Here is a 144179-nt window from a genome sequence, read left to right on the forward strand (position 1 = left end):
GGTGGAGGCAAACAGCGCCCTCTGGTGGATGTAGTATGAATTAGCTCAGTCGGTCCCTGCATGTTGAGGTAAAACCACATGCCTCCAAGTTACATTACTGAAGGCACCCCAACTGAGCTATAAATAAATAAATAAAACCTCTGTTTCCAGCACAGTATTACTGTTTCCCGCCACTCCCACAAGTTATGTTAGCCCAACTGACATTTCACTGCCATTTTCAGGGATGGCGTCATAGGAGGAGTGGGAGGAAGTTGGAGGGGGAGGAGAAAGTTAGATTAGTAGAGATAGCCCAATTGACCTTTGCCCAATATAATTTCCCGCCATTTCCAGTAGGTAGAGGGTTGTGATTCATATCATGGAATAGATGGGGTGAAGAAGGGGGGGGGGGGGGGGTAGGGAGAGGGGGCATAGTTTGGTTAGTGAAGACAGCCCAATTAACCTTTTCCCACCAAAATTTCCAGTCATTTCTAGGGGATGTAGGGGGCTGGGTGACATCATAGGAGTGCGGGGGTGACAGCCACCATTTTGAATAAATTATTTAGGCTTGTAGCAGCTTTGTTCCACTGCTTTCATCGTCCCTCAAAATGTAAGGGAGTCACACACACACTGTCAAATAGGCCCTTGGAAACTGTTCGTCATCCGACTATGTGGCAGGAATCACTGAAACAATGAGCTGGTAAAAAGTACCTCGTCTTAAACTATCGCATCATGTGAATTTGGCTGCAGTGAGTAAAGAGCCGTCAAGCAAATAGGACATCACAAGTGGGACACACACTGATATTTATAGCTGCAGACTACTTAACTCAGTGACACGACAGTAACAAGAGGCATGAACAGCACTAGTTCTCATAATACAGCTTGCAGTAACCTCAAGTCCAATCCGTAATTCCAGTAAACGGCCTAAGTCCAGGCTCTCGTCACAATTAGAATCACAGAAACGAGTACCACATTAACTCGAGGAAGCTCGCTTGAAAGCTAAAACAAAAATGAAGACAGGCTGCCGGCGCTGTATGCAAATAGCGATGTGGAGCCTCCTGTGCTTGTTTCTTAGATCCATTGCCCTCACTCTGGTTTTCTGTACAGGCACTTGTTAGTGCCAATTGTTGAATCTCAGCGTGGGCCACTTGATGTAGTGTGTGCCACAGCGAATGCCACCACAACCACGCAGCATCATTCAAACAAATACACTCTTGTTATGCACAGATTACAGAGATATCCCTTAGTTTTATGTTTAAAGAGTTAAAACTGAGGGTTTTTTAAAGAAATACACTCTTTCTATGTGGCAAGTCTATTAATGTGCGAATACAGTCAAAACTAGACGTAGTAATTAGCTGACATTCTCAGAAAGGAACAGCGATCTGTACACTTGAATGTTGTAGATTATATTGAAATCTTTATTTGGTAGGAAACAGTGATTAATAGTTTCAACTGCTTAAACGGTCATCTTCAGACCAGGATACATACATGAGGTGTCTAAATGGAGAAAGCAAGTAAAACACATTGTCATAATTATAGTGTTAAGGTCACTAAGCAAATGTCAACTTACAGTCGTATTCACAATATACACTGAAGCGCCAAAGAAACTGGTATAGGCATGCGTATTCAAATAGAGAGATATGGAAACAGGCAGAATACGGCGCTGCGGTCGGCAACGCCTACAAAAGTCAGCAAGTGTCTGACGCAGTTGTTAGATCGGTTACTGCTGCTACAATGGCAGTTATGAAGATTTAAGTGAGTTTGAACGTGGTGTTATAGTCGGTGCACGAGCGATGGGACACAGCATCTCAGAGATAGGGTGTTTTCCCGTATGGCCATTTCACGAGTGTATCGTGAATAGCAGGAATCCGTCACTGCAGCCGGGAAAAGATCCTACAAGAACGGGACCAACAACGACTGAAGAGAATCGTTCAATGTGTCAGAAGTGTAACCCTTCTGCAAATTGCGGCAGATTTCAATGCTGTGCCACCAGCAGTGTAGGCCTGTGCTGTGATAGGGCCAACAAGGGGTCCAAGCCCTTTCCATGAAAAACACGACCACACCATAACACCAACGCCTCCGGATTTTACTGTTGGCACTGCACACGATGGCAGATGACATTCACCATGCATTTGACATACCCCCGCCCTGCCATCGGATTGCCACGCTGTGCACCGTAATTCGTCACTCCACACAACGTTTTACCATTGTTCAGTCGCTCCTTACACCAAGCGAGGCGTCGTTTGGCATTTACCGGCATAATGTATGGCTTATATGCAGCCGCTCGACCATGAATTTCCAAGTTTTCTCACCTGTTCAAAGTACTTGCAGTGGATCCTGATGCAGCTTGGAATTTCTGTGTGACGGTCTGGATAGACGTCTGCCTATTACACATTACGACTCTCTTCAACTGTCGGCGGTCTCTGTCAGTCAACAGACGAAGTCGGCCTGTACGCTGTTGTGCTGTACGCGTCCCTTCACGTTTCCATTTCACTGTCACATCGGAAACAGTGGACCTAGGGATGTTTAGGAGTGTGGAAATCTCGCGTACAGACGTGTGACACAACTGACACCCAATCACCCGACCACGTTCAGTCCGTGAGTTCCGCGGAGCTCCCCATTCTGCTCTCTCACGATGTCTAATGACTACTGAGGTCGCTGATATGGAGTACCTCGCAGTAGGTGGCAGCACAATGCTCCTAATATGAAAAACGTATGTTTTTGGGGGTGGCCGGATATTTTTGATCATATAGTGTATATAAGACAAGAAGTGTCTGGCGCAGTTGTTGGACCGGTTACTACTGCTACAATGGCTGAGTATCAAGATTTAAGTGAGTCTGAAAGTGGTGATATAGTCGGTGCACGAGCGATGGGACACAGCAGCTCCGAGGTAGCCATGAAGTGGGGATTTTCCCGCACGACCATTTCACGAGTGTATCGTGAATATCAGGAAACCGGAAAAACATCAAATCTCCGACATCCCAGCTGGCGAAAAACGAATCTGTAAGAACAGGACCGACGACGAATGAAGAGAATCATTCAACGTGACAGAAGTGCAGCCCCTTCCCCAAATTGCTGCAGATCTCAACGCTGGGCCATCAACAAGTGTCAGCGTGCGAACCATTCAACGAAACGTCATCGACCTGGGCTTTCGGAGCCGAAGGCCCACTCGTGTACCCTTGATGACTGCACGACACAAAGCTTTACGCTTCGGCTGGGCTTCTCAACACCGACATTGGACGTGGTGATTGGAAACAAGTTGCTGGTCGGACGAGTCTTAATTGTATCGTGGATGGACTTATGCGGGTATGGAGACAACCTCATGAACCCATGGACACTGCCTGTCAGCTATGGACTGTTCAAGCTGTTGGAGGCTCTGTAATGGTGTGGAGCGTGTGCAGTTGGAGTGATATGGGACCCCTGATACGTCTAGATATGGCTTACAGATGACACGTACGTAGGCATTCTGTCTGATTATCTGTATCCATTCATATCCATTGTGCATTTAGACGGACGTGGGCAATTCCAGCAGGACAATGCGACACCACACACGTCCCGAATTGCTACAGAGTGAGTCCAGTTACACTCTTCTGGGAACACTTACGCTGGACACCAAACTCCCCAGACAAGAACATTATCGAGCATATCTGGGATGCCTTGCAACGAGCTGTTCAGAAGTGATCTCCACCCCGTCGTACTCTTACGGATTTATTAACAGCCCTGTAGGGTTCATGTTGTCAATTCCCTCCAGCACTACTTCAGACATTATCGAGTCCACGCCACGTCGTACTGCGGCTCTTCTGCATGCTCGCGGGGGCCCTACATCTACCTCTAGATCTAGGTGATTACGCTGCTATTCACAATAAAGTGCCTGGCAGAGGGTTCAATGAACCACCTTCAAGCTGTCTCTCTACCGATCCACTCTGGAACGGCACACAGGAAAAACGAGCACTTCAATTTTTCTGTGCGAGCCCTGATTTCTCTTATTTTATCGTGATGATCATTTCTCCCTATGTAGGTGGGTGCCAACAGAATGTTTTCGTAATCGAAGGAGAAAACTGGTGATTGAAATTTCATGAGAAGATCCCGTCGCAACGAAAAACGCCTTTGTTTTAATGATTGCCAGTCCAATTCGCATATCATGTCTGTGGCACTGTCTCCCCTATTTCGCGATAATACAAAACGAGCTGTACTTTTCCGATGTCATCCGTCAGTCCCATCTGATGCGGAACCCACACCGGTCAGCAGTACTCCAGAATAGGGCGGACAAGCGTGATGTAAGCAGTCTCTTTAGTAGACGTGTTGCACCTTCTAAGTGTTTTGCCAATGAATCTCAATCTTTGGTTGGCTCCACCCACGTTATCTATGTGATCGTTCCAATTCAGGGTATTTGTAATTGTAATCCCTAACTATTTAGTTGAATTTAGAGCATTCAGATCTGTGTGACTTATCGCCTTACACAATATTAGGCAGGTGTACCATTTTCTTTCTAGGCAGATGCACTGACCACTGCACCGGCTGCACACAACTGCACAGACTACGCTAGCATGCCTCCCGTCTGACCCATGGTCTCAACTTATTCACACACCATTAACGTAGTGCCCGTCGCCCATTATCTCAAATTACTCATGGCATTTAGTTGATTTCAAAAAATGTGTGTGAATTCCTAAGGGACCAGACTGCTGAGGTCATCGGTCCCTAGACTTACACACTACTTAAACTAACTTATGCTAATAACAACACACAGTCCCATGGCCGAGGACGGACTCGAACTTCCGGCGGGAGGGGCCGCACAATACGTGACATTGCTCCTAGTTGATTTCCATAAAAGTCTGAGCTTTGTGTGCACCTACACTGAAGAGACCATTGGCCGTCCTTGCCTTATTCACATACCGGGTGAGTCACGTAAGATGTATCACCCCATTTATTTCGTAAACGGTTACATACACTCCTGGAAATGGAAAAAAGAACACATTGACACCGGTGTGTCAGACCCACCATGCTTGCTCCGGACACTGCGAGAGGGCTGTACAAGCAATGATCACACGCACGGCACAGCGGACACACCAGGAACCGCGGTGTTGGCCGTCGAATGGCGCTAGCTGCGCAGCATTTGTGCACCGCCGCCGTCAGTGTCAGCCAGTTTGCCGTGGCATACGGAGCTCCATCGCAGTCTTTAACACTGGTAGCATGCCGCGACAGCGTGGACGTGAACCGTATGTGCAGTTGACGGACTTTGAGCGAGGGCGTATAATGGGCATGCGGGAGGCCGGGTGGACGTACCGCCGAATTGCTCAACACGTGGGGCGTGAGGTCTCCACAGTACATCGATGTTGTCGCCAGTGGTCGGCGGAAGATGCACGTGCCCGTCGACCTGGGACCGGACCGCAGCGACGCACGGATGCACGCCAAGACCGTAGGATCCTACGCAGTGCCGTAGGGGACCGCACCGCCACTTCCCAGCAAATTAGGGACACTGTTGCTCCTGGGGTATAGGCGAGGACCATTCGCAACCGTCTCCATGAAGCTGGGCTACGGTCCCGCACATCGTTAGGCCGTCTTCCGCTCACGCCCCAACATCGTGCAGCCCGCCTCCAGTGGTGTCGCGACAGGCGTGAATGGAGGGACGAATGGAGACGTGTCGTCTTCAGCGATGAGAGTCGCTTCTGCCTTGGTGCCAATGATGGTCGTATGCGTGTTTGGCGCCGTGCAGGTGAGCGCCACAATCAGGACTGCATACGACCGAGGCACACAGGGCCAACACCCGGCATCATGGTGTGGGGAGCGATCTCCTACACTGGCCGTACACCACTGGTGATCGTCGAGGGGACACTGAATAGTGCACGGTACATCCAAACCGTCATCGAACCCATCGTTCTACCATTACTAGACCGGCAAGGGAACTTGCTGTTCCAACAGGACAATGCACGTCCGCATGTATCCCGTGCCACCCAACGTGCTCTAGAAGGTGTAAGTCAACTACCCTGGCCAGCAAGATCTCCGGATCTGTCCCCCATTGAGCATGTTTGGGACTGGATGAAGCGTCGTCTCACGCGGTCTGCACGTCCAGCACGAACGCTGGTCCAACTGAGGCGCCAGGTGGAAATGGCATGGCAAGCCGTTCCACAGGACTACATCCAGCATCTCTACGATCGTCTCCATGGGAGAATAGCAGCCTGCATTGCTGCGAAAGGTGGATATACACTGTACTAGTACCGACATTGTGCATGCTCTGTTGCCTGTGTCTATATGCCTGTGGTTCTGTCAGTGTGATCGTGTGATGTATCTGACCCCAGGAATGTGTCAATAAAGTTTCCCCTTCCTGGGACAATGAATTCACGGTGTTCTTATTTCAATTTCCAGGAGTGTATATCGAAACGCGGCTTCTGGCAAATGTTACAGCGTCGAGGGGCACGAAGTTTTTTTTTTCGTTTTTTCGTTACTGTTTTTACCGCTGGTATGAACGGAGATATTGAAGCTAGTATTTTTTTTTTTTTACTGCTATCCGAGATAAGTAATGGACTACTTACAACATTCTGTGTCATCCCATACGATTGGTTGAAGACTAGCAGCAGCCGACTAGGGAATTACTGTCTGATGTGTGGGCTGCCGTTACCACCACAACAAAAATGGCTGCGTCTGTAGTGATCCCATGCCCAGGAAACATTGACTGTTGATGAATGGTATCGCATGGTGGGCAGCAATGAATTGCTGTTCTGCACTTTCCTGTTAGACCATTGTCAGCCAGTCTGGCGGCGACGTGGTGATAGGTCCCTTTCTTCTCATCTTTTGCAGAACCACAGGGTGTTATTCCTGGCGTCATGGCGTGGGGAGTCATTGAGCACAACTTCAAGTTACAGCTGGTAGAGACAAGACACTCCAAAAGTCGTCTCGGACGTCCTGCACCCTCATGCGTTACGTCTCACGTCGCTGTATCGTGTTGCCAATTTTCAAAAAGATAATGGTCGTCCACATACGGTTTGTGTCTCTACGAATGGTCAGCATAATGTTGGGATACCCCCTTTTGAACTGGATCCTCAGATCTGTTCGTGATAGAAAATGTGTGGGAACAGCTCGGACATCAACCCCACTCCAGTCCCAGTATCCATGATATCACGAACAAATTACAATAGCTGTGGCCCACCTTGCCTCAGAAGAGGGTACCACGGCTTTGGGACACCTTTCCCAACAGAATCAGTGTATGCGTCCAGGCCAGAGGCAGAGGGGTGCGCTGCGTGGGATTAGCCGAGCGGTCTGAGGCGCTGCAGTCATGGACTGTGCGGCTGGTCCCGGCGGAGGTTCGAGTCCTCCCTCGGGCATGGGTGTGTGTGTTTGTCCTTAGGATCATTTAGGTTAAGTAGTGTGTAAGCTTGGGGACTGAGGACCTTAGCAGCTAAGTCCCATAAGATTTCACACATATTTGAACATTTGCAGAGGGGTGCAACGTCATACTGATAAACTGAACTCGCATTTTTAATCACTGATATAAAATTACATAGCCGGCCGCGGTGGTCTCGCGGTGGAAGGCGCTCGGTCCGGAACCGCGCGACTGCTACGGTCGCAGGTTCGAATCCTGCCTCGGGCATGGATGTGTGTGATGTCCTTGGGTTACTTAGGTTTAAGTAGTTCTAAGTTCTATGGGACTGATGACCACAGATGTTAAGTCCCAGCCGGCCGGGGTGGCCGAGCGGTTCTAGGCGCTACAGTCTGGAACCGCGTGACCACTACGGTCGCAGGTTCGAATCCTGTCTCGGGCATGGATGTGTGTGATGTCCTTAGGTTAGTTAGGTTTACGTAGTTCTAAGTTCTAGGGGACTGATGACCTTAGAAGTTAAGTCCCATAGTGCTCAGAGCCATTTTTTTTTGTTAAGTCCCATAGTTCTCAGAGCCATTTGAACCATTTTTTTAAAATCAGGTAACTTCTCAACGCATGAAGATTGATTTTGTTTTCTCCTCCTCTTCTTAGCGCTTCACTTTTTTGTCAGACAGTTAACACAGTCGCTGATCCTTACATCCACAAAGATGGTAGACCTACATAGTACAATCAATAACGTTTCGAAACGACTCCATCAGAGTCTACCACTAGAACTCTGGCTTGCGTTAGTTACCTCCGGTATACAGCTATCTTAGCAAATGCAAAATTTCGTCAAACTTCGGTAGAAAGACAGTTATCCGAGTTATTGGAGAACGCGATGCGTGTAATATCTAATCACCACTTTTCGAGACAGTCTTATCGTAGCGTTCAGTCATCGACAATACCGAATGGTCGGTGACACACGCTCCAGTACCTCGGCTACGTCGTGCGTTGCGATAACTGCAAGTCATGCGATGACGCAGCGCTGCGTATCTCAAGGTCGCACAGAGTTATAAAAAGTTGGCGCAGCCGCAGCAGCCGGCAGTGGCCGGGCCTCAAGCAGTGCGAGAAGTGGGTGCGCACGTCACACGGCAGGGACTGACCACGTGCTCGCACCTCGTACGTAGCCGACGTCCACGGAAAAGCTTCCTTACTTACTGAGGTCAGTGAACACTCTGTAATACGTGATGCTTTACAGGGACAAGTAACGAGGGGAGACGAACGCTTAACTTGGTAGAAGCCCTTGAAGATAATAAACATTTATCACACACTGTCACCACATAAACTCGTTTCGGTCAAACTCTGCTTAGCATCGCCTCTCTTCTTTAGGTTTCAATTTATTACTTCAACTCGTCAAAACAGTATCCCCGCACTATGTTCCCCCCCCCCCCCCCCAATACATTCACAGCCGTTTTGTATCTTTTGCGTATTTGTACTGAATATATATCCTGCTACATAATAAATATCCTACTACATAAAAAAAACTCGTGAACTTCTCGACCGATTTACTTCGTATCTTCACACAACGCACTAATAAACACTCTGACGGACACAGACTATAATTTTTAATATATATAATATACAAATACATATATAATTCATCAGGTGGAAATGTTGTTACCAAAACTCTAGAAAAGCTCTTGACCGATTAACATCAAATTTTTACACGATACTCTAATAAACGTGCAGATGGACATAGGCTACATACTTTTTTAAATACACATAATTTACAAATATATGTACAATATATAAAGAGGGAAAGACTGTTTCCAAAAGTCTCGAAAAGTTCTTGACTGATTTACTTCAAATTTTTACACAATACTCTAACGAACATTCTCACAGTTAAAGGCTAAATATCTTTTAATATATATAATATATAATTGGGTACATAAAATGTATAAAAGGGAAACGTTGTTGGCAAAAGTTTCGATAAGTTCTCGACTCATTTAATTGAAATTTTTACACGATACTCTAGTAAACATTTGGACAGGTGTAGGCTGCACATTTCTCTTAAATAATAATGTACAGGTTTTGTGTTGAAACAGACTGCGACAAAGAAAATGCTGTGCTGTGCCGTTTTGTTCTCTTTCTTGTGCTGTGCTGTGCCGTTTTGTTCTCTTTCTTGCAGTCAGTTTTAACTATGATAGTAAGAAAAATTGTTTCCCCATATATATTGTTCCTCCTTATATAGAATTTTAAACAAAAATTGGATACACAAGAATGTGGTGTTTTGTTTTCTTCCTTGGAATCGGTTTTAACTGAAAAGAAGTAACTTATATTTATGGCTTGTCGGCTTATGATTAGAATACTGCTTCCCAATTTGAATTATGTAAAATACTGTCATTCTAGGGCCGGGCGTGGTGGCCGAGCGGTTCTAGGCGCTGCAGTCTGGAACTGCGCGACCGCTAAGTCGCAGGTTCGAATCCTGCCCCAGGCATGGATGTGTGTGGTGTCCTTAGGTTAGTTAGGTTTAAGTAGTTCTAAGTTCTAGGGGACTGATAGCATCAGAAGTTAAGTCCAATAGTGCTCAGAGCCATTTTTTGTCATTCTAGGTACTATCCTCACAGATCCACCGGCTGGAGACGTCTCTCTCATACCCCGTATATCAGTGATCGAAACCGGTTTACCCATTCATTTCAAGTGGCTTCAACGACCAATCAAGGTTTCGTTTGACTTAACAATAAACAAAGCTGAGGATCAGATAGAAGAGGTAAGAAGAGATGCACAGAAAGGAGTGGGGGGGGTGGAGGAAATGGACAGAGAGAGGGGAAGGTGAAGGTGGACAGAGAGGGGCAAGGAGGAGCTGAAAAGAGAGGTGGGACAAGGTCATGGACAAAGACAGGGGTGAGGAGGAGGTGGCTGAAAAGAGGGCGAGGAGGTGATGGGCGGAGAGGCGGAAGAGAAAGAGATGAGGATGTATATCCAATTCCCATACATATTTAGCAATTGCAAAGCATTGCAATGTTCACTAATGTACGCATATATGCACTACGTGATCGAAAGTGTCCGGACCCGTGGCTCAAAATGATTTACAAGTTCGCGGCGCCCTCCATCGGTAATGCTGGAACTGAATATGGTGTTGGCCCACCCTTAGCCTTGATGACAGCTTCCACTCTCGCAGTCATGCGTTCAATCAGGTGCTGGAAGGTTTCTTGGGGAATGACAGTCTATTCTTCACGGAGTGCTGCGCTGAGGAGAGGTATCGATGTCGACCGGTGTGGCCTGGCATGAAGTCGGCGTTCCAAAACATCCCAGAGGTGTTCTACAAGATTCAGGTCAGCACTCTGGGCAGGCCAGTCCATTACAGGGATGTTATTGTCGTGTAACCACTGCGCTACAGGTCGTGCATTATGAACAGCTGCTGGATCGTGTTGAAAGATGCAGTCGCCATTCCCGAATTGCTCTTCAACAAGAAGGTGCTTAAAACATCAATGTAGGCCTGTGTTTTGATAGTGCTACGCATCTTAACAAGGGGTGCAAGCCCCCTCCATGAAAAACGCGATGATACCACAACACGATCGCCTCCTAATTTTACTGTTGGCGCTACACACGCTGGCAGATGACATTTACCGGGCATTCGCCATATCCACGCCCTACCATCGGATCGCCACATTGTGTACCGTGATTCGTCACTCTACACAACGTTTTTCCACTGTTCAATCGTCCAATGTTTACGCTCCTTATACCAAGTGAGGCGTCGTTTGGCATTTACCGTCGTGATGTGTGGCTTATGAGCAGCCGCTCAACTATGAAATCCAAGTTTTCTCACCTCCCGCCTAACGGTCATAGTACTTGCAGTGGATCCTGATGGAGTTTGAAATTCCTCTGTGATGGTCTGGATAGACGTCCCTACTATACATTACGACCCTCTTCAACTGTCGGCAGTCAGTCAACAGACGAGGTCGGCCTGTACGCTTTTGTGCTGTACGTGTCCCTTCACATTTCCACTTTACTGCCATTCGATACAGTGGACCTAGGGATGTTTAGGAGTGTGGAAATCGTATGTACAGACGTGTGACACAAGTGACACCCAATCACCTGACCACGTTCGAAGTCCGTGAGTCCCACAGAGGGCCCCATTCTGCTCTCTCACAATGTCTAATAACTACTGAGGTCGCTGATATGAGGTACCTGGTAGTAGGTGGCAGCACAATGCCCCTAGTATGAAAAACGTATGTTATTGGGGGTATGCGGACACTTTTGATCACTAGTGTACGATGCTCCAAGTACACTCAGAACAATGGATAAAAATATCATCAAAACTACAGCCACACTCTGCAAGCCACCTTACGTTGTCTGGGGAAGGGTAATTCGTAGTATATTGTCATCCTCCCTCTCCTGCACCTTACCTTAGTCATTCACGAACGATGCACGAGAAGAATTGTCGCTAAACCCAAATTTCTATGGTTTCAGAGTCTCAGTCATTTTGCGAGATATATGCGTAAGGAAGTAATATGTCGATAAACTCTTCTTGGTTACATACGGCTTTGGGATCGTAAACCTCTCTGTGATTGGCAACGTCTCTCTTGTAGCACCTACCATTTCAGTTTGATGCACATCCCGCGATTCTCTTCAGTTTACTGAACAAACTTCTCTGAAATGAGACTCCCGTCTTCGGATGTTCGCTTTCTTCCCCATTGGTCCTCCCTAGCAAATACTAAAGGGCGGCTCAGACGAGTGTTTTGTGAGCTACCTGTTTTGCTTGTGAATTACTTTTGCATATGATTCTTCCAGCGAAGTCTAGTCTGAAACTTCCTGGCAGATTAAAACTGTATGCCGCACCGAGGCTCGAAATCGGAAGCTTTGCCTTTCGCAGGCAAGTGTTCTGCCATGTGAGCTACCCAGGCACGACTCACGACCCCGTCTCACAGCTTTAATGCCGCCAGTACTTCGTCTCCTACCTTCCAAACTTCACAGCGCATACTCCGCTGCAGAGTGAAAATTTTATTCTGTAAATATCTCCCAGGTTGTGGCTAAGCCATGTCACCGCAATAACCTTTCTTCCAGGAGTGCTAGTTGTGCAAGGTTTGCAGGAGAGTTACTGTGAAGTTTGGAAGGTAGGAGACGAGACACTGGCGGAATTAAAGGTGTGAGGAGGGGTCGTGAGGCGTGCTTGGGCAGCTCACATGGCAGAGCACTTGCCCACGAAAGGCAAATGTCCCCAGTTCGAGTCTCGGGACGTTACACAGATTTAATGTGTCAGGAAGGTTCATGTCAGCGCATACTCCGCTACGAAGTGAAAATTTCATTCTGGAAGTGTAGTCTGTCATCTACCTTTCCTGCAACTATTTTTTGTAGAATCGTTTCTCGTCACTAGATGCACGAAACTAAGAAACAGGTTTCTGGCACATGACGTGCTAAAAGGTGATGAGTACTTTTGCTCTCCCATTGTTACTTGTCACTTCTGTACGTACCGAAATACTACTTTTCTATCACATTCGGTAGCCCTTGAACCAAGCAGAATAATACTGTAACAATTTTTAAGCGTTTTGTGTATATAAATGGCTGGGGATTGTGTAAAAATGAAAGGCCGAAGTCAACCGAAATATTGTAAAGTGACATCTAGTTGAAATAGTAATCCCACGTCAGTGTTTAACGCAGTCTTTACTGTGTTTCTGCTTACAAAGCGTCCATGAAAAATGAAAATATTCATATTATAAGACTCCCCCTGTTTTATGGTGAGACAGTCTTTCACACCAAGGTTTTTTCGTAGCTAAGAGCTCTCTGTTGCATAAATAAAGTGCTTAGCATTATCTGCCTGCCCCTGTGTGCCTAATCGTCTGAAGTTCGATGAACGTTAATTGAGTATTAGCCCCGTTTTATATACTAAGGAGAATCTGCACAACGGGAATTTCATACGTGAACTCCTGAGCGACCGATCAGGGTTTGCACTTAACTAAACATTCCAAATAATTTTCTCTTACAAGTGGTCATGAGGCTAAGCATTTCAGGAGGACCAGGGTCTGCACACGGTGGCGCAATTTAACGAAGTAAGTAGGTGCATAATGAACATTTATTTAACAGATGGAGCATACTCCTAAAACTGCATTTACATGGATCAAACATTAAAAATACTACTGCTATGGTTCCACACAAGCACGCGGTAATAACGTACCGATCAATATTAGTCAGTAAGGACTGGGTGGATTAAGGACCATGACATGGGCGCACAGTTCCTCACACACAACGAATCAAACTCACCGAGTAACCGAAGGCAAAGGTCGGCACTTTCCATTATAACTCAATCGTCAAAGCTGGCTAGTGACTCATAGCGAAAATAATGAGGAAAGTAGCTCGCCACACAATACATTAAGTGAATAATGGCCATCTGAATCTACATAAAATGTTACAAAATCTTCAGTCGCGAGAATCCCATACTGCTCCTAGTGATTCAGATTGATCTTTACAAAGAATGCTAGCTCAAAACCGAACTAAACTCCTGTGACTCAAAACTGACCTAAACTCCCATACAAAAATCACTATTCATGTGTGCACAGAAGCAGCACGTTATACTTACTTGACCATGAAACAGCGACTGATTGCTGCCACTCGACTCATCCCTGCCTCAGTTCAAAATCCAAACTGCCTCGCCTGTGCTTACAGAGAGCGAACAGACATGGTGGAGGCGCACTGATCAGCCAGCAATGTTCCAGGAGTTTCCTCCTGTCAGAAAATAGGAGAGGGAGCGCCTCGTTCTTCGACCCAAAATTTTCCACTCGGTTCAGCAGCTGAAATTTCGAAGACGGCGTCTCTAGGCTCAGAAGGCCAACCGCGTAACTGTTCGGTTAGGTACGCGCGACCGATTGTTGTGACACAGTGTCGCGACAGACTGTCGCCTCTGGAGCTGGCTTCGAAGAATACATTCAACTGACTTTCCAGTCTGCTACCACAAAATTAAACCAACAATTTCCACATGAACTTACCCAGTTGCATGCGTTTGTAATTATACCCACATTCATTCAAAATGAGCGATCATCTATGTTCAGGAAGGTAGTTATGGGTAAATGTTGTGCTAACTATAAGTTGCAATAAAATTAATTTGAAACACTCTCAGTTTAGGTTCGCAGTGTGATCTACTTCTACATGGAAAATATGAGCAAACGCGGCAAAGCAAAGGTACTCTGCCTAATTTGATAAAGCAGAACTGCAAAATTATATACGAGGCTATTTGATTGACGCCTTTCGATATTAATCGTAAAATATTTCCCAATAATTTTTATGAAATGTTTAATTACAAATGTTAGGAGAAATAATGTCACTACAATCACCGTTCAAGAGCTATCGAATGTCATTTAGAAAGTACAGGTCGTACGTAATGTCCGGGAACACTTTCAATTATTTATTGCACAAGAACCAAACATTGTACAGATACCATACATATGTCATTTTGAAGAGATACCCTGAAAGTTTTTTTTTTTTTTTTCGTGTATACCGCCACAGCGTAGTTTCGTAATTTGCCGATAGTTAGCGCTAGTCGCCAACATGGCGAGTTCAGGTGCGGAGCGAGCTGTTTTATGAAATGGCCACCCCGATCACCAGATCTCACTCCCTGTGGGGACACATTAAAGATCTGGTGTATGTACCGCCTCTACCACGTGATGTAGCAGAGCTCGGGGAGAGAATACGGGAAGCGGTTGCCACAGTCGACGATGCCATGCTGGGTCGGGTATGGCAAGAATTCGATTACCGTATTGACGTCTGTCAGGTCACTCATGGTTCGCATATCGAATGTTTGTAAAAAAAATTTTCAGAGTTTCTCTTCAAAATGCAATATATATAACATCTGTACAATGTTTAGTTCTTCTGCAATAAATAATTGAGTGTTCCCAGACTTTATGTACACCCTGTATTTATGTTATGTTCACGGATGGCTCAATGGCATCACTCGGTTAGTCACCGTTGGCCAATAAAGTCCACAAAAGGAAAATAATTCACTTGCAAAGCTGTGTAAATGTCATTTGATAGGCCTGAAACTGCTCTTCCCAGCAGAAGTTCACGTGCATGTTTACCGCTTTCATTTCCTAAACTGTTAACTACGAATGTTAACAAGCTTTCCTTCAACGCTTGTCAGATATCGTTAAAAACAAAGTAGGTATCTCAGTAACTCAAAAAAAATAATATGTCTGTTACTAATATAGAAAAATACTGTCAAATTCTGCTGAAAATACTGTACGGATCTCATTAATAAAAAATATTTTCCTTCCCCACTACCACTCATCCAACACATGCAGTTGTTTAATTTCTAATCCTAATGTGGTTCCGCGTGTGCTGTACTTAAATCTGTTTTCCGACACTCTTTACGATTGCAGTCTTAAAGATAACACTTACTTTGAGGTTCTCTGGTCACCATTAGTTTATGGTATATTTTTTCAAAGTTAACCTTCGGCGTGCTATTATCTTCATGACAGTACTCGGCTGCTGCCTCCTTTTGGATAGGGTCTTTCATTAAGAGTGATACTTTTTAAAGCTGTCTATTGTGTGTGTGTGTGTGTGTGTGTGTGTGTGTGTGTGTGTGTGTGTGCGTGCGTGCGTGTATGGCAGTTTCACTCAACACGACCAGAAGCGATTAAAAAGACAACGTAATGCGCAAAGTGGGGGCAATATCTCAGCAGCAGCGGCCAGTATTGAGAAAGAGAAGAATGTGTCAGTTTCAGGACGAAATCAACAATTGTGCCTGTCTGAGATATCAACGTGGCAAATGTTGGGAATGAATTTGGGCCTGTATCCGTACAAAGTTTGGTAACTCAAGAGTTCAAACCACTAATGTTGGGCAGTGTGATTAACAAAGAAAGGTCGTGGTGAACATTTGAACGATATTTTGTTTAAAGCATAACTGCAATGCCTAAGCTTCAAAATAAAGCGCATTTTACTTTGATACGTTGAGCGGTCTTTTTTTCACAAATAACTCTGTCCAGAAGAAAAGTAAAAAATGTATCAAGAAAATAATTTTTACTAACGGAGGGGGCTGGGATCATTAACGAGCATGACTGCTTTTCTTCTAACGTCTTCGTTACGAACAGCAGTATGTCTTTTTTAAAGAGTACATTATAATTTTTAATCAAGACCTGTTCGAAGACGCATCACCATGTATCACCCACGTAAACGTAACGTTACTGAAAGTGTAACGCAAAACCGATCTTTACTCTCCTGTACAAGCTCTAATTCTGCCAGTACCTCGTCTCCTACCTTCCAAACTTCACAGAAGCTGTCCTGCGAACCTTGTAGATCTAAACCTGGCAGAACTAAAGCTGTAGGGACGGGGCGTGAGTCGTGCTTGGTAGCTCAGATGGTAGAGCACTTGCCCGGGAAAGGCAAAGGTCCCGAGTTCAAGTCTCGTTCCGGCACACAGTTTTAATCTGCCAGGAAGTTTCATATCAGCGCACACTCCAGCCGGCCGAAGTGGCCGTGCGGTTAAAGGCGCTGCAGTCTGGAACCGCAAGACCGCTACGGTCGCAGGTTCGAATCCTACCTCGGGCATGGATGTTTGTGATGTCCTTAGGTTAGTTAGGTTTAACTAGTTCTAAGTTCTAGGGGACTAATGACCTCAGCAGTTGAGTCCCATAGTGCTCAGAGCCATCAGCGCAAACTCCACTGCAGAGTGAAAATCTCATTCTGGAAACATCCCCCAGGCTGTGGCTAAGCCATGTCTTCGCAATATCCTTTCATCCAGGAGTGCTAGTTCTGCGAGGTTCGTAGGAGAGCTTCTGTGAAGTTTGGAAGGTAGGAGACGAGGTACTAGCAGAACTAAAGCTGTGAGGACAGGGCGTGAGTCGTGTTTGAAATGGAGGTTGTCTGAAACAACAGCTGTCTTTCAAGCTTTGGAGTAAGACTTGTCGAGAATTACTAGGAGAAACAGGTGAGTGAACAAATATGTTGGGGGACAGGGGATAGGAACTATGAGCGCCATTGAAGTGAAATGGGGTGAGATGGACATGCAGCCAGACGCATGGATGGTAAGTGACCCATGGAAGTACCTTGCTGGCGTCCAAGAGATAAAGAAAAGACGATGATGACGACATACGAAAACTGTGTAGATGAAATAGGAAAATATGCACTAACTACCTAGTTGCCTGTGGCTGCAGAGCAAGTCTGGAAGGGGCCTATTGTACGTAAAATGGGTGATGGTGGCGCCCTGTCTCCCATCAAGGGCTTTCATGCCTCTTGAATTCCTAGTATGTCTAACCAATTGATTTTCTGCGTCCTTGCGGAACACAAATTTCAAATGCTACCTGTTCCTACATTGACCTTTCCACAGTCAACATTTTTCCAGCCTTCAATTATGTCCCCAGTCCCAATGAAACATGCACATTTGAAATAACGTAAGTGACAATAGCCTGCAACACATCTGTTTGAATGTGAATGGCATGCGAACGTGTATTTTTTCTTGTCGCTTATGCGCTTTGCCCTGTACTGAACTGTTCAGACTGCGAGAATGCAGACTGTCAATAACTTTAAGTCAAACCAAAACTGCATGAATTTACGTAGCACAAAAACTGAATCTGACGCAACATTATTGATTTGAAACAAAACTTGATGAATTTGAAAATAGTGGTCCCTGTGTTTAATGAATGCTATCCCTCAAAAAATAAAATTTCTTACCTCTAATTGCGCAATGGTAATGCTCTTCATACTGCTCTCTGTTAGTACTTTAAATTGTATAGTTAGCATATAGCTACTGTTCAAGGCTGTTGCTTATCATACATTTTAATTAAATCGAATATGACTGAGGCAATAACTTCTTGAGCAAAATAGTTAATCAAAAACGACATGGATGTGGAAACTGGTATTAACTTGTGGTAAGGAACAACATGGCACTAACTTTAAAACTTGTATTTGCGCTCTTCGAAAATTAATAATGCTCACAATTAACAAACAATAAACTGATTAAACATTAACAATTAGCTTTACAAAATCATTGGGCGCAAGTGTTATACATTGTCTCAATCATCACTTATGAATACGCTCTTTGCATTTGCAAATAAAAAATCATTATGGCCCGTAACGAGTAGTATATATCTAGCACACATCAGAAACGACACGTATTTACACTTGACAGTCTTCCATATATCTCTCTATCTAAAGTTATTCTAACACATTACCTATAACTCCTTGAACCAGCGCTCTTTGTTGAGATGCGACGCTACTGCACAATCGATACTACATCTGACCATCTCTGGTTCAATATAAAATTTTCTTACAAAATTTTACCCTGTTCGTCAAATATTCGTATTTCTTTTGTAATAGTTACTCTAACCAATTACAGTCTGCTTTTTGCTTCAACCGTATCCAAGTAATATTGCTACATAGTATGTAAATTTGTTTGACTGTTTCTGCTGTACTTGTACTATTGTTAAGATGCCCGCCCACTAAGCCGCGCGGTCTAACGGGCTGCTTCCCGAGTGGGAAGGCGTGCCGGTCCCCAGCACAAATCCGCCCTGCGGATTAGTGACGAGGTCCGGTGTGCTGGCCAGCCTGTGGATGGTTTATACGCGGTTTTCAGTCTACCTCGGCGAATGCGGGCTGGTTCCTCTTATTCCGCCTCAGTTAAACTGTGGCGGCCATTGCTGCGCAAACACCATTTCTGCATACGTGTACACCAAAATTATCCTACCACGCGAACATTTGGGGTTATACTCGTCTGGTACGAGACGTTCCCGGGGAAGTCCACTGGTGGGAGGGGGGGGGGGGAGGGGGCGGAGGGTGGGGGGGGGGCTGAACCGCGCAATTAACCTGGGTTCGGTGTGGGGCGGCAGTGGGGTGGGTGGACTGCTGTGTCCTGTTGTGGGGTTGTGAACCACTGAGGGCTACGCCGGAAAGAAGCCTCTCCGTCGTTTCTAGGTCCCCGGTTTAATACATACATCCATTGTTAAGATTATATGTTGGAATTTGTTGGATCATTTATAACAGCCCTGTAAGCTGTCATGACGACGTGAACGTATGTAACGGGTGCAGTAGAGATATCTGTTGTTGGCAGGTGACCACCATGATTTCCGGCCTGTCGCTGGTGATGCTGTCGGTGCTGGTGGGAGCCTCGGAGGCAGCCAAGATCCTGTCCATCGTGCCGTTCCCTGCCGTCAGCCACCAGGGACCCCTCAGGACGATGAGTCTCGAGCTGGCCAGGAGGGGCCACCAGGTCACCTTCATCACCACCAACCCGTCCAAGGTACTCATTTCCCATCTCTTCAAAGTCGCGAGGGGCAAACTTAAATGACGGTCGCAACACCAGTAATCACTTTAAAATAACAGAAAAATGTAACAACTGTAAATGCGAAAACACATGGTCTGAAGGAACAGATGATAAGAGCCCCCTTGCAGTATTAAGCAACTACGGTGTGACAATTATTGAACTACATGAAATAAAATTGTCATAACTTCTGCCTTGGGTCGTGAGGGACATAGTATGGACATGCATTGTTTGATTTAGCGACGAAGCCTACTTTTATTTGAATGAGTTCGTCAATAAGCAAGATTGGCGCATTTGGGGGACTGAGAACCCACACTTCGCTATTAAGAATTCTCAATGGGTGACTATATGGTGTGCAATGTGCAGTCACGGAATAATCAGTACGATATTCCTTTATGGCTACCGAATGGTACGTGAAGTTTTTGGAAGCTGATGTCATCCCCAAGTTACCCTGGTTTCGACAAGATGTGGTTCATGCAAGTCGGAACTCGATCGCATTGAAGCAGGAGAGTTTTTGATGTCCTGGCGGAGCACTCTAGGGACCTAATTCTGGTTCTGGGGTACCCAGAGGCCACTGGAATGGACCACGATTTGCCGCCATATTCTCCGTAGCTGAACACATGTGACTCTTTTTTTGTGGGGCTATATTATAGACAAGGTGTACAAAAACCATTGCTGAGCTGAAAACAGCCACTCAGGAGGTCATCGACGGCATCGATATTCCGACACTTCAGTGGGTCATGCATAATTTCATTATTCGTCTGCGGCACATCATCGTCAATGATGGTAGGCGTCCCGAACACGTCACAACCTAGATCTGAATATCTGTAGTGAACTTTACTTGTTGAATAAAATGTGTGGACGCGGTAGTTTGTAACTAATTTAGGTTCTTTTTTCATATAGTTCAATAATTGTCACCCTGTATTTGTTGTGGCCGTTCTTTCGACCTTGAACTGGACTTGGACGCTGTGACAAGTTTCGTCAAGCTGGATCAACTCAACTGCAGTGGCCGAGCAGCTTGCTACAGTCGTGTTCTGCAACTCCGCCTCAAGGCGAAAATGGTGGAGCTCCTGTGGCCATTCACGGAAGGCGACATCCAGAATTATTTTTAGAATTTAGATGGAATGAATGCTGACATTTCTGGACTCAAACAGGTCTTAATTTGATCGCACTTGTCAATAAGTGCATATATTTGATTATTATACAATTATGAAGCATCAGAGTCGTTTATTTTGCGCCACCCTTCTTTCTTGTAGAACGCAAGAACTGAACTGATTGACTTTAATGAAGCTTGTGATAGGTGAGCACACGTACTGAAAAAGGATTATTATGCACAAACCCACAGTGGCAAATAGTTCCTCAGTAATGTAATGTGTCTTTTATTTCAGTCCTCACAAACTATGTTTTTCTGAGTAACCAATTTGATACAGGGTTATCAAAAAGTCAGTGAAAACCAATGTATTTGACACAATATTGCAGAACTTTGCATTTTAAAAGATAACTGAACGAGCGAAGTTTAGACGATTCTCAGACAAATGGATCACACGACTTTCGGTCTTTCATCCCTTAACTATACCAACGTCTTAAGGAATGGCATCTAGCCACGAAGTAAAACCAAACTGACAAATCATGGGACAATGAAGAAGAGAAACTGTCACAACTTTCTGCTGACACTCAGAAACTTATCAGATTTTAGTTACAAGTCCTAAATGTATTTTTCCTTTAGGACTCCGAAGAAGTAGAATCAGTAATCAAGTTCAGCGTTAGTCGATGTAACACATTCGCTTCCCTCTCTCCTAAGGTCTACTTGAAGCGACATCGCACTTCTGGCAGGTGTGCTGGTAAAGATGGTGCAAAGATCGGAACCCTACACAGGAAATCCACATTATGTTAAGATGGGTGAGACTGAAGGCTGACATTCACTGATCGATATGCCCACCACGATCAATCCATCGGTTTTCGCCGATGAGTTTCAGAACTCACGATCTAGATGAGGGGTTGAGTAGCTGCAGAATGAGAGAAAGTAGCAGCATGTCCAGATTCACACCGCCTGTAATGGTCTGTTCCATGAAGGAGAAGGAACCACAAATTTTTAAACTGTAACGCGTCACCTCACGGATGAAGTTAATGTGGTTGTTGAACGTGTCGAACGATTACGTGTGGAACTTTGTATGCATCAGGTCGTGTCTCTTCAGCATACAGTTAACAATTGTCGCGTCAACAATGTTTTTTTCACTAAGACCAACCTGTTCCATACGGTGTCGCATGCTTGTGGATATCCCAGAGAGAGTCCCTTAGTATTTGTATTCGGATGTCAGAAGTTGTAGTAATTGCAGGAAGTAACATTTCTGCTTCAATATTTCCCGTACAGTCTTCCAAATGCTCAGTTACAGGATGTCATTGTCTTTTAATAAGTGTGCGTTACCACTGGTTCACAGACTTGGCGCTCGGTGCATCTTTGTGGAAAAAAAATGGTTCAAATGGCTCTGAGCACTATGGGACTCAACTGCTGAGGTTATTAGTCCCCTAGAACTTAGAACTAGTTAAACCTAACTAACCTAAGGACATCACAAACATCCATGCCCGAGGCAGGATTCGAACCTGCGACCGTAGCGGTCTTGCGGTTCCAGACTGCAGCGCCTTTAACCGCACGGCCTTTGTGGAAAACCTTAATTAAATGTTGTGCTGCTGTAACAGACCGATGTGAATGAAAACGATTTCAGCGTCTGTCGCCATCTTTACTACTGCTGTACACAGGACTCTCGGCGATGTGGCTGGCGGGAATAACAGAACTGGTACAGGTCGAACGACATCGGCCAGTACTCACTGTTTTCCGGTTGCTTCTAGCTTGAGATCACAGGCACCGCTCGCTTATTGTGTCTGCTTCGACACAAAAGCAGATGCGACATCTGTAGCTGCCGATACCTAAAGAGCTACGTGGCACTAATATTTAAAAAAATATTACTCACAAGGGAACCTCCCCATCGCACCCCCCTGAGATTTAGTTATAAGTTGGCACAGTGGATAGGCCTTGAAAAACTGAACACAGATCAATCGAGAAAACAGGAAGAAGTTGTGTGGAACTATGACAAAAATAAGCAAAATATACAAACTGAGTAGTCCATGTGCAACATATGCAACATCAAGGATACTATGAACTCAGGAGCGCCGTGGTTCCGTGGTTAGCGTGAGCAGTTGCGGAGCGAGAGATCCTTGGTTCAAGTCTTCCCTCGAGTGAAAAGTTTAATTTTTTATTTTCAGACAATTATTATCTGTCCGTCCGTCCGATGCGAGGTAACTGCGCCGTAGTATGGGGACGTTGTATGGCTCTGAGCACTATGGGACTTAACAGCTGTGGTCATCAGTCCCCTAGAACTTAGAACTACTTAAACCGAACTAACCTAAGGACATCACACACATCCATGCCCGAGACAGGATTCGAACCTGCGACCGTAGCAGTCGCGCGGGACGTTGTATGAAAACGTAAAAAAAACATATGTTTTGACAGGGAAAACTGTGCGACTGTCAAACTGTTGCATTCAATTATTGCTGTTTATGTGACAAACTCTTATGTTTTCATCACTTTTTTGGGAGTGATTATCACATTAACAAGAAAACCTAAATCGGGCAGGGTAGAAGAATCTTTTTTACCCATTCGCCAAGTGTACAAGTTAGGTGGGTCGACAACATATTCCTGTCATGTGACGCACATGCCGTCACTAATGTCGTATAGAATATATCAGACGTGTTTTCCTGTGGAGGAATCGGGTGAGCTATGACCTTGCGATCAAATGTTTTCGGTCCTTTCGTCTACTAATCGCACGGTTTTGCGGTGCGGTTGCAAAACACAGACACTAAACTTATTACAGTGAACAGAGACGTAAATGAACGAACGTACAAATCATAACGTTGCGGAAATAAAGAAAGTAAAATTTTCATCCGAGGGAAGACTTGAACCTAGAATCTCTCGTTGCACAGCTGCTCACGCTAACCAAGGGACCACAGCGCTCCTGAGCTCAGATTGTATTTGACGTTGCCTATCTTGCACATGGACTACTCAATTTGTATATTTTGCTTATTTTTTTCATAGTTCCATACAACTTCTTCCTGTTTTCTCGATTGATTTGTGTTCAGTTTTTCAAGGCCTATCCACTGTGCCAACTTATAACTAAATCTGAGGGGGGTGCGATGGGGAGGTTCCCTTGTCAGTAGTATGTTACATCCACTAAACACGGTGATAAAGTTAACAGAGACCACAGAGCATTCAATATATGCCGCCATCACTTAATTTGTAGCGATTCAGTTACCACCGTTAGGCACCAGGCTGAATGTTTTCTTACAGAGAGAGGGAGCGCGCGCGAGTAGAAACAAAGGGTTATACTGTACAACAAACCAAATTTGAAGTTTTTGTTACTAAGAAGTTCCGCACCATTGTGTATCACAAAATATGATTGCAAAGCATTTGTGAATTTGCTTCGCTCACTTTTTAATAACCTAATAACGTATACTGAAGACCATCAAATGAATTCGCAGTTGTGAATAAGGACAACCATCAGCTGCAGAATGGAATAATGACAGTGAAAGTTTGTGCCGGACCGGGACTAGAACCCGTATTTTCCGTTTATTGCAAGCGATCACCTTACCATAGGGCTATCCGAACACAACTACCAGCCAGACCCATACGTCGTCAACCATATGTCCATTGTACAGCTGATGGCTGTCCATATTCGTAGTTTCGAATTCATATGATGTATTTCGTAACGGCTGTGGTCGCTGCAGTGCCTGTTCCTTTGGACGTGCATGACTGTCCAAAGGAACTTTGCATCGTAATCAGAATAACATAGGCACTGCAAATCATATTTATCTGCCGATATCGTTCAAGCAACTTTCAAGTACAAGTGTGACCTGTACGATATAATACATAATGGATGTACGCGTATAGGTCGTAGACGGATGCTGAACGACATATTCAAGTTTGGGTCTGGCCGTGATTCGTCCACGGATAGCCAAATGGTAAGGCGACCACTCGCGATAATGTGGAAATCCGGGTTCGGGGGCCAGTCTCTCATAAATTTTCATTGTCATCATTCCATTCTACAGCTGCTGGTTGTCCTTATTTGCAATTGCGAATACATTTATGTATTTCATAACCCCTCTTGTCACCGAAGCGCCTGTTCCTTTGGACAGCCAAACATATCCAAAGGAGTTTTGCATCGTAATCAGAATAACATAGGCACTGCAATATCGTATTTATCTGTCGATACCAGGCAAGCGACTTTCTAGTACGACGTTTGACCTGCACAGGAATGTACGTAAAAGATGTACGACCACAGGTCGTAGACGCATGGTTGATGACATATGAAAGTTTGGGTGTGGTTGTGAGGCGTGCACGGATAGCCAAATGGTGTAGCACGGTAGCTCAGCGTGCTCGGTCAGAGGAGTAGCTGCCCTCTGCAATAAAAAACCTGAGTGAACCGATCAACAAAGACCTTAATCCTGGCTCGAGTCCGGGTCCGGCTCAAGTTTTCATTATCATCATTCCACTCTACAGCTGATGGTTGTCCCTATTCGCAATTGCGAAATCATTTGATGTCTTTTATAACGGCTGAGGTCGCCGCAGTGCCTTTGCATCGTAATCAGAATAAGACAGGCCCTGCAGTGTCGTAATATCGTATATTCAAGGCCGGTTTAAAGCCCAGGAGACTCAAGCCGCCACTTGGTGCGCCAAGCTGAGATGGCACCAGAGACGCCACAACTGTAAGATTTCTATACAGTAGTAGCTGACGTACAGTAGCTAGTAGCGATAACTGACGTCGGTGAAAGGTGCCAAATGACGAGTCGCTTGTGTGAAAAAATTTCTTCCTAAGTGTCCATGCGCATATTGACCCTAAACACTGAACTTTTTCCCTTAATGGCAAGTAGGTACCTGCTAAAGATTATCGCTGTCCATCTTGTCTACGTGCAATGAAAGTTCATTAAGGGGGTAACATTTCTCATGGGTAACTTCGTCATCTGTGAAAAGCTTTCTTACAACTCGACAATGGCGCTAGGCAGACTCCACGAAAAAGTTTCATTATTACATACACATTAAATCAGTATACAGAATAGAGAGCTCTACATTAACCGCAATTATTGAACTTCTATAAAGGTAAGAAATTCAATAGCTTTTCTCTGAAGATATTATCAAGTACCCGTCATACATTATGATTATTTCTGCTTCCAGAAAAGCATTGCCAACTTCACAGAAATTGACATATCTGCCTCGTACAAGTATCTGAGAACAACCTCTGACTGGATGGCGATGGCCCATTGGACGGCGACCGACATGATATTTTCATGGAAGCGGCTAGGCGGTGGTATTTGTGAGGGCGACCTCAGCGCTCCGGAGATGCAGGAATTCATAAAGTACGTACCTGCTCTGTCTGTCTTCCTCTTTCTCAGTCTTCTGTTCTTCCTCTCTCCTCGGCGCCTCCTCCTTCTTCCGCTTGTTCATTTAATAAATTCCGAGGCCAACAGTAGTAAACATACGTTCTGCCTGTTTAAGTTTCAGTTTTTAATAGTGTGTTGCAATTTCATAAAACATGCAAATTGAGTTTTTAACATGAAAAAGGAAAAAAAAGTTACAAATTACTAAAAATTAAATTGCTCACTGAAGGTGATAAAAACTATTTGTTGTTTCATGAAACACAAAACTGACGAATGTTATGATGAGACCTAACCACGTTAGTTCACTATTAAGTTGTAGGATGTTGTGAGGTCACCACTGCTGCATCTCGACCGATACGAGTACAAATACAACCTTGCGAGGTGCGACGACTCACAGCTGTTGCGCATCTCTCTGTGCTGTCCGCTTCCGTAGCGTAGGGGTAATGCTACTGCCTATCACGCAGGGGGCCCGGGTTCGATTCCCGGCAGGGGACTGGGTGTTGTGAGTCTTCACCCTCATCATTTCCATCATCATTGACTCGCACGTCACCGAAGTGGCGTCACCTAAAAAGAACTTGCAATACGGCGGCCAAACTCCCCTCTACGGGGCCTCCCGGCCAACAATGCCATACGATAATTTCATTTTCATCTCTCTGTGCTCAACAATGAGGGTTAAGGTTGCTTCCTTTTGAGAGCGTGCGCCAGAGCGGCAGTCGTTGATGTGTCTTCAGATGTGTCCGGTCGCGAACTCTCAGTCGGAGAAAGCAAAGTAGTGTTGTGAAATTTGCGGTCCCGTGTAGGCAGATTGTTGTTGTTGTTGTTGTGGTCTTCAGTCCAGAGACAGGTTTGATGCAGATCTCCATGCTACTCTATCCTGTGAGAGATTCTTCATCTCCCAGTACCTACTGCAACCTACGTCCTTCTGAATCTGCTTAGTGTATTCATCTCTTGGTCTCCCTCTACGATTTTTACCCTCCATGCTGCCCCCCAATACTAAATTGGTGATCCCTTGATGCCTCAGAATATGTCCTACCAACCGATCCCTTCTTCTGTGCCACAAACCTCTTCTCTCCAATTCTACTCAGTGCCTCCTCATTAGTTATGTGACCTACCCATCTAATCTTCAGCATTCTTCTGTAGCACCACATTTCGAAAGCTTCTATTCTCTTCTTTTATAAATTATTTATCGTCCACGTTTCACTACCATACATGGCTACACTCCATACAAATCCTGACACTTAAATCTATACTCGATGTTAACAAATTTCTCTTCTTCAGAAACGCTTTCCTTGCCATTGCCAGTCTACATTTGCTCTCCAAATAGCAAAACTCATTCACTACTTTAAGTGTCTCATTTCCTAATCTAATTCCCGCAGCACCACCCGATTTAAATCGACTACATTCCATTATTCTCGTTTTGCCTTTGTTGGTATTCAGGTAGATTATTGAACATTAATTGGCACGCAGGGAATGTCGTCCAAGGGGGAAGAATCCATGAAAGCTGAAGCTTTATTCGAATCTCATGGCATAATTTTGTTACTTTGATCCAGTAATATCTTTGTTAGCTGCCTCACGAATATAGTATGCGCGGTAATCTGTCACATTACGAGAATCAAAGCTCACCAACCCAGCAGCAGCATGTGCCACTACTACCAACTCTTACAACGGCAACAATAAAGCAACCGTTATAATGGCTGAAGTTTTCATTATTTACAATAGTAAAATTAAAATTACACCAACAAAAACACATGGTCGATCAAGAATAGAAGTATTGGCAACTCCCAGCCGATCACTAAATAGTACTGCACAGCGACAATGAGAGGGGCGATTAGCAACGAAGTGAGGTAGTGCGACAGGATCGCGCAGTCTCAGGCACCTTGCCACAGTTCGCGAGGCTCTCCCTGTCGGATGTTCGAATACTCCCTCGGGCATGGATGTGTGTGTTGTCCTTAGCGTAAGTTAGTTTAAGTTAGATTAAGTAGTGCGTAAGCCTAGGGACCGAGACCTCAGCAGTTTGGTCCCACAGGAATTTACCACAAATTCGCGGCAGGATCCTTACAATGAGCGCTGAGAAAGGGTAAATTGGGAGTAGGAGGGTTAAGTGCTGTTGTGAGGGCTGCGTCTGTAACGTAGTTGCTGGGCTGATATATGGGGAATGCGTGATGTGGGACAATGAATGGTACGAGGCATTGGATCTGGTTTATGCGTGACTATGGTGGAGGCTGGACCATGGTTACGGAAGGGACAGATAAGGATGCAATGGAAGTGGAGCAGGGAATCCAAATATAAGAAATGATGGATTGTGAGGTAGCCCTAACTGGAAATAAAATTATTAGGTCGGATTTCGTCGTATGGGACAGGGAGATTGTGGAATCTACGTAGGGAGAGGATTTAAAGAATATATAGTTGTAGGGTCGGCTGGATGTGAATTTTCTGGTTCAGTGGCATGCCGTGATTGGTAACTAGGAGCGAAATGATGGGGTATTTGAGTAACACTTCTGCAGAGCTACGTTTTGTATTCCAATCTATTTCTTTATCTTTGCACCTAGATGCACCAACGTACCATTCCTGGAAGTATACTGTACACAAGACGGAGCATATGTGCATAAAATACGTTTTCGTCGGAGGTTTTTGAACGCTCTAACTTCTGTACTTTAAATTTTTACAAAATGGTCCAAACTTCGCACGAAAGTAGATCAATGGATAAAGTCAAAACTAAAATATTAATACCCAATAAACTCTATCCGTTGTCGGCATACCTTGGTTTAAAGTCGGGCTAAATGTAGCATATAAAATTCGTTCTCACGTGAACTGAGTGCGCGGAAACGGTTCATTTTGACACATTCCCGTTTTTTTACGATTTACCCTACTTCCCCAGCGCAGTGAGGTCCCTTGCCTGCAAGCTGTTGGCACACCTGCATCTTGTAATTTGTAGGCTAAGGTCCCTGACACTGTGCCCAAAATGCAGAAGATTCGCCAGCCATAGTAACCAATATATAATATCACATGGCTGAGGAGCACACATGTAATAGTTAGAAAAGGTTTTCTGGGGATAGATTTATTCCTGTGTGGTAGAGGGGTTTGATTTCTTCCCTGAGGAGACTATTTCTCCCACAAACCGACCTCTGTTAGGCCGGTATTACACTATCAAATTTCTTTGTCAAAGATTTGATCAAAGATGTGATCCAATATTCCGTCCAATATATTTGACAAAGATCTTTGACGTAGCGCTACAAGGGGTATTACACTGTCATCAAATTTTTCGTCAAAGTTCAAGATGGCTGACAACAACTTGTTATTAACCGCAACAGTTCCACGTACTCCAATTGCATTGTGTGCACATGCGGAAAAGAAGTGGGTGGAAAAAATGGAACCACACATACGAGGTTGACAGTCTTAAAAGTCCTGGGATTACAACTTGATAATAAATTCAGTTGGGAGGAGCACACCACAGAACTGCCGAAAGGCCTTAACAAATCTGTATTTGCAATTCGAGTGTTAGGAGACATAGGCAACATAAAAATGAAAAAGCTTGCATACTTTCATTCCATAATGTCACATGGGATAATATTTTGGGGTAAATCTTGAAGTCAAACAAAAGTTTTCAAGGTCGAAAAGCGTGTAATACGTATTATTTGTGGAGTAAATTCACGGACCTCCTGCAGAAACCTCTTCAAAGAACTGGGTATACTAACTACTGCCTCTCAGTATATTTACTTCTTAATGAAATTTGTCGTAAATAATATATCTCTTTTTCCAACAAACAACTCAGTTCATGCATACAATACCAGGAACAAAAATGATCTGCACTAGGACTTAAAAGCACTTACTTTAGTTCAAAAAGGGGTCCACTACTCAGGAACACTCATCTTCAATAATTTGCCAGGAAACATAAAGAAGTTAGTTAGAAATAAAGATCAGTTTAAAAGGAGCCTGAAAGACTTGCTACTGGCCAACTCCTCCTACTCCATTGGCGAAATTTTTAATAGAAACAAATGATGTATTTATTCATACTATTAGTATTGTTATTTCAGCTTTAAAAAAATCGACATGTTCCACATCCACGAGGATCTCCTCAGCACGGATCTATGGAACAAAAAACTAATGTAATCTGGGTGAAGCTGTGGGTTTTACGACGATACGATAAAAGCATTCAACAAAACTTGTTACATGAGCTTACAGTGGAAGACGTCAACTCGTACATCAATTACTTAAGAATGGATGAGCATACATTTCTGTATGTGCTCAATGAAGTGTATCCTCATATCACAAAGCACAATATTCACTTAAGAACTGCTACATCTTCAGAAGACAGGCTCACTATAACACTCCGATTCCTTGCTGCAGGAGAGGGTTATGTTAGGTTAGGTTAGGTTAGGTTAGGTTAGGTCAGGTTAGGTCTCCAATCTTCTTAATCTATTTTTGTATTCAGGGTGCCTCACGTTGTAAAGCGCCTCATCAGCTTCATACATCTCTATTAATTTTGTAGTTGTCGGCACACACCAATTGTATTTACCGGCAATGGTTATAAAAACACTACAGACGACAGAACGCTGCAGCGATGCTAGCGCTCCATGTGGTAACATGTCACATTGCAGTGCACAGAAGACAAGCGGTTTCTTTGATCAAATATACAGCGAGGCCCTAGATTTGATCAAATATTGGACGACATTTGACAAAGTCCCTATTACACTATCAAAAATCTTTGACAAAGATATTGGACAAAGATATTGGACAAAGAAATTTGATAGTGTAATACCGGCCTTACATGCTTGACCGAGCGAGGTGGCGCGTCCGGTCATCCTGATTTAGGTTTTCGTGATTTCCTTAAATCTCCCCAGGCCAATGACAGGAAAGTTCCTTTGAAAGCGCACGGTAAATTTCATTTCCCGTCCTTGTGCTCCGTCTCTAATGGCCTCGATATCGACGGGACGTTAGCCCATAATCTTTCTTCCTTCTGATGCATGTACAGCGAGGGGTGTAACAACAAATAGACACAAATGTATTTCCTTCTAGTGAGTAGGATGCATCTACAAATGGAAATATCCGAGAGCAGGTAGTATCCCAGAATGGCGATGCATGCGTCCTAAACTCTAATAACATGCTGTGTCATCAGCGGAGTGTGCACTGATATGAAACTCCCTGGCAAATGAAAACTGTGTCCCAGACCGAGGCTCGAACTCAAGGTCTTTGCCTTTCGCAGACAAGTGCTCTAGCAACTGAGCTCCTGTTTGGAAGGTAGGAGACGTGGTACTGGAGGAAGCAAAACTTAGAGAATGGGTCGTGCTTGGATAGCTCAGTTGGTAGAGCACTTGTCTGGGAAAGGCAGAGGTCTGGACTTCGAGTCTCGGTCTGGCCTACAGTTTTAATCTGCCAGGAAGTTCCGTGTTGTGTCATATTGCACAACATGAGAAATATCACGCTGGATAACATGATGGCATGTGTCATGTTATAGGACATAACATCATATATTACGTTTCTTTACATTCCCTTCTTTTACATCACTATCTCTTTTGTGCTATGATAGGAGCATTTTTCATTCTGGTACAAATTTATATGTAAATGTACTTACATTTTTATAAAAGAATAATATGCATTCTAACAGTTACTCTCTGTCCGAAGCCCTGTTAACAAGCAGAGGTCCCTAGTGTTGGGATCGACTTTTTGGAACCAAATGTATAATTATGGAGGTTAAGATCCCATGTAACTTGTTAGAACATAGTGTAAATGGCTCTTAGTATTAAATATCATCTGCCCACTATTCATTTTCTTTTTATCTGCTTTTAGCCAAAACTTGCGTATGTAGTCTTTCAATTGATATTGTTAATGATACATAACACATTTATAAATATATACACATCTCTTTTGTTTTATGATTACTGAATTATTATTATTAACATTATTATTATGCTGAGACGCAGAACTGTAATCAATCAAAACATGTAACAACTTTAAAAAATGTTAAATACACGACCTGTTATGTAAACAGACTGAGTATGTCTGAAGGAAGCTATAGATAAATATACAGGGTGGTCCATTGATAGTGACCGGGCCAAATATCTCACGAAATAAGCATCAAACGAAAAAATTACAAAGAACGAAACTCGTCTAGCTTGAAGGGGGAAACCAGATGGCGCTATGGTTGGCCTGCTAGATGGTGCTGCCATAGGTCAAACGGATATCAACGGCCTTTTTTTTTAATAGGGACCCCATTTTTATTACATATTCGTGTAGTACGTAAAGAAATATGAATGTTTTAGTTGGACTACTTTTTTCGCTTCATGATAGATGGCGCTGTAATAGTCACAAACGTATAAGTACGTGGTATCACGTAACATTCCGCCAGTGCGGACGGTATTTGCTTCGTGATACATTACCCGTGTTAAAATGGGCCGTTTACCAACTGCGGAAAAGGTCGATATCGTGTTGATGTATGGCTATTGCGATCAAAATGCCCAACGAGCATGTGCTATGTATGCTGCTCGGTATCCTGGACGACAACATCTAAGTGTCCGTACCGTTCGCCAGATAGTTATGTTATTTCAGGAAACAGGAAGTGTTCAGCCACATGTGAAACGTCAACCACGACCTGCAACAAATGATGATGCCCAAGTAGGTGTTTTAGCTGCTGTCGCGGCTAATCCGCACATCAGTAGCAGACAAATTGCGCGAGAATCGGGAATCTCAAAAACGTCGGTGTTGAGAATGCCACATCAACATCGATTGCACCCGTACCATATTTCTATGCACCAGGAAATGCATGGCGACAACCTTACACGTCGTGTACAGTTCTACCACTGGGCACAAGAGAAATTACGGAACGATGACAGATTTTTGCACGTGTTCTATTTAGCGACGATGCGTCATTCGCCAACAGCAGTAACGTAAACCGGCATAATATGCACTATTAGGCAACGGAAAATCCACGATGGCTGCGACAAGAGGAACATCAGCGACCTTGGCGGGTTAATGTATGGTGCGGCATTATGGGAGGAAGGATAATTGGCCCCCATTTTATCGATGGCAATCTAAATGGTGCAATGTATGCTGATTTCCTACGTAATGTTCTACCCATGTTACTACAAGATGTTTCACTGCATGACAGAATGCCGATGTTCTTCCAACATGATGGATGTCCGGCATATAACTCGCGTGGTGTTGAAGCGGTATTGAATAGCATATTTCATGACAGGTGCATTGGTCGTCGAAGCACCATATCATGGCCTACACGTTCACAGGATCTGGGGAATGTTGAAGGATATTTGCTATCGTGATCCATCGACAACGCCTGACAACGTGCGTCAATGCATGTGCGAACATTACGGAAGGCGAACTACTCGCTGTTGAGAGGAATGTCGTTACACATATTGCCAAATGCATTGAGGTTGACGGACATCATTTTGAGCTTTTATTGCATTAATGTGGTATTTACAGGTAATCACGCTGTAACAGCATGCGTTCTGAGAAATGATAAGTTCACAAAGGTACATGTATCACATTGGAACAACCGAAATAAAATGTTCAAACGTACCTACGTTCTGTATTTTACTGTAAAAACCTACCTGGTACCAATTGCTCGTCTAAAATTGTGAGCCATATGTTTGTAACTCTTACAGCGGCATCTATCACAAAACGAAAAAAGTGGTCCAACTAAAACATTCATATCTCTTTACGTATTACACGAATATGTAATAAAAAATTGGGGTTCCTATTTTAAAAAACGCAGTTGATATCCGTTTGGGCTGTGGCAGCGCCATCTAGCGGGCCAACCATAGCGCCATCTGGTTTCCTCCTTCAAGCTAGACAAGTTTCATCTTTGTAGTTTTTTCGTTTGACGCTTATTTCGTGAGATATTTGGCCCGGTCACGATCAATGGACCACCCTGTATACGTATTATAAAATGGGTGTATGTGTATATGTGTGTGAATATATGTTCCGCATCTTATCCTAAACCTCCACTCCGATTTCAACCAAACATTGTACACACACTCTTTGTTGTCAGACAGCAGTCACTGTTTGCGTAAGAACCACCTCCCCATTTTAATTCCGACGATATGACGTCATAAACAATGAGATGCGTGAAAAACTGTCGCATTGTGCAAGACTTTTAAATTTATTACTTCTTTGCTACTAACTCTATTCGCAACATATTTCGCATATAGTATCCAGATATGCTGCTGAATGTACCTATCATTACGCGGCACGTAGTTAGAGAGATATGGCATCGTAAACACTGACTTGCGTAAAAAAATTCCGCATCATGCACAAAGGTTTAATACACTTATTCTTTACTATTAAGACGCTCCCAAGTCGACTCCACTGAAGGAAACCCCTCACACCTGGAAGCGCTTTTAACAACTTTCATCTGTAGAGTGCAAACGGCTGCAGGCGAAAACAACGGCCTTCTACAGAGCTGTGAAGAGGCGTTGCCACAGAGACGTTTAAAAAATCTCGTTTAAGGAGCGCGAAAGACCTGTACTTAAAAATTTGTACATTATGCACATTTATTTGTGCGACGAATACATATCCAGGCAAGGCAGGGTTCGTGACCTCGTTGAAAATAAAATAGTAAAATAGACAATGAACTTGTGAAAGAAGTTGATGCGTTTTTGTATTTAGGACAGTTGAAGACAATGGAATGGTAGAGGGGACAGAAACAAACAAAATGGTAAAACATAGCTTGGAGTGATTTTAGTAAACTGATTACAGCTTAAAAATTCTACTTCTTCATCTACATTCACATGATTATTCTGCAGTTCATACTTACTTGACTGGCAGAGGGTTCATCGCACCACCATCAGACTATTTCTCTACCGTACCTCTCTCGAAAAGCGCGCAGGAAAAACGAACACTTAAATCTTTTCGACCGAGCTCTGATTTCATTTTATTAGAATCATCAAGTCACACACTTTTCATTGGATGTATAAACGCATAAATAAAACTGTGACTAACCCATTCGATTTATGTCTATGAGCGCTTTGACACGCTGCGTCGATCTCCTATCTGCATTAATTACTACAAATGTTATATTGTTCAAATGGTTCAAATGGCGCTGAGCACTATGGGACTCAACTGCTGTGGTCATCAGTCCCCTAGAACTTAGAACTACTTAAACCTAACTAACCTAATGACAGCACACACATCCATGCCCGAGGCAGGATTCGAACCTGCGACCCTAGCAGTCGCACGGTTCCTGACTGCGCGCCTAGAACCGCGAGACCACCGCGGCCGGCTGTTATATTGTTAGCGCAGAAGCCATTACAGATTACTTCTCCACTCATTAAGTAATTAAATACTTCACTTCCACAGTCATCTATACGTACGTACATCATACCAATCGTCTCCTTGCGATTTCTAATTTGGTGTGTCATACTGTGATGTACGTTTAATGGTTTACGGTCTAAGTGCGCATATGTGTATTGCGATGACTGTCTTTGTGCAATCTAGTATCAACTCTCGTGACGTCGCTTCCAAACGATGGAAACCTGACACGAGCACGTGGGTGGTCCGCTGCTACCGATTCATCGTGACACCAAGGCGCTCAAAGCAAAACAAGCCATCTCGGAGCTCTTTTTAGTCTGTCGTGTCACAAGGACAGAAACAAAGAGGAAGCTATTCTTTCGTTCCTTAAACTAAGTGTTCTGGCCTTGTACACTTACCAAATGACTTTTAGTTTTTAGTTATGTACACTCAATCATATCACCTGTCCCTACATGCTAATTATACTACTGCAGCACGTAAATCAAAGGTTAAAAAGTTTAACTAAATATCTGTGTGGCCGTGCGGTTCTAGGCGATTCAATCTGGAACCGCGTGACCGCTACGGTCGCAGGTTCGAATCCTGCCTCGGGCATGTATGTGTGTGATGTCCTTAGGTTAGTTAGGTTTAAGTAGTTCTAAGTTCTAGGGGACTGATGACCACAGATGTTAAGTCCCATAGTGCTCAGAGCCATTTGAACCATTAATCTGCCTCTGACGCAATATCAAAGCAGCAGCAGTAGCCAGACGTGTCCTTTCGAAAGTGTTGACCAGAGAAAGAGAAGGTGAAGCATAATACCAGCTAACTGTAACAGCTGAACGAAATGTCGCAGCAAAAGTGTGGGCATTAAACAATGAATGAAATAAAAGCCCTCTATCATGCTTATTTGAAATGCAACATCCCAGTCGAATTAGTGGGAGGTGAATGGACATCACAAAAACCGTCGATGCGTTACAGGGCAGTTAGAAAACAGGCATTAGAAATGGTTGGTCTATATCAGGGTAACATTTTGTTCTGTCTAATCTGTAGGTATTTATGAAATCACTTTCTGTCCAATCTGCAGATACTCATGAAATCACTGTCATTATTTTTCTTCTTTTATCTTGATGGAAGTTTTGCTGTATGTCGTAAGCCGCATGTTGCACCATTTATGTTAATCAAATTATTTATCAACAACCTGAGGTAGCGATAGCACACTAATACACAGATTTGTTACAGGTCTGCTCCAAAATTCGACCTGGTCATTTTGGAACGATTGCTGACACCGTGCTTCTACGGTCTGATTCACAAAGTGGGCTCTCCACCTCTCGTCGGATACGTTACTGTAAGCGCAGCTATCCCCAGCCTCTGGATTGATGGAAACCCAAGTAATCCTGCTTACCTTCCAGACTTTCTGGTCGGCTATTCACACCGCATGTCATTCTGGGAAAGACTTTACATGACATATGTATGGCTCTGCACAAATTATTACTACTCCTATGTAATGATGCCGAACCAAGAGGAAATCCAGAGAAAATATTTCGGATCTGACATTCCATCAGTTCATGAAACTGAAAAAAATTTCAGTTTGATGCTTATAAACAATCATTTCAGTATAAACTACCCTCGACCGAACCTGCCAAACATGATAGAACTGACTGGACTGCATGTGGAACCCAACCCACCGCCTCTGCCTAAGGTAACTACGCTTGCTTCTGTCGTTACAGTAGTATACACCACCTTGATATCACCTGAATTGACAAAATAACAAAATTATCACAAGTGTAGAGCGCATTATACACATAAATATATCATTTTAGAAGACTATCACACTAACAATATTACATAGGTTCCTAAAAACATAGCAGTAGTATACACCACCTTGATATCACCTGAATTGTCAAAATAACAAAATTATCACAAGTGTAAAGCGCATTATACACATAAATATATAATTTTAGAAGACTATCACACTAACAATATTACATAGGTTCCTAAAAACATAGCACAATCGACGAACTGCCATAGCTCATCAAAAGTAATTAGAAATTCAGAAGAGCAAAGTGGGGCGTACGACTTTCTCCAGTAAATGTAGTTGTGGAAACAAGATACATAACACAAAGAGTTTAGTAACGAAGCTAAAAAGCAAGAAGGAAGGTAGGAAGATTAGCGTCTAATGTGCAGTCGACGTTGGGGTCATTACGATGGAACGCAAGCTCGAATTGAGGCAAAGGGCGAACTGACGAAGGATGTCGGCAGTGCACTTTTTATAGTAAGCACCCTGGCATTCGCCTCAAACGATCTATAGAAACCATAGGATCTGGATCCTAATTCGAACCTCCATCCACCATAATGCGAGTCCAGTGCCTTAAACATGGCACCACCTCGTTCAGTAACTGGAAAAATCACTTCCGCAAATAGAAAAGTTTGCATAAGGGATATGCGTACCACTGTCACATGTAGTCAATAACAATTGTCATTCTTTCTATGGCGAGGTTCATGAGCTCTAATGCTAGTTAATCCCAAACCGCTACGAGGACTGTACGCAGATCTTGAAGAGCCCTCAGTGACATGTGAACGACTAAAATTCGACTCCCATACATTCTCTGCAAGATTCATATTAGGTGACCTGATTCTCGAGCCTTGCGAGAATTTCACACGACGGAGAAGCAACATCCAAATAGGCACTACCGTTGCTATATAGAGAGTTCTGGATCCTTGCCACTCTGAGAAAACGCGGACGTCATTGTATTACTTCCTATCATTTCCTCTGAACTCCGTCCACCATCAGGCTCTGTAAGTTCGTCTACTGTGGTGCCTCCCCAAACGCTTGGCCTCAGCGCCATCCAATCGATTCATTCCCAGGCTCTACTTGTTATTAATCGTCAAATATATCGATAATCACTCTGAAAACTGAAGTCTGAATCAATTGCAAAAAGCATACTTCTTCGCTTAATCATACTTTATGGTGAATAGGATCGTTTCTATACTTTGGCATCGGGACACACACCACTGGATGTCTGGCACATGGATCAACTGCTCTGAACTTCTGGTGGATAATAAGTTTCTTTAATTTACGTCTATGGTCACAATCTTTTTTTGTTTAACAGATTACCGGTTTCGGCCTTCAATGACCATCATCAGATCCGTTTCATAAAAACAAAGTCCTAATGTACTGCAGCCATAGTGGCATCGTCAAATGTTAAATGCGGAATCAGCACCAGCATCGTCAAATACATATAAATCACATCACATGCGCGAGTCATGTTGTCAGTAAAACTACTTTACTGACAACATGACTCGTGCATGTGATGTGATTTATATGTATTTGACGATGCTGGTGCTGATTCCGCATTTGACGATTCCACTATGGCCGCAGTACATTAGGACTTTGTTTTTATGAAACAGATCTGATGATGGTCATTAAAGACCGAAACCGGTAATCTGTTAAACAAAAAAAGATTGTGACCATAGACGTAAATTAAAGAAACTTATTACATATACGGGTCACTGTGTGTTTTTCGCGACGATGTCGCAGCTTGTGATTCTGGTGGATAGTTTCTAAGAAAACTGAAACTTCTGAAGCAGCTGTATGCCATACATTCGTCTTTGGATTCCGTTGTGTACGTCAGGCCAGATGTAGATGACTGTTGTGCAGTGTTACTCTCCATCGAACGCTGTTAAATGTGTGGTCTGTGCCTAATCAGATACAAGGACCATAAAACGCCAGAAGGGACCAAAAGACCACTTTGTGTCCTTTGCAGCAAACAGTGACATGAGACTAAGCTCTGGTGGGGCACAGCGAGAGAACGCAGTGGTTAAGACGCTGGAATTGCATTCAGGTGGAACATGGTTCGACGCCACATTCGGCCATCTAGATTTAGAAATGATGTGATGTGATATGATATCAATCGCTTAAGGTGAATTTTTGGAAGGTCACCCTCAAAACAAAACTGCCAACGTCCTTTCTGACCCATTTCAAACCCGATTTTGTTCTGTGTCTGGAATGACCTGATGGTTTACGGTATGTTGGGTCCTAATCTTCGTTATGCGCATAACCAAAGCAGATATTATTTTGGTTAACATTTTTGGAATACAGTGATCAATAGATTATTATATTTTAACTAAAGTTCAGTCTTGATCACAACACTTATGTCTCAATAACAAATGGTTCAAATGGCTCTGAGCACTATGGGACTCAACTGCTGAGGTCATTAGTCCCCTAGAACTTAGAACTAGTTAAACCTAACTAACCTAAGGACATCACAAACATCCATGCCCGAGGTAGGATTCGAACCTGCGACCGTAGCGGTCTTGCGGTTCCAGACTGCAGCGCCTTTAACCGCACGGCCACTTCGGCCGGCCTCAGTAACATAGGTGACCGGTTTCGGTTATATTTACACTGCTGGCCACCGTAAATGCCACACCAAGAAAGACAAGAGGTAGCACAACAAAATTTATTTTGTAGATAACATGTTGACCAAGTATCAAATGATTACGTTTACAGACGTCTGTGACATGTGGTTCCTGCCAGAATCAGTAGCCAGAGTAGCCGCCATTGTTGGAGATCACCGCTGCCACACGTCTCGGCATTGAGTCAAAGAGATGTTGGATGTGTTCCTGGGGTACAGCAGCCCAAGCAGCTTCCACACGTTGCCAAAGATCATCTGGTGTGGCAGCTGGGGATGTAATCTGGGTCACTCGTTGAGCAACCATGGACCACATGTTTTCTATCGGCGAAAGATCCGGAGAGCGAGCCGGCCAGGGAAGCAATTCAATCTGGTTATTGACGAAGAACCTTTGGACAATGCGTGCCACGTGCTGTCGCGCATTATCCTGTTGAAATATGGTTGTGGCCGAGCCCTGAAGGTAAGGAAGGACAACTGGCTCCAGCACCTCGGATATGTAGCGCCGGCTATTTAAAGTACCGGCAATGCGTACTAGAGGCGTGCGAGAGTAATATCCAATACCGCCCCATACCATAATACCCGGTGCAAGACCAGTGTGGCAGTGCATAATGCAGCTGTCCAGCATCCTCTCTCCACGGTGTCCCCACACTCGAATCCGACCATCGTGGTGCTGCAGACAGAAGCGTGCCTCGCCAGTAAAGACAACGTCATTCCATTCTGCCGTCCACATCCGTCTGTCATCACACCATTGGCGACGGAGACGTCTGTGGTTCTGCGTCAATGGTAGACGAAGCAATGGACGTCTTGCGGACAGACCACTCTGCTGTAAACGGCGTCGAATGGTACGCGCAGACACTGGATGATGCGTTACAGACGCAATGTGCTGTGCTATGGTTCGGGATGTCACTGAGCGATCCGTCACTGCCATGCGCACAATTTGCCTATCAGTAGGTGCAGTGGTGCACCGAGGTGAATGCGATCGACCACGTCGGTCCGTCGTACCCTCCCGCATCCAGCGGTCACATATCCGCATTACAGTTGTTTGGTTTCGTCCAACACGACTAGCGATTTCTCTGTATGATAATCCACAATCTCGGTAAGCCACTATCCTTCCTCTGTCGAACTCGGATACTTGATCAAAAGATGTTCGCTGTTGTCTACGAGACATAACTGATCGTCTTGTGAAACAACCACAAGGTAAACACACGTGCCGAACGTACACTCGTCGAAATCGCCAAGCCTTAAATGGCGCTATGAGGTGGCGCCACAGGCGCGCGTGATGTGCGTCTGCGCTGAAATTCTAATCAGTTGCATATCTCATCGCTGCAAACTCATGGTGTAAATTTCACTTGATTCGGATGCTTCCTTCAGGGTGTTGCATTTACGGTGGCCAGCAGTGTATATAACCATCTTCAGACCCATGGCTTCCTTGGAGGATGGTGGGCGGAGCTCTCCTCAACTTCGTAGCAGCTATGTTATTGAGACATAAGTGTTGTGATCAAGACTGAACTTTAGTTAAAACATAAAGCAGATACTACTTTTTTAATATACAGATGTCACATGCCCATTTCGTGGATAAATCTGGACTGTTCATTACAGTGAATATTTCTCTTTCACTTCTTACTCTTTACGACTGGTCACTAATGGAACTATGTATTTTCATGGCTGTATTTGCATGTAGGAAAGGGTGTTGAGAACGTATCTTTCATGAGAATTTATGGCGCGTCTGCTTTGCAACTGCCTCGATAATACATAAAAATCGGCTATTTTAGGTGTTTACAATTCACTTTTTAATTTCACGAACAGGACATACAAGACTGGCTGGATGGAGCAGAAAACGGCGCCGTTTACTTCAGTCTGGGTTCTACTCTGCAAGCGAGTATGATGCCTGAAGATAAAAGGCTGGAGTTTCTCGAGGGTTTCAAAAAAATCCCACAGAGGGTGCTGTGGAAGTGGGAGAAGGACATGGACGACCTGCCACCCAACGTCAAAGTCTCAAAGTGGCTGCCGCAGCAGTCTGTACTAGGTATGACACAGCTAGTGCATCACGTCACAAATACCGTGGCTTATTCGTATGTCTGTTTCCAACATTTGTCTGCCTCATTTACTGAAAATTAATTGGATTTGCAAGAATCATATGGAAACCTCGCCGGCCGGATTGGCCGAGTGGTTCTAGGCGCTACAGTCTGGAACCGCGCGACCGCTGCGGTCGCAGGTTCGAATCCTGCCTCGGTCATGGATGTGTGTGATGTCCTTAGGTTAGTTAGGTTTAAATAGTTCTAAGTTCTAGGGGACTGATGACCTCAGCAGTTAAGTCCCATAGTGCTCAGAGCCATTTGAACCATTTATGGAAACCTCCTGCAGACCTAGACAGCAGAAACTACCTTGACTATTTTTTGCACTGCATTACTACCGCCAGCTAGTGCGGCTCTTTGTTTTTCGAAATAACAGTCTCGCACGCTTATCACGAAAAAAGTTTTCATCGGCTGTATTTGTTTGTGTGGAGAAGATGATTGACTTGTATTCGAGCCATGACTTCCGCTAAATCCATAATGTCGCCATATTGTCTCATGGTGTGAGTACATACGCCATTTCACACTGAAACCCGTCTGTAGGATCAGAATGTTAAGCTGGACAGTCACTTTGACATTAATCGAGAGAAAGAGTCTACATGCTAACACTGGGTTTCATCCATTCCTTGTCCTTCGTTACATGCTCATTTATAACAGAGCGAACAGAACACTCTATAAATACAGGAAGAGTGATATAGCCATTAGTGCTCTAAAAAGAGCACAAGGGGATCCGTGGGAAAGTGCAGTTGGAAGAGATCGACAGACTGTTGTAACAGATTACGCTTATCCATTACGGATATTTTAGAACCGTGAGTGTATATTGAATGTAAATAAGTTATACAGAACTGCAACCAGTCACTTTTTTGAATAACTATGTTTTATTCCATGAACCAGTTTTCGAACCTTTTCAGGTTCATCTTCAGATGGTTTCAGGAAGTTACATCATTACTGGTAGTAGCATAATGCTGGGTGCTGGCTCTATGGCAGAAAGATGGGTCACACTTTAATATATCGCCATGACTATAGCTTATCTGTCGATATCGATGTAAATTCAGTTTTACTTACTGCGACAGTATAGGCCAAACACGATGCTTGCCATTATAAAAAAAATGCTATAAACTGCCTGTAATATACAATTAGAAATAAGATATCAGATCACCTGAAGTTTGTTCTTGTAGTAATTTATTTATTTATTTTATCTTGTGCTCTCATGTTATCGCCATTATTATTAAAATACTGGGGGACACTGCAGGAGCCTCCACGAAGATTGCGTTCACCACTCGAACAACAAGCAATCGGGCGTCCCCTGGAAACGACCTAGTCGGCCAGTCCTGCAAACACCGGAGCACCAAAACCAAAGATGACAAAACAACTCTCCGAAGAGACTCAAAAAAGGCCTTTATCAAGACCATCACTAGTGACAACTTCCTGCAATATTGAAGGCTTATCTGTAATTAAAGAAATTTTATTATCTGACATGTGCAAACGAAACAACTGTGATGTTTTAGTGATACAAGAAGCACACAGAGCACCAACTAGCTATAGACCAAAAATACAGGGCATGAAATTAGTTCTTGAGAGACCACACGAATGGTACGGAAGTGCTATATTTGTGAAACCGAACTTAGACGTATGCTCCTGTGCTCTGACCTGCGAAGAAAATATAGAAATTTTAACTATTGAGCTACATTCATGTACTGTAACATCCGTGTACAAACCACCCAGTGCGAGGTTCAAATTTACGGAGCCTGGAAATTTCCATTCAAAAAACATTAAAGTTGTACTAGGAGATTTTAACTGTCACGGTCTCGCATGGGGTTATAAAGAGACAAATGACGATGGCGAAATGCTGGAGATCTGGGCAGACCAGGCTAAACTGAAATTGATACATGACCCAAAGTTGCCTGCATCATTTAACAGCGGAAGATGGAAACGAGGATATCATCCAGATAACATCTTTGTCTCCGAAAAGGTATCCCTGCAAACTGTAAAGCAAATCGAGAACCCAATTCCAAGATCGCAACACAGAGCAATAACTTGCTGCATTACTGCAGTAATCAAATCAGATGTAATGCCCTTCAAGAGACGCTTCAATTTCAAAAAAGCTCATTGGGAACTTTTCACAGAGGACCTTGATAAGGAGATCTTGTAAATTAAACCAGAGACACAATCATATGAAACTTTTATAGACCTTGTCAAGAAAATCTCTCGACGGTGCATACCTAGAGGGTGCTGCACCCAGTATATCGCTGGACTCAATGGTAGCAGCAAGAAAGCTCTGAAAAAGTATGAAGAACTGTACAATTAGGACCCTTTCTCAGAGGAAACGATCCAGGCAGGTAAGGTACTGATGTCTGGTATCGCCGAAGCGAGAAAGGAAAAGTGGTGCAACCTCCTACAAGAGACGGACATGAAGCACAGCAGTAGGAAGGCATGGGAACTGGTCAAAAGTCTCAACAACGACCCAACAGAACCACAACCAAATTACAGTGGAGTTACACCTGATCAGATAGCCCACCAACTACTCATGACCGGAAAAACTAAAAGGAAGATCAGGAATGGCAAAATTAAAAGAAAATTGAACGAGGAGATTAGCTTCCTGGCTCTCCCGTTCTTCATTCAGGAGCTACAAGATGCCATCAACGATTTGAAAAACAATAAGGCCGCTGGCCTCGACGATCTGAGATCTGAGCAAATTAAACATTTTGGACCGGGAGTACAAGCATGGATCCTAGAGCTAATGGATAACTGTATTACAACAATGCAAATTCCTAAACTGTGGAGGAAAGCTCGGGTTATTGCGTTACTAAAACCATGGAAAGACCCAGCTGAAGCTAAAAATTTCCGGCCTGTCTCACTGCTTTGTCATTTATTTTAGTGCTGGAGCGAATGATCCTCAAACGCATAGCTGATTATGTGGACAAAGCCCTCATTAACGAACAAGCTGGATTTCGACCAGGAAAATCATGCTGTGGCGAAATCCTTAATCTCACACAGTACATCGAAGACGGCTATCAGAGAGGAGAAGTAACTGGGGTCGCATTCCTGGATCTCAGTGCCGCATATGACACAGTTAATCATAAGTTGCTTACCCAGTAAGTGTATAACGTCACTAAGGACTACACCCTTTCTATGTTCGTGCAATGCATGCTACAGAACAGACGCTACTATGTAACCTTACAATCTAAAAACGGCCGATGGAGGACACAGAAAAATGCACAGGGTAGTGTCTTGGCTCCAATATTATTTAACATCTATACCAATGATCTTCCCATCAGCCACCAGACACGAATGTTCATATATGCTGATGATGCAGCAGTGGCCACACAGGATAAAACCTTTGAACAAGTGGAGGAGAATCTCACAGGAGCCTTAACAGAACTTGTTACCTATTACGACGGCAATAATCTCAAACCAAACCCTAGTAAATCTCAAGTATCCGCCATCTGTCTTAGGAACAAGCAAGCCAAACGGAAACTCCGAGTCATGTGGCAAGGGAAAGAGCTGAAACATACAAACAGCCCAAAATACCTGGGAGTAACATTGGACAGAGCGCTTACTTTTAAGCAGCACTGTCACAACACTAAAAAAAAGGTCTGTGCCAGGAACAACATACTGCGGAAGCTAACAGGTTCATCGTGGGGAGCTCAACCACATGTTTTGCGCACCACGGGTCTGGCGCTGAGTATCTCAGCAGCGGAATATGCGGCGCCAGTTTGGAGGAACTCTGCTCACACTAAGCAAGTTGACGTCGCCGTAAACGAAACTGTACGTATTGCCACAGGATGCCTCAAACCAACTCCCACAGACATGATTTATCCCTTCATGGGCATAGCACCACCCACTATCCGCAGACAAGTAGCCGCCGAGATCGAAAGATCAAAACAAAAGAATGATCCTCGACATCCGATGCATATGCACCGAAAACAACGTGTCCGGCTGAAACCCCGCAGGAGTTTCATTGAAACTACTGAAGAGCTCGCCACCAAGCCCGTCGCAAGGCGGCTATCTCTTTGGGAAGAAATGGTGCCACGCTCCACAATAGAACTGCTTGAGGAGGGATCTGCAACTACCTTTTACAACTTGGAGGTCATTAAACGGGCTGCGCACTGGAGTAACTAGGTGCAAATCAAACCTATTTAAATGGGGTTACAGTGATAGCGATAGGTCTGAATGCGGAGCAATACAGGACTTGGACCACCTACTGATTTGCCCAGATATGTCTATAACATGCACTATAGATGATATTTTGAAAGTCAATGACAAAGCAAACTACGTTGCTAATTACTGGGAAGGGAAGATATAATTGGTGCATCCGTATACGGAAGAAGAAGAAGAATTAAAATACTTGCCCTTATATCGACTTTAATACATGTAAAGAACAACAAATTACATCTCTGTACAAAGTAGGCCTGTGCCATATCTTTCTGTCAAGATCTTTGTTACAAGCAACAGTTGTAAAGCGCATGCTGGATTCTGGAAAAGTCTCGCTGTCAAAGTGTAAATTAATATAGTTTGTCAGGAAGTGTGTGTACTGATATAACTACTGGACATCAAAATGGAGGCAGACAGATGGACACTAACCGAAAGAAGCCGCAAATACTGTCGCAGTAGCCGGCCGGTTAAAGGCGCTGCGGTCTGGAACCGTAAGACCGCTACGGTCGCAGGTTCGAATCCTGCCTCGGGCATGGATGTTTGTGATGTCCTTAGGTTAGTTAGGTTTAACTAGTTCTACGTTCTAGGGGACTAATGACCTCAGCAGTTGAGTCCCGTAGTGCTCAGAGCCACTGTCGCAGTAAGTAAAAACTGAATTTACATCCATATCGACAGATAAGCTATAGTCATGGCGATACATTAAAGTGTGACTCATCTTTCTGCCATAGAGCCAGCACCCAGCATTGTGCTACTACCAGTAATGATGTAACTTCCTGAACCCATCTGAAGATGAACCTGAAAAGGTTCGAAAACCGGTTCATGCAATAAAACATAATTATTCAAAAAATTGACTGGTTGTAGTTCTGTATAACTTATTTACAAACTGTTGTAATCCTACTTGACAGATTTTCAGTCGTTAGTCTTGTGGCTTTTTCGCGACCTATGTCCTCACTTATTTGCTGGATTATTCTAATCTCTGTCTTCCCCTACAGTTTTTACCCTCTACAGCTCCTACTAGTACCATGGAAGTTATACCCAGGTGTCTTAACAGGTGTCCTGTCATCTGTTACTTCCTCTTGTCAGTGTTTTCCATATATTCATTTCCTCGACGATTCTGCGAACCTTGTCATTCCTTACATTATCAGTCCACCTAATTTTCAACATTCTTCTGTAGAACTACATCTCAAACGCTTCGATTGTCAGTGCCCGTATCCAGCGTAATGGTGCTTCTGAGGTACCACCTCCATGCCGATCCGGCTAGCTGCGCGATCTAACTCGCTGTTTCCCGAGTAGGAAGGTGTGCCGGTCCTCGGGACGAATCTAGCACCCAAACATTTGGGTTTACACTCGTCTGGTATGAGACGTTCCCCGGGGGAGGGGGGGGGGGGCTCCAATGGGGGCCGAACCGCACAATAACCCTGTGTTCGATGCGGGGCGGCGGTGGGGCGGGTGGACTGTTATGGCCTGTTGTGAGGTTGTGTACCACTGAGTGGTTTCTAGGTCCCCAGTTTGATACATACGTACACGTATACCATCTCCATATTCCTCAAGGACAGTGGTCGGCCTAATAGACTGTGTTCACACCGAAGCGACGAATTGTTTACGGGTAGTAATCACTTGTTGTGTGCGGGTGAACGTTATACAGATTGTCATACGAAACGCAGCTGGTGAGTCACCTGCAGTCAGTTTCACGATGGCTCCAGACAAATGGCAGAACAACCACGCACAAAAACAAACAGTGAGAAACAGTGGGAGAATACTCCCAGTCGCGTATAGGAAGCAAAATTAAATAAATCAGAAGGAGTTTCGGAATGGGGCTATCTGAGAACTGCAGTGGTGCAAATAAGCCACTGATACATAAAACATAACTGTGTATAACACAATGTGGCAGTCGTTCGAGACTTAAATAGTTAAATGACCATATAGTCAGGTGTAGACCTAATCTCATTATGTTACACTTAAATAACTTACGCCTCTTAGCTAACATTCATTAACTGCGTGTGTCCTACTCTGAGATGAAAACAATAAATTTAAATTTACTGTGAAGTCAAAACCAATAAAGCTGTACTCATATACGCGTACTCGATCTGTGCCTTTACTCAAACATGCAAGAACGAGGATCAAGAAAATTAAACATACATCATTCTCTGCCATTAGATACAACTACCACAGGTATTAGTACAAATGTTGTTGAAAAATACGTTTTAATGAACCTAAAAGTGCACTCAGTTGCTCGAAATGCACTCAGATGCCCAGTCCATGCAATCCGTGTGATATTGTAAAGAAACCAGCCCCAAATACGCGTACACCGGCTGTCAGATTCGAATATAGTGTGGTCTGCGGTTCACAGCAATCACAACAAGGCTTTGCAAATATGGTCACTTCAGAAAGTTACATGATTAATTAGTAACCAGAAACCAAGAAACATGGCAAACGCGTTGAATGAATGGGAACATATATGACTGCTATCTTAAAAATAAACAGAGAAAATGTAGGGAGAGGCATGTGTAGCAAACATTACATTTAACTACATGTTGTAGAAGATCGACAACTTACAACACTACAGTTGGAACAGCATTTTTTTTTAAAGAAAAAACATTACACAACTTTTATAATTGAAAGTCTGATCGTATTTATTAGTCTGTTTCAGAGATATCTTCTTTGGTTGCACCTCACCTCATTGCAGGATCCCGAGATAATGTGGTGATGATTACGCGCGATGTTAATATTTGACGATTCTGCGTTGAAAATATGTCCACATCTTTTGTATAAATATTCCAAGCAATCTTATGACTCTCACCCCGTCACAGCTATCGTTGGGACCATCAAAGCACAGTCTTCGAAAGGTTCAAATCTGATATTGTCCGCATTCGTCGTTTTACCAGTGACCCACCGATTCGCGTCCATTACATACGCGAAAATTTTCTTAGTTCCTCCACCATTAAAAGTGCAGCGCATAGTTAATTCAATATTAATCACTATTTTTATGCATTTGATGTTGATAAGGTGCACATATTAACTTAAATGTTTTGTCTGTATCTTTACGCAAGGAAATTCAACCCACCAGCCACGCTATCACGTCAGCAGTCAGCGTCTCTTATTCGATTGTTTAGTTTCGATATTCGTAAACAGGCTCTCCTTCAGAAAAGATATATACACGAACATTGATCATTTATGTTCTTGTAATATTTGAATGTATTGACATTTATTGCTAAAAATAATTAATAAAAAGAACAAATTATTTATATAATTTCACTAGAGATCGACCTTTACGTATAGAACTGTTCTAGAAAGGAATATACGGGCAAATATAAACAAGCAGTTACGTAGGAACGAGTAGTGCAAAACCCTGGACGTGACTGACAGATGTGGAATAAAAAAATAGCTAGGTACAAAACAGTTACATTTACACCGACCTACAGATTTAACTTAGTTACTGCTATTTCATTTGCCATCTCCAATAAAATATCAAACAAAGAATATCTCAATACGATACTGGACGTGTTACACTCTGCTGTAATCTTGCGGTGTTTCGTACGTTTGTATAATCTTATTTAGATCTTCATCTTCTGCAGTGCCGTCTCTGGTACAATGAAGTCGTGTATTATGCAACAGATCTGTAAAGAAAACCTCTTTCGCATACTCAGTTTGTATCTCTAGTGGACGATACAGAATTTACGATTTATTAGATAAAATCTCGAAAATACGTTCGTTGAATAGTCGCGCACAGCTAATTATGTAACGTCTTCTCGTATATGTTTCTGCAGATGCAAAAGTCTTTGGAAACCGAAGAATCACTGTACTTCCCATTAAGCTTCAATAAAAATGGAGATGAATTTGTAATCGCATCACAAATAGCAAGCAACGCAATGCCAATATATCTCTTGCAAATTAAACACAGTGGTCCGCTCTGAACTGCGTTGGTGATCCTTATCTTCTTTCCAGAGACAGCATCTATACAGGTAGGGATGTTGCTGCTTGCCAAATGTTGCTGCAATATTTTTGTAAAATTCCTCTGTAGGTTTCCATAACCATATGTCGATCGTTTTGCGACATCGGTTACACCAAACGTGGCTCTCTATAGCACAAACAATACTGCAATCATCTCGCAGGTTTAAATCGACAATTTGGTACTCCGAGACTACGTACCAGAAAGTAAGAAGTCTTTTGGTTATTTTAAGATTTTCAATCCCAAGTAAAGGAAAAAAATGTAAAGGACTGCTACTTCTGAGACATAAAGTGACTGAAGAATGAATGAAGCCCGCTCTGCCTCCTAAAGGACCGTCATACATATTTTTTAAACATCTCAACTTTCGTAAAGGGCAACAGAATATGGTGTTATTGCTTCCAACATTGAACATCTTACTGACCCAATGACTGCATAATCACAGCATCAACGCCACCACAAAGTAATCGATCTTGCAACAAGGAAGGAATCCACCGAGATTAAACTGGTTTGGAAATTATTTACGTTCTATTCAGCTTACAGTCATTCCTAAGTGATTTACAATAGATAACTATTCCACACAGAATGCCAAAATAGATATCATTACACCTGTTCATATTTTCAACCTCAAACACGTTTCCACAACTACAAGCAACTTCATGCGATTCTTCGCATTCCCGAGTAAGTAACACTGACCCCAGCAGCTCATTGTACAATCAAGTTCGCGATTATCACTCCATATTCACAGAGGTTCGTCCTTCGATGACTCAACTGTATCCTTAAGACACCACGTCACAAGATTCTAATGGCGCTGAATCACTTCCGTCATTTTCTTACACATACGCATTTAAATGCACTTTAAAAAATTAAGTAGTGTTTGTTCTTTTGTACAGTATAAAAAATTACATGAGCTGAATAACTTTAGAAAAATTATGTTGACAATAAGACGTGTGTGTAATAAACTTGCTGTGGCTAACAACTATGAACTAGGAAGTTGACTCAGGCCTAAGAATAAGGCGGAACAATGGCGTTTAGTGCCTCTTCAACCCCCGTTTGGGTGACTGCCTTGGCGGTAATAAATTTCACTCTGCACATTATTTTGTCAAAGTTTAAGCGTGAAAAAAAAGCAGCACATGCAGTTATAAATTTTCAAAGTTACTTCTCTACGTGTTCTACATCTACATCCACACTCCGCAAACCACCTGACGGTGTGTGGCGGAGGGTACCCTGAGTACCTCTATCGGTTCTCCCTTCTATTCCAGTCTCGTATTGTTCGTGGAAAGGATTGTCGGTATGCTTCTGTGTGGGCTCTAATCTCTCTGATTTTATCCTCATGGTCTCTTCGCGAGATATACGTAGGAGGGAGCAATATACTGCTTGACTCTTCGGTGAAGGTATGTTCTCGAAACTTTAACAAAAGCCCGTACCGAGCTACTGAGCGTCTCTCCTGCAGAGTCTTCCACTGGAGTTTATCTATCATCTCCGTAACGCATACGCGATTACTAAATGATCCTGTAACGAAGCGTGCTGCTCTCCGTTCGACCTTCTCTATCTCTTCTATCAACCCTATCTGGTACGGATCCCACACTGCTGAGCAGTATTCAAGCAGTGGGCGAACAAGCGTACTGTAAACTATTTCCTTTGTTATCGGATTGCATTTCCTTAGGATTCTTCCAATGAATCTCAGTCTGGCATCTGCTTTACCGACGATCAACTTTATATGATCATTCCATTTTAAATCATTCCTAATGCGTACTCCCAGATAATTTATGGAATTAACTGCTTCCAGTTGCTGACCTGGTGTTCAGTATCATTAGAGTGGTGCATAATTAATCAGCATAACATAATATAAATTTTATGCTATGAGAGCAGTATCGTCCAAACGCACATGAAAGGAAGGAAGATCAGGGCTTAATGTTCCGTTGACGACGAAGTCATTAGAGACTCATTAGAGACAGCACCATTCTCGGTGTACCACGTCGCAATTTATGGTCAGCGCAAGACCAGTTGTTGGACCAACCTCGGGATATGTTCACTCGTCACATTAGCCAACGACAAAGTCCCTTTATACCAGCGACGTCTTCACTCCCTCGCCTGTGCCGCGGTTACATTTCGCTTTCTGTGGCGCTAGCTTATTCGTTCGAGTCAACTTGCAACATTGCCTTAGTGGAACTGTATGTTCTAAAATATTCAGAAACTTGCTCACATTCAGTTTTCGTACACCTTCTAATACACTGAAGAGCTAAAGAAACCGGCACACCTGCTTAAAACCGTGTAGGGACCCCGCGAGCACGCAGAAGTGTCACAACACGACGTAGCATGGACTCGACTAATGTCAGAAGTAATGCTGGAGGTAACGGACACCATAAATCCGGAAGGGTACGAGGGGGTCGAAATCTCTTCTGAACAGCAAGTTGCAAAGCACCCCTGATATGCTCAATAACGATCATACGATCATGTATGGTGTTCTGGTGGCCAACGGAAGTGTTTAAACTCTGTGTTTAAACTCCTGGAGCCACTCTGAAGCACTTCTGGACGTGCGAGATGTTGCATTGTCCTCCTAGAATTGCCCAAGTCCGGCGGAATGTACAATGGACATTAATGGATGCAGGTGATCCGACAGAATGCTTACATACGTGTCACCTATCAGAGTCGTATCTAGACATATTGAGGGTCCCATATCACTCCAACCGCACACCCCCCCCCCCCTCCCCCCACACCATTACTGAGCCTCCACTAGCTGTAACAGTCCCCTGCTAACATGCAGGATCCGCGGATTGATGAGGTCTCCATACCCGTACACGTCCATCCGCTCGATACAATTTGAAACGAGGCTCGTCCGACCAGGCAACATGTTTCCAGCCATCATAAGTCCAAAAATGGTTCAAATGGCTCTGAGCACTATGGGACATAACATCTGAGGTCATCAGTCCCCTAGAACTGAGAACTACTTAAACCTAACTAACCTAAGGACATCACACACATCCATGCCCGAGGCAGGATGCGAACCCGCGACCGTAGCAGTCGCGCGGGTCCAGACTGAAGCGCCTAGAACCGCTCGGCCATTGCGGCCGGCCATCATCAGTCTTATGCCGGTGTTGACGGGCCCAGGCGAGGCGTAAAGCTTTGTGTCGTGCAGTCGTCAAGTTTACACAAGTGGGCCTGCAGCTCCGAAAGCCCATATCGATGATGTTCCGTTGAATGGTTCGCACTCTGACACTTATTGATGGCCCACCGTTGGATCTGCAGCAATTTGCAGAAGGCTTACACTTCTGTCACGCTGAACGAGTCCCTTCAGTCGTCGTTGGTCCCGTTCTTGCACGATCTTTTTCTGGCCGCAGCGATGTCGCAGATTTGATGTTTTACTGCATTTCTGATATTCACGGTACAATCTTGAAATAGTCGTAGGGGAAAATTCCCACTTCATCGCTACCTCGGAGATGCTGTGTCCCATCGCTCGTGCGCCGACCATAATACCACGTTCAAACTCAATTAAATCTTAATAACCCGCCATTGTAGCAGCAGTAACAGATCTAACAACTGCACCAGACACTTGTTATATATAGACGATGGCGACCGCAGCGCCGTATTCTGCTTGTTTACATATCTCTGTACTTGAATATGCATGCCTATACCAGTTTCTTTGACGTTTCAGTACAGTAATGTAAAATGAATGGAGACTTATGAATGAGTATGATTAACGATGCAAAAGTACGAATACCGCTAAATAGCAGTTAAGAAAACTTGTGTTTTTAGTAATGAGATTAAGGCAATAATTTACAGTGGTGTTAATGTGAGCTACACACAGTGTAGTCATCACAAACAGTTCGATTTAGGGAAATCAGGCGTACTCGAGAAGCAATTTAGCACTGCGGTTAGTAATGGAGGGCAAATTCAGTAAAAACAAGGAAGCATATCTTGCATTTGTAGACTGCAGAAGGGTTTTCGTTATTTGGAATCGCTTTCAGGTATTTTATTATCAACTACTGGGACAGAAGCCTTACGCATCCTCTTTGTGCAACGCAGACTGCTGTAAAACTTCCCGGCAGATTAAAACTACATGGCGGACCGAGACTCAAACTCGGGACTTTTGCCTTTCGCGGACACGTGCTCTACCAACTGAGCAACCAAAGCACGGCTCACCATCCCCCCTCGCAGCTTTACCCCCGCCAATATCTCATGTACTCCCTTGCAAACTTCACAGACGCCCTCCTGCGAAGCATGCAAGACTAGCAATTCAGAGAGAAATAATACTGCAGAGGCGTGGCTTTGCCATAGCCTGAGGATGTTTCCAGAATTAGATTTTCACTCTGCAGCGAAGTGTGCACTGAAATCAAACTTCTTGGCAGATTAAAATTGTGTACTGGAGCGAGACTCGAACTCAGGATCTTTGACTTTCGCAGGAAAGTGCTCTACCGTTCTGGCCGACAGCATTAGTCGGAATTGAGGGAGTGGTCCAAGAGCCTCGAAGAAGGATACGTATAAAGTACGATAGGGTCACTCAGTCTCGCTGCTGATACACTACTGGCCATTAAAATTGCTAACGAAGATGACGTGCTACAGACGTGAAATTTAACCGACAGGAAGAAGATGCTGTGATATGCAAATGATTAGCGTTTCAGAGCATTCACACAAGGTTGGCGCCGGTGGTGACACTTACAACGTGCTGACATGAGGAAAGTTTCCAACCCATTTCTCATACACAAACAGAAGTTGACCGGCGTTGCCTGGTGAAACGTTGTTGTGATGCCTCGTGTAAGGAGGAGAAATGCGTACCATCACGCATCCGACTCTGATAAAGGTCGGATTGTAGCCTATCGCGATTGCGGTTTATCGTATCGCGACATTGCTGCTCGCGTCGGTCGAGATCCAATGACTGTTAGCAGAATATGGAATCGTTGGGTTCAGGACGGTAATACGGAACGCCGTGCTGGATCCCAACGGCCTCGTATCACTAGCAGTCGAGATGACAGGCATGTTATCCGCATGGCTGTAACGGATCGTGCAGCCACGTCTCGATCCCTGAGTCAACAGATGGGGTCGTTTCCAAGACAACAACCATCTGCACGAACAGTTCGACGACGTTTGCAGCAGCATGGACTATCAGCTCGGAGACCATGGCTGTGGTTACCCTTGACGCTGCATCACAGACAGGAGCGCCTGCGATGGTCTACTCAACGACGAAGCTGCGTGCACGAATGGCAAAACGTCATATTTTCGGATCAATCCAGGTTCTGTTTACAGCATCATGATGGTCGCATCTGTGTTTGGCGACATCGCGGTGAACGCACATTGGAAGCGTGTATTCGTTATCGCCATACTGGCGTATCACCCGGCGTGATGGTATGAGGTGCCATTGGTTACACGTCTCGGTCACCTCTTGTTCGCATTGACGGCACTTTGATCAGTTGACGTTAGATTTCAGATGTGTTACGACCCGTGGCTCTACCCTTCATTCGATCCCTGCGAAACACTACATTTCAGCAGGATAATGCACGACCGCATGTTGCAGGTCCTGTACGGACCTTTCTGGATACAGAAAATGTTCGATTGCTGCCCTGACCAGCACATTCTTCAGATCTCTCACCAATTGAAAACGTCTTGTCAATAGTGGCCAAGCAACTGGCTCGTCACAATACGCCAATCACTACTCTTGATGAACTGTGGTATCGTGTTGGAGCTGCATGGGCAGCTGTACCTGTACACGCCATCCAAGCTCTGTTTGACTCAATGCCTAGGCGTATCAAGGCCGTTATTACGGCCAGAGGTGGTTGTTCTGGGTACAGATTTCTCAGGATCTATGCACCCAAATTGCGTGAAAAGGTAATCACGTGTCAGTTCTAGTATAATATATTTGTCTAATGAATACCCGTTCATTATCTGTATTTCTTGTTGGTGTAGCAATTTTAATGGCCAGTAATGTCAGTAGTGTCAGTGTCGTCGTAACTGCCGTCTGCTTCACGTCTGCTGTGCAGCGAGCTACCTTAATTTAAGTATTAACTGTATTTTTCTTAGTTGTCACTTCTTCTTCCGTGTGTTTTTGCTTTTAGGAAGCTTTAATTGTCGAGTGCCAGTAATAGTGTTCCATAGATTTCGTGTTTGTTTTGAATACAGTCAGAGAGAGTCCCTTTAGTCAACCATAGTGCCAGTAGTGCTAGTGTTTGTTTTCAATACAGTCCAGAGACAGGTAGTGCTTTTTTCATTGTTTTCTACAAGAAGTGGCTAGCAATCAGTTTAGTCAACAATCAGCCGCCTTTAGTGAATTAGCAGTCTAGTTAAAAGTTGATTAACTCTCTACAGTAAATTGATTCCTTAGGATAAATAGGATGTGCGACTGCTGTGTAAGGACGCAGGAGGAGCTGGCCACCGTTCGCGAACAGCTGAGCGTGTTGATGGCCGCGGTCAGCCGTCTTCAGGCTGCTGCCTCGGAGTGTAGCAGCAGTGGGGAGTCTGGTGCGTCGCAAGGTACACCCCAGGTGTTACATGCTTCACCCACTGTCCCTGCTGTCGAGACATCTTCGCGGGTACCGGGCGCGGTTGGGCCACCCTCTCCCCAAGGGGAGCGGCGGGTTCAGCGGCGTTTGCGGCGCACGAGGCGGAGGGTCAATGTGGAGGCTGGCCGTGTGGCATCGCCCGCTTTGCCTGTGAGTGGACATGTGGCTGCTCCTTCAGCAAGGTCCGAGCAGGCACACGGGGGGGGGGGGGGGGGGGGTTATTAGTTATTGGGAGCTCCAACGTTAGGCGGGTGATGGAGCCCCTTAAGGAAATAGCGGAAAGGTCGGGGAAGAACGACAGTGTTCACTCTGTCTGCTTGCCGGGGGGTCTCATCCGAGATGTGGAGGAGGCCCTACCGGCGGCGATAGAGAGCTCTGGGTGCACCCGACTGCAAATTGTTGCTCATGTCGGCACCAATTACTCCTGCCGTCTGGGTTCAGAGGTCATCCTCAGTTCGTACAGGCGGTTGGTGGAATTGGAGAAGGCGGAAAGCCTCGCTCGCGGGGTGGAATCTGAGCTAACTATTCGTAGTATCGTTCCCAGAACCGATCGTGGTCCTCTGCTTTGGAGCCGAGTGGAAGGCTTAAACCAGAGGCTCAGACGAATCTGGGGTGCAAATTTCTCGACCTCCGCTATCGGGTGGAGAAATGTAGGGTCCCACTGAATAGGTCAGGCGTGCACTACACGCCGGAAGCGGCTACAAGGGTAGCGGGGTACGTGTGGAGTGCACATGGGGGTTTTTTAGGTTAGAGAATTACCTCCCTAGACCCGACAAGACGCCTCCTGAGACGCGGCAAGGTAGGAGTAGGCAAAATGCAACAGGGAATAACAATATTAATGTGCTAATAGTAAACTGCAGGAGCGTCTATAGAAAGGTCCCAGAACTGCTCTCATTAATAAACGGTCACAACGCCAATTTAGTACTAGGGACAGAAAGTTGGCTGGAACCAGACGTAAACAGTAATGAAATCCTAAACTCAGATTGGAATGTATACCGCAGAGACAGGCTGGACAGTGAAGGGGGAGGCGTGTTTATAGAGATAAGAAGTGCAATAGTATCGAAGGAAATTGACGGAGATCCGAAATGTGAAATGATTTGGGTGAAGGTCACGGTTAAAGCAGGCTCAGATATGGTAATTGGATGTGTCAATAGGCCCCCTGGCTCAGCAACTGTTGTGGCTGAGCACCTGAAGGATAATTTGGAAAATATTTCGAGTAGATTTCCCCACCATGTTATAGTTCTGGGTTGAGATTTTAATTTGCCGGATATAGACTGGGAGACTCAAACGTTCTTAACGGGTGGCAGGGACAAAGAATCCAGGGAAATTTTTAAGTGCTTTATCTGAAAACTACCTTGAGCAGTTAAACAGAGGACCGACTCGTGGCGATAACATATTAGACCTTCTGGTGACAAACAGACCCGAACTATTTGAAACAGTTAATGCAGAACAGGGAATCAGTAATCATAAAGCGGTTACGGCATCGATGATTTCAGCCGTAAATAGGAATATTAAAAAAGGTAGGAAGATTTTTCTGATTAGCAAAAGTGACAAAAAGCAGATTACAGAGTATCTGACGGCTCAGCACCAAAGTTTTGTCTCAAGTACAGATGGTGTTGAGGATCAGTGGACAAAGTTCAAAACCATCGTACAATATGCTTTAGATGAGTATGTGCCAAGCAAGATCGTAAGAGATGGAAAAGAGCCACCGTGGTACAACAACCGAGTTAGAAAACTGCTGCGGAAGCAAAGGGAACTTCACAGCAAACATAAACATAGCCAAAGCCTTGCAGACAAACAAAAATTACGCGAAGCCAAATGTAGTGTGAGGAGGGCTATGCGAGAGGCGTTCAATGAATTCGAAAGCAAAGTTCTATGTACTGACTTGGCAGAAAATCGTAAGAAATTTTGGTCTTATATCGAAGCAGTAGGTAGATCAAAACAAAATGTCCAGACACTCTGTGACCAAAATGGTACTGAACCAGAGGATGACAGACTAAAGGCCGAAATACTAAATGTCTTTTTCCAAAGCTGATTCAAAAAAATGGTTCAAATGGCTCTGAGCACTATGGGACTCAACTGCTGTGGTCATAAGTCCCCTAGAACTTAGAACTACTTAAACCTAACTAACCTAAGGACAGCACACAACACCCAGCCATCACGAGGCAGAGAAAAAAGCTGTTTCACAGAGGAAGACTGCACTGTAGTTCCTTCTCTAGATTTTCGTACAGATGACAAAATGGTAGATATCGAAATAGACGACAGAGGGATAGAGAAACAATTAAAATCGCTCAAAAGAGGAAAAGCCGCTGGACCTGATGGGATACCAGTTCGATTTTACACAGAGTACGCGAAGGAACTTGCCCCCCTTCTTGCAGCGGTGTACCGTAGGTCTCTAGAAGAGCGTAGCGTTCCAAAGGATTGGAAAAGGGCACAGGTCATCCCCGTTTTCAAGAAGGGACGTCGAACAGATGTGCAGAACTGTAGACCTATATCTCTAATGTCGATCAGTTGTAGAATTTTGGAACACGTATTATGTTCGAGTATAATGACTTTTCTGGAGACTAGAAACCTACTCTGTAGAAATCAGCATGGGTTTCGAAAAAGACGGTCGTGTGAAACCCAGCTCGCGCTATTCGTCCACGAGGCTCAGAAGGCCATAGATACTTCCCAGGGAGATGCCGTGCTTCTTGACTTCCGCAAGGCGTTCGATACAGTTCCCCACAGTCGTTTAATGAACAAAGTAAGAGCATATGGACTATCAGACCAATTGTGTGATTGGATTGAAGAGTTCCTAGATAACAGAACGCAGCATGTTATTCTCAATGGAGAGAAGTCTTCCGAAGTAAGAGTGATTTCAGGTGTGCCGGAGGGGAGTGTCATAGGACCGTTGCTATTCACAATATTCATAAATGACCTTGTGGATAACATCGGAAGTTCACTGAGGCTTTTTGCAGATAACGCTGTGGTGTATCGAGAGGTTGTAACAATGGAAAATTGTACTGAAATGCAGGAGGATCTGCAGCGAATTGACGCATGGTGCAGGGAATGGCAATTGAATCTCAATGTAGACAAGTGTAATGTGCTGTGAATACATAGTAAGATAGATCCCTTATCATTTAGCTACAAAATAGCAGGTCAGCAACTGGAAGCAGTTAATTCCATAAATTATCTGGGAGTACGCATTAGGAGTGATTTAAAATGGAATGATCATATAAAGTTGATCGTCGGTAAAGCAGATGCCAGACTGAGATTCATTGGAAGAATCCTAAGGAAATGCAATCCGAAAACAAAGGAAGTAGGTTACAGTACGCTTGTTCGCCCACTGCTTGAATACTGCTCAGCAGTGTGGGATCCGCACTAGATAGGGTTGATAGAAGAGATAGAGAAGATCCAACGGAGAGCAGCACGCTTCGTTACAGGATCATTTAGTAATCGCGAAAGCGTTACGGAAATTATAAACTCCAATGGAAGACTGCAGGAGAGACGCTCAGTAGCTCGGTACGGGCTTTTGTTAAAGTTTCGAGAACATGCCTTCACCGAAGAGTCAAGCAGTATATTGCTCCCTCCTACGTATATCTCGCAAAGAGACCATGAGGATAAAATCAGAGAGATTAGAGCCCACACAGAAGCATACCGACAATCCTTCTTTCCACGAACAATACGAGACTGGAATAGAAGGGAGAACCGATAGAGGTACTCAGGGTACCCTGCGCCACACACCGTCAGGTGGCTTGCGGAGTATGGATGTAGATGTAGATGAATGTATTTATCTCGAGATAGTCCGTTATTCTCTTCATTGTCTCTTGAACATACGATGATGAGTATGAACAAGAATTGAATCAGATTCCTAATAAAACGGATGGAGTGCTAGCTGATGTACATAAAATGTACATAAACTAAAAGAGCATAAGGTAGCCATGGTGGCTGGCTAAAGGTTATACTTGGACAAGAGACCCTTGAAATCATGGTTGAATGTCGCTGTCTAAGAAATAGAGCAGACAGAATAGGAAGATCCTAGATTGCTATTGTAGCAAGCAGTGCACATGGCCAAAAGGTTTCATTAAAATTAACAGCTGCTAACTTCCCCAACTATAAACTTAAAGACCCAAAAAATATGCGTCATGAGTTATATCTGGGCCACTCCTCTGTAAAGGTGCGAAACCTGGACAGTGAGGCAGACAAAAGAGAAACGATTAAAAGCCTTGACTTTAGGGGAGTCTGTTAAAAATGATAATGATGGCGAATAAGAAACGTAGACATAGTGCAACAGGTTAACGAGATAGAAATGTTAACAAAGAACATGCTGATATGAACAGACAGGATAGTTCGACGTTAATCACGATATGAGTCTTTGATGAAACTGGTAGCTGAAGGGCTCGAGGAAGGAAATAATTGAAAGGGCAGGGCTGGGTATGTGGAAATACGGCAGTTCGTGGTATGATGTGGTATGCAGTAGACCATATCTGGCATTCGACAGAGATGGGAATGCAGTCAATACCAACGTTAGAGGTAATGATCTAAACAACAACAATAACCGAATTCGTGAATAATGAGGTCGCAAATATAGAGGGATACAATTGATAGTTCCAGTTTCTTGGTATAATACTACGAGTATTAAACTGTAATATAGCCACGAGAGCTTCGGTTAGGAAACTCTCAGCCCATCTGTCGTTGACCATCTCCAGTCGTAGATACAGCAAGGGAAGCTAACTCTTCAAAGTACAGGAGTACCCTTCCCAAGGCTACTCAAGATATGCGTCCTTGCTTCTACAGTCATCTCTAGCAGTAATATTGGGGGAATTCACCACAATGGTTATCAACTGCAATTCTTGCATTTCCCCTTTCACTAAGGGAATTAGAACTGGCAGTGAACTTTTGTAATGATATTCGTCCCTTGTGGCTCAGAGATTATTGGTGTATGTGTAAATATATACTGCCAGAAAAACTGTACATCCTTTTAGAGGTTTACAACAGACTCAAGATTTATTGATGCAACAATGCATATGTAGTACGTGAAAAGATTAAATTTACAGATCAGTAGCACCCGCGGTTCTGAGGTGCCTGTTATCGACCCATGCTGCAATACCCGTGTTAGTATGTTGTGTAGCCACCACGGGCAATGCAGGCGCTCACTCTGGTACCCAGTCGATCGTACAGATATACACTACTGACCATTAAAATTGCTACACCAACAAGAAATGCAGATGAAAACGGGTATTCATGGGACAAATATATTATACTAGAACTGACGCGTGATTACATTTTCACGCAATTTGGGTGCATAGCTCCTGAAAAAGCAGTACCCAGAACAACCACCTCTGTCCGTAATAACGGCCTTGATACGCCTGGGCATTGAGTCAAACAGAACTTGGATGGCGTGTATAGGTACAGCTGCCCGTCCAATTTCAATACGATACCACAGTTCATCAAGAGTAGTGACTGGCGTATTGTGACGAACCAGTTGCTCGGCCACCATTGACCAGTCGTTTTCAATTGGTGAGAGATCTGGAGAATGCGCTGGCCAGGGCAGCAGTCGAACATTTTCTGTATCCAGAAAGGCCCGTACAGGACCTGCAACATGCGGTCGTGCATTATCCTGCTGAAATGTAGGGTTTCGCAGGGATCGAATGAAGGGTAGAGCCAAGTGTCGTAACACATCTTAAATGTAACGTTCACTGTTCAAAGTGCTGTCATTGTAAACAAGAAGTGACCGAGACGTGTAACCAATGGCACCCCATACCATCACGCCGGGTGATACGTCAGTATGGCGATGACGAATACACGCTACCAATGGGCGTTCACGGCGATGTCGCCACACACGGATGCGACCATCATGATGCTGTAAAGAGAACCTCGATTGATCCGAAAAAATGACGTTTTGCCATTCGTTCACCCAGGTTCGTCGTCGAGTACACCATCGCAGGCGCTCCTCTCTGTGATGCAGCCATGGTCTCCAAGCTGATAGTCCATGCTGCTGCAAACGTCGTCGAACGGTTCGTGCAGATGGTTGTTGTCTTGCAAACGTCCCGATCTGTTGACTCAGGGATCGAGACGTGGCTGCACGATCCGTTACAGCCATGCGGATAACATGCCTGTCATCTCGACTGCTAGTGATACGAGGCCGTTGGGATCCAGCACGGCGTTCCGTATTACCGTCCTGAACCCAACGATTCCATATTCTGCTAACAGTCATTGGATCTCGACCAACGCGAGCAGCAATGTCGCGATATGTTAATCCGCTATCGCGATAGGCTACAATCCGACCTTTATCAAAGTCGGAAACGTGATGGTACGCATTTCTCCTCCTTACACGAGGCATCGCAACAACGTTTCACCAGGCAACGCTGGTCAACTGCTGTTTGTGTATGAGAAATGGGTTGGAAACTTTCCTCGTGTCAGCACGTTGCAGGTGTCGCCACAGGCGCCAACCTTGTATGAGCGCTCTGAAAAGCTAATCATTTGCATACCACAGCATCTCTTTTCTGTCGGTTAAATTTCGCGTCTGTAGCACGTCATCTTCGTGGTGTAGCAATTTTAATGGCCAGTAGTGTAAATACTGTCCTGGGATACGTTATGCCACGCCTGCTTCACTTGCTCACGTAGTTCAGTAAGAGTTGTTGGTTGACGAGGCACACAAGTCACTTCTCGTCTCATCATAACCACACGTGCTCGATTGGAGATAAGTCCGTAGTTTGTGCTGGCCAGGAAAGGTGCTGCACGTCTTGCAGAGCAAGCTGAGTTTCACAAGCAGTGTGTGGGGGAGTATTATTCTGTTGGAACAACGCATGTCCTTCCTGTTGCAAGAACAGCAAAAGAACAGATCTAATAACATTCTGCATGTATTGAGCCCCCGGTTAGCGTCCCCTCCGGAAACAGCAAAATTCAACGAGTGTTGGCATCACCTACAGGAACACCAAAGTTCAAAGAATGTTGTAGCTCATCGCAGCACAGACCATAAGGCCTGGGGTGGGGTTAGTGTGTGTTGGACGAATGCACTCTACGAGACAGTGCTCACCCGGTCTACATTGTACGCACAAACGACAGTCACTTGCATGTACGCAGAATCCCATTTCATCACTGAAGACCAAGTGATCTCTGATGGCACCAGTCGAGTCGAAGTGAGTGGAAGATGGGTAAGACGTGTACATGGCAGTAGACTCACTGCTAATAACCAGTCCGTAACAGTTCGCGATGATACGTTTGGGTTCACAAGCCATCGTATTCGTGGTCTGGTAGTTGTACGATCTGCTACTGATGCCCTTACAATATGACGATCTTGGTGGGCATGTGTGCTGCGTAGAACTCGTCTATGGGTGTGAGAATCTTCACGTGATCGTTGACACCAGCATCTTTGCACAACTGACGTAGCACCTCCAGTCTGTGTGGCAGTTCCCTGAAAGGACCATCCCAGCAATACGAAGACCACAATTTGACCCCTTTCAAGCTTGCACAGTTCGCTAGAGGAAGTACGAGTGCATCTCCGTGGCGTGGTAGCCTGCTTGATCCACACGTTTGCACAACAATGATCCGTCTGGCTGTGAGCATTCCCTATTATGGGGTAGACGCAGTAGGTACTCAGATAGCTATGCCTCTACGCCGTCTGTTGGCGGACGACGTTGAAACCATTATAAAAGCTGACCGCTTGTGCAACTTCAATAATCTTTTGTTGTTGTCTTTTGCTTTCCAGCACATCCCAATGTCCGTGTGTTCATCACTCAGGGCGGTCTGCAGAGCTTTAACGAGGCAGCCTATCACGGAGTTCCTCTACTGGGGATTCCCTTCTTCGGCGACCAGCAACATAACGTGGCGAAAATGGTCGACGCCGGCATTGGCATTGAGCTGAAATTCTGGGACGTCACAAAAGACACCATTTCGGACGCCATTCTAAGGCTTATTGGGGACAAAAGGTGAAAACAATATCCCTCTAAAATTGTGTTATTATTAGTAGATTCCTAAGTTCACTAATGTTTTATTATTTACATAAAAACGCTGAAGTGAATTTCGTGACAGTTGCTGGAGTTCGGACGATGCAGCTCTGTAGAATACATTTCATAAGTACGACATATGGTGAGTTTTTGTTGAGAAATAACGTTACTGAAAGCTTTTAAATCTGCAGTAGTCTTAATGGATGGGAAAGGAAATGAGAATAAGAGGCTTGACATCTTTATATAGTACAATCGCAGTTAGGACAATCAGAGGCAATGCACTTGTAAAACTAACAAACCATAATCAGCAGTCTACTCGTTTACTGTAGAGTTGAGATGACTGGACCATCTGTCTAGAATTTCACACAGCTTTGGTGTTTTATATGGGAGGTACTTTGGTTGGTGATTTGACGTGATGCAATTTGTATACTACAATATCTTTAAAGTTTTTGTTTGGCACTAAGAAACAAAATTGTTTTACTGGTTTGATAACCAGTCAGCTACCATTTCGAGGATTGAAAATTGGCAGTTTGGGCAGTAGGAGGGTTGCCATGTCACTCAAGACGCTGGTTTCCGCCAAAGGCACTAAGGTGGACAGATAAATACCAGTAACGCTACGACAGCTCTTTTTTTGTAATCTCTAGCTGCACTTTGACATAGACACAAAATCAATGTACTGTGTCTCGTACCATATTCTGAACAATATCACACAGTGTATATTTGACGACGCCAAATCATTTTCACTGGCATTTATATCGTTCAGTAGGCTCGATACCAAGAGACTTACACGGAAGTCAAAGCCGAAAAGTTTCTTGCTCTATATTACCTCAGATATCGTATCGTCTTATATGGAACTGTCCACATGCTCCCTGAATTATTATGAGCACAGCTAATCACATACTTTATTATAAAAGGGTAAATAAAATGGGCATATTTTTTATACTTGCTCATTTTTCTTGCTTCTAAAACATATTGTTTTCTGTTCAGTTTCTAGAAAACTGTGTCCATGGATGAGGAAGGAGGAACTCACTCTAAAAAGTAATTATGTCTTCATAGGGTTTCCACCTTCTGTTACACAGTTGATCGCAACATGACCAGGTTCTTTCACCGTTCCAATCATAAATCCCTAATGCACCAAACTTTATCCCACTCACCTACGTTTTCATATTTTCCACTTGCCCCGCAACGATCACACTTTTAGTCTCATTGATTCACATAGTTTCTCCATGCGACTTACCAAAAGTTAGTTTTCTTGATTTTTCTAGTCACTCTTGAGGACCCAAGTGTGACATATTGTCACTTTTAAGCATCGCAGGAATACTTTATCATCAACCTTCCTTCTTTCAACAGGTTCAGCGAAAACATGAAGCAGTTCTCAGCCGTCTACCGTGAGCATAAGGAAGAGAGCCTTCCTAAAGCCATGTGGTGGATCGAGTATGTACTTCGACATAACGGGGCTCCACATCTGCGCAGTGCAGCGAAAGATCTTACCTGGTACCAGTACCTGCTGCTAGATGTCATTGCCTTCGTGCTGGCTGTTGCAGTGTCCTCTTGTATAGCTCTGTACTGTATTGCTAGGTTCCTCATCTCCAAACTGTTTAAATCAAAGAAAGTGAAAAGTAATTGAGAACCTAATCTTCTGTTATACAGAAGTCTCTTTGCACACTAATTTATTGAGTGTCTTAAATGAAATGGTGGAACTGATACATGCACAATGATTTGTAAAACATTTCTTGAGATTGTGTCACCTGAAATACAATGTATACAACGTTTTGCTCTCATTTGCATAATGTTATAATTGGGAAAACTATCACTCCTAAGAGGCATCAAGCGCATTTCCTCTGGGATTTCGAAAGATTTTTTTTCAATTTCGTGCTTGTAACGTGTAGCTGATGTCGACGCAAACAAATACTCCCTATTATGTCTTTCACGCGGCTCTCAGAGTCAACGGAAAGCGTCGGTTTGCCTCCTGTTACAAACAAAATCATTTTAAAGCCGAATTTTACGACTCCATTCCAGAGAGCTACCCCATATTAGTCTAGTGCAACTTACGTTTTTTTATCGACGTATATTAAAAGGGTCAGTAAAACAGCACGGTAGTCTTATCAGCGACTGGCACGCCACCCTGGCCCATGCTGACTGCTACTGCCATGTAGCAGCACTGCTGAGTCTCTGCTGCAGTAAAAGTTATCTCCGGGTTTTACTGTCCGTGTTAATATCAATGAAACGAAGATTGCAGTAGGCTAATTTGGGACTGCTCTATCGAATGGGCATTAAAATTTAGCTTGAAAAGTGACTTTGTAATATGAAACAAAGCGACACTCTCCGTCGACACTGGGTGTCTCGCAAAAGACATGATGAGCAGTATTTGTTTTGGCTGACTCCACCAACACATATGAAAAACAAAACAGCAAATATCTACCGAAATACCAGAGGAAATTCCGCTGACGAGTCTTAGAAAGGACACACTGTATATATTTTTAGATACTAAATCTAAATGAAATACTTCATCCTTTTCAGGATACTTCATTAAATAAAAACATTCTGAACATTTCGAAATGTGTAGGAGCTTTCTTCGTGTTCTTTCAACTGAGTGAAATCTATTCCCTACAAAACAGCAATTTGCTTATTACCTGAGTATTTTTTTTTTTTTGTCTTTAAGCTAATCAAATAGATAGTTAGTTGAATTAAGTGTACTCATATCACCCAAGAATGAGACCAAAACACAATACAATAACTGTACCTGTGCGAAAGCTGTTGTATGTCCATGTATCGTATAAACAACAAAAGACAAAATGTTATAATTCATATACAGTATTAATAAATTGTTTCAATGTAACTCCTCAAGTTAAGATATTATCAGAATGTGTTTAATAAGGTAAGTATGTCATATTTCCTGGTTGTCGTCTGAACACAGAAATACTTCACACTTTGGTAAAAGTTCTTTTCTTCTCATCTACATTCTAGAAAATTCACGAACACAGCTTAAGTTTGCCAACACAGTAAAGATATCAATTTTCTTTCTTTCTTTCCTTCTTTCTTTCGCTTACGCCACAGTCCCGCAGCGATTGCAGCGTGGGCGTGGTTACAACGGATTTGGCAGTGTTAGTGTTAGGGATGGCCGGATGCCCTTCCTGCCGCCACCTCGTACCCCCAGGATGGAATGAGTGTACCCCAACTGTCTGCGTCTAGTGTAAATCGTGAAATAGTGCGAGCGTGTTTGAAATGTCTGTGACGCATGTAACTGATGCGGAACGTGGGGACCAGCCCAGTATTCACCTAGCGGGATGTGGAAAACCGCCTAAAAACCACATCCACGCTGGCCAGCACACCAGCCCACGTCGTTAATCCGCAGGGCGGTTTCGCTCCGGGGCCGGTGCGCCTACCCGAATCCAAGAAGCAGCGCGTTAGCGCTCTCGGCTACCCTGGAGGGTTACTGTAAAGATACCAATAACAGAGGAGAAACATTGTTAATAAGTTTTTGTGTTAATGATTTGCTTCCCCGCTTACAATATTTAATCCTTGATCATAGCATTGACTGTTTCCTTCATCTTCATATTCTCTTCCTTTGTCCGTTATTGCAACACAAACTATCGATCAAAACTCTCTGGAAACCCTTATTAATACAAAATTGACCACTAGATATTAAGAGAGGCGAACCCGTAGGTATAAAAGGAGGTGAGGAGAGTTGCACTGTAATCAGAGAAGCAGTAACAACAGAAAGAGTCGGCCAGCAGACCACACTGACTTCGCACGTGTATTGGTCAACAGATGTCATCTCAGTAACAGATCCATCAGAAACACTTCAACCCTTCTAAAGCAGCCCAAGTCGACAGTCGCTAATGCGATTGTAAAATGAAAACACAAAAGCAACCACCATAGCTAAATGAACAGCAGGCAGACATCATATGCTTGACTCACAGAGAAAGCCAAGCTTAGTAGAGAGTGGCTGCAAGAAATCGCATGGAATCAGACCTAAGAATGACTGTGCTACCAGGAGTCCATCTAGCACTAACACAGTGTGTGGGTATTTGAAAGGAATAGGCTACAGCGGTCGAGCAATAGGGAGATGGCGGCACGACACCAACTTTGGTATCACATTGGTATCAGATTGATATGAATTTAAATAAATTGATCAATTAATTACCCCACCCACACTCACCCCCACCTCTGGATGATTTCATGTGTTTTTCTCAGCCCGCACGTGGGTCCCATCACCCTTCCACCTCCCCACGCTCTCCGTCCCCTTGCCCAACTTCCCTGTTGGCACGAATTTCGAATTTGAGCTGAAATTTCGAATTTTGGCGCGAATTTCGAATTTTGGCGCGAATTTAGAATTTTGGTGGGTATGTCTTTGTCCCAGGCCATGCTCACGTGTCACCCCATTCCCCACCCAGGAACTGGAAGGCATTTATAAACGGCAGTGGCCTTCCAGGGATTCGAACCCTGATCCTTCTGGACAGAAAGCCTAGTGCACCCCCCAACACATGAAAATTGCCCAGGTGAAGGAGACAAGGGTTTGGTTAGTGTACTTTATTTATTCTGGTTAGGAAACTGAAGTAAAGATTGGGGCTAATTACACAATTAGTCATAAAGATCTGGCCTAATTACACAACTGTTCGCATAGCGCTCCATCAGGACTGGCTAAAATCGCAATACAGCTCGAAACTTGATGACACCATACGGCAGGTGTTATTCTGCTGGGAAAAAAATATTCACAATATCACTCGAAACTAGTGGCAGCATTCAAACTCTACCATTCACCTACAAGTTGACTGGGAAAGGGTTGTGGTGTAAGGTACTATCTTTATATTTTTGCTGGGAAATATATTCAACTGTTGACATGCCGGCGTTGGACAGAGAGGAGTTTAATAAGCGTATTACCTGCAAGGATACAGCTGAGGACTGTATCTACCACTGTTTGATAACAAAGTTCGCTACGGATACCTGCTCGACGATCACCCTGCAGCCCAGGTAATTGAAGCCAGTACACACTACCACAACTGATGGAAAAAATGCACCACTGTTCTAATTATACTTTGAAATTGTCGTGAAAAAAACAGCATTCATTAAAAATGTACTACGCTACTGGCCATTAAAGTCGCTACACCACGAAGATGACGTGCTACAGACGCGAAATTTAACCGACAGGAAGAAGATGCTGTGATATGCTAATGATTAGCTTTTCAGAGTATTCACACAAGATTGGCGCCGCTGCCGACACCTGCAACGTGCTGACATGAGGAACGTTTCCAACTGATTTCTTGTATACAAACATTAGTTGACCGGCGTTCCCTGGTGAAACTTCGTTGTGATGCGTCGCGTAAGAAGGAGAAATGCGTACCATCACGTTTCCGACTTTGATAAAGGTCTACTGCCCCTCTACCGGCAGACGAGCTCGCCTTGAGGCGACTCGATGATCCTTCGCCAACACAAAAGCAATAGGAGATAAATGGAAGGCCGGCCCAAGTGCAAGTTGTTCATCTAAAATACTGTGACAAAGCACCGCCCCCACACGCTACACCTGCGCCGGCGACCTCACACACACTGGACAGTCCACAACAACGCCCCACCACAAGCGATCACAATTTTGTGACTGAGAACACTTTCATTTAATGTCAACGCATGTCTTATAATCGACCATCTATTAAAAAGAAGAACACAATCGCGACGACAATAAATGTTCTCTTACCACGAAAATAGGTGCAGTCCTCTTTCATTTAGTTTGTAAGGAAAATCAGTATGGTTTTTACAATAGACTGCGAGATACAATCCCATCTCATTATTTTGCGGCAACCAACGAAGTGCACCACCACCGATTACAAATGATCAGGCTATACACCCTCTGTACACGTCCACCATGCGTACAAACAGGGGAAAAAAACTTCCAGTATTTTGCTGCGAAAACTACCGATCATCGCAAAATATAGCCGTTATTTCGAAACAGTCATCAAAGTAAAGAAAAAACGAGAACTAAGCTCCGAAGAAAAAAACATCCATGTTAAGCAATTTACTTCAGCTTGGTGGACAAATTACACAACCTTAGAGCCTCTCTCGCGTTCAAATCAGTGTCTGCAAATAAACTGTCATGCACGTGTGTGTTACAAACATTTCAAACACATGAAATAACATTAGAGAATACCATCTTCCAAGCCGTTGGCTCACATGTCGGAAAAACACAATCATTTTACGTTCGACAACAAGATGCTATAATCCGAGAGGACGTTCTGTTTTGTACAGTGTGACAAAGTCCCGTTTTACCAATGTGAAACTATATCACACCTGCGTTTACGAAAGAAACGTGAGAACTTGTTTTGTAATAGGACCTCCTATATGATTTTACTGCGTCTCCCTCTCTTCCACTACATCGAACCAACTACCGTCTGCGTACGTATATTTGACATATTTGCTTCATAACTCCTCTCTACCGACATGTCTGTTTCTAATCATACGGCAGATTCTTGGGTTCCAGTTTTGTAAGCAATTTGATCATCACAGCCTGTTTTACTCAATCCACTGACATCTCCAGAGAAAACACTATCATTTCTAGGTTCCACAAAGAGCTATAATTCAACTTGTGTCTAGTTTAGGTTAAGGAGTATGTAGCTTCGGTTTATCGACAGAATCCTGGGGAAGATCAATCAGTCTACAAAGGAGATTGCTTACAAATCACTTGTGCGACCGGTTCTAGAATATTGCTGAAGTGTGTGGGACCCCTACCAGACATGATTAACAGGAGATACTGAAGAGCGGCACGAATCGTCACAGGTTTGTTTAATCCGTGGGTGAGTGTCACAGAGATACTGGAGGAACTGCACTGGAAGACTCTTGAAGATAGACGGAAACTATCCCAAGAAACTCTATTAACAAAGTTTCAAGAACTGGCTTATAATGATTATTCTAGGAATATACTACTACCCCCTATGTATCGCTCACATAGGGATCGTGAGGATAACATCAGAATAATTACTGCACGCACAGAGACGTTCATACAATCATTCTTCCCGCGCTCCATACGGGAATGGAACAGGAAGAAACCCTAATAACTGGTGCAGTGGGACGTATCCTCCGCCGTGCACCTCACGGTGGTTTGCAGAGTATAGATGTATTATGTTCGAGTATAGTGACTTTTCTTGAGACTAGAAATTTACTCTGTAGGAATCATCATGGGTTTCGAAAAAGACGATCGTGTGAAACCCAACTCGCGCTATTCGTCCACGAGACTCAGAGGGCCATAGACACGGGTTCCTAGGTAGATGCCGTGTTTCTTGACTTCCGCAAGGCGTTTGATACAGTTCTCCATAGTCGTTTAATGAACAAAGTAAGAGCATATGGACTATCAGACCAATTATGTGATTGGATTGAAGAGTTCCTAGATCATAGAACGCAGCATGTCATTCTCAATGGAGAGAAATCTTCCGAAGTAAGAGTGATTTCAGGTGTACCCCAGGGGAGAGTAGTAGGACCATTGCTATTCACAATATATATAAATGACCTTGTGGGTAACATCGGAAGTTCACTGAGGCTTTTTGCGGATGATGCTGTAGTATATCGAGAGGTTCTAGCAATGGAAAATTGTACCGAACTGCAGTAGGATCTGCAACGAATTGACTCATGCTGCAGCGAATGGCAATTGAATCTCAATGTAGACAAGTGTAACGTGCTGCGAATATAGCAGGTCAGCAACTGGAAGCAGTTAATTCCATAAATTATCTGGGAGTAGGCATTAGGAGTGATTTAAAATGGATTAACCATATAAAATCAATCGTCGGTAAAGCAGATGCCAGACTGAGATCATTGGAAGAATCCTAAGGAAATGCAGTCCGAAAACAAAGGAAGTAGGTTACAGTACAGCTTACCCACTGCTTGAATATTGCACACTAGTGTGGGATCTGTACCAGATAGGGTTGACAGAGGAGATAGACAAGATCCAACGGAGAGCAGCGCGCTTCGTTAGTAACCGCGAAAGCGTTACGGAGATGATAGATAAACTCCAGTGGAAGACTCTGCAAGAGAGACGCTCAGTAGCTCGGTACGGGCTTTTGTTGAAGTTTCGAGAACATACCTTCACCGAGGAGTCAAGCAGTATATTGCTCCCTCCTACGTATATCTCGCGAAGAGACCATGAGGATAAAATCAGAGAGATTAGCGATAATCTTTCTTTCCACCAACAATACGAGACTGGAATAGAAGGTAGAACCGATAGAGGTACTCAAGGTACCCTCCGCCACACACCGTCAGGTGGCTTGCGCAGTATGGATGTAGATGTAGATGCAGAACAACGCCGTTGCCTTTGTGTTGATGTGAACAAGTTCCAGCCCGCCAGACCTCTTCGATCTGGCTAGCATACGATACGACAGCCTAAATATGTTTTCCTTTCATGTGTATCTGCTGTAAGTAGGCTGTTTATGTTTTCTTATTGGCAACCTTACGTAGCGCTCTGTATGAAAATCACTAGCTGTGCTGTGTGCAGTCTGTGGCTAGTTTGCATTGTTGTCTGCCATTGTAGTGTTGGGCAGCTGGATGTTAGCAGCGCGTGGCATTGCGCAGTAGGAGGTGAGCCGCCAGCAGTGGTGGATGTGGGGAGTGAGATGGCGGTGTTTTGATAGCGGATGATCTGGACAGAGACAGTAAATTTGTAAGACTGGATGTCATGAACTGTTATATATATTATGACCTTTGAACACTAGTAAGGTAGATACATTGTTTGTTCTCTATCAAAATTCTTCATTTGCTAACTATGCCTATTAGTAGTTAGTGCCTTCAGTAGTTTGAATCTTTTATTTAGCTGGCAGTAGTGGCGCTCGCTGTATTGCAGTAGTTCGAGTAGCGAAGATTTTTGGTGAGGTAAGTGATTTGTGAAAGGTATAGGTTAATGTTAGTCAGGGCCATTCTTTTGTAGGGATTTTTGAAAGTCAGATTGCGTTGCGCTAAAAATATTGTGTGTCAGTTTGAACACTGTCATGTATAATTTTTCTAAGGGGACGTTTCATATGTCGACCCTTAGCCGAGGATATCTCACTGGAATCTTCTGATTTTTTCTTGTAGTTTGTGTAATTAGTGTAGATTTTGTTTATTGCTAGCGTGTAATTGTAGAGAGAATCTCCTTTGTAGTTGCAGTCTTTCATTGTTGTACAGTAAAACAGGTGTGGCACGCATGTAAATTTGCACCAAGTATTTCGCAGCTGCGCTTGCAATTAACTAGATATTACTTGCAGTGCTATGTTAATGTGTTCTCTTATTTTTGCTCTTCAAATTGTGTTTTTCTGTGTTGTCGTGTGAAATATTGTGACAATAATGGCGTGTGAAAAACGTAATACTAAGCTCCAAAGTAAACTGAGAAATGACAGTGAAGACGAAAGCAGTGTGTTAGCGCCACCATGTAATGAACTAACTAATGTTCAAAGTAGTAATTTGGTAACTGTGCATAGGGAAATGGAGTGGGCTGCAAATAATGGTGTAGGCAGTGAAACAATTAGTGAACAGGGGAGCATTATCGATCGATCGGTCGGCAACAGCTCGCCTCAGGATTCCGAAATGACAGGACACAATCTTGCAAATACTGTAGATTCAGGTTTTGCGTCCTCACCGTTTTCTCAAATAAATCAAGACACATTTTCTGCTTTTCAAAATGCGAATATTGCCGGTTCAAATGCACTGCCGAATAGCACTGAGGAACATGTTTCAGACACCAGTGCACTGTTATTACAGTTAATGCAACAAATGTGACAAAGGCTACAAAAGTTAGACACAATGCTTGAACAAAATCAGAAACAAATGGGACAAAATCTTCAAAAGTTAGACACAATGGAACAAAATCTTCAAAAGTTAGACACAATGGAACAACACCAGAGACAAACACAGCAACAGTTAGACACAATGGAACAAAATCTTCAAAAGTTAGACACAGTGGAACAAAATCTTCGGAAGTTAGACACCACACTTGAACAAACACGTGAAGATTTAAATACTGAGTTACGTAACATTGAATCGAAATGTCAAAAAGTCTGTAATGACGCAAAAACACAAATTTGTGAGCATTTACAACCTATTTTTTCGCGTCATGAAAATGCATTCCAGAATCACGAAGCAGCCATAAAAGAACTGCAAACTATTGTTCATGAAAATCACGACACCTTGCAAGCTAAAATTGACTCAGTTGCATCTACCGATTCGGTTACACAACTTGCAAAAACTCAGGAAAGCTTAAAGGACACAGTAGATACTATTTCAACACAAATGGACACTCTGAAACTTGGTTCAGAAAAACACACTGAGGAAAAAAGTTCACTATTGGAGAAAGTAGCCGATCTTTCGGAACAGTTCACTAACTTATGTACAAAGGTAGATGATGATCTGAATGACACAAGACCCATAGCCTTCACTGACACAGAAGAATATGATCAAATTAGAAAATTCAGACAAAATCAAAATCAAATTAATACACAGTACATACGAGAAATCTGGTAAGATCAATTGGCACAAGTAATACAAGAATTACATTTTTCAGAGGATACTTGCGCCCCAATGCAGGAAGAAAGACTTAGAAATACGGAAAAGCCACAAAACAATAACACAGGGCACTTCGGAAATTACGAAAGAAATTGGCAAGGCACACCGAATTTTGAGATGGAACCGCCGAAACGACATAACAATGACCGATATGCGACTTGCTGACACGATGACTTTGACTATAAACTGTTCATTACTACACGTAAATTCAAAACACTTAAGAATTCCAGCAACGACATTCATTCACGAGCGTGGCTCCATCAATTCTCTCATTGTTTTCCTCCCAACTGGTCATTAGAGCACAGATTAGAATTTATGTGTGGCTATTTGGAGAATGAACCAGCTGTAAGATTGCGATCGGTCATTCACGAATGTCACAGTGAAGGAGATTTTTATCATGCCTTCCTCTCAGCATATTGGTCTCAAGGTACACAAGACCGAGTAAAACATAGCATCATAATGATGAAACATTTCGAACAATCTGAATTTTCCAGTCTTGTGTAATATTTTGAAGACATGTTGCACAAGAAGCAGTACCTGTGAAACCCATACAGTCCCTCAGAACTCATCCGCATTTGCTTAATCAAACTGCCTGAACATTTACGACATATTATTTTAGCAGGACGTTGCAAAGACGACATTGAAGCTTTTCAGGGACTGTTACAAGAACTGGAAATTGACACTGACAATCACGGAACGCGAAAAAAGGGAACACAACAATTACAGGTCACATCCGTCACAATTCCGCGATGACAGAAATAATAACTGGACATGACAAGGCTATTCTTACAACGTAAATCGTGACCAAAACAGACACCACCCGTATGACAACCATTGGCAGAGTAGTAGTAATTACAGGGAAAGATCACCTCTCCGTGGTAATGACTATCACAGGGACAATCAGAGAGACAGACAATATGGGAACCAAAATAATTATTATCAAGGGAGACAGAATAACTTCAGATGCAACTGTCCAGCGCGCAGTTACGATTCAGGGAGAAAATCTCCACCACCTAACCGACAAGAAAGAAACTACAGGAACTACCGACATGACGACAGACCATATAATCGTAACGACAGACCTGAATTACATCAGAACTGGCGGGATTCAAACAGAGCAGGGCCCTCTCGACAAGGTGGATTTGTAGAAGTTAGGTCTCCAAATCCCAATAACGACGCGTGCCAACAAAGAGACAGACAATGACTCGCACCGCAGGCAGCCACGTGCACCCGCTGGCTCCGAGAAAAACAACATTAGATGCAAGCATTGAGAAAAATTTTAGCATTCCTTACCAACGTATACAACATGATAATTGCTTTGAAGCTGAAACTCTGCGCACTAGAGAGTAAAGGATTGCACCACATTTCACATGTAAAACCGTTTATTGAAAGATAATCTGCTTTTTAACTTTGTCTTTGCCGTATAACTTTTCACTTTACATTACTAGTACGCTTTGTCAGACTTCGAAACTTGTAACATGCAACAATATTTTGAAGTTCACTATCCAGTCTAGAACCTAGGGAACATATTTAGACAGTATTTACGAGTGCATTGTTATAGTGAACAGACGACACAGTGTTATTGTGTGTGTACATTCTTGCTCGTTAGTTGCACGATTACGTAACGACTATAAGGCTGACATACTTAGAACATGTACCGGTACTGCTAATGAGATTTTAATGCAACATTTTGGTTTACTTGAAAATACATTCTAGATTTCTGAGAGATACCAGATGACACAGTGGTTGGTTTATTTGACAGTTACACGATTATATCGTGACGCTCCTAATATGAGACACAGTTTACACTGTTGCTTTTGCGGTGTATCTGTTTTATATCTGCACAGTTTTTCTGAATTATTCTGGAAAGTAAAACATGTTTTAGTAGTAACTTTGTGGTATAGCTACAATGAGACAGCCTTTTCCCTAGCACAACAATACGTTACAGCACAGTACTTTCTTGATCATGGTAATGTACGTAATAACTACGATATCTATATGCATAGCATTTCGCTTTTGTTTATTACGAGGTAAGTACATTGACTTCCACAGAACTTAGCTTACGGACGACGATAATTACGACACTTGGCACACTTTTTACCATTAAGTAATGACAGAGATTATGTTACAACAAGATGTACAATTTAGCGCTACAGGACACGCATTTGAGTGATTAATTTTGTACTTAAAACATTTATTTTTAAAGATATTTGAAGTACAATGATACAAAGGTTTTCCATGATACATTTCATTCCATTGCTGTAATCTGTAACACCTGAGGGCATAATTACATTAATCCTCAGGGGGTACATGCCTACACTGTGTACTATGTGTTTGGCAAGCACAAGGAGCCCTAGCTAATATGGTATGTGCTTATACAACTTTACACATCGGTACCATATTTCGCTAACACATAAATTACACAGCTATCTGATCATTTAACTGGAAGAGACAAATATTTATTTTACTACATCAGTGACAGATGTTAACGTAATTAGACAGTTGAATAACTTCACACTTATGAAACTGTATTTTGTCTGTACTTTGTGAACTGTTCATATTTTTTTTTTGGAACCATTGTGATACTACGAGAGCTTTGAATGATGTATTTGATATGGGATATGATTTTTAAAGAACGTTTGAGGTAGATGACACTTTTGACATGAGCAGAGAATATTTTAGGTTTTGAAATTATTGAAGGAAGCTACGACGATTTTGAGATTTGGCTGAGGTTTTATGATGTTATGATGACAATGTGTATTACGCTGTTGCGGTATGTTTATGATCAATAAGCTGATGCTATATGAGGAATTTGATTATGCTACGTATTTATTATGATGAAATATTGAAGAAGTGTCGACGAATATGTATATGTGTAATAAGGTAAGGAATAATGAGTAGTGGTTAGGGACTCTGACTTGTGAAAAAGGATGTTGGAAACCAAGAATCGTACTTTAAGAGTTATTAAGTGTGTGTAAATGCGTGAATGTACCATAACGCCAATGGAAATTTCTTGGACACTGTTATATTTCCAGGTTTTTGTTTCTACAGATTTGTAACGCAAATTCTAGACCTGTGAAATTTTTTATATGAGACTGTCACTGTAGCGCAAACTGGTGTCGTAAATATTCCGGTAAGAAAGCCAAGTGACCTTGACGTAATGCGTCTTGAGCGGCCAGCTGTGTCAGACGCCTGGAGAAAAAGCCATTAGTGTGTGCCTTTTCAGAGGCACAGGTAGAAAAAAAAGAAGCCATTATCCTCGCTATTGACATTCCTTTTTAGAAAGCATCGCAAATGCGACACGCTCAAACTTGAAAACATATGATAACACTGTGGAGCTCTTAATTTATGATATTTGCTGAAATGCCTAATGAAATGACGAGAAATATTTTTATGTCTATACACCTGATTATGACTACTGTCTTTCTAGTTGAGAGATTTTTTTTACTGCCTTATGAAATGCCATATGGCTAATGAATGATGTTTCATGCTTTCCTTTGTACATATTTGCTCATTTTCTTTAATATCTAGTTTCTAGCTGCACTGCAGCATTGGTTATTATAAAATTTAATAGATGTACTGATATGACTATTTTCTGTCTACAAACCCAGTAAAGAATACGTTTATGATATACTTTCTTAGAAAAAAGATAGCACAAATAGACATTTCCCATCACAGGAATTGCATAAATAAATTTTTTAATGACTTGGTAACTTTCTTGCGGAGTAAGTTTTTGTGGTGCATCACTCTAGTGTTAAGATGTGACATAGGTATTAAAAATGGCCATTTTACTGTAATATATTTTCTGCTTGAACTATGTCATGTTTAGATATAAGTTATTGCATTTGCTGCTGCTGTTTGCCAGGCATAGTGCTACTAAATTTCACTTTACATTACTCTGTTAAGCCAGTTTTACTACTGATTTATTTTTCTTGTTTGCTGCTCATTGCCTTATATTAGTTGTAATATTGGTGCTTGCTTTGCCAGTTTGCATTTTTTTTCATTGCTGTTTGTATTAATTGTTTTGTGCTGCTGCATTGCCTCATCCCTTAGATTAGCATCTGAGCTCAGTAGATTTAAGTTAGCTTAAGATGGGGTAGGCCATATAAGAGAAAAAGTTGTGAAAAATTGGAAGAAATGCATTGAAAAGCTATAAGAAAATGGTTTGGCCAAAAAAGTATTTTGAAAGAGGATATGAACAAAAAAGTAGGGTTTAGAGACAACAGGTTTAGGTAGGATTTTCTTGGAAATAAATAATGAGGTAAGCAATATGTGAAATAAATGCAGAAAGCATACTTGGATAGGATTTTTTTGGTGGAAGCAAAGGTTAAAATAAGACGAAAGATGTATGGAATGAAGTTTTGGGTTGGACTGCAGTACCAAATGTTACACTGAAAACAAACCCTGTCCTTTCCTCCTGTGTTATTCTGCTATGTGTTTGTGTACCCTTGTTTATTTGTGTTTGTCCTGTCTTTATGCGTTTAGCTGATGAGAGTTATGTTGTAGAGTTTTTCTAATACTATGTTATTTACTTTGTAAAGATGTTTAGACATTATTTATCTATTCAGTTTTGTTGCTCATATGTGAAGTCGATGTTTCAAAAGTTATTCTGATCTTTATGTATGTACTTATGTCATAATTCTTGTAACACTGATGTACATGTCTATTTCCATTCTTTTGTAAAACCAGTATTACTACAAATGTTATCTGTATTGTTATGTTCTTTAATGATGTATTTTGTACCTTTGTTATTGTATTCTTATGTTATAAAATTGTAATTGACACCAGTTCATCAAATTAAGTAACTTGTAAGTTACATTTCACTGCACATGTTTGTGTTGGTCATGGTATATGGACAATATGTGACAAGTAGGGACTGATAGTGTTTGCACGTGTGTCAATAATTCAGCAAGGGACTGGATAACAGCATTGCTGGTTCTAAGGACAATTCCAAAAACTTTGTGAGTGCACAAGTGGTGGTTATGGACTTGCTATATTATTCGCAAGACTCTTCAATGGTGATTGTGCACCTGCACAGTCACAACAGATGGCTGCTGGCCATCTCTACAAGGACTACAGTGGGTCTACACCTTTCCTGACTCACCAATACCATTATTGCTACAAGGACTACAGTGGGTCTACACCTTTGCTGACTCACCAATACCATTATTTCTACAAGGACTGCAGTGGGTCTGCACCTCTGGTGGCCCACCAATACCACAATCTCTACCAGGACTACAGTGGGTCTGCTCTGTGATGACCTACCTACCAATATTCTTCAAAACTGCGATTGACTCTGCTGTGGGTTTGCTCTGTTGTGGCCCATTACCTGTCTGCATGTCAAGAGTCAGCACTGTCTTTCCATTGGAAGGACAACACTACTTCTTCAAGACTGCATGGAAATCTACTACTTCCGTGTGCATTCTCTTTTACTGCTCAGACTTTGAGAAAAAGAAAACAACACTGCAATTTTACTGTGATGAATGATCAGGACTGTCTTTATGGACTGTGAGAAAATTTTAGCTTTTGACCAACATTGTATGAATAAGTGTGTGCATTTGATTTCTTTGTTATTGTAATTATGAAAAATTTTTTCAAATCTGTGTTGGCCACTGCCCAAAACAATTTGTAAAATTTTTTGTGGGGAGCATGGAGCTATGTAAGTAGGCTGCGTTACGTAGAGCTCTGTATGAAAATCATTGGCTGTGCTGTGTGCAGTCTGTAGGGAGTTTGCATTGTTGTCTGCCACTGTAGTGTCGGGCAGCTGGATGTAAACAGCGCATAGCGTTGCGCAGTTGGAGGTGAGCCGCCAGCAGTGGTGGATGTGGGGAGTGAGATGGCGGAGTTTTGATAGCGGATGATCTGGACAGAGACAGCAAATTTGTAAGGCTGGATGTCATGAACTGCTATATATATTATGACCTTTGAACACTAGTAAGGTAAATACATTGTTTGTTCGATGTCATGAACTGCTATATATATTATGACCTTTGAACACTAGTAAGGTAAATACATTGTTTGTTCTCTATCAAAATTCTTCATTTGCTAACTATGCCTATTAGTAGTTAGTGCCTTCAGTAGTTTGAATCTTTTATTTAGCTGGCAGTAGTGGCGCTCGATGTATTGCAGTAGTTCGAGTAGCGAAGATTTTTGGTGAGGTAAGTGATTTGTGAAAGGTATAGGTTAATGTTAGTCAGGGCCATTCTTTTGTAGGGATTTTTGAAAGTCAGATTGCGTTGCGCTAAAAATATTGTGTGTCAGTTTAAGCACAGTCATGTACAATTTTTCTAAGGGGACGTTTCACTGCTAGTTAGAGCATTATCCTGCTGTCTGGTACTGTTTTTTGGAATTGGAAAGAATTGTGCGACAAGGCATGCTTTGGAAAATACGTAAATATTTATGATTACCTAAGATGACTCATAGCATTTTGTGCTCCGTACCTCTGTATATCTAGAATGTGGAATCCCCTAATGTTTACAATTTTAAATTTTGGTCGTTGAGCCGTACCCTCGATACTAGAAACGTCATCAGCGTATGCTCTTACGGCTAGCTTTTGATCAGGCATTGAAATACCTGATAATGTTTTTTTTTTTAAAAAAAAAAATTCGTAGCAATGGCTTCAGTGACAGCACAAAAACAAGCGTAGAGAGCGGACTCTTCTGTGGCATACCCCGCTGAATACTGAAACTGTTAACTGCCATTAACTTGTACCATAGTGGATATGGCAGCTACAACAATTGCCCATGACTTTTACCACATTCTCTTCCGGATCCAGTTTCTCCAGTATCTTCATGATGCATTGATGGCCGACAAGACCAAAGGCTGTATGGAAATCTGTCAAAAAAAGCGCATTTGATGTTGATCATGGCACACACTGAGACATCGCCTCAAATTTCAGAAACAGCTGACATTATAGTTCTTCCAGGCCTGCAAACCTGATGTTTTTGACTACTTTTTTAAGCGACTGGGTCATACCCAGATAGCACAGTAAGCCGGTTTCAAACTTGTTTCCAGATGTAAAGTTCAAGAATATAAACTTGATCAAAGCTGGAATATTCACGCCTGTTAGTTGGATTCAAGCTTGAAACAAACATCAAAGTTGGCAGAGTTCAAGCTATATTTCAAGCTTGACTTATCAAGTTTGGCTCCAGCTGTATCTACACACGTCGAATACAGCCTGGTATTTACAGCTTGTTTTAAGCTACAAAATTATTAATCTGAATTTATTGAACCTAATTAATTAAATAAATATCAGAATGGAAATGGTGTGAAAAAAATTATCAAGACATGTATTTTTAAAATTTTTTATTTTCAAAGTGTTTAAAATTGTTTTATTTTAAAATTTAATTATTCTGAAGCCCCTCCGGCTCCAGGACACAGACCAGAGCAGGATCAAATATCGCTGACTTCTGCTGGTATAATGATCCTGTAACAGGTAAAAGAAAATGTTAGCCATACCTAAACAGAAAAAATGCAAAAAGTTGAAACCGATCAACCTAAATATAACTTATTACCCAGATTACCAAATTCCTTCAAACTCACTGGTGTAGTAAGAATCATTAACTAGTATAAACGTCACTGAGTAAGCAGCTGCTTCTGGTGACTTCATTCCAAAGAGTTTTTAAAGTAATTTGAAATAACCTTTTGTTTGAAATTTTTAAAGTAAAGATGACATTTGGATAATTTTGCGATGACTTCATGAAGAAGCCACACATCACTATTTCTAACAGTTTCAGGGCCATTTAATCTGAATTATAAAGAAACAATTACTTGAAATCATATCCACCTCATACTGTAAGCTTATGAGGAAACTACCGTTTAGAAAAATGTAGACGTTTTATTCTATCCACAATTATATTTTGGTGAGTAAAACTGAATCAAAATGAAATAAAAGATGAAATCGAAATAAATTTAAGAAATTACCAGTTCAGTGGAACTGAAATGTAAAAGAACAAAAAATGTTCTCCTTGTCATATTTTAATAATGCCTTTTATTAGATTTCAGCCACATTACAAATAACAATAAAAGTAAGAAGTACCAGTAGGCCTTGCGGTATTATTTCACCTAGGGAACAGCAAAATTAAGAGCAATTGAAGACCAGTCAAAGCTACATAAATAAAAAAGACTGACACCTATGTAGTGACTGGTTCTTGATGCACATTTTCCTGTTCACCATGTCATTACTATTTGTATTCGCAAAGAAACTTTTTACACTTCACGATTATTCATTCATGGTGTGACACACACGAGTATTTACAAGTAAACAAATGTAATAGGGCAATATATATAAAAAGGCGAGATTTTAAAAAGGTAAAATAACATTAAGTTTTCATTTATTGGTCCTACGTACTAGAGAGCTAGTTTAAAAAGACCTCTTTTTGCTGAACAACTTGTAATATGTTTTCTTAGCTGGTAATCCATTTCACTTTCATCCAGGTTCAATTTTTCTACGTAAAAGAATATGATATTTCTTTACATTACGTAATAATATTTAACATTTGTAATATTAACGTACCACTAGAGAAAAATGCACCAGCGTACCTGTAATACTGCTATACCGGGTCTGAAGAAGATATATAGTGTAAGGCAGGGGACACCACACACTTTCCGAAATATTTTCCAGTATAAAACAAACTTCACGACAGTCAACAATCATTAACGCACGTCACAAAAATAAAATGACCGTAAACCTAGCAGAGTCAGTGCAAGGCTTATAAACGCTTGTGGCGCTTCCCGTGGACGTCTATGGAAGCTATGCTGCACGCGCATCTGCTGTACAGCCTTCCAGGGAAATTACAGTTTATTTCAAGCTTGGGAAAATTATTTTAATTCAAGCTAAACTTTTACAGCTTGATGTAAACTGTGTAACAGGTTGATTTTTCAATCTTGAATTTTCAACTGAACCTAAACTCAATATCCACCTTGAAATAAGCTGTGTAACAGGTTGATTTTTCAATCTTGAATTTTCAACTGAACCTAAACTCAATATCCACCTTGAAATAAGCTGTGTAACAGGTTGATTTTTCAATCTTGAATTTTCAACTGAGCCTAAACTCAATATCCACCTTGAAATAAGCTTGAGTGCTAGCTGGGTATTGCTGTTAACATCTCTGGAGAGAGTTTTGTAGTTAAAATTCAGCAGTGTAACAGACCGCGTATTTTAGAAGTGTTCAGTGCCCTCTTCTTTGTTACTAGAACAATTTTGCTTTCTTTCATCTCATTGGGTACAACCCAGCCACAAAGTATGTCATTTAAAATGGCAGTCAAAGCAGCGGTGGTAATATCCCAGAATTTGTGACAGAGCTGTTTGGGAATTCCATTCGTTTCTGCAGCTTTGCGGGCTGATGACTTAACAATGAAATCAAAAACTTCAGCCACACTAAAATCAGCTACCAATTCTGTACTGTTGTCTTGTTAGCGGTGTAATGCCACTTTCTCGGACGAGAAATAAAAATAAAAATTAGCTCCCAATACCCCAAAGATTTCCCCCCAAGTCCCAAATTCCCAGAAAAGTGAATAAGCGAACGAAGTTCCATTTATCACTATTATTAGGACAATAACAAGTAATTAAATCAGGAATCTTACTTAGACTCGACAATTTAGCAATCTATGAAATAAATATTAAATTTCAGTAAAATTAAAATCAGAATCATAATAAATCGCAAAATTAGCATAAATTAACATTTGCAAAGTAGAACCAACGATCCCAAAGAATACTCCGTGTGAGTACTCTTTGGGAATCGTGAGTCATTACTACGTTACGAGAGTTAGCCCGTATATGTAGGCGCACATATATTGTTTTTGAGATTGAATAATTGCGATCTATTACGACGCAGTAACACGATCTGACTTCAAATATCACGGTATTAGAATTCGAACAGAGGACTTTTACCTACTAGATAATTGAAATAAACATTAATTAGACAGTGATTTAGGCAACGAACACTGATAGACAATTTTCATTCATAATAGCCAGTGGTTTATGGAACTTCAGTGATAGGTCCGAAGCATATAATTTAAATCCCCCCAACACCTGGGAAAGTTTTCTTCTCAAGGCTCGGTTAGGAAGTGACTGATATTGTGCAATAAAACACCCTCTCGTGCCAAGTCGTGCATTTGTGATTTAAAATTCTATCAAATTATTGACATGAAACTCCCGAGTAATAATTACTCGCAGCGATAATATTTGACTGTAGCGCTCGGCGCTTGTGTAGAATCTTTGACTCAAATAACAAGCCCACTGTTACGATTTCTTAGAAACTTGAAATTACGACCAGCTTGTAGGGAATTTGTTGTGGATGTGACTGTATTGGTTTTATCATTAATATTTCATCATTAATCAGTTAAACATCGATTATGAACGATTAATTACGATTCTTGGTGAAGTAAATATCTCACGCACGTCGACATTTCGGTTCAGCACTGATGTTTTGTGTAACGTCGTCTTCGTAACTTGATAACGATCTCAACACTTTACCGACTGTCGCCGAGTTTTACTCGAGGCCAAGGACAAATCAAACCAAATCATTAAGAAGAAGAGGCGTTATAGCGGGTGTGGCTTAGCTATCAAATCTTCATCGGTGTAATTCACAGAGTAGAGCTTCTGATCATGCCGTTGTACACTCCTGGAAATTGAAATAAGAACACCGTGAATTCATTGTCCCAGGAAGGGGAAACTTTATTGACACATTCCTGGGGTCAGATACATCACATGATCACACTGACAGAACCACAGGCACATAGACACGGGCAACAGAGCATGCACAATGTCGGCACTAGTACAGTGTATATCCACCTTTCGCAGCAATGCAGGCTGCTATTCTCCCATGGAGACGATCGTAGAGATGCTGGATGTAGTCCTGTGGAACGGCTTGCCATGCCATTTCCACCTGGCGCCTCAGTTGGACCAGCGTTCGTGCTGGACGTGCAGACCGCGTGAGACGACGCTTCATCCAGTCCCAAACATGCTCAATGGGGGACAGATCCGGAGATCTTGCTGGCCAGAGTAGTTGACTTACACCTTCTAGAGCACGTTGGGTGGCACGGGATACATGCGGACGTGCATTGTCCTGTTGGAACAGCAAGTTCCCTTGCCGGTCTAGGAATGGTAGAACGATGGGTTCGATGACGGTTTGGATGTACCGTGCACTATTCAGTGTCCCCTCGACGATCACCAGTGGTGTACGGCCAGTGTAGGAGATCGCTCCCCACACCATGATGCCGGGTGTTGGCCCTGTGTGCCTCGGTCGTATGCAGTCCTGATTGTGGCGCTCACCTGCACGGCGCCAAACACGCATACGACCATCATTGGCACCAAGGCAGAAGCGACTCTCATCGCTGAAGACGACACGTCTCCATTCGTCCCTCCATTCACCCCTGTCGCGACACCACTGGAGGCGGGCTGCACGATGTTGGGGCGTGAGCGGAAGACGGCCTAACGGTGTGCGGGACCGTAGCCCAGCTTCATGGAGACGGTTGCGAATGGTCCTCGCCGATACCCCAGGAGCAATAGTGTCCCTAATTTGCTGGGAAGTGGCGGTGCGGTCCCCTACGGCACTGCGTAGGATCCTACGGTTTTGGCGTGCATCCGTGCGTCGCTGCGGTCCGGTCCCAGGTCGACGGGCACGTGCACCTTCCGCCGACCACTGGCGACAACGTCGATGTACTGCGGAGACCTCACGCCCCACGTGTTGAGCAATTCGGCGGTACGTCCACCCGGCCTCCCGCATGCCCACTATACGCCCTCGCTCAAAGTCCGTCAACTGCACATACGGTTCACGTCCACGCTGTCGAGGCATGCTACCAGTGTTAAAGACTGCGATGGAGCTCCGTATGCCACGGCAAACTGGCTGACACTGACGGCGGCGGTGCACAAATGCTGCGCAGCTAGCGCCATTCGACGGCCAACACCGCGGTTCCTGGTGTGTCCGCTGTGCCGTGCGTGTGATCATTGCTTGTACAGCCCTCTCGCAGTGTCCGGAGCAAGTATGGTGGGTCTGACACACCGGTGTCAATGTGTTCTTTTTTCCATTTCCAGGAGTGTATTTGATTCATCATCTCGTTTTGGTTAGTGAGTTTATTCCCATCCTCTGCAGCTCCTCTAGGAGTGTGCGTCTGCTGTTGGTTGGATGTTTGATGAGATGATACATGAACGCTGGTCAATTATGGATCTCGCTTTTGATTTGATCTTCAGGCCATCTATTTTTAATGGTAATTAGTTTCGCTTCAATTCCCTTTATCCGATGCATGTGCTCGTTTGTAAGCTTGGGTTTTTGGTGCTGTTCTCAAGTGACGGTGAAGCAAAATTCGATCGTTTTCTTTACGTCATTGGTTTTACGCCTTCCATGAGTTATTAGACATGTTCGTAAGCGTCTTTTAAGCAATTCAGGCCCCCCCCCCCCCCCACTCGGCTTTTGTCGTGAAATTATCGCGTGAGCGTAGGAAGTAGTTCCATGTTACTCTGACAATGTCACGAAGCCTTCGTCGCCTAGGCGGGAGACGATTAACATCCACTGGCCTCGGTGCCCTTTCGCGGGCCGTTTGCCTAAGTTAACGTTACAGATACTGCACAGTGATCTGAAAATGGAGCAGCGGTGACATTAGTAGTGAGCACTCGTTGCCGAATGTTCTCGGTTGTGAACATTCTATCAGTTAGGCTGCCCGAAGTCGACTTTAGGAAAGTATAGTTCACAAATGTGTTGTATTTTAAATCCCATGAATCCTTGAGCCACAAACTCTTCACAAGGCCGTGTAATGAGACGACGGAAAAAATAATTAATGTAGAGTAATGAAATTACGGGAACACGTTTGTCTAGGCAACATATTAAAGTGATTAACATTGCAAGACTTCTTAAGTAATAGAACCCAGTACGTTGTCCTCGATGGTGAGTGTTCATCGGAGGTGAGGGTATCATCTGGAGTGCCCCAGGGAAGTGTGGTAGGTCCGATGTTGTTTTCTATCTACATAAATGTTCTTTTGAATAGGGTGGATAGCAATGTACGGCTGTTTTCTGATGATGCTGTGGTGTACGGGAAGGTGTCGTCGTTGAGTGACTGTAGGAGGATACAAGATGACTTGGACAGGATTTGTGATTGGTGTACAAAATGGCAGCTACCTCTAAATATAGATAACTGTAAATTAATGCAGATGAATAGGAAAAAGAATCCCGTAATGTTTGAATACTCCATTAGTAGTGTAGCGCTTGACACAGTCACGTCGATTAAATATTTGGGCGTAACATTGCAGAGCGATATGAAGTGGGACAAGCATGTAATGGCAGTTGTGGGGAAGGCGGATAGTCGTGTTCGGTTCATTGGTAGAATTTTGGGAAGATGTGGTTCATCTGTAAAGGAGACCGCTTATAAAACACTAATACGGCCTATTCTTGAGTACTGCTCGAGCGTTTGGGATCCCTGTCAGATCGGATTGAGGGAGGACATAGAAGCAATTCAGAGGCGGGCTGCTAGATTTGTTACTAGTAGGTTTGATCATCACGCGAGTGTTACGGAAATGCTTCAGCAACTCGGGTGGGAGTCGTTAGAGAAAAGGAGACGTTCTTTTCGTGAATCGCTACTGAGGAAATTTAGAGAACCAGCATTTGAGGCTGACTGCAGTATAATTTTACTGCCGCCAACTTACATTTCGCGGAAAGGCCACAAAGATAAGATAAGAGAGATTAGGGCTCGTACAGAGGCATATAGGCAGTCATTTTTCCCTCGTTCTGTTTGGGAGTGGAACAGGGAGAGAAGATGCTAGTTGTGGTACGAGGTACCCTCCGCCACGCACCGTATGGTGGATTGCGGAGTATGTATGTAGATGTAGATGTAGAAGATCAGAGATTAATGTAAGCGCGCGATAAGCAACTGCAAGTGTGAAATGCTGTTACGTTAATAATCGGTGCAACCACCAGAATGTGCTTGCATTGTGTTGTGCAAGTGCCAGATGTCAGTTTGTGCGGTGTAATTCCATGCCTGTTGCACTTGGTCGGTTGATACAGAGACCGTGCTCGATTAGAGACATGTGATGATCGATCAGGCCAAGACAAAATGTCGATATTCTGTAGAGCGTGTTGGGTTACAACAGCGGTGTGTCGATGAACGATATCCTGTTGGAAGACACCCCCTGAAATGCTGTTCATGAATTGCATCACGAGAGGTCAGGGTGCATGGGATAACCATGACAGTGCTCCTGCTGTCGTACGAAATCACACCCAGACCGTGAGTCCAGGTGCAGGTTCAGTGCGTGTAGCACGCAGACAGCAGTTTGGTTGCAGGCCCTCAGCTGGCCGCCTCCTAACCAACACACGGCCATCACTGGCACCGAGGCAGGACAAGCTTTCATCGGAAAATACAACAGACCTCCACCATGCCCTTCAATGAACTGTCGCCTGACACCACTGAAGTCGCAAATGACCGTAGTTTGAGGTCTACATCTACATCTACATTTATACTCCGCAAGCCACCGAACGGTGTGTGGCGGAGGGCACTTTACGTGCCACTGTCATTACCTCCCGACTATATGGCTGCATAAGAACATGATTCTGTTATTTTGCCGAAAAGCAGACATGGTAATCAGCGGTCTTCCATATTCAATTTACGCACTGTGTTATTTACTCCTGAAACACTCCTCTCTTCTGTCTGTTACCAGGGATTGTAAATGCCAGTTCTTTTATGTATGTGACAGCTGAATGTATCTTCCGAGTGATTTCCCATTATACAGTGATTTTGTGAGATAATCAACCATAATTATGGAGACGTCCTAACAGCAACTAAATAATTTCATAAACATGTTCATTTTTCCGATGGTGTGTTTTGAATCATACCATTGAGTGGATGATGCGAACGATGTCTGAAGGAACGCATTACAGAAATAGTACAGGAAGACATAACAAGGGATCCACGCAACAAACCAAACATCCAAATTAAGGTTCAGTTTAGTCATTACGTGTATAAGCAACGAGAATGAAATAAAATTAAGATGCGTGAAAGGAATGAACTGTTATGAATTTAATTACTTTAAGTCATTTGAAAGAAACTAAAGGAAAACGGTAAGAGTGAAAAAAGAATTGAAAAATGCAAAGAAGATTAAAGATAGCAAATAAATTGTAAACAAGAGAAAAGATGACAAAATAGAAAGAGTAGAATCTTGGTATTATATGTGGTCCATTCGTAGCCAAAAACGCAGAAGTAGCACAACGTTTACCTCCCATGCAACAAGATCATAGTGATATAGAAGGTCAACGGAACGCACGCTACGGGGCGTCTGGCTCCAAGCTATCCTTGAAGTAACCGATTTGTAACAGTTCGTTGTGCCACTGTGGTGCAAAATACTGCTCAAATTGTTGCTGCTCAAATTGTTGTTGCAGATGCAGATCCGCCATAGCTATACGCCGAACATGATGCTCTTCCCTCTCGTAGTACCACGTGACCGTCCGAAGCTAGTTCGAATCCTGCCTCGGGCATGGATGTGTGTGATGTCCTTAGCTTAGATAGGTTTAAGTAGTTCTAAGTTCTAGGGGACCGATGACCTCAGATGTTAAGTCCGACAGTGCTCAGAGCCATTTGAACCATCTGAACGTACATTCTCGTGGCAAACCGCTGTCAGCAATCATGTACAGTTGCTATATTCCTGCCAAATCGCGGAAGGAACATCCAGCTTCTTGTGGCCCTATTACATGACCTAGTTTAAACTCAGTGAGATGTTGATAATTGCGTCTTTGTCACCTTAAAAGCGTTGATTAACATCAACCCATCATGTCCAATCTCAAAGGTAACTAATGTTTACCACCCGTTCAGCGTGTATTTAAAGCATACCTGATTTTCATCCTCATAGCGGCGCTACTAGCTCCATTCTATTATGTGACTGACGCGAAATCTGAACAGAAACCATTTTTCTGATGCTGAAATACGCCTAACAACTTTTGTTTGAGTGGCACAACTCTTTCTTTATGTCGCGATTTCTTTCCGTCGGCGTATTTACTTTAGTCAAAAGACGGCCACTGGGCTTTGACATGATGTGCACAGTCAAATTCGCCCCCTACTCGTTTAAGTAGATCAGGCGTTTTGTCCGGAAAGAAAAATTATGTCTTGTTTAAAGAAGGCGGCAGGTTCCGCCTTTTTGTTACAGCCCGACGTTAGGAAGGGTAACATCGTAAATTTTGCACGCTGTTCCTCCCTCACATCCCCCTCCCCCCCCCCCCCCCCCCCCCCCCACCCCCACCGGATTCTAGTTTCACAATTTATCTAACTGCGATACCTTCACGCGTAACTATGCCGTGCATGTGGTTCCTTCGAGAGCAAAATTCACGATTGTTTGAAACCCAGGTTGTTCAAGTTTATTAGTATTGGCTCTGAGCACTATGGGACTTAACAAAATGGTTCAAATGGCTCTGAGCACTATGTGCCTTAACTTCTCAGGTCATCAGTCGCCTAGAACTTAGAACTAATTAAACCTAACTAACCTAAGGACATCACACACATCCATGCCCGAGGCAGGATTTGAAACTGCGACCGTAGCGGTCGCGCGGTTCCAGACTGTAGCGCCTAGAACCGCACGGCCACTCCGGCCGGCCGGGGCTTAACATCTGAGGTCATTAGTACCCTAGAACTTAGAACTACTTAAACGTAAGTAACCTAAGGACATCACACACATCCATGCCCGAGGCAGGATTCGAACCTGCGAGCGTAGCGGTCGCGCGGTTCCAGACTGAAGCACTGCGGCCGGCTTATTTGTATGACTTCTTGTAAGAGAATAATGTCGGCGCCAGACTCGTCCGTAAATTATTGCACTGCAAATATTTTGAAATGAGATTTGATTCTGTTAATGTTCAGGTAAGAACTTTGTACGCCTCCGACATTAAATGTTCCTTGGGACCAAACTGCTTAGGTCATCGGTCCCTAGACTTACACACTATTTGAACTAACTTAAACAAACTCCGCTAAGAACAATACACACATCCATGCCCGAGGGAGGACTCGAACCTCTTTTTTTTTTTTTTAATAAAAATATCTCATTTTGTTCGTTTTCGTTCGTTGTATCTGCTCGGGGTGGACGTCGTACGACACCTGTTTTTAAGTTCGTTGTTGATCGATTAACTCAGTTTTTTTTTTATTATTACAGAGGGCAGCTAACCCTCTGACCGAACTCGCTGAGCTACCGTGCGGCAACCTCCGGCGGGGGCGGGAGGGGCCGCGCAGTCCGTGACGTGACGCCTCAAACCGCGCGACCCTCCGACATCATCCAGTTACCTTGTTTTGCATTGAGTCGGATGATTTGAAGCCCTCGTACGACTCTGTTTATGTTTCTTTCGCAGTGCCAGATTCGTGACTGTTATTATCCTTAGCTTTAGGCGATTTGCTTTTTGTGACGTTTGTTCTGGATTTCACTTTTCCCTGACTACGTTCACCTTCTACAGGTGAAGATGACGGGAGGGTCTTGACTGACTGCCTGGTCTTGTTCAACGTTTGTGACTTTATCGTGCATGCAAATCGGGTGGCTTTTCTTTCAGCTGATTTGTATTTACGCTACGACTGACACTTTCCTCCTGTTTGTGTACACCGGCTGCTTGTTCGGAATGTTGTCGGCGGCAGGCTGGTACGAGGATGTTTGTGTACTGCCATTAGGTTCCGTTCCGAGCTTGTTTTCCTGACTCGCGTGACCCAGTTTGACGCGCTGCGGCACCTAGCGGCGGGCACTACGAGCGGAAGACGAGACCGCGACTCCGTATAGACTAGTGGTTCCGGTAACTGATTAAACTCCTGGTGAATGGATTATTTAATACTACGTCAGACGCAAGTCCTGAGTGTCCCTTTTAGACGACTGTCCCGGTTCGATAATATCGTCGCAGCTACTACCTTCGTCGTCTATTAGTACCTGTCACTGCAGCAACGGTTATAGATATCTATCGTTCAACGTCGGGTTTGCTTGCCAGCGGCGGAAAATGTTTGTCACGCAGTAAGTCAGATTTTTGCTCAATTCCTGATGGAATTGGCGGAACATCGTCACTTCTGAGGTCATCAGTCGCCTAGAACTTAGAACTACTTAAACGTAAGTAACCTAAGGACATCACACACATCCATGCCCGAGGCAGGATTCGAACCTGCGACCGTTGCGGTCGCGCGGATCCAGACTGAAGCGCCTAGAACTGCTCGGCCACATCGGCCGGCTGATTATTTGTAATTCCTAGTGTAACTACTATCCAAGCGCATACTTCCGGTGAACTTGCAAGATGCTTTTCCTTGAACACTTGACAGACATTTTGCTACTTAGCCCTAGAGATTAATAGCGAATGAACTCTCAGCAATTCGGTAGACCGAATGACACTATCACACACACACATACACACACACAAACACAAACAAATACACGTACATACACAGACGCATATGAGACGTAAACGTAGAAGACAGAAAATCTTGTCAACAACGCTAGAAGCCGGAATACACGTCACGTCCACACACTGCCGCGTCGCAAGCGGAGCTTCATCTGTGGCACGCGATAGAGGAGCGAGAAGTCTGGAGTTAGTGAAGGAGGTCCGACCCAAAGTAACTGCGAGAGCTCGTCCAAACTGATTGTATGTAGACGGTAATTTACACAAAGGAAGTGTGGATGTGATGGGCGTAAAGTTGTATGTTTATTCAAGAAGCATTTTCGAGAGGATTACGAAAAGAAGAGTACTATGTGACCAAGTATATTAAGACTTGGCCATAACTCGAAGAAGAGCCTTTGCCTAAGTTAATATTGCCGCAAAACTGTTATTTTGTGCCAATAGCAGCCCCGCCTCACAGTAAGACAGTCCTACAGTAATTGTACCATTTCAGACGCTTAGAAACGTAGAAGACTTTCCGAAGTCGTACAATAATTTTTTCAAACAATATAGTGCACATGTAAAAGTTTTATTCTTCTCTCGTGTTAACAATTTTCCCACGTAATTATTACCAACAGTAGGGTTGTTTTCCTATCACTACTACAATCGAGTGTCACATTATCAAAAGAGAAAGAGATTTCCACCAAAAAAAAATCTTGAGTAAAACTTAAATTTTGCTCTTCCAATGCTAAGATCAATTTTATTAGTTGACTGAAAGTATTACGTTCATTTTATATTCTAACAATATTCATTATCTTTTTGAGAAGGAAGTTCATTAAGTTATTAAATTATTAATTCTGGCGAACTATGGTAGAACTTTACATATGGATTCAAAAGAGTTACTCATTTACGTTACGCTGCATTCTAAAACTTCTGAAATGATGCTTTATAAGGTCATATTTAAAGTATTTTTCATTCTGATTTCAAATTTGATGGTTTTCCGGTATCAGTTTCTCACATAAATTATGTCTGAAGTTTTACCTAAAATCAAATTTTTCCTCTAACACGAATATTTTTAAATTACAGTAAAAATATTTATTCTGTGACCTCGTATAGAATCACTGCACACTTTATTAGACTAAGCAATCATATATGTTTACTTAAAAATGCTAATAATTATTATAAAAACACAATTTAATTTACCACAATTTAATTTACCTTCGCTGATTTCACTGCATCGAGTTCTTTCCGACAAAGGGCGAAGCTTCTCTTATGGTCTCCCTTCACGAGTAGCGTCTCCTTTTTCCATAAAACAGTAGTTAGTCATAATGTTAGCATTCCATCTTCCCTCGTACCTCTTTCTAGTCTCACTAGTGCCCTGGTGAAACCGTTCTCTTTGTTCTTCACTGACATCACGAAGGTTTGCACAAAAAAAAGTCAGCATCTGAAGGTAGAAAATGAAGCTTCACACTGTGGCGTTGTAATTTCATGAAAACATGGAACATTGTTTTAACTGTTGTTTTATAATTGGGTGTTTGTTGTTACCCAAAAAGGTGGCCGTCACTGTAAACGAAATCCACGCCCATTTTGCACTGGATTCAGTACACTCTCAAACAAACTCTATTTCATTAAATTTCTTATCTGCGGTCACACAAAGATCCTTTCTTTGAGTTTCCCGTAATATATTATTGGAAATCTTGTTATCAAATGCAGCAAGCAGTCATCATCTTCTGGTAGTGCTTTGTGAACTGTTTAATTCATCCAAGCTTGATGTGAAGAGGAGATAACAGCATCTTGCGTGGTTGAGCAATTGGTTCACTTATTATATTCTGTGGCTCGGGCTGGAGGATTTTTCTTTCGGGCCCGTTAGTTACTTTCCTATGCTTGTCTTTGGCTCGGCTGTCCCACTCACAAATCAAATACGCAATTTTTGTGTGCCCGCATTATTGACCAAGTAACATGCTAATAACTTTCAAATCTCCCCTTATTGCCCCAGAATGTTTTTCATGGTTCAAGTATTTCAACACAGCTCTGAAGCTTTCATACTTTTCATGATGCACTTAATGTGCGGAATATCCTGTGTGATGCCCAGCTTTTGTCTTGATCACCAAGACTTATACCTATATATATATATATATATATATATATATATATATATATATATATGTGTGTGTGTGTGTGTGTGTGTGTGTGTGTGTGTGTGTGTGTGTGTGCGTGTCAGTCATTTTTCATGAATGTATTAATGTCCTGTCTTGGCTTAGTAATACTACCACAAACATAACACGTTTGGGTTAGTCAAACACTTGGGAGAAGTCATTTATAAAAAACTGCTAAACTACATTTAACAGCACAAATAAAACTACACAACACTACAGCATGTCAACAATGAACTATAAAGTTTCCCGCCTAACAGGCAGGTGGATGTGACAAGTATGGCCAGTTACTCCATCTTACTAGAATAAAATTTTCCTTACCTGGAATAAAATTTCTCTTTGTGGAACTTAGATTTGATTGAAATATGACTTAAGTTGATTTGCGATAAAAACTGAAAATATTTGGAAAAAACTAATAACAGATATGAAATCAAGGCAGGAAAGTAGTTCAGGAACAGTGAAAATTACGCAAATATCAAAAATTATGTCGCATAGTGTTATATCTGCGCCGATCTTGGCAGTAGTGTTTTCGGCGTTGTCTTATTTAATTGCTGCTAATTATGACGTGTTTTGTGCATCACTATTGTATTTCCTGGCAATAAATTTTGACCATTACAACAAAGCGGTTAGTAAAATATAGTGTTCGTACACATCATTGTGAGGTCACATTTCTCAAACATTACCGCATCATGTGCTCGAATTATTAAATCATTTTTTTTATTTTAAATGATTCTTAAGTGTTCAGTGTAATGCTAATTAAATGATAAAAATCATATCACTTGCAAATTTATTTGAGTTTCCGCATGTGTAATGACTGTTGTGGCCCACGTACGCTTCATTAATTGTTACGTAAGTTCAATTTCAATCTAACACAGTTAGTTTCATAATTAGTTTCCTTAAACAAAATGGCGACCGTAAATATTTCTTTTCTTTTTTTTCACTTCGAATCACTCATCTTTGGAGTACGTCAGATCAATCACTTCTTAGATGCTTGTGCTCTCTTTTTCTCCCAATAGTTCTTCATTCTATCTGATCTCTTCTTTCTTTCCTCCTCTGACATCTGAATCGGTTTCCTGGTGTTGATCCTAACTTGGAACCTCTTAGTTTTCTCTTTGGTCACAGTCTTGGCTCTACCATTCTTTAACATGACTTCGGTAATCTCGAGTTCTCTCAAATCCTTTTCCACTTCCTTAAACCAATTTTTTTTTTAAAAAAGAAGTCAAAGATTTCTTTAGTTAGTCTGTCGGGATTCATTGGGAGTACGTGTCCATGGAAAGGAGTCCTCCTTTTCCTCATGGTTTTCGAGAATCTCTCCGACTTCGCATAGAGGGCTTCGTTTCTATAGAAAACTTGTTTGTTATTTTGGAATTTGGGACCCATGATCTTCCTCAAAATTTTCCTCTCCTTGATTTCCAGTTTCTCCATTTGCCCTTTCCTCCCCATGACTAGTGTCTCTGCTGCATAGAGTGCTTCCGGCTTAATTACTGTGTTATAATGCCTTGTTTTGGTGTTCCAAGAGAGGGCTTTCTTATTGTATGTGTTTTTGTTTTTCTGGAAAGCTAGTTCCATTTTGCTCCTTCTTGCTTCCATTGCTTTCTCTTAAAGGTTGTTCCATTCAATTCATTTCGCTAGGTACTTGAAACTCCTAACCACCTCTATTTTTTGAGCTCCTACTTTAATTCTCTTAGGAGTATCTAGTATATTCGTCATAATCTTCGTTTTTTCGTAAGAAATCTTCTCATATCTTCCCTGCCTGCTCTTGTAACTCGGCGCTTTGTTCTTTAGCTTCCTCACACGTTTCCGCGAGCAGGGCCATGTCGTTAAGCAAATTCCAAACACTTAATCGTGATTCCTTTGTTTTTTGTTCCATGTCTTATTCCCCCTCTCGTTCTTGCATTCCATTCCCTCACAACCTTGTCGAGTGCACAGTTAAACAGCAGGGGTGAGAGACCATCCCCTTGTCGGACCCCTGTTCTGATCTCAAAAGGCTCCGAAAGTTCACCCATGAAGAGGACATATTCGTGAGCGTCTCCTTGATGATTTTTAGAGTTTTCCCATCCAAGCTAAACTCCTAGAAATTATTGAACAGCAATTCTCTGTCTATGGAATCGTAAGCTTTTTGGAAGTCTGCAAAAGTCTCTATATAAGGTTTCGGCCTCTGCTTCTGATATGCTAAAATGTTTTTGAGGTTCAAGATCTGTTCAGGGTAGGATCTTCCTTTCCTAAACCCTGCTTGATCCCCCCCTATCTGGCAATACAACCGGTATTCTGCTCTTTTTAGTAAAGCTCTGGGCAATATCTTGTAGGTCACATCCATCAGGGAAATCCCTCTATCGTTGTTGGGATCAGATTTAGGACCTTTTTTGTGAAGAGGGTGTATCAGGGCCATTTTCCATTCCTCTGGAATGATTTCTTTCTTCCATAACTCCTCAAAACGGTTCTGGAGTAAGACAATTGCATTTTTGCTAGCATACTTCCATAATTCAGCTGTTATCTGGTTTTCCCTTGATGCCTTGAAATTTTCCGTATGATTTGGTATTGCCTGGATCTCACTTTGCCGGCCAGAGTGGTCGAGCGGTTCTAGGCGCTTCAGTCTGGAACCGCGCGACCGCGACGGTCGCAGGTTCGAATCCTGCCTCGGGCATGGATGTGTGTGTCGTCCTTAGGTTAGTTAGGTTCAAGTAGTTCTAAGTTCTAGGGGACTGATGAACTCGGATGTTAAGTCCCGCAGTGCTCAGAGTCATTTGAATCATTTTTTTGGTCTCACTTTCATTCATTAACTGCAGTGTCATAATTAATAACAAATTTGGCAAACTAGTCAAAATTAATCAACATAGCTACACAATTTTGTTTCCGATTGGTTTTAAAGAAGGATATTTCTTTATCATTATTGCATTCCAAGAAGTGCTGTGAGGTTCGTCACAAGTTGTCTTTTCTGACAAATTCGCATTATACTCTAGTGTAACAACTAGTTTTGGATAGTAGGTTCTGTCTTACCAAAGTATCCGAAAACTAAACATCATCTTATCAAAAGTATCTGAACTCCCCCATGCGATGCGGAATTGACTACTAGAGACCACAAAAGGCGGCCGCACCTGTATAAAAGGTAGCGGGGAGTACTGTACCGTCAGGCAGATGATCGCTAATAGAAGAATGGGTCGGTCACGATAGCTCAGTAACTTCTAACGTGGAGTAATCGCTGGATGTCATCTGAGAACAAATCCACCAGGGACATTTTAGCCCTTCCAAACCTGCCTAGGTCGACTGCTGTTGACGTAAGTGGAAACGTGAAGGAACGACCACAGCTAATCCAAAGCCAGGAAGAAGTCACGTAACGACGGATAGGGACCGTCGAACATTGTGGAGGGTACTTGTGCAAAATCGTATGAAATCAGAGGACGGAATGACATGTGAGGTCCAAAACACTACCAGCACCCCAGGTAGCACAATGACTGTGCGTAGGGAGTTAAAAAGAATGATACAGTGGTCGAGTCACCATGACTGTGCGTAGGGAGTTAAAAAGAATGATACAGTGGTCGAGTCACCATGAACCACCCATCTGTGTAGTTAATGCAAGCGACGCTTGAGGTACTGTAAGGGTAACGCTTCTGGACAATGGATGAGTGGAGCCGAGTGATTTGCAATGATGAACCATCCTATAATCTGTGGCAATCCCATGGTAGGGTTTGAGTTTCACGAATGTCTCGAGAATGTTGCCTGTCATCCTGTGTAGTGCCAACAGTGAATTATGGAGGAGGTGCTGTTACAGTATCGGGGTGTTTTTCGTGGTTGGGGTGTGGTCCCCTTACTGCGATTAGGACGAGGCTAATGCGGCAGGATGTGAATACATTTTACAGCATTCTGTACTGCGTACAGTAGAGTAACATTTTGGAAACGACGGTTGTTTGCATCAACATGACAACGCACCCTGCCATAAAGCAGCATCTGTGAGGCAATCGCTTGTGGACAATGACATTCCCAGAATGGACTGGCCGGCCCAGATCTCTGACCCAAGCCCAATGGAACACCTTTGGGATGAGTTAAAAGATCAGTTCCCCTCCGGACTTTCTCTGGTTTTGACCCTTGAGGAATGGGCTGTCATTCCACCACAGGCATTTAGACTTCTCACTGAAAGTGTCCTCAGGAAAACCATTATAAAGGCGAAGGGTGGAGACACGCCATAGTAATGTCTGCTAATAGGTGCCCAGATACTTTCGACCAGATAGTGTGTATCCAGTTTCGCGTCATAATGCCTGACTTCATTGCCAGAGTAATAATTAAAAGGAGAGGTCTTATGGCACGGCACAATGTGTTGACGAACGGTGAAATTTGATGCACTAATCTTGTTATAAATTCGGGCGCTATGACTTGAAAATGGAAGTTCTAATGAATCTCCCTTGGCCACTAGAAAAATTATTATTCCCGATAAGAGCAAAAAGAACAAATAGACTGGCAGCCTCGAAACTTTCCACTGCAAAATTGATTATCACTACTGTTACCTAATCTTACCAGGTCTTTTTTCCTTCCTAGTATTAAATGATTTAAAAAATCTGTCCTTTGGTGTTACTTTTGAATATGAAAATTGAAATTGACTTTTTCTTCAAAAATAAAATATTTAGTGATGTGGCTCTTAATTACTGTTTTCTTGGCTGAAAAAGAGTAAATTATTAATTTTGCAATAATGTGTGGCGTCTGCGGAGTGCAGTCGAGTGCACCCAAGGTTCAAGACCTGCGTCGTAATGTAGCTCTGAAAAATTCTTGACGCTGTTATTGAAGAGCAAGTCAGACGGATACGATTCTCAACTATGATAGCCTGTGTCGGTAGGGCAATTTTCGCTTTTCACAAAAGAGAATCTGTTCATTCCAAAAGACCGTGTTAGTAAATAGGGATCGCACAGTACTACCTAGCATTCAGAATCCTGTATTCTGTTTGTTTGCTTGCACTTTGTATCGTAATTACGAGGAGAGGAAAAATGGCCATAATATTCACTTCAGAAGTGAGAAAAAATTTTATCTTTTAAGATAACAATTTTTATTTCATAAAAACGTTCTTCTCAGTGCTCAACTACTTCGTAGGCTACTCAGCTTCTTACAAGAGCGTATATTGACAAAAATTAATATTTTATGGTATCTCGCAGCAATGGCGCCTGTCATTTCTTTTAGTAGAAGTAAATCTCCTTTGCAAATATGTCCTTCCTTAGTCAAGTCTACTCTTAGGAAAAAAATCGTTAGCAAAGTCACGGAATACGAGGTGCGGCTAGAAAAAAACCGGACTGATGCTGGAAAAAACATTTATTTACAATTATTTACAATTTCATGTTATCTCCTTCAATGTACTCTCCTCCTCGGTCTCTACACCGCTCCATACGAATTTTCCACTGTTCATAGCAATGCTGCAGATCATTTTCGGTAAGTCTATACATTACTTCCGTCTCTTTTTCTTTTACTGCTTCAACAGTCTCAAATCTAGTTCCTTTCAAAGCTGACTTGACTTTAGGGAAAAGAAAAAAGTCACAGGGGGCCAAATCAGGTGGGTAGGATGGATGATCTAAGATGGGAACGTTGTGTTTTGCCAAAAACGTCTTCACTGACAACGCACTGTGAGCTGGGACATTGTCTTGGTGAAGGATCCATGACTTTTTTCTCCACAAATCGTTCCGTTTTCTCCGTACTCGCTCACGTAGGGTAGCCAGGACGCTAATGTAGTAATGCTGATTCACTGTTTGTCCCTCTGGTACCCAATCAATGTGCACAATCCCTTTGATGTCAAAAAAAAACAATCATCATTGCCTTGAATTTCGATTTTGACATTCGTGCTTTTTTTGTCGTGGAGAACCAGGAGTTTTCCAATGCATCGATTGGCGTTTAGTTTCGGGATCGTAAGTAAAAAACCACGATTCATCGCAAGTAATAACATTTTGTAAGAAGGTGGGATCACTTTCAATGTTTTCCAGGATGTCAGAACAAATCATTCTTCGGCGTTCCTTCTGTTCAATTGTGAGACACTTTGGAACCATTTTTGAACACACTTTGTTCATGTTGAAACTTTCATGAAGAATCTGCCCAACACTTTCCTTGTCAACTCCTGTTAACTCAGACACTGCTCTGATTGTTAAACGGCGATCTTGTCGAACAAGTTTACCGATTTTTTCAATGTTTGCATCAGTTTTTGCTGACAATGGTCCGCCAGTGCGAGTGTCATCACTGGTGTCTTCGCGGCCATCTTTAAATCGTTTAAACCACTCAAACACTTGTGTTCGCGATAAACAATCATCGCCGTACACTTGTTGTAACATTACAAACGTTTCACTTGCAGATTTTCCTAGTTTGAAACAAAATTTGATGTTAACACGCTGTTCTTTCTGTACACTCAACATTTTCCCACGCACAGACAAAACATCAACTACTTAAAACAGACGCCACGGGCAGACTGAGTGCAGGAGGCAGATGAAACTCGAGCAGTAGGCGGAGCGAGAGTCACGTGACAGGCCACACGACTTTCAGCCTTATTGCATTCGTTTTATTGTTTCACCAGTACTAGTCCGGTTTTTTGCTAGCCACACCTCGTACACAAGTTTTTTAAAAATCACGGAACGCTACAAGCCAACGATTTTATTCACGATGCAGCGCTCTCGCAGGCGGAAGCGATAACGCAGGTTATTTATAAATGAGAGTGATATCGTTAGTTGCTTTTTATAATGTTCCAATCGCGATGTGGACTTGCTGTTCTCAAATGACGCTTTTACAGTATTTGTTATTATTATTATTGTTGGCGAATTTTCCCTAAAAGGAAATCGTTAAGCTTATGACTTTGAAGGCTTGTTCTTCTTGTCCTTCCAGTACTCCTTCATTCTCTTGGAGAGGGCCTCTTTTCTCTCCTCAGACCATTCTTGTTTGGTCCGCTGTTTTAGCGCTTCTGACTTTACTTCCCAATTGTCTATGTGTTTTCGGAAGGTGCTTCTGTCTGTGGTGTTTGTGGTGCCAATTGCTTGTAGGTCTTTTCGGACTCCTTCCATCCAGGGTGTCGAGACTTTAAGTGTCTTGATGTGTTCTAGAATTTTCTTGGTGAGTCTTGTTTCAGGGAGTCTATCTAAATGTCCGTAGAATTTAAGGCGCCTTTTTCTCATATCGTTCTCGATGTTCGAATATGCTTCTACTGTTGAGTTCTTCTGTAGTCTGTAGCCATCTGGTGTGGGTCTTCCTCCTAAAATTTTCCTCATGATTTTGCGTTCTTCTTTTTTGATTTCTTCAATTTTGATTTTCCTGTTGAGTGCTAGTGTTTCGCTGGCATACAGTACGGCGGGTTTGATCACTGTGTTATAGTGTCTGATCTTGGTGATTCTGGAAATGCATTGTTTGTTGTAGACGTTTCGTACCATGCCTAGTGATTTCCGTGTCTTCTGTTGTCTGTCTTCGTAAGCCAGTTTCTCTGTTCCGGTCGGTTCGATGATTTCACCTAGGTATCTGAAATGTGTGACCCCTTTAATTTTGCCGTACTTGGTTGTGATGTCGTCGCCTTCTCTTGTTAGGACTTGCGTTTTTTCAAAAGAGATTTGTAGGCCGACTTTCTCGGCGCATTCTTTCAGGATTTCGATCTGTGTTTTTGCTGATGTTGGGTCATAGGTCAGTATCGCTAGGTCGTCTGCGAATGCTAGGTAAGGGATTTCCAGTCTTTTCCTTCCTAATGTGACTGGTCTCCAGGTGTTTTGTCTCCTGACTTCAGCTTCCCATTCGCTCATTACTTTGTCCAGGACGATGTTGAACAATAGCGGGGATAGTCCATCTCCTTGTCTTAGGCCAGTGTGGATTTCAAAGGGGTCCGAGATTTCGCCCATGAATTTGACTTTGGATTTTGTATTGGTTAGTGTCTGTTCGATTAGTCTTCGGGTCTTTTGGTCTAGGCCTTTTTCTCTGAGGATTTGGATGAGGGACTTTCTGTCGATCGAGTCGTAAGCCTTTTTGAAGTCGACGAAAGTGCAGATGATTTTTTTGGGGCTTGTCATGTGGGATTTTATGATTGATTTCAGGTTGAAGATTTGTTCGGGGCAGGCTCTGTTGGGTCTGAAACCCGCTTGGTATTCCGAGATGGCGGGTTCCAGTTGTCCTTGCGTTCTGGTGAGAAGGCAGGTTGATAGAATTTTGTAGATGACCGGTAGCAGGGAAATTCCTCTATAATTGTTTGTGTCTGTCCTGTCACCTTTCTTGTGTAGCGGGTGAATGAGTGCGGTCTTCCAGTCGTCAGGTATGATTTCGGTTGTCCAGGTGTTCTGTATGATTTGTGTGATTTCGTTTAGCGAGTTTGGTCCTAGGTTCTTCAGCAGTTCTGCCGTTATTCCGTCTTCACCGGCTGCCTTGTTGTTTTTCAGTTTCTTTATGCAGTGGAGGATTTCTTCTTTTGTTGGTGATGGTGAGTCTTCCGGTGTGTTGGCCGGTTCTCGGGGTTCGAAGGTTGAATTGGGTTCCGGGCAATTTAGTAATTTTGAAAAGTACTTCGCGAGCTCTTCACAGTTTTCTTTGTTGGTAAGTGCCAGTTTTCCGTCTTCTTTTCTGAAGCAGAGGTTCTGTGGTGAGTATCCTTTGACTTGGTTGGCGAACGTCCTGTAGAAATCCCGTGTGTTGAAATTTCTGAAGTCTTCTTCGATGGAGTTTAGCTGATCGTTGATGTATTTGCGTTTCTCTTGTCTTATTGTTTTCGATGTTTGTCTTCGAATTTCATAGAAGTTGTCCCGTGTTTCTTGTGTTTTGTTGCTGTTGTAGTTTGTGAAAGCTGTTCTTCGATTTTGTAGGGCGATTTCGCAGGTAGTGTTCCACCAAGGGTGCCTGGGTTTTCTAGTCAGCGGGATCAGTTCTTTGGCTGTGTTCACAATTTTTTGTTTAAAGCTGGTCCAATCTTTCGCCTCTTGTTTTTCCCAGTGTTCTGCGATGTTCGATTCTCTGATCTTTCTTGTATCAAATTTCGGTGAGGTCAATTTCTTTTTGTGTTGTCTTCTTGGTGTGAGTTTGATTTTGATTCTTGTTAGGTAGTGGTCCGAATCTATGTTGGCGCCTTTTCTCACTTGGACGTCGTGGATTTCTTTCTGGTATTCATAGGAGATTGCCACGTGATCTATCTGGAATTCGCCTAGTGAGTGGACTGGTGATCGCCACGTCTTTTGTTTCTTGGGCTTTTTCATCAGGGAGGTTGACATGATTTTGAGGTTGTTTTGCTGGCAGAGTTCGATCAGTCTGGTGCCGATTTTGTTGGTGAATTTGTGTGCAGGGAAACTTCCTACTGTTTTTCTGTAGCGTTTTTCTCTGCCGATTTGTGCGTTGAAATCGCCTAGTAGAATTTTCGCGTTGTCTTGGGGTATTTTTGCCAGGGTGGTTTCGAGTTTGTCCCAGAATTTGTCTGTTTCTTCTGGTTTGTCCTTGTTGTCTGCGTTCGTGGGGGCATGTACGTTGATGAGGGTGTAGTTCTTGTTGGCGTGTTTGATTCGCATGGTCATGAGCCTGTTGTTGATCGCGTTGACTTCTTTTACTGAGTCTAGGATGTTTTTGTTTACTGCGAAGGCCATGCCGAGGAGTGCTCCTCCTTTGCCGATTTTCCTGTTGGTTCCACTCTTGAAGAATCTGTAGTTTCCGTAGTCTATTGTGTCTGAATCCGTGTATCTTGTTTCTTGTAGCGCTAGGATCGAGATCTTTTGACTGGTGAGTTCCGTTGTTAGATTGTGTAATTTTCCCGTTAGTATTAGTGTCTGTATGTTGAAGGTGCCAAAGTATGTGTGTGTTTTCTTGGGTAGTTTGCCAGAGCGCTCCGACTCGCCCTTTAGTACATCTCCAGGTCCCCCAGAATCCGAGTGCCTGGTTGCCGTCTTGCGACGGGTGGATCATCCACCTGGGGTAATGTTGTTTTTAGGTGTACTTGCCATTATGCTTGTAATTCGTCTGGCTTGCGCCAGTTTGGTAGAACCAGGGATTTTCAGTTCCTGGAGCTCGTATCAGCCGCACCATTGGTGACAGACGCTGGCCAGAGTACCGGTGGTTACCACACAGACGTGTCTGGGCTTTTGTGTTAGTTTTCTTCGTTTCGCCGGTTTTTACTCCGGGTACTTATCCTCGAGGATGTGATAGTTTTGGTCCGCCCCGAGTATTTGATTTCCTCGGTGCCACCCATATCTGGGAGGCTTTCCCCTATCCGCCACCTGGGGAGGCGCCCGATGGAGGATCTATCAACCTCACACGGGTTTACAGTATTTATTATTGGAAAAGTCTTTCGAGCCGTCGCAGCACTCAGTATTTAGATGAATGCGACAGTGTGTATTACACCTTATGAAGTGTACAGCTCCAGGTGTAAAGTATGTGTGTATTGGGATTGAATATAATATTTTACTCAACTCATCCACAGAGGTGCAATCAGTCATACTTCGAAACGAATGATTCTGAGTCTCAACATTAAAAATCTGGCTTGCGTTCGTTATCCCTGTCATACAGGTTACTTAGGAAATGCAAACTTCATTCATATTTCAATAGAGCAACACTTATTAGAGTTGTATTCTTTACATTTAGTGATTTCGAATGCACTGGAGCATGTGATATCATCTCACCGCGCTTTTTACTGTTTGTTCCGGAAAACATTATCGTAGCATCCGGTCATCGACCGTAACTTACGCGGTATCTTCACGTGCCAGTATCTCGGCTATGTTGCTTGTTATGATAACTGCGAGTGACCCCGCATTGATCTTACGACGTCGCACTACTCGGATTGTCCGCCACACTTGGCGCACGCTCGTCTCCGCGCAGGGCCCACGTCATCATCATCAGTGTTCTGCCAAAAGGCAGGTTTTCACATGGTAGTTCTCCTGGCCGTCCGGTCTTCTGCCATCCTCTTCAAGTCTGCATAATTTCCTCTTCCCTTTATGTCGTCTATCATCTTGTACCTCCATCTTCCTTTCAGTCTTCTCCCACAAAGCAATCCTTCCAAAGCATCTGCTAGCAAGCACTCCCTTCTCAATGAATGTCCCAACCACTTCTTTTTCCTTTATCTTACAACCTTCAGCAGACAACTTCTCTTACCAACTCTTTCATTACTCATTCTTTCCATCCAGTTTATTCTCCTCCACATCCACATCTCAAATGCTTCTAACCTTTTTTCATCCTCTCTTCTCAGCGTCCATGTTTCTGCCCCATACAGTGCCACACTCCAGACAAAACATTTGTCAAGCCTTTTCTTTAGACCTTTATCTAATTTGCCACATAGGAGTCTCCTCTCTCTGTTGAATGGCTCCTTCGCTATGGCAATTCGAGTTTTCACCTCCTGGTGACATCTCAAGTCTTGAGTTATTGTGCTTCGGAGATATTTAAATTCACTTACTTGGCTAATGGTAGAGTGTCCTATTTTGATACTGGACAGTCTGCATCTTGTACTGATGACCATACTCTTTTTTTTGCTGTGTTTATTTGCATCCCATATTCCACACAAGCTTCATTCAGATCTTTGGGCATGTTATTCACTGTCCGCTCACTTTCTGCCACTAATACCATGTCGTCAGCGAATCTTATACATTCTATTCTCTTTCCACCAATACATATCCCTCTTTTCCCATCTAAGCTTTTCGCAATAATCTCTTCAAGTTATACGTTAAACAACAGTGGGGAAAGGCAACAACCTTGTCTAACACCTCGTCCAATGCTGCTTCATTCCGACATTTCATTTCCAATCCTTATCCTTACTTTCTGGTGTAAATATAGATTCTGTATCAGTCGTCTCTCTTTCCAATCTACTTCTTTCCTCTTCAAGATATCTCTTGTTCCACTGAACTCTGTCAAAAGCCTTTTCTAAATCTATAAAAACAGCAAAGATTTCTCTACCCTTTTCCATATATCTTTCCCCTATAGTTCTTAGCAGGCCCATAGCGTCTCTTGTTCCTTTTCTTCTTCTAAATCCGAACTGCTCCTCTACAATCCCTCTATCCAGCTTGCCATATAACCTTCTATTCAACACTCTCAGCACGACTTTAGCTGCATGAGAAATTAGACTGATGGTCCGGTGCTCTTCACATTTTTTAGCATTCCTCTTTTTCTCTGATGGTATCATAACTGTTGCAGCAAAGCCCTCAGGCCATTCCCCTTTGTCATATATCTCGTTACAGAGGTAGACTATTTCTTTTCTTGCCTTGTTTCCCAGACTCTTCAACAGTTCTGCTGGCAAATCATCTATTCCAATGCCTTCCTATTCTTCATCTCCTTCAGCGCCTTTTCTACTTCTGCTTCCAAGATGGTAGATCCCTTTCCATCTTCCGGAACATATTGCTCCTCTTCAACCTTAATTTCATCCCCTTTATACAGACATTCAATATATTCTTGCCATCTGTTCAAAACCTCCTGTGGTTCTTCTGCTAGAGTACCAGGGCCAACGAGAAATCAGTATGTAATTGAAAAGGCACCCACTAAAGGCCCTAACTTCGTCATCCGCTATCGAGAGCTTACATGCATTTAAACGCGCAATCTAGAATCATTAAACTTTCCTGAAATAGTTACTCCCTCCCCGCTGCTGGCACTCGTAAGATCTACAGTGTCACGTGCTGTGACGTAACGCTCCACGGCTTTCTCGTGGGCCTCGACGCGTCTGCTCGTCGCGCCGCGTTATAACGGTCGACGAAGCTTTAGGAGGCGGGCCATCAGCAGCGCGAGTGGAACGTGTACACAACACAAAACACGGTCGAACCTTCACACGCTCGCTCCTTACACGTAGCCGACGTGCACGGACAAGCATCGTCAGTAACTGAGGTTAGTGGACACCTAATCATACGTACTGCTTTATAGCAGCAAATTACAAGCGAAGGCTGAACTTGATAAAGCCTTTGGAGTGAATAAACGTCTCTCACACTGTTATCAAGTGCGAGTCTTGAATGAACTGTAACAGAAGTCCGAGCAATAGGGGACTGATGTACTAGGACAAGTATTGAAACTATGAAATAGTGCATTGATAATGGCTAGGCAGTAGCCGAAATCTAGATTTGCTTTAATAAAACCTGAAAGAATAGGAAGGACTGATTGCTATGCTCTCTCACTTTGAAAGTCATATCACGGTCGTTGAGTGCATCCACATTCCTAATGGAAGGTACCTTGATGAAGTAAATTCATTCTAATGAAATTCTGTCCGCAGCTCGTGGTCGTGGGGTAGCGTTCTCGCTTCCCACGCCCGCGTTCGATTCCCGGCGGGGTCAGGGATTTTCTCTGCCTCGTGATGACTGGGTGTTGTGTGATGTCCTTAGGTTAGTTAGGTTTAAGTAGTTCTAAGTTCTAGGAGACCGATGACCATAGATGTTAAGTCCGCTAGTGCTCAGAACCGTTTTTCTAATGAAATTCTGTTTCGCGCTGACTCTGTCCATAATTTCAACTACTTCCTTCAGCACGTCTCCACAATACCCGCACACCTTATTCCATCCATTCATTCGCTGCCGTTTTATATTGTTTACATATTTTTATTGCTAATCTCAATTGTTGTAATGTACATATGTAATACCACTACTACACTCGTACATAAAGACAAGACGCTGTTTAGCATTGTCACCAAAAATCTGTTTTTGACCGATGTACTTCAAATCCTTACACGATAATATAAAAACATGCAGACGGACATAGGTTACATATTTGAGTATGTATAATATATGCAAATATAATATATGAGGGGGGGAGCGTTGTTAGCAATAACCTCGAAAAGTTCTTGACCGTTTTACTTCAAATTTTCATCCTATACTCATATAAAAGTTCAGACTGATATAGGCTGTCTAATTATTTAAACAACAATGTACAGGTTTTATGTTCAAAGCGATTGCTTGAAAGAAACTGGGTAGTGTGCTGTAAAAATGTGTGGTTTTGCCTTCTTCCTCGCAGTGGGTTTTAACAGAAAGCAGGAAGTTCTATTTACGGCTTATGATTAGACTACTACTATGGCATGTAAGTCGTTTAAAACTTTGCAGCCTTACCCGCTCGCGGATTGAAACTGCATACTGATATCGAAACTACTACCCAGAGAGATACAGCCTCAGGAAACGTCTCTCTCATATCCTACTGAACAACGGTTCCAATCGAATCGATCTATCAACTCATTTTAAGCCATTTCAGTTTCCAGCCAGGATTTTGTTTACAAAGAGGGGAGAGAGAGAGAGAGAGATTCCTAGGTTCACTAGTGTTCTTTCTATATGGACTTGTTATTCTTCATATGCTAGGATTTCCACGTACACGCACAATAATCGATAAAAATATCAACTTTACAAACATACAGGTACTCTGCAAATCACCTTGGGTATGTGGCTAAGGGTACTTCGTGCATATTACCCTGTTCATTCGGAATGGTACAAAAGAAGAACGAATGTTTACTAGGCATTTTTTCCTTGTTTTGGTCCATATTACCACCTCTGAAAGTTGACTGTCCTACAATCTTAGCAACAACAGTACCAGTACGTGTATTCAGTTGTCAAGAGGTATAACTTTCGACTCGTTCTTTTCCGAACCAGGGACCCCCTACCTCAAATTGATGCATTCATCCTTCTTCGTAATCTTGGAAAGTTTGTAACATCATGGACTCACCCTGTATATACATACATTTACAGACGAAAGCGGCTATGAATTTGAAATTCTGTAACATTGTTGGATGACGCTTCCAAACGTGGGTCCGTACGTAAAACTTGATCTACTTAGTCCCCACTACAGCCTCTAGAGTTGTGTAATATGAATTGTGAAACACGCTGTGCTCGTATGTGTACGAAAGTAATAAATTGGTAAACTCAGTCTTGGTTACGTACGTTCTCGGAATTCAATAGGACGCAACGCCTCCATTGTAGAGTCTGCCTCGTGCTTGCTGAAAGAATTCCTGTATGAAAGCGTTTATCTTCTTTCAGTCTTCACCTTCTCTTCTGTCAGTCCTCCCTGGTAGGTGTCGCAGGCTGACTTGCAGTGCTGAAAAATCGCTCGAGCGAGTGTTTTGTAACCTACCTTTTTTGCTTGTGAATTGCCTTTGCTTCTCATTGTTCCAATGAACTGCAGTTTGTCATCTGCCATTCCTACAACACTTACGGTCGATTCTCCTTATTCTGGATGCATACTCCTAGACAACTGGTGTTATGGCTATTGATAGTTTGCTAAGAGAGGAGAAGTTTTGCTCTCCCACTGGTGTGCGTCACCTCTGTAGCGATCAAGGTAACGTAGTATATATACTATTGAAATGTGTCCACCTTAATCACATTCTGTACCTCTTGGACTGAGTAGATTAGTGATATGACAACTGTTAATACTTTTACCTAAGCATTTTGTACATAAATAGATGGGAAATATATAAAACTGAAACATCAAAGTCGGTTGACACATTATAAAGTCATATCTTATTGAAGTACAAATACCAAGTGAGTGTTTTAAAGGTGACGTTACGTTGTCTGTCGTGCACACAAAGGGTTAGTTATAGATGAAAATAATAATCAGTCGTAATTACGTATATAGAGCGTCTGTCGTGAGCTCTGATTCGACTGTTCGTGAACTTATAAAGTGTTAGCTGATTTCGGCTTCACTTTTATCGCACTGCCCACAAATTTTTATGAAATGTTTAAACTAGAAATGACGTAAATCATTATATAACTATGGTTTTCCACCCAAGAGCTATTAAATGTCATTTAGAAGGTATGCATATGATGACTGTATTCACAAATAATTGAATGGCAACATTGAGTTCATGGATGTTGGCTCTGACGAGACGTTGCAACCTGTAATCTTACAAAAAGGAAAAAAAAATTCACTTCCAGTGCTACTTAAATATAGGCTGGCAGGAATGAAACTACTACTCCCAGCAGATGTTCGCTTCCATCAGAAAAATGTTGCACTACAAGTGTTGTCATATATTGTTAAGAATTACGTATGTATCTCGATAATTTAAAAAAAACTATATTTGTTGCTTCCCACACTACCATACATCCAAAACCTCGTATCGATATTTCGAACAGTTTATGAAGTATTAGGAGCACCCTTGTTACGTGAAAGGCACAATGTCGGTCTATCCTGATACCGATAACTTTCCCTAACCAATAAATTTTATAAAGTCATATATGTAGGTCTTTATTACGCCAGGACGCTTCTATTTTTTGAAGCTTTATTCAAAAGTAGTACAGTTCGGCGATAAGCTTATTTTGGCTACATCGCCATTTTCAAGCGATCTGCAATTATTTAGCGCTCTAAATATATACAATTTTTACTTTATATGTCTGGTTTTGAAACACTGTGTCGAATATTTAATGCATATCTCATCGTTGACGTTGTAATTGTCAAATATTTCTGCATACTCTATTTGTGACGCAGATAAAACTCGTTGGTAACGGAGAAAACAAGATATTTGTTCCCACATATACTCGATAACAGGTTACACTTACACAAACATGAATGCGTGTACAATGTAAAGCGCGGAATAACTAAACAGAAACGCAAACCAAAGAGCAACACAGCTTAAGCTGCCACAGCACGGGACGTTTACGTGTCACGGTACATTTGCGAGGATAAAACGTCAGAAAAGGTCACTACATGACTTTATCCCTTAGTGCTAATGGTAACACGAATTAAATGTCACACGCCATCCAACCCTCGTAACTACTTCTTTCTTGAAATGGTGCGGTGCGCCACGTGAGTCAGTGGTTCTAACGGGGAGCGGAGTAGTAATCGTCGACGTCGGTCTCTGTGTCGCAGTGCCTGGTTCATCTTGGTGCTCGTGGGGTAGAGGAACACCTCTTGTTCCTGATTCTTCTGTCTTCTCTGGTTTGCTTTCCGTGTTGCATCCAGAAATGCCAGCTTGATCCGATCCAGTGCGACTGTGGTGTACCATTGATCATCATACGGAAAATATTGCTACTCCTATTGACTACTGGATATGGTCCGTCTTACGGTGGCTGCAATTGTTTGCGCACTGTACCGTTGCGTAGGAACACATGCGTGCAATTGCCTAGCTCCGCAGTTTCTAGGCATTGCCGAGCTCAGCTGGCAAATATTTTCCCTTAATTTTGCGACAGTGATTGTGTCATCTGCCGTGATGTGCAAAAACTCTCCAGGTAGGTGTAACGTTTGTCCTTACACCATTTCCACTACTGTGCTCATCATATCACTCTTAAATGACGTTCGTAGGCCTAAAAGAACGACGGGCAATGTCTCTGTCCAGTTCGGTGTTGCGTGGGATCTTAGTGCTGCTTTTAACTGCCGACGAAGACTCTCAACTACATCGTTTGATGCGGCGTGATTTGCCGCAGGGCGTATACGTTTCGTACCAAAAAATGTGCTCAATCCTCTAAAGACGTAGGCTTCAAATTGCCGACCCTGATCAGTGGTAATTTTCAGCGGGACTCCGAAGCGGGCAATCTGGCCACGAAAAAATGTTTGCGCTGCAGTTTCTGTCGTGATGTCCTTCAATGGAAATGACTCAGGCCATCTGGTGAACCTGTCTACCACCGTGAGGCAATAAATGTAGCCTCCCGATGCTGTGAGTAGGCCTACGATGTCGGCATGCACATGTTCGAAACGCAGATTTGGCGGAAGAAATGCCCTAACGGTGCTCTGACCTGCCCCGTGATTTTTATTCCTCTGGCGTGCTACGCAGCTTTACAAATGTTCTGCAGTCTGTGAGAATACCTGGCCATACAAAGTTCTGTTTGACTAATCTGGCACTGGCCCTTACTCTTGCGGGTGCCAGATTCTGCATTAATGTTACTGCTTGTGCTCTGAAATGCTGTGGGACCAATGGGCGTATCTTTCCTCCTGTAACGCCACAATATAACTCCGCGTTTGCGTCTGGCGATGTCACGCTCTGTAACCTCAGTCCTTTACATTGTTGAAATAAATCACCAAACAGACTATCACTTTGTTGTGTATGCACGAGGGCGTCGTAATCAGTGGTATGTGTCATTTTTTCCACACGTGCGGCGTCATCCGCTGCCGCGTTCACTGGTTCTTATACGCGGAAGTGCGTCAGCTAAAACATTTGGCTTCCCTTCCACATGCACAATGCTAGTCGTGAACTGGATGATATAATCAAACTATCGCAGCTGCCTAGACGATGCTTTCTCCCGCTTTACCTTACAGGCGTAGGTAGGCGGTTTATGATCCGCATAGATGAACTGTTGCCCTTCTAATGGGTGTCTGAATTTTTTGACAGCAGCGTAAGCGGCGTACAGCTCACGGTCGTTTGTTGCTCAACGTTGCTGAGATGGCGACAACTTATGACTGTAGAATGCAATGGGCAGCCAATTCTGATCAATCTGTTGCTGAAGTGCAGCAGCAATGGCAGTGGACGAAGCATCAGTCATAAGCGCAAGTGGGGTGTGCTAATAGCTGTGCTGTAGCTGCTTTCACAGCCTGGAACGCGGTGTCTGCCTCGCTAGTCTAATGCACTCTGTAGTTAGGCTTCTGTGCGCCCTGAAGTAACGGGTGATCAAGAAGTCAGTACAAATTTGAAAACTGAATAAATCACGGAATAATGTAGATAGAGAGGTACAAATTGACACACATGCTTGGAATGACATGGTGTTTTTTAGAACCAAAAAAATACAAACGTTCAAAAAATGTCCGACAGATGGACTTCATCTGAGCAGACTAGCAATAATTAGCATAACAAAGTAAGAGAAAGCAAAGATGATGTCCTTTACAGGAAATGCTCAATATGTCCACCATCACTCCTTAACAATAGCTGTAGTCGAGGAATAATGTCGTGAACAGCACTGTAAAGCATGTTCGGAGTTATGGTGAGGCATTGGCGTCGGATGTCGTCTTTCAGCATCCCTAGAGATGTCGGTCGATCACGATACACTTGCGACTTCAGGTAACCCTAAAGCCAGTAATCGCACGGACTGAGGTCTGGGGACCTGGGAGGCCAAGCATGACGAAAGTGGCAGCTGAGCACACGATCATCACCAAACGACGCGCGCAAGAGATCTTTCACGCATCTAGCAATACTTTGTTCTTTTTTTTGTTCTAATAAAACCCCGTGTCATTCCAAGCATGTTTGTCAATTTTTACCTCTCTATCTACATTATTCCGTGGTTTATTAAGTTTTCAAATTTATACTGACTTTTTGATCACCCGGTAGTTCGTTCGAAGTTGTGGTTATCAGTGCGCGATTGCGAATGAACCGTTGGTAGAAATGTACTCCTCCTAGGAACCGCCGTAACTTTGACTGTGACAGGTTGGGGGTATTTGCTTACGGCCTATACTTCTTTGTGTGGTGGTTGGATACCCTTTGAGTACACCAAATACCCTAGAAAGTTCACCTCTGGCGCCCCAAAAAGACACTTGACTGGGTTAATTCCCACTCCCTGTGTGTATGGGCAGTCCAACACTCGTCAAATGCCGTAACTGTTCTGATAAGGACATCACCAACCAATTGTCTACGTACACATAGCAAAAATCTAAATCTGTTGTCAGCTCGTCCATAAAGCGCTGGAAGGTCTGAGCTGCACTGCAGAGACCGGATGGCATCCTGGTGAACTCAGAGAGGCCGAATGGCGTCGTCACTGTTGAATGTCTTCCGTAGCTACGGTGATCTGATAGTACGCTCGGACTACTTACATTACTTCTTACATTAAGTTCGCTATAGTCACCGCAGGGGCGCCACCCATTCTTCTTTTTAGGCACGACGCGAATCGGGGCTACCCACCTGCTGCTAAAAACTGTGCAGGTACCTTGTGATAACATGCTGTCAAATTTGTTTTGCCACTTTTAGCGTTTCAAGCGTGAAACGCCTACGCCGAGAGTGAGTTTGTGGCCCTGGCGTGGTAAAAGATTGTCAAATGGCTCTGAGCCCTATGGGACTTAACATCTGAGGTCATCAGTCCCCTAGAACTTAAAACTACTTAAACCTAACTAACCTAAGGACATCACACACATCCATGTCCGAGGCAGGACTAGAACCTGCGACCGTAGCGGTCGCGCTGTTCCAGACTGAAGCGCCTAAAACCGCTCGGCCACACCGGCCGGCGTAAAAGGTGTGCTTGATCAGTGGGAGAATGGGCGACTGCTGAGTGATCTCAGGGTATCTTTCCATAACCGTACGTATGGTGTATAGCCTGTGACTGCGCACCGATGGTGGGGTGACACAACAGACTTGCCTTTGCGTGTATATTAGTAGTCAAATCTATTAAGGCTGACGTCGCAGATCTGGCAGTAAGTCGTATTCTCCTCCGATAATAAGCTGTAATGATATACCTGCCACTCTAAACTGCCACTGAAACACACGTCGTACCCCAGGTTAAGGAATGTTACTCGACCGTACATTCTAATCTTGGAGTCATTAGCGGAGAGTAAACACCCAGTCGTCACAGCTCCGGCGTGGCAGGCGTTTTGCTGGATATACCGACACTTCTTTTCCTGTATCGACAAGGTACTGTAGTTTTGTATCGCGGTCCGCCCAAAAGGTCGACGCGTGTTTGCAATAGAAGTGATGATTCATACTTCCACTTACAAGATGGCGTAAACTTGGAAGGGTCATTACCAGACTTCCTCTGGTACCAACATAGGTTCTATGCAGACGGCGATCGATTACGACCTCGAGACTGTCGGCGGCGTGTCCTTTGATGGTTGTTCGTTATTTGTAATGCAGATACCTGTGTGGTCAGTTCTGCCAACTCCGGTTGTAGGGAAGCTAGCGTCGCCGTGGCCACATTTTCCTGACGCGGTGTCATTGTTGAGACACGTGATACAGGATACATTTCAACTATGCAGTCAACTGTTCGTGCCATTTCGTCTAAATCGCCCGCACACACTGAATTTTTTGGGTGACTGCCAGCAATCGCCGGCCAGGGTGGCCGAGCGGTTCTAGGCGCTACAGTCTGGAACTGCGCGACCGCTACGGTCGCAGGTTCGAATCCTGCCTCGGGCATGGATGTGCGTGATGTCCTTAGGTTAGTTAGGTTGAAGTAGTTCTAAGTTCTAGGGGACTAATGACCTCAGAATTTAAGTCCCATAGTGCTCAGAGCCATTTGAACCATTTGCCAGCAATCGGGACAACCATATATTCCGTAGTATATCGTCACTTCACAGTGTTATCTGCCCGTGTGCTTAAACGTCTTCAGAAGTTGTGACGGAGTGTGACCTCCGATCTTTTCAGTGCGCAAAAGCTCCTCTGGCCGTTTTGCTTCTAAGCGTGCGATGAACGCGTTTTTAATCGATGCATACCGTTCGGTATCCGGTGGCGTGGCTAGAATATCCTGGACTTCTGCTGCTAGATCCCCCGTGAACGCTGCAGCCACGTAGCTGTATTTAGTCATGTCCGCCAATATTTGTACTAGGACAAACTGACTTTCTAGCTGGGCAAACTACAATATAGGGTTATGTTGCCAGAATGAGGGAGGTTTTATCTTCATCCTATAAATTGCAGTGCTGGCTGCTGCTTCAATTGTGACTGGTCAGTCGTTCATCTTCCGGTGGACACGAGAAAGGCGCGGCTGGCACGGAAGTTAACAGCCATCAATGTTGCGAAACTGCGCGAAACGTTGAAGCCGGCGCGGACGTGTCGTAGTCGGTCGGGGCCACCAGATATGTGGGTAACGGAGAAAACAAGACTTTGATTCCCGCATGTACTTGATAACAGCTTACACTTACACAAACATGAAGGTATGTACATGTAAAGCATGGAATAACTAACAGAAACATAAAGCAAAGAGAAACTGTATAAATACAGCTTAAAACTGCCACGACACGGAACCTTTGCGTCACTGTACGTTTGCGAAGACAAATCGTCAGTAAAGGTCACTACAAGTTGTTTCTTTAACTATATTTTTCTCAACAGGTAATTTTTACATAAAGGTCCAATAATGACCCTAACAGAAGAAACAGAACACACACACACACACACACACACACACACACACACACACAAAAATTCTAAATGAACAGACTGAACTTAAGCATAGAAATTTTATTGAAACTTCCGTCAAAATTTTAGAACACGATAATAGATGACGCACGCAGAAGCTACTCACACAAAGCTATACAAAGAATCAATAACCACCATTCAGTTGCATAGATAAATATATACCCATGCAACATCATTGACTTCTGCCAAGTAAAGCTGAATACTTACAGAAAAAGAAACTTTGAACAAAAAACACTCAACATCACCATCTACTTCTGAGACGTTATGTTTAAACTAAAACAACTCTATCTCCGCTACAAATACAATACGTAGAATGTACAACGTAAACCATAAGATATGGAAGTAAGCACTCGACACACTGTTACAAAACTAGTTAGATACACTACTGGCCATTAAAATCGCTACATCACGAATATGACGCGCTACAAACGTGAAATTTAACCGACAGGAAGAAGATGCTGTGATATGCAAATGATTAGCTTTTCAGAGCATTCACACAAGGTTGGCGCGACAACTACAACGAGCTGACGTGAGGAAAGTTTCCAACCGATTTCTCATACTCAAAACAGCAGTTGACCGGCATTGCCTGGTGAAACGTTGTTGTGATGCCTCGTGTAAGGAGGAGAAATGCGTACCATCACGTTTCCGACTTTGATGAAGGTCGGATTGCAGCCTATCGCGATTGCGGTTTTATGGTATCGCGACATTGCTGCTCGCGTTGGTCGAGATCCAATGACTGTTAGCAGAATATGGAATCGGTTGGTTCAGGAGGGTAATACGGAACGCCGTGCTGCATCCCAACGGCCTCGTATCACTAGCAGTCGAGATGACAGGCATCTTATCCGCATGGCTGTAACGGATCGTGCAGCCACGTCTCGATCTCTGAGTCAACAGATAGGGACATTTGCAAGACAGCAACCATCTGCACGAACAGTTCGACGACGTTTGCAGCAGCATGGACTATCAGCTCGGAGACCATGGCTGCGTTTACCCTTGACGCTGCATCACAGAGAGGAGCGCCTGCGATGGTGTACTCAACGACGAACCTGGGTGCACGAATGACAAAACGTCATTTTTTCGGATGAATCCAGGTTCTGTTTACAGCATCATGATGGTTGCATCCGTTTTTGGCAAAGTGGTGTCACCGCCAGACACCACACTTGCTAGGTGGTAGCCTTTAAATCGGTCGCGGTCCGCTAGTATACGTCGGACCCGCGTGTCACCACTGTCAGTGATTGCAGACCGAGCGCCGCCACACGGCAGGTCTAGAGAGACGTCCTAGCACTCGCCCCAGTTGTACAGCCGACTTTGCTAGCGATGGTTCACTGACAAATTACGCTCTCATTTGCCGAGACGATAGTTAGCATAGCCTTCAGCTACCTCATTTGCTACGACCTAGCAAGGCGCCATTACCATTTGCTATTTATCTTGTGATGCATGTACCGTCAGACCGATGTTCACCAAATATTGATTCAAGTATTCCAGCAGCTACGTACTTTTCTTGATAGTATAATTACTTTACCTGTTCCAGACCTCACGCCAGCCTGCGTGAGTTTAAACGCGTGCCTTTCGGCTTCCTCCAAACCCCGTGAATTGGCTCCTGCCAATTCACAACAGGCAACATCGCAGAGAACGCACATTGGAAGCGTGTATTCGTCATCGCCATACTGGCATATCACCCGGCGTGATGGTATGGAGTGCCATTGGTTCCACGTCTCGGCAATTTCTTATTCGCATTGACGGCACTTTGAACAGTGGACGTTACATTTCGGGTTTGTTGCGACCCGTGGCTCTACCCTTCATTCGATCCCTGCAAAGCCCTACATTTCAGCAGGATAATGCACTACCGCATGTTGCAGGTCCTGTACGGACCTTTCTGGATACAGAAAATGTTCAACTGCTGCCCTGGCCAGCACATTCTCCAGATCTATCACCAACTGAAAACGTCTTGTCAATGGTGGCCGAGCAATTGGCTCGTCACAATACGCCAGTCACTACTCTTGATGAACTGTGGTATCGTGTTGAAGCTGCATGGGCAGCTGTACCTGTACATGCCATCCAAGCTCTGTCTGACTCAATTCCCAGGCGTATCAAGGCCGTTATTACGGCCAGAGGTGGTTGTTCTGGGTACTGATTTCACAGGATCTATGCACCCAAATTGCGTGAAAATGTAATCACATGTCAGTTCTAGTATAATATATTTGTCCAATGAATAACAGTTTATCATCTGCATTTCTTCTTGGTGTAGCAATTTTAATGGCCATTAGTGTGTGTGAACTTTCTTCTTTCTCTCTTCGAGAAGTTTGGCCTTCTTTTCCTCAGTATGCAAAATTATCACGAATTTCTTATGAAGAAGTTGAAAATGATGTTCACTTTTTACTACTTCCACGCCAATAAAATAGCATTACAAAAGAAACACTGAGGGCCAGTCTGTGGTTTAGTATCTTCTTCACACTGTGGATTTGCTACGGTCGCAGGTTCGAATCCTGCCTCGGGCATGGATGTTTGTGATGTCCTTAGGTTAGTTAGGTTTAAGTAGTTCTAAGTTCTAGGGGACTAATGACCACAGCAGTTGAGTCCCATAGTGCTCAGAGCCATCACACTGTGGATTCAACCGTTGGGATTCGACCGATTTTCGTTTTGAGAACCTTAACTCTTCCTCAGCCATTTTCGTCTCACTAATTAAGTGCGATTGTGAAACGGCAAAGATACTTAGACACCGACAACGCTAACGACGCGAAGTAAACAGGCCCGCCATGCCGCGCGCGCATAGGTCGGGTCTGCACAGGATACAGTGGCCGATGTGCAGTGACGAATTTTCGTCGACGGCGCTGGGCGAGGTCATTCATTCGTTTGTTCAGAAGGGGAGGCAGGCAGTGTTCACCACCATTCGGCCGGTCGGCGGTGGCAGAATCGAGGCACGTCCACTGCAATCTTTTTGAAACAATTTTACAGAAACTATTCAGTAGAAAAACTTCCTTTTACTTATTCTCTGTATGTCAGTTTCATGATGATGTGACCATCATTTCGTTGATGGTCATAGTTATTTTGATATTCACATGGAAGTAAGACACAGTGAGAAATTCGAGAAAGTTTGCAATGAAAAACAGGGTTCGCTATGATTTTGCATTTGGTGCATATTGATGAGCTGCTGCTTATGAAATTTCGCAAACATATCAAATTTTCCATTAGACTTGGGTGGAGGTCTGAATCGATCACCAATCTCGAGAAAAATGATCTGATGTAGCACACACATTTGTGACCGTGCAGCGCCAGCGATAAAACCAGACTGAAATATCCACAACATTGCCCATATTTCATAAATGATTTGAGATATCGAAAAGAGATTTTCGCGAATTATAGCATGCAAAGAGGAGAGGATTTTGTTGTATGTTTATTATGCAAAACTTCATCATCTACCATGTTATTCCACTAACTACAGACTTTCTTAATGAAAAAATTAAAATTTTTAAGGGCCATCAATAGCTGGTGAAACGAGAAATGCTACAGGTTTGGGAACAATATCATTGAAGATTTTACACGTTTATTTTTTACCGAGGATGTGCGTTATCATAAGCTGCTGACCATACTTTTCCTCAATTCCTCAGTTGTTGTGGTCTTCAGTCCAGAGACTGGTTTGATGCTACCCTATCCCGTGCAAGCTTCATCTCCCAGTACCTACGGCAACCTACATCCTTCTTAATCTGCTTAGTGTATTCATCTCTTGGTCTCCCTCTACGATTTTTACCCTCCACGCTGCCCTCCAATACTAAATTGGTGATCTCTTGATGCCTCAGAATATGCCCTACCAACCGATCCCTTCTTCTAGTCAGATTGTGCCACAAATTTCTCTTCTCCCCAATTCTGTTCAATACCTCTTCATTAGTTATGTGATCTACCCATCAAATCTTCAGCATTCTTCTGTAGCACCACATTTCGTAAGCTTCTATTCTCTTCTTGTCCAAACTATTTATCATCCACGTTTCACTTCCATACATGGCCACACTCCATACAAATACTTTCAGAAACGACTTCCTGACAGTTAAATCTATACTCGATGTTAACAAATTTCTCTTCTTCAGAAACGCTTTCCTTGCCATTGCCAGTCTACATTTTATATCCTCTCTACTCCGACCATCATAAGTTATTTTGCTCCCCAAATAGCAAAACTCCATTACTACTTTAAGCGTCTCATTTCCTAATCTAATTCCTCAGTTAATGAACTTAATAAACGACTGTTTCAGAAGTCTCTCACAACTGTGACTGCACAGCGAGTTGGTGGGGTGAGACTGTTTGAACTCCGCTGTGTTTAGCAAAAGAAGAAAATTTTAATACTGCAACAACTGAAATGTGTAGGTTTTGCTCAAAATTTGCCATTCATGACGCTTCTCCTAAAGTTACAAGTGGTTAACAAGCCAAGAAAAAATAAATCGGTACATTTTCAGCGGAATTCTTTTTAGATACTAACCAAAGCAGAGATTGCAGTAGATCTTTTTTGGATGGTCACCAAGCAAGTGTGGGTGTGGAGGGTCTCCACTTAATAGTCACAAAAATGTGAGCTTCAGCTTAGAACGGCGTTTCCCCTACAGCGCCTGCCTGTAACCCCCACCACTACACTCTCCGCATGCGTTCCCTGCCTACTGCGCATTTAGCCGGCACGGCAAGGTAGGTAGCTCAGAGTGTGCCGGCACGGTAGCTCAGCGTGTTCGGTCAGAGGGTTACGTGCTCTCTGTAATAAAATAACTGAGTTACTCGATTAGCAACGAACTTCAATGGATGTCTTACGACGTCCGCCCTGAGCAGATGCAACGATCAACAGCGAACAAAATGAGATTAAAAAAAAAAAAAAGCGTGTTCGGTCAGAGGGGTATCAGCCCTCAGTAATAAAAAAAACTGAGCTAATCGATCAACAACGAAATTAAACGGATGTCTTACGACGTCCGCACCGAGCAGATGCAACGAATAACAGCGAACAAAATGAGATTAAAAAAAAAAGGCCACGGTATTTTGCGCGGACTCGTAACAAACAGGCGATGTTAACAGAGAGGTGGAGGGGAACTGCTGGCTGACCACACCTGCGGGCAAGGGTGCCTGCGCTCGCAATAGCGCGTTTGCTCACCCCTGTTCTAATGCGTAATAAAGCAGGAAAAATATTGGTACAACTCATTTTGCGATAGATCTATTGGTTCGCTTCTAATTAAAGTTTAAACTCAAGTGTCTCTGAGAAAAACTCCGATAGTAGTTTAATCTGGGACTGCTCTATCAAATGGCTCTGAGCACTATGGGATTTAACATCTGAGGTCATCAGTCCCCTAGAACTTAGAACTACTTAAACCTAACTAACCTAAGGACATCACACACATCCATGCCCGAGGCAGGATTCGAACCTGCGACCGTAGCAGTCGCGTGGTTCCAGACTGAAGCGCCTAGAACCGCTCGGCCACACCGGCCGGCTGACTGCTCTATCGCATGGATGCAGAAATCAGATTTAAAAATAATTTTGTTTGTAATAGGAAAAAAACTGACGCTTTTTGTTAACACTGGGCGTCGCATGAAAAACGTGACGAGCAGTAATTGTTTGGGCTGACTACACGACTACACGACGCTAAAACGAAATTGCAGATATCTGCCGAAAAGCCAAAGAAAGTGCGCCTGACGGCTCATAGGAGAGAGACCCTTCATACCGCGTCTTGACCACCCCAAATAACTCTTTGTCCAGAAGCAAAATAAAAAAATGTTTCCATCAAATGGTGTTTAGCTAAGAGGGGGACATTAACCAGCATGATTGCTTTTCTTGTAAGTTAGTTCATTACGATGATATGAACGGCACTGCGTCTTTTTTGAACAGCACCCTGTATTTTTTATTTGGGAATCCACTTGCTCTGTTCAAGACCTGCTCGAACAAGCATCACAGTGTACCATCCACGTAGTCATGAGCGCCGCTCCTATTGGCCGCGCGGTTAGAGGCGTCATGTCACGGATTGCGCGGCCCCTCCCGCGGGAGTTTAGAGTCCTCCCTTAGGCATGTGTGTGTGTGTGTGTGTGTGTGTGTGTGTGTGTGTTCTTCTTAGCATAACTTAGTTTACGTTAGTTTAAGTAGTGTGTACGTCTCTAAGTAGGCTGTTTAGGTTTTCTTTATTGGTAACGCTACGTAGCGCTCTGTATGAAAATCACTGGCTGTGCTGTGTGCAGTCTCTGGCTAGTTTGCATTGTTGTCTGCCATTGTAGTGTTGGGCAGCTGGATGTTAACAGCGCGTAGCGCTGCGCAGTTGGAGGTGAGCCGCCAGCAGTGGTGGATGTGGGGGGAGAAATGGAGGAGTTTTGAAATTTGTAAGACTGAATGTCATGAACTGCTATATATATTATGACTATTAACGTAAATACATTGTTTGTTCTCTATTAAAATCTTTCATTTGCTAACTATGCCTATCAGTAGTTAGTACCTTCCATAGTTTGAATCTTTTATTTAGCTGACAGTAGTGGCGCTCGCTGTATTGCAGTAGTTCGAGTAACGAAGATTTTTGTGAGGTAAGTGATTTGTGAAACGTATAGGTTAATTTAATCAGGGCCATTCTCTTGTAGGGATTACTGAAAGTCAGATTGCGTTGCGCTAAAAAAAAATATTGTGTGTCAGTTTAAGGACAGTCATGTATAATTTTTCAAAAGGGGACGTTTCACGTCTAGGCACCGATGACCTCAGTAGTTTGGTCCCTTAGGAATTCTCACACATTTTTAATCATGACGTCATTAAAAACAAAACGCAAAATTTACTTTGGCTCTACCATTCTAGCACACAGTGCAGGCAACGTGGAGTAACGCAACTCGTCCACGTGCTGGAGTTGACAGTAATCAAATCGAAACAAGAGGAAAAAGCACACTGGCCATTCAGTCAACTGTCTTCATTGGAAGGTTTGTGTGAGTACGCTGTACACAGACGAAGAGAAGGTAAAAATGCTACTTACCTATAGAGCATGCAAGTCAGCACAACAGTAACTGCAGTAATGTTTTCTTATTTACAACTAGCTGACCCGGCGAACTGCGTACCGCCTAACAGTCAATGAATGAATGTCGTGTTACCTTTTAGCTGAACTAATTTAGGCTTTGATGAACGTAATACAATGATACAAAATAATATTAATATAGATAGAAGTATAAAAGTATTTTATTTTGATGAATGATGATGAATACATACAGAATGAGAATAAAAATTAAAAAAATAATAATAATTAAGTATTTCAAACACATGTCAGAAAAAAATCATTGAAAACTATGTTGTGCAGGTTGGGATACACTCTGATTAATTCATTAATCGGATTTTCATTCAAGCACCTTGTGGTAAACGACATTCTTTGTTTTTTGGTCAGGCGCAAGAACAAATAATGCGGATGGTTTGCCGACACGTGAGTATGCCACGTACAATTGACCATGAGAAAAACACGCATTTTCTAGATTGAGGCCACAAATAGTCAAGGATTGGCTCTATGATTTGTTGATCGTCATGGCGAAGGCAAGACGAATCGGGAATTGAATTCGTTTAAACTCAAAGGGCATATCTGTTGGAATCATCGGAATCCTTGGAATAAGAACTTTTTCATCTTTAAATTTTCCTTTAAGTATCGACGCGTGACTCACATTGCTCATCAGTTTTCTTATCACCAAACGCGTTCCATTGCACAGTTTTGGTTGGTTTAAATTTCTAAGCATGATGACTTCCGAGCCAACCTTCAGTTGTAAATTGTGCGGTGGTAAACCAGGCACATCCAAGGAGTTCAAAAATTCTGTTGGATAATTAGTGGCTTCTTCTTCGTTTGTTACACAGTCGATAGATTTGAATGAATACAGAGTACCTACGATTTGATTTTGAATTATAAAATTGAGGTCATCTACATCTTTATTTTTAGCCGCCAAAATTGCTTGCTCACTTAACCATTTAGTATTTTTGTGGTTAGCAATGATATCCAGAAATACTTTGTTGATAAGCTCGTCTTTTGATGAGACGAAATTGCAAAAATTTGGAGGAAATGAAATCAGACCGCTCGATTCGTCAACAGGAACACGGCCATTACCGATAGTCAGCAATTGCTTCGAGAAATCATCAGTAGCTAGATCGTTCAACAATGCAACTCTCATATTTACAGGCAGTCGAAGTTTGTTTACATAATGCCACAGATTTGATGCTTTGAGGCAAGCGTTTATTTCGTCGGCAGCAGTAGATCTTGGAATTACTGGTAGTGTTTGTCGGAAATTGCCAGATAATAAAATCATTGAACCACCAAAACATCTCGAGTCATTGCGCAGATCTTTTAATGTTCGGTCTAGTGCTTCCAATGCGCGTTTGTGCGCCATTGTGCATTCGTCCCATATGATGATTTTTGATGCTACTAAAACTTTGGCCATTGCGGAGTGTTTCGAAATGTTACATGTCGGTTGTTCAGTAGTTTGAAGGTTTAATGGCAATTTTAACGCTGAGTGAGCCGTACGGCATCCGTCTAACAATGTGGCCGCTATTCCAGAAGAAGCAATTGCTACCGCAATTTCGGATCTCGCACGTACAGTGGCCAAAATCAATGGCATGAGGAATGTCTTCCCAGTTCCACCGGGGGCATCAAAAAAAAAAAAAAAAAAAATAAGCCAACATTTCCATCATCAATTGCATTAATCAGTGTATCATAGACTTCCTTCTGCTTAGGATTCAGCAGTGGTACATTCGTCTTAACTGATTGGATTAGTTCATGTGGATCATATTCACGTTCACGTTCCAATTCTCTATTAAATGCGTCATTCATTCCGCGATCTGGCGCTGGCATTCCTAACCTAACTGTCAAACTGCCGCACATGAGGCAACACATATCTTCGATCAAGAGCAAAGCCTGGTTATGCATCTCCTCATTCACCTCAAGATCGGGATTTCTTCAGCTGACAGCTCCGAAACTAAAGAACTTTTAGGGAAAATAACGCATTTTTCAAGTATTCATCAATTTTTCATTATTTTTAAGATGTATTCTGCTATTCGGGGCGGAGACAAATCCAACAAATCAAAAACCATGAAAATTTTTATTCGTCAATTTTTCATTATTTTTAAGATGTATTCTGCTATTCAGAGCGGAGACAAATCCAACAAATCAAAAACCATGAAAATTGGTCCAGCAGATCTCGAGTTATAAGTGTTGTAACAAACCCGACTTTGTTTTATATATATATAGATAGATACGGGCAAATACGGTGCGTGATCAAAAATTAACGGGAATTTTTGTTTTTCTTAAATCTTTATTTATTCGTCGACATCAACATTGTCCCCCTCAGAGCAATCCCCCTCAGATATAAACTTTTGTGGCAGCCATTTTTCCAATTTTAAAAGCACATCTGAACTCACTTTTTGTTATGGTCTTAAGCTCATTCAGCGATTCCGTTTATTCTCATCAGTGGTGGCAAACTGACGTCCTTTCATTGTTCTCTCCAGGCTCGGGGGTAGGAGTAATTTGCAGGGGCCATGTCCGGCGAATGCGATGGCTGTGGCAACGTAACGGTTTTGTGTTTTGCCAGTCATGAACAAGCATTGAGGTGTGAGGGGCATTATCGTGAGGGAATTTTCCGCATTTCTGGTCGTTTTCTCCGCATTGCTTCACACAAACGGCGCATAATTTCCAGGTAGAATTCCTTATTGACCTTACGCCCTTAATGTAAGAACTTATGATGCACTATTCCACTGTAATCGAAGAAAACAGTGAGAAGAAACTTCACATCTGTTCGAACTTTTCGAATTTTTTTTCGGACGTGGCTCTTCAGGCAGTTTCCATTTAGGACGACTGGGCCTTGGTTTCGTTGTCATACCTTTATGTCCACGTTTCGTCATCTGTTATCACCTTCTTTACAAGTTCTGGAGCGTTGTCTACTTCATTCATCAATTCCTGATCAATATCTATGCGACGTTCATTTTGGTCAAAATTCAACAATTTCGGAACAAACTTTAGTGCTACACGTTTCATGTCAACAACATCCGAAATAAATTTCTTGGCATGAGCGAAAGGATACGCCGACATAAGCACCCTCTCTGGCTGTGATTTGACGATTTTCTTTACTTCTTCCACATTGTCGTCAGTAACTGATGTTCTACGGCGTCCACAGCGGTCGTCTTCAACGTCTTCTCGACCCTCTTTGGAAAGTTTATACCACCCGTAAGCTCTTATCTTATTCATAGTAGATTCACCAAAAGCCAAAGTCAACATTTCGAATGCGGTGCTGCACATTATTGCATTTTTCAAACAAAATTTAACGCAAAATCTTTTATCCATCTTTTTCGAAAGTAAAAATTGCCGAGCATTCGAAAACACAAATGTTTCGACTATCAACAATAATTAAGTATCCAGAACAGCTAAAAATGCAAACATATAAACGTTTGCTACGTACACTTTTTTATTTTGCTTCTGAACAAACAAATTTTTGGGTGATGAAAATAAATGTGGCACCCTTTATATCCAAAATACATAACTGATCTGGTTTTCGGAAATTGTCTTCCTTCACAGATGTTCTGTAAATAATTCTGTAGTTTCATTTTGCATCACTTTGCCTCCAGCCTTCACCATTTCCATTGAATCATGTATTTTCTTGTAATGGTATTCCTTGCTGTAGTTAACATGATAGAACAAAGGTTATGTAAAAGTATGAGAGGCACAAGTAATAATTAAGTAATTTGTTATTTCCCTAGGTAACATTGTTAAACAACTGTCCGTTTAATCTACGGCTCTATAATCATTTTCTAGGATGCAGATGCAGTATAAAAAACTGTAGACCTATCAGCTTTCTCTCACTACTTTAAAAGCAACTGACCACCTTATTTAGCTTCTGTCTGATGACAAGTTTCAATTGGAGGCTGCTCTGAGCATCTTCCTTCATCTGCTTGTATGTTCGTCCTCTTCTAATGTCCATGATTCTATTTGTCTTCCTACCTCTTCCTCTCATTCCTTCCACTTTTCCCTCTACAGTTCTTTGCTGCATACAATTCCTAAGCAAAATAAGCCCCAGCCAAGATTTTTTTTTCCTCATTCTCATCACTTCCAATAAGCTTCTGTCTTCCCCTGTTTTCTTCATTCTAAAAGTCTATCAATCCACTTCACCTTAAGCAGTCTTCTCCACAGCAACATACTAAAAACTTTTTAAATCTCTCTTCTTTCTTTTTATCTGCTATATACACCACACTCCAGATGTAACATTCAGCAAATCTTTTCCTCAGATTCATTGAAATTCTTTAAGGTGTTAGTAATTTCTTCAACCTTTTCAAACTCTTCCAATTTGGATATCTCCTCATTTCTTCTGTGCAGCTTCCGTTCCATCTCATTAGATTTCCCAGATGCGAAAAGGTTTTGTTACATCTTTTTTTTTTGTCTGAGAATATTTTGAACTGCAGCTTTCTTCTTGTCTATTTCCATCACTTTCATCTTTCCTATATTTATCTTCATTCCAAACTATTCACCCATTCTTGCAAAACTCTTCAACATCTGTTGCAGCTCCTCTTCTGATTCCTACAGCACTGCTTGATCTAGGCTTGCCAATTATCGGTCCCGTATTGATCAATAATTATCCCGTATTTTGAGAATTTCCGCCAATCATTTTTTTTAAATTGGTTGATTATTGCTTTGAAGCTCTTTTTCACTTCCTTTCCTCTTCCCCCCCCCCCCCCCCCCCCCCCGCGCCTCCTATCGATGAATTTAGACTCACCAATATGACATCCATTTGGTGTTGCGTCGGCCCGATACATCTTGAAGCGTGTCCGCCCAAGGGACTCGGGTTCGATTCCCGTCTGGGTCGGAGATTTTCTCCACTCAGGGACTGGGTGTTGTGTTGTCTCTATCATCATCTCATCCCCATCGACACGCAAGTCGCAGAAGTGGCGTCAACTCAAAAGACTTGCAACAGGCGACAGGTCTACACAATGGGAGACCCTAGCCACACGACATTAGATCTTGATGCGTGTCGAGGTATCTGTTACCAAATACAAGAAATAACCTGGTTCTAAATCATTGTAAGTGTAATCTGTCAAGTGTTGAACCTCTGTTCTGGTACGTTTTTCTCCTTTTTGTATTTGCAGGAATGTATGTAACTTGTGTTGTTAATGTAATGATATAATTTTTTGTACAGGATGGTAATACAATATGATTATTTACAATTTGTTATTGTGTGCGAGTAGTCAACTTTAGGTCGCATATATTTTGTATTTTTCCCTTATTTTTCACTGCTGTTACGCACAATTATCCCTTATCTCCACTTTAAAGCGCTGGCAATCCAAACTTGATCATATACGTATTTTGTTGTCTTTTCTCCTCCAATTACAGTTCCTCTGTTGCCTCACCCATCAGTTCTTCTCCATAAATGTCAAAAAGCTTCGGTGACAGTAAGTCCTCCTGCCTTACATCTCTTGCACAGATAATCTCTTTCGTATCCTCATTCCCTAGCCTGTCATTTTTTGATTTGTGTACAACTCCTTTATTAGCCCTCTATCTTCCCAGGCTAAACCAACGCGGTTTCAAACTTCTCAGTAGTATAATCCAGTTGACTGTATCGAATGTCTTGATCCAGTTTTCAGCTCAGTGGTTTTGGGATTATTGCTGTACACTTCGTCTTTAAGATAGCCCCATGTGTTCAGATCCGGAGAATATGGCGGCCAATCGAGGCCCATGCCAGTGGCCTCTGAGTACCCCAGAGCTAGAATGCGGTCCCCAGAGTGCTCCTCCAGGACATCAAACACTCTCCTGCTTCGATGGTGTCGAGCTCTGTATTGCATGAACCACATCTTGTCGTAATCAGGGTCACATTGGATAATGGGGATGAGCTCATCTTCCAAAACCTTCACGTACCGTTCGGTAGTCACCGTGCTATCATGGAATATCGCACCGATTACTGTACACTGCACACCACGTAGTCACCTGTTGATGGTGAAGAGACTTCTCGATCGCGAAATGCGGATTCTCTGACCCCAAATGCGCTAATATTGCTTATTGACGAGCCCATCCAAATGAAAGTGGGCTTCGTCGATAAACCATGCGTGCGCATGCGCATAGTGATTCCCATCATGCCCCGCGGCTAACTGTGCAGTTTGAACGTCCTAACTCAAGTCCTTCAAAAGTTATGACGATTTTATTTCATATAATTCCGTAATTGTCGCCCTGTACATATGCCTGTTTATTTTTATCATTCTTTCTCCAACCATCTCCAGTCAACCTATAACATGTTTCTTCCTTTATCATTTCTGAATCCGAATTTGTATCTCCCAGTGTTTCCTCACTTTTCTTGTCATTTCTAGTTAGTACGACTCTCGTTATAGCCTTTGTAATGTAGCTCATGAAACTAATTGCCCTACAGTCTTCGCAGCCTTTTGCACTGATCTTTTTAGGTTAAGGTATTAGAATGTTCTTAAGTAGATCTTGAGGCCAAATACTCTTGGCACAAATTCCGTCCACCACATCAGTAAATTCGGCTATTGAATTTGGACCTAAGACTTCCAGTTTCTCAGATATTTTGCCACAGCCCAAGGCTTTCTTTTCCCAGACCTCCTGAGTAACTTTCTCCATTTCCCATTCAAATATCTAAGGAGTCATTCCTTCATTCTGTTCACCTTGATCTTCCAAAATCAGTCTGGTGTTATCCGTTGTGCACTGTATAACTCTTCCACGTAATCCATCCAAACTCCGTTCTCCACTTCTATATATATTGTCTTCTCGCGTTTATTTAATATTCCTTGTTTGCTTAATTTCCTTACTTTTTTTGTTGACAGGCCACCATGAAGGCCAGCTTCCTGCTCCTGCTCGTGCTAGGGGCCGCGGAGGCGGTCAGGATCCTGTCCATCGTGCCGTTCCCTGCCGTCAGCCACCAGGGACCCCTCAGGACGATGAGCCTCGAACTGGCGAGGAGGGGCCACCAGGTCACCTTCATCACCACCAACCCCTCCAAGGTACTGCACCTTATTTCCCTCCTCCTCAATGTCGAGAGTGTAAAACTGTCATGAACGCAGCGGCAGGTATCACGTGAAAATAGCAGAAAAAAGTACAAAAATCCTAAGTATGAAATGAAAGATTAAACGAGCATCCTCGCGCTACTAAGAAACTAAACTGCCTGCCAAAAAGTGAAGCACCCACAAGACATCTACAACTACACGATTACTCTGCAATCCACAGTTAAGTGACTGGCAGAGACTTCATCGAACACCCTTTAAGCTACTTTTCTTCCGTTCCACTCTCGAAAGGCGCGCGAGAGGACGAACACTTAAATCTTTCCGTGAGAACTCTGATTTCTCTTATTTTATTTCTTCCAATGTAGGTGGGCACTACAAAATATTTTCACACTCTGAGGACAAAGTTGGCGATTGAAATTTCATGAGAAGATCCTGCCGCAGCGAAAAACGCCTTTGTTTCAATGACTGCCACTCCAATTCGCGCATCATAACCGAGGCACGCTCTCCCCTACTTCGCAGTAATACAAAACGAGCTGCTCTTCTTTGAAAGAACGTTTTCGACGTCGTCCGTCAGTCCCACCTGATGCAAATCCCACACCGCACAGCAGTACTCCAGAAGAGAGCGGACAAGCGTAGTATAATGTCTCTTCAGTAGACCTGATACATCTTATAAGTGTTCTGCCAATAAATCGCGTATTTTGGTTTGTTTTCGCCACAACATTGTCTGTGTGATCATTCCAATTTAAGTTATTCGTAATTCTAGTCCATAAGTACACTACTGGCCATTAAAATTGCTACACCACGAAGATGACGTGCTACAGACGCGAAATTTAGCCAACAGGAAGAAGATGCTGTGATTTGCATGTGATTAGCTTTTCAGAGCATTCACACAAGTTTGGCGCCGGTGGCGACACCTACAACGTGCTGACAGGAAAGTTTCCAACCGATTTCTCATACACAAACAGCAGTTGACCGACGTTGCCTGGTGAAACGTTGTTGTGATGCCTCGTGTAAGGAGGAGAAAATATGGTATCTAAATATGTAAATAAAGGAGATACTTTTTGGCAGAAATCTCAAAAGATCTTGACCAATTTATTTCAAATGTTTACGCAACACTCGGACAGACAAACATCAAACATTTCGACGCACATGGGTTATAACCTCTTTATACATATATTTATATTTATATATAACAGAGACACGTTCTTAGGAAAAATCAAGAAAAGTTCTTGACCAACTTACTTTAGATTTTCACATGATAATCTAACGAACATTTGCACAGCTATAGGCCATGCGTTTTTGAAGTGTTGTTGCCAAAAGCCTCGAAAAGTTCTTCAAATCGGTAGATGATGCACCAATAAGCAATCACATGGACATCGGCTAAATGTTTTTTAAACAAAAATGCACATGTTTTCTGTTAGGATCAAGTGCTATAAAGGAAAAGCCAAGCTGTGCTGTGAAAGTGTGCGGTCTCGTTTTCTTTCTTGCACACAGTTTCAGCTACGACAGCAAGGCATTTCAAACAAAAATTATGTAACAACACTGTGATATTTTCTTTTCTTCGCTGTTTTATAGAAAACAGAAAAGATTTATTTATAGTTTATCGCCTTAAGATTAGTATACTATTACAGAATCTGAATCTTCGAGTACTTTGTAATCCTACTCATTCGCAGATTAAAACTATGCAAAATATTGGCTTTGAAGCTACTACAATCACAGACCCAGCAGCTGCTCTCTCATACCGCGTATACCAAAGATCCCAACCGATTTACCCATTCACTTTAAGCGGTCTCGATTCTTAATGAGCATTTCGTTTTCAGTAACAATAAACACGGCTCGAGGTCAGATAGAGGAAAGTGGACACAGGGGGAGGGGGGAGGGGGGGGGGGCAGTTAATGGACGCAGAGAGGAGGGAGGAGGTGATGCACAGAGAGAGGGAGGGAAAGAGGGGATGGACAAATGGAAGGGGGGGAGGTGGTTATGATGTACATAAAGTGTGTGAGCAGGAATCTGCATTAGCTGTAATTATGAGACTTCTATACACATAAGATTTTCTGTAGCTATTCTTTGAAAATACCGACGAATAACTATCCTAACATTATGATTATTTCTACTTCCAGAAAAACATTGCCAATTTCACAGAAATTGACATATCTGCCTCATACAAATACCTGAGAACAACCTCTGATTGGATGGGGATGGCCCATTGGACAGCAACTGACATGATATTTTCATGGAAGCGCCTAGGGGCTGCTCTGTGTGAGGGCGAACTGAGTTCTCCGGAAATGCAGGAATTCATAAAGTACGTACCGGTTCTGTTAGTCTTCCTCCTCCTCCTCCTCCTCCTCCTCCTCCTCCTCCTCCTCCTCTCATCTGCTTTTCCTCTTTATTCCTTCTTCTCCTCCTCTTTTATCCGATAAATCTGGCTGCCAGAAGTAGTATACACACACTCGTCTATTTAACTTTTTTATGTATGTGTACATTAGTTTTTAATACCATATAGTGATTCCATAAAGCAGTTCCTAATGTGAGAAAGAAAAAACGTTTACATATTTTAAAAGTTATTAAGAAGATTGAACACTTATGCTGTTAAAAACTATTTCTTGCCTTTTAGAAAAGAAAAGTTAAGCATGAAACACATCAGTTCACTACGTTAAGTTGTAGGATGAGCACTGAGAAAGGGTAAAGTGCGAGGAAAATGGCTAAGTAGAGTTGTAGGGGTGCACTGCTAACGGAATTGAGGAGCTGATTTGTGGGCAAAGTGTGAAGGGGAACAGTGGATGGTAGGAGATGTTAGATTTGAGTTAGGTGTGACTATGATGGAGGCTGGACATAGTTATGAAAGGGAAAAAAAGTGAAGAATATGAGAGGAAGAGGGAATCTGGATGTAAGAAACGTTGGGAAGGTGTGGGTAGGCTCTGACAGGAAGGAAACATGTTAGGGCATTTTGTCGTCTGGAACAGGGAGATTGTGTTAGCTGCTTTGGGAGAGTATATGAAGAGTAGATCTAGGGTCAGCTGGATGTGCATTTGCTGATACAGCGCCATACCATAATTGGTGGCAAGGGGAAAACAGTAGGGTACTTGAGTAGCACGTCTGGAAGGGTATGGTTTATATTGATACCTATATTTTTTCCCCTGTTAAGCACCAGCGTACCAATCCCCAACATTCTGCTAATAAATTTACCAAAATTTTCTTTATATCTTTAATGAGACAGCGCCTTGAAGCGGCGTATTTGCTTGTTAAGCTAGTTACAGAACAAACTACCAATTTTCGTTTCAGCTTTAGAAAGCTGCATTTAATTATCAGAAACGCCGGTTCAACCTGACACATAGAAAGCGATCTTGAACCACATTAGTTTGTTTTCCGTAGCCAGTTAAGAACACCCGATTTGAATTGTTCTGTTCACGTTTCGGGATGCTATAAAGCGTGAAATTCCACGTTGCAACGTAACAAGATTTCGTCTTGTTGTTAGTTAGCTTTCATCTCCAGTGAGAAGATGTCTCTTCCGTAGCCCGCTGTATGGTGCTGGTAGATTTGTGGATATTTCTGAAAGTCTGTCATCATAATCGTTTTCCAACTCCAGTTTACCGGGTGTGATGTACAAGCGCTCGCCATCTCCTTCTGTCTTCACACATCTTCTGTTCCAGGACAGCTTCCCATTTGTGTCCCTCCTCCACACCTGATCTTACACTCTCTATCCAGCGTTTTCGAGATCTCCCCCGTGGTCTGCTTCCTATTAGTCTCAGGTTGAAATACCTTTTAGCAGGTCTTTGGTTGTTCATTCTCATTATGTGCCCTTACCAGTGAGGCCTGCGTTTCCTTGCTGTTGTTGTTGTTGTGGTCTTCAGTCCTGAGACTGGTTTGATGCAGCTCTCCATGCTACTCTATCCTGTGCAAGCTTTTTCATCTCCCAGTACCTACTGCAACCTACATCCTTCTGAATCTGCTTAGTGTATTCATCTCTTGGTCTCCCTCTACGATTTTTACCCTCCACGCTGCCCTCCAATACTAAATTGGTGATCCCTTGATGCCTCAGAACATGTCCTACCAACAGATCCCTTCTTCTGGTCAAGTTGTGCCACAAACTTCTCTTCTCCCCAATCCTATTCAATACCTCCTCATTAGTTACGTGATCTACCCACCTTACCTTCAGCATTCTTCTGTAGCACCACATTTCGAAAGCTTCTATTCTTTCTTGTCCAAACTATTTATCGTCAATGTTTCACTTCCATACATGGCTACACTCCATACAAATACTTTCAGAAATGACTTTCTGACACTTAAATCTATACTCGATGATAACAAATTTCTCTTCTTCAGAAACGCTTTCCTTGCCATTGCCAGTCTACATTTTATATCCTCTCTACTTCGACCATCATCAGTTATTTTGCTCCCCAAATAGCAAAACTCCTTTACTACTTTAAGCGTCTCATTTCCTAATCTAATTCCCTCAGCATCACCCGACTTAATTGTACTACATTCCATTATCCTTGTTTTGCTTTTGTTGATGTTCATCTTATATCCTCCTTTCAAGACACTGTCCATTCCATTCAACTGCTCTTCCAAGTCCTTTGCTGTCTCTGACAGAATTACAATGTCATCGGCGAACCTCAAAGTTTTTATTTCTTCTCCATGGATTTTAATACCCACTCCGAATTTTTCTTTTGTTTCCTTTACTGCTTGCTCAATATACAGATTGAACAACATCGGGGAGAGGCTACAACCCTGTCTTACTCCCTTCCCAACCACTGCTTCCCTTTCATGTCCCTCGACTCTTATAACTGCCATCTGGTTTCTGTACAAATTGTAAATAGCCTTTCGCTCCCTGTATTTTACCCCTGCCACCTTCAGAATTTGAAAGAGGGTATTCCAGTCAACATTGTCAAAAGCTTTCTCTAAGTCTACAAATGCTAGAAACGTAGGTTTGCCTTTCCTTAATCTTTCTTCTAAGATAAGTCGTAAGGTCAGTATTGCCTCACGTGTTCCAGCGTTTCTACGGAATCCAAACTGATCTTCCCCGAGGTTGGCTTCTACCAGTTTTTCCATTCGTCTGTAAAGAATTCGTGTTAGTATTTTGCAGCTGTGACTTATTAAGCTGATAGTTCGGTAATTTTCACATCTGTCAACACCTGCTTTCTTTGGGATTGGAATTATTATATTCTTCTTGAAGTCTGAGGGTATTTCGCCTGTTTCATACATCTTGCTCGCCAGATGGTAGAGTTTAGTCAGGACTGGCTCTCCCAAGGCCGTCAATAGTTCTAATGCAATGTTGTCTACTCCTGGGGCCTTGTTTCGACTCAGGTCTTTCATTGCTCTGTCAAACTCTTCACGCAGTATCGTATCTCCCATTTCATCTTCATCTACATCCTCTTCCATTTCCATAATATTGTCCTCAAGTACATCGCCTTGTATAGACCCTCTATATACTCCTTCCACCTTTCTGCTTTCCCTTCTTTGCTTAGAACTGGGTTTCCATCTCAGCTCTTGATATTCATACAAGTCGTTCTCTTATCTCCAAAGGTCTCTTTAATTTTCCTGTAGGCAGTATCTATCTTACCCCTAGTGAGATAGGCCTCTACATCCTTACATTTGTCCTCTAGGCATGCCTGCTTAGCCATTTGCACTTCCTGTCGATCTCATTTTTGAGACGTTTGTATTCCTTTTTGCCTGCTTCATTTACTGCATTTTTATATTTTCTCCTTTCATCAATTAAATTCAATATTTCTTCTGTTACCCAAGGATTTCTACTAGCCCTCGTCTTTTTACCTACTTGATCCTCTGCTGCCTTCGCTACTTCATCCCTCAAAGCTACCCATTCTTCTTCTACTGTATTTTTTCCCCCATTCCTGTCAATTGTTCCCTTATGCTCTCCCTGAAACTCTGTACAACCTCTGGTTCTTTCAGTTTATCCAGGTCCCATCTCCTTAAATTCCCACCTTTTTGCAGTTTCTTCAGTTTTAATCTACAGGTCATAACCAATAGATTGTGGTCAGAGTCCACATCTGCCCCTGGAAATGTCTTACAATTTAAAACCTGGTTCCTAAATCTCTGTCTTACCATTATATAATCTATCTGATACCTTTTAGTATCTCCAGGGTTCTTCCATGTATACAACCTTCTTTCATGATTCTTGAACCAAGTGTTAGCTATGATTAAGTTATGCTCTGTGCAAAATTCTACCAGGGGGCTTCCTCTTTCATTTCTTAGCCCCAATCCATATTCACCTACTACGTTTCCTTCTCTCTTTTCCTACACTCGAATTCCAGTCACCCATGACTGTTAAATTTTCGTCTCCCTTCACAATCTGAATAATTTCTTTTATTTCATCATACATTTCTTCAATTTCTTCGTCATCTGCAGAGCTAGTTGGCATATGAACTTGTACTACTGTAGTAGGTGTGGGCTTCGTATCTATCTTGGCCACAATAATGCGTTCACTATGCTGTTTGTAGTAGCTTACCCGCATTCCTATTTTCCTATTCATTATTAAACCTACTCCTGCATTACCCCTATTTGATTTTGTGTTTATAACCCTGTAGTCACCTGACCAGAAGTCTTATTCCTCCTGCCACCGAACTTCACTAATTCCCATTATATCTAATTTCAACCTCTGCATTTCCCTTTTTAAATTTTCTAACCTACCTGCCCGATTAAGGGATCTGACATTCCACGCTCCGATCCGTAGAACGACAGTTTTTTCTCCTGATAACGACGTCCTCTTGAGTAGTCCCCGCCCGTTTCCTTTTGACGCTGATAACAGGAACCTCAATAGCAGCTACTTTTCTGTTCACCTCATTCCTGATTTAGTCCTTTCTGGTTGTCTGAGTCATAGTTCCAATGAATCTCATTTCTGTTGCCTGAATTCTGCTGAGGTCTTTGTTTAGTAGGGTACATGTTTCTAAACCATATGTTACGATTTGTGAAAAACAGGGATGGTACATGGTCACTTTTGCTTTTCGTGGCATTTTATCATCATAGAGATTTCTGATTTGACTGTAAAAATTGTATGCTTTCTGTGTTCTGCTGACTATTTCCTGCTCAATGGTATTGTCTTTCGAGATCATGCTCCCTAGATACTTGAAATGTGAAATATTTTACTTTGACCCTTTCTAGAAATGTATTGAGTTTGTTCTTTGCCAGTTGTTGGTTATTTCTACTGTCTGGAAGTCTGAAATTTCTGAAATGACGGTAGGAAAACACAGCAACTAGTGCTATCGCGTAGGAGTGCGCTAGAAGCTTAGCCTATAGAAGAGGTTACAACAGAAGTACACTTGGAGAGATAGTTCAGTGCAGGAAAAACAGTGGAACCTGGACTTCCATTTCGCAAAGTAAATGTTAAGGCCCCTGTATACTCAGAAATTCCCTTCCAGTACTAACAATGTAGGCTCAATCATATCGGCTATTCCCGACATCCTATCAGTGCGTTACAGATGAGTTAGAACACAAGCAGCAGGATTAATTTGATTATACCAGCATATTCATTTTATTCTGTCCCATCTCTGGACATTCGTGACGTCACTGTCAAATTTTCTTCTTTCCTCTTGATGTCAGTCTCGGAGTATGTCTTAAGTCAATGTCGTGCCATTTAAAATGATCCAATATTTCGTCAACGACTTCATCTAGCAGCAGCACAGTTATACATAAATTTGTTACAGGTCAGCTCCGAAGTTCGACCTGGTTATTTTGGAACGATTGCTGACGCCGTGCTTCTACGGTTTAATCCACAAAGTGGGCTCCCCGCCTCTCATCGGATACATTACCGTAGGCGCAATTATACCCAGCCTCTGGACTGATGGAAACCCAAGTAATCCAGCTTACCTTCCAGACAGCGTGGTCACCTCTTCACACCGTATGTCATTCTGGGAGAGACTTTACATGGCATATATATGGCTATACACAAATTATTACTACTTCTGTGTAATGATGCCGGATCAAGACAAAATCCAGAGAAAATATTTCGGACCAGACGTTCCATCAGTTTATGAAACTGAAAAAAATTTCAGTTTAATGCTCATAAACAATCACTTCAGTATAAACTACCCCCGACCGCATCTGCCAAACATGATAGAGCTGACTGGACTGCATGTGGAAGCCGATTCGCCGGCTCTTCCTAAGGTAACTTCTCTTACTTTCTGTCTTCACAATGTTAATTACCACCTTGGTATCAACAGAGTTGTCAAGCACAGGGTGTTACAAAAAGGTACTGCCAAACTTTCAGAAAACATGTTATGTGGACATGTGTCCGGAAACGCTGAATTTCCATGTTAGAGCTCATTTTAGTTTCGTCAGTATGTACTGCACTTCCTCGATTCACCGCCAGTTGGCCCAATTGAAGGAAGGTAATGTTGACTTTGGTGCTCGTGTTGACATGCGACTCATTGCTCTACAGTACTAGCATCAAGCACATCAGCACGTAGCATCAACAGGTTAGTATTCATCACGAACGTGGTTTTGCAGTCAGTGCAATGTTTACAAATTCGGAGTTGGCAGATGCCCATTTGATGTATGGATTAGCACGGGGCAATAGCCGTGGCGCGGTACGTTTGTATCGAGACAGATTTCCAGAACGAAGGTGTCCCGACAGGAAGACGTTCGAAGCAATTAATCGGCGTTTTAGGGAGCACGGAACATTCCAGCCTATGACTCGCGACTGGGGAAGACCTAGAACGACGAGGACACCTGCAATGGACGAGTCAATTCTTTGTGCAGTTGACGATAACCCTAATGTCAGCGTCAGAGAAGTTGCTGCTTTACAAGGTAACGTTGACCACGTCACTGTATGGAGAGTGCTACGGGAGAACCAGTTGTTTCTGTACCATGTACAGCGTGCGCAGGCACTATCTGCAGCTGATTGGTCTCCACGGTTACACTTCTGCGAATGGTTCATCCAACAATGTGTCAATCCTCATTTCAGTGCAAATGTTCTCTTTATGGTTGAGGCTTCATTCCAACGTGATCAAATTGTAAATTTTCACAATCAACATGGTTGGGCTGACGAGAATCGGCACGCAATTGTGCAATCACGTCATCAACACACATTTTCTGTGAACGTTTGGGCAGGCATTGTTGGTGATGTCTTGATTGGGCCCCATGTTCTTCCACCTCCGCTCAATGGAGCACGTTATCATGATTTCATACGGGATACTCTACTAGTGCTGCTAGAACATGTGCCTTTACAAGTACGACACAACATGTGGTTCATGCACGATGGAGCTCCTGCACATTTCAGTCGAAGTATTCGTACGCTTCTCAACAACAGATTCGGTGACCGATGGATCGGTAGAGGTGGACCAATTCCATGGCCTCCACGCTCTCCTGACCTCAACCCTGTTGACTTTCATTTATGGGGGCATTTGAAAGCTCTTGTCTGCGCAACCCCGGTACCAAATGTAGAGACTCTTCGTGCTCGTATTGTGGATGGCTGTGATACAATACGCCATTCTCCAGGGCTGCATCAGCGCATCAGGGATTCCCGGCGACGGAGGGTGGATGCATGTATCCTCGCTAACGGAGGACATTTTGAACATTTCCTGTAACAAAGTGTTTGAAGTCACGCTGGTACGTTCTGTTGCTGTGTGTTTCCATTCCATGATTAATGTGATTTGAAGAGAAGTAATAAAATGAGCTCTAACACGGAATGTAAGCATTTCCGGACACATGTCCACATAACATATTTTCTTTCTTTGTGTGTAAGGAATGTTTCCTGAACGTATGGCCGTACCTTTTTGTAACACCCTGCATATTTTAAAAAATCACTAACTGAAAATTACATTATAACGATAACTAAATAAATTTAAAAACCTGTACCAACGCTTAACCTGTCAAAATAACAATACTACACCACGGACCAAAAGTTCTGCACAATTAAAAATTAAGGATATAAGTATGTGAAATACACACTGACGGAGAAAGGCGCAACACCAAGGAGTTGAGCGACGTAAATGGAAGTTGGTAGGCGTGTTTCTACATCCGAAAAACGATGTCAACTCAAATGTTGCACCAGTCGCATATGATCGGCGCTAGCAGCGTCCATATGAAGATGCGAATCAGGTTTGCTTTAAATACACGCTGTAACTGTCGAGAGCATTAGTTACCTTTGAGATTGGACGTGGTGAGTTATACCAGTCAAGAATGTCTTTGACGTCGATGTTGTCATTATTAACAATTCACTGAGCTTGAACGAAGACGTGTAATACGGTTACGGGAACCCGGATGTTCCTTTTGAGCTATGCCAGAAAGACTTGGCAGGAATGTAGCCACTAGGCATGATTCTGGCAGCGGTGGTCGCAAGAAGACTGGGCTCCGGACGGTTCCGTGCCACTATCCATAGGGAGGACCACCGTGGTCGGCGTACGGCTCTGGCGTACCGTACTGCATCTACAGCAGCAGTTGGCTCCACAGTGACTCAACGAACTGTTACAAATCGGTTACTCCAAGGCTAGCTATGAGCCAGACGCCATGTAGCGTCCCTCTAAACGACAGCCTTTTGTGACTTCAGTGGTATCAAGCCAGAGCTCTTTGGTGGGCAGGGTGAGGATTTGTTGTTTTTTCTAATGAAATCTGGTTCCGCTTCGGTGTGTCGGGTAGGAGGCGGCCAGCTAAGGGCCTGCAACTTGCCTGCGTGCTACACACACTGGACCTACTCCTGGACTTACGGTCTGAGGTACGATTTCGTAAGACAGCAGGAGCACTCTCCTGGTTATCCCACGTAGCCCGACTGCAGATTTGTACGTCAATCTGCTGATTCGACCTGCTGTGCTGCCATCCATGAACAGCATTCCAGGGGGGAATTTTCCAACAGGAAAACACTCGGCCACATCCGCTGTTGTAACCCACCACGCTCTACAGAGTGTCCTTGGCCTGCTCGGTCACCAGATCTGGCACCAATCGAGTACATGTGGGACATGATCTGACGGCAACTGCAGCGTCTCCCACAAACAGCATTAACTGTCCTGGTATTGACCGACCAAATGCAACAGATATGGAACTACATCCCAGAAACTGGCAACTGGCACCTGTACAATACAACACGTGCACGTCTGCATGCTTGCATGGTCTCTGTTGGTTATACCATTTATTCAACGTAACAGCATTTCACATTTCCAATGGATTACCTCACACTTACATCAACCTGTGCTTTTTCAATCTTAATCATTTAAATATATTACCTTGACAATGTGTTCCCCAAATTTCATTACACTGCATTTACGAGATGCATTCAAGTTCTAAGGCCTCCGATTTTTTTTCTCTGGACTGGAAAGAGATAGAAACATGCGCATTGTTTTAAAATGAGGCCGCGTTCATTGTCAATATGTGCCAGAGGTGGCGGCACCGTATGGCAGATGGAATTTTACCGCCAGCGGCGAGAATGAGAACTGTTTTAAATACTTAAAATGGCATCGTTTTCCTTACTTGAACAGCGTGCAATCATTCGTTTTCTGAATTTGCGTGGTGTGAAACCAACTGAAATTCATCGACAGTTGAAGAAGACATGTGGTGATGGAGTTATGGATATGTCAAAAGTGCGTTTGTGGGTGCGACAGTTTAATGAAGGCAGAACAACGTGTGACAACAAACCGAAGCAACCTCGGGCTCGCACAAGCCGGTCTGACGACATGATCGAGAAAGCGGAGAGAATTGTTTTGGGGGATCGCCGAATGACTGTTGAACAGATCGCCTCCAGAGTTGGCATTTCCGTGGGTTCTGTGCACACAATCCTGCATGACGACATGAAAATGCGAAAAGTGTCATCCAGGTGGTTGCCACGAATGCTGACGGACGACCACAGGGCTGCCCATGTGGCATGTTGCCGAGCAATGTTGACGCGCAACGACAGCATGAATGGGACTTTCTTTTCGTCGGTTGTGATAATGGATGAGACGTGGATGCCATTTTTCAATCCAGAAACAAAGCGCCAGTCAGCCCAATGGAAGCATACAGATTCACCGCCACCAAAAACATTTCAGGTAACCGCCAGTGCTGAAAAAATGATGGTGTCCATGTTCTGGGAGAGTGAGGGCGTAATCCTTATCCACTGCGTTACAAAGGGCACTACGGTAACAGGTGCATCCTACGAAAATGTTTTGAAGAACAAATTCCTTCCTGCACTGCAACAACAACGTCCGGGAAGGGCTGCGCGTGTGCTGTTCCACCAAGACAGTGCACCTGCACATAGAGCTAACGTTATGCAACAGTTTCTTCGTGATAACAACTTTGAAGTGATTCCTCATGCTTCCTACTCGCCTGACCTAGCTCCTAGTGACTTTCGGCTTTTTCCAACAATGAAAGACACTCTCCGTGGCCGCACATTCACCAGCTGTGCTGCTATTGCCTCAGTGATTTTCCAGTGGTCAAAACAGACTCCTAAAGAAGCCTTCGCCGCTGCCATGGAATCATGGCGTCAGCGTTGTGAAAAATGTGTACTGCATGGCGATTACGTCGAGAAGTAACGCCAGTTTCATCGATTTCGGGTGAGTAGTTAATTAGAAAAAAAATCGGAGGCCTTAGAACTTGAATGCACCTCGTATTATTGTTCGGTGTTGCGGTCTTTTTTCCGCTAGTGTAAAACAAATTGAAGTGTAAAAGTTTCTCCAGTGCGTCTAATTAGAAAACCCTTCAAAATGAGGTACACAGTACGAAAGTTCTGGTGGTGAAACTAAAAAGCAAAAAGGAAGGCGGGAAGGTCATTATATGTTGAACAGTCTATGTCGAGATCATTACAGATAGAGAAAAATGGTTCAAAATGGCTCTGAGCACTATGGGACTTAACATCTGAGGTCATCAGTCCCCTAGAACTTGGAACTACTTAAACCTAACTAACCTAAGGACATCACACACATCCATGCCCGAGGCAGGATTCGAACCTGCGACTGTAGTGGTTGCGCGGTTCCAGACTGTAGCGCCTAGAACCGCTTGGCCACCCCGGCCGGCAGATTTGGGGAAGGATGGGAAAGGAGGTCAGTAGTGTATTTTTCGAAGTAAATATCGTGGCATTTGCCTGAAGCGATTAGGGGAAACCACAGAAAATCTAAATCTCGATGATCGCATCCGTTCCTGGCTCTTCATTTTCCGGCATGAGAATCCAGTGTCTTAACCACTGCACTACCTTGTTCAGTAACTGGAAAACGTCTTTTGCGACCAAAAAATTCTTATTCAATATTTATACCACTTTCACACGCGCTTGATAACAATGTACCGCGCATC

At 43.0% G+C, this 144179-nt stretch overlaps 2 protein-coding genes across 2 annotated transcripts in view; both read left to right on the forward strand.

Moving 5' to 3' along the window:
• Positions 1 to 8378: 8378 nt before the first annotated feature.
• On the forward strand, positions 8379 to 67020 carry LOC126473535 (UDP-glucosyltransferase 2-like). The gene is made up of 7 exons (XM_050100648.1): positions 8379 to 8492; positions 19305 to 19493; positions 25738 to 25919; positions 36417 to 36876; positions 41393 to 41612; positions 63944 to 64163; positions 65532 to 67020. The coding sequence occupies exons 2-7, from the start codon at positions 19314 to 19316 to the stop codon at positions 65806 to 65808; spliced, it is 1539 nt and encodes a 512-aa protein (XP_049956605.1). The 5' UTR covers positions 8379 to 8492; positions 19305 to 19313; the 3' UTR covers positions 65809 to 67020.
• Positions 67021 to 139037: 72017 nt separating this feature from the next.
• Positions 139038 to 144179, forward strand: part of LOC126474828 (UDP-glucosyltransferase 2-like) — a 27909-nt gene continuing 22767 nt past the window's right edge. Inside the window, exon 1 of the mRNA XM_050102303.1 lies at positions 139038 to 139091. Coding sequence (XP_049958260.1) covers positions 139038 to 139091 — 54 coding nt within the window. The remainder of the gene's footprint in view (positions 139092 to 144179) is intronic.

Source organism: Schistocerca serialis, chromosome 4, assembly GCF_023864345.2.
Source record: "Schistocerca serialis cubense isolate TAMUIC-IGC-003099 chromosome 4, iqSchSeri2.2, whole genome shotgun sequence".
Taxonomy (NCBI): Eukaryota; Metazoa; Arthropoda; class Insecta; order Orthoptera; family Acrididae; genus Schistocerca; species Schistocerca serialis.

What these genes read in the sequence shown, in the direction of transcription:
- LOC126473535 (XM_050100648.1), top strand. Translation starts at nt 19,314, where the DNA reads ATGATTTCCGGCCTGTCGCTGGTGATGCTGTCGGTGCTGGTGGGAGCC. An exon ending in TCACCACCAACCCGTCCAAG is followed by an intron (nt 19,494 to 25,737) that starts GTACTCATTTCC and finishes TTCTGCTTCCAG; the next exon opens with AAAAGCATTGCCAACTTCAC. An exon ending in GAGATGCAGGAATTCATAAA is followed by an intron (nt 25,920 to 36,416) that starts GTACGTACCTGC and finishes GATTTGTTACAG; the next exon opens with GTCTGCTCCAAAATTCGACC.